Source organism: Pleurodeles waltl, chromosome 3_1 (assembly GCF_031143425.1).
Source record: "Pleurodeles waltl isolate 20211129_DDA chromosome 3_1, aPleWal1.hap1.20221129, whole genome shotgun sequence".
Taxonomy (NCBI): domain Eukaryota; kingdom Metazoa; phylum Chordata; class Amphibia; order Caudata; family Salamandridae; genus Pleurodeles; species Pleurodeles waltl.
The window spans coordinates 1,152,713,235-1,152,857,413 of NC_090440.1; positions in this window are offsets into that span (position 1 = coordinate 1,152,713,235).

The following is a 144,179-nucleotide window of genomic DNA, read 5'->3' on the forward strand; positions in this document are numbered from 1 at the left end:
ATGCATTAAGGGTGGTCCCTTTGTTCACACCAGTCAATTGATACATATGGGAATAATAATTGTAGAAGGTTGAGAGGATGGCATATTGTGTGCTGAGTGTTACACCTGAAGGGGATTAAAGCTCACAAATGTGGGTCTTCCTCTGTTCCTGACAAATCAGCCAGGCAAGGAGAGGTCCTGATGTAGCACCTTCCATATGAATCTTGGTTTCATAGGAGGTAAAATTAAAGCAGATTAAGTGCTTCAATAGAGAGGCATGTTGGTGGTTAGCCTCCTCCAGTGCAGAGAGACAGGAAGAGTCTTGTGCAGCCCATCACTCCAGCAGGGATATGTGTTGTTCAGCCTCCTCGATCTCCTTGTCTAATGTATACTGGACCCCAACAATCCTCTGCAGACATTTACCGTGGGTGAAAACCTTAAAAATTCAAGGAGTTTCTTTGAGGCGATGGCCTCAATTTCATTGAAGAGATAATGAATGTGGGAGGCCTTTAAGTCCTGGAAGGCCAGGTCTTCGAAACATTCCAGGGGGAGATTCCAGGTGGGGATGGGGCTCCCTAGTGTAAGACAATAATGTGGGCATCATGGTCTGAAACTATCCTACCCAGACAGTCTGTAAGTTGTAAGGAGGGTACAAGCAGATGAGAGCACAGTATATGATCCAGCTGGGTGTACAAGTTATGCGGCAAGGAATAGAAGGAATAAACCCCCGTTGTGGGGTAAAGGGTCCTCCATGCATCCACTAGTGCCTAGCGTAGCACCCAGTCTGTGAACCAGATCGTTTGAGTCTACGGAGAGGAGCATGGGAGAGGTGGATGGAAGCTGTCTAATTGGATATTGAGGATACAGTTACAATCCCCCTAAATATCCATGGAAGATGGGTCTTTTGGGACAGAACACCAGAAAGCGTTGTCCAAAAGGTGACGCTGGTCAGCGTTGGGTGCATATATGCTGTGGAGTAAAATTGGGACGCTATTGAGGTGGCCTTCAAGGAAAACATAGAGGCCACTCTTGTTGATTTAGTCTTGCATGCCTGAAAGGGAGTCCTTGTGTGAATCCATATCAATGCACCTCTGGTGAATACTCATTATGAGGTAGCATATATGGAACTATGCCATCGTTTTTGGAGTTGGGATAACTCTTTTGAGGTAGTGTGTGTCTCTTGAAGGGAGACTATGTGAGAATGGTTCGGTTTAAGTTAGGAATATATGGAGTTGTGTTTTCATGTGGTATGTATGCATTTGACACTGAGGGTAAGAAATGGAGTAGAGATTTCCTGTGTCTTCATTGGGATGATAAGGTCTGATGGTAGAGAAGAGGCATGTGGAGGCAGCATGCTTCACTTTACCCCCTCAGCCATGGCCCTGCATAAAGAATACCATAGAAATGCTGTGAGATTCCGTGGTGTTTGCTTGGGAACAGTGCAGGATGTGGTGGGGTGAGCAAATATGAACAAGTAGATCCTTCTGCAACTAGTGGAATGCCCAAATTGGAAATTAGTGAAAACAAATCATATAAAGGGAGGTATGCCGATGATGTAGAGCATGGACAGGCATAGCAAGCCACCCTATGAAAAGTAAGTAAATGCAGTGGGTCTGGTAGTGCTGGTGTGCCGGGTGAAAGAGAATGCGGCCACACTGTAGTATCATGCAAGTCTTAAGAGAGGTCTATGGAGTAATATGTCTGGTAGTTAGGCCCAACAAAGCCTCTCAGATAATAATCTGCAAAAAGGGATAAATACATTGGCTGTTCCATTAGTCTGAGGAGTCACCAGTGGGAGGGCAGGTGATGGTTGGATGAAAATTAGTGACAAGTCTGAATCCCCATCCGTAGACAACCGGTGAGGACCACTGTCCATATCTGAAAGGGCAGTCCCATCATTCAACTGTGCAGCAGCCTCTAGAGCTTGACGTCAGTTCTAAATGATTTGCTCCAGACGTGGGGCTTTGAGTGAGGGAGATTTTGTTCCTGGAGCAATGGGGGTCACTTTGTGGACAGGTATCCCATTTTAATTTGCACCTGGCAGGTTTTGAGGTGCTAGCAGTTGGATATGGAAGGGAGGTGCCAAAGTGTCTATCTACCCACTCCCATGTCTTTTTGGGGTCTGTGAAAACTTGGGCCACACCTTGGTGCATGAGCTTTAGGTTAGCAAACAAGAGCAGGGAGTACTGGACCTCTAGATACCTGAGGTGGCTCTTGGCTCTGAGGAACATCTTTAGTGGCATTGCACCACAATCATGCAGTTTGGGAATATCATCACATGTTTATTCTCTAATTAGAGGGGGCCTTTCAGCTAGGCTGCTTGCAGGATGGCATCATGGTCTCAGTAATAGAGGAGTTTCACCAGCATGGACCAGGACTGGGCCCCCAGGGCGGTCTGTCTCATTCAAAAGCGATGCCCCCACTTCAGTGAATAGAAGCCAGTGAGATCTGAGGCAGGGACAAATGAATGTAACCAAACATCTGAGAACTGAAGATGATCTTTCCCCTCCACTCTCTCCGGCGGGCCAATTATTCAAATATTACTACTGCAGGAGGGGCTCTCTGTGTGTCATCGACGTGACCCACGAGCATGCTGACCCACTCCTGGAGGTCTCAAAGAGATTGTGCATTGTCAGACGTTTGTGGTTGCAGTAGGGCTAGAGTCCACTCCTCCTTAGCCACTCTTTCTTTGAGTTTCAGATGATCAGCCTTGAGAAAAGTCAATTCTGTGACCAAAAAGCCCAAGGGGCAGTTTCCATGGATTTGCAGGAGTTTTCAATAATAGTGATAATTTGATCCAAGTAGTCCTGGTGGGGGCTGTGAGGTGGCAGCAGATGAGCTGTGTTGAAAGGTGTCTGAGATTGTGGAGGGGGAGGTCAGGCTGTGGAGTCTTTAGGGTGGATGCTGCAGTTTTTGAATGACCCATTTTGTAATGGGGGATTGTAACTTCCCACTCAGTTGTCGGCCGCCCAAGTAGACTCAGGGATAGTGGCAGGGCGACATGATTGTGCTAGAGATGGTAGTCACTGTGCCTCTGCCTGTGCACCAGGATCGTCAGGGGTAGTCAGTATTGTAGGGAGGGGCAGGGTGAAGCAGATTAGATGGTGGTGCAGCAAGGCTCCAAGATGATGCAGCAAGAAGGTGCTCCAGGAGTGACCAGGCCATTAACGAGAATAAGACAACCCGGTCCAGATCTGTCCGGGGCACAACCCCCTAATACCAGTGTCTCTGATACAGTGCTGGTCTCCGGAAAGGAATATCAGGCACCACGTGGGCAACTGGGAAGGAGAGTCCAGGGTCTCACCAATGCAGGCAGGAGCGAGCCACTCAGTATGCGCAGGCCCTGGGGAAATGCTGTGGTGGCGAGATCCGGCTCAAAGCTGTTGGTCACATGCCCGACCTGTGTACTGAGACCGTCAGGGAGGTGCCGGGGGAAGAAGGAACATCTCAGGGGGGTGGTGAGGAGGTGCATTAAGGCATCAGGGACATACAGTAGGAAGATGCCACAGGTCAGATTGAAGCATAAATGAGAGGGTATTCTTCCACTATGTTGGTGGAGTGGCCCGCGTTACCCAAATGTTGTGTTGCAAAACGTCCTCAAATAGAGATGTGTTTGGTTCAACACGAGTCTCTCAGGAAGAAACACTTAAGGCCAGGAGAAAAAGGTCCAGAGGTCCACCGGTGTAGACCAGCCATGAGCCAGGCAATGGGGTGGGTAGGAGGGGGCAGAGGCTGTGGCTGGATGACAGTAGCTTGTGGGGGAGCATGCCCTGTCAAGTGAAGTCTGTGTGTCACTCCCGTAGGGTGCAGTTTACATATCAGGAGCGGCCGCAAGAGGCTTGGATGCACTTGTGGTCATGGCAAGCTTCAAAGGGCAAGCTCCACAGGGCCATAGAGGCCATAGCAGTCAAGGGAGGTACTGTGTATGTTTGAGGCGAGGCATGCGGCTCTCTGGGAATTATGGGCTTACCAGAGCATGGAGGAGTATGGCTCACCTTGCCACTCCCAGGCACATGCTCAGAGGTGAGTCTTGGGTGGGTGGAACCACCGATGCAGATCAATGCCGAACAGGAGGGCCTTACTGGAACATCAGTGTGGGTCACGCACTGGCATCTGTGTGCTGTAGGTGGCAGGTGTAGGTAGAAGTCAGCAGAAGTCCATCTCTCCGCACAGGCTCTGACCTCAGGTGATGAAAGCATCAGCGGTCCTCTCTGGATGGAAGTGGCAGCCGCAAGAGAGTGTTAGCTGGCCACTATGTCTGCCACAAGGTGATCATCCCAATGGAGTAGTGCTCCCATGGCAGCCGATTGGATCCTGAACATGGTGGGGCTGCAGAGTTTGAGGGTTTGGACAAAAGTCCACGATGAAACTGCTCATGGTGCCAGGCCTAGCAGGATTTTGCGGCGATGGCAGGGAGAATGCCTTGGACCATTGTTAAGATGCATCTGCCATTGTTGTCGGCTTGGCCACGCCCTGTGTACACTTTCAATTTTTCAGTTAAGTATACCTTATTTCCTCCGACTAACTTTGCTTTTTGTTCTGCAATTTCTATTGGGTAAAATAATCAGCTTTTTTCTCCTACTTCAAGTAGGTGTTTGGGAAGGCAGCCCACAGAGGCTGCATTTGAAAGGTAGACACTGTTTGTGTTCACAATTCGAATTTTTAGACTATGAATGCATAGAAAAGAAAGATGTCAATTTGCTTTATGACCGTCGAACACAATATCCAGCGCTTGTGTTTCCTTTGAAAAAAATCACTGTTAGTATAATTGTAAGAAGAAGAAGGCATAGACTAGACATCCCAGTAATCACTATTTTATTAAATCAAAGCCGACATTGTGTCCTGCTTGGATGAATGTGCTGATAATTCTAAAACTGCGCAGCTCTTTCATGTTTCCCAGGCTCATGTGTGGGAGCTGATCCAGTTCAACTTTTTTGTGTTTGTATTCTGGGACTTTTAATCGTGTTTTTATAAGGGGATAGCGAGGACTGTCAATCCCAGAATGCAATGTATCAAAGAGCTTGAGTTGCTGGTTTATTCACACACAAAATTTGGAAAGTCCAAATTGTGTGTCTTGTTGAAATCCAATTTGCAGCACACCCACTCAGAGTGTTCAGTGGTTCAGTGGCAGGCTCTCTTATTGTGTAGTCTGCTGTTCAGCGTCGTGCAGAGTGCCGGCAATGATGACTCGAGGTGTCCATGGTTTAATTCCATATATGGGCTTATGCCCTACCACTTTTTGCAATCATCGCCGCCACTGATAGAAAGTGTAAGGTGGTGAAAGAAAAAGGTATGAGTTGGACTCAAGACAAGGCAGCCATTGTATTCAGCAACCACAACACTTAACTGTGCTGGTTTTGAGCACAATAAAAAAATCTTTGGGCCCCTTTACTTATTATTTTACAATTTAAGCACTTAGGTCCTGACACGTGGTCTGGTGCTGAAGCTGCTGTTGCATACGCCAGAGTATCATTAAAAGTGCTGACATTAAGTTATTTTTTATCATAAATGCTATCCGCATCACCTAGAAAGACCTTTACAGTTTCCGTTTCAATGTTATATTTGTTTTAGGTAATCGATGGGTCCTGCAAGAGCTCCTATAGCTTTTGTGTTTTAGGAAGAAACGTAATGTGATGAGATTGATTACCCGCAGTACTGATTTATTTTGTCCTTTCAAACAATGTATTTTATTGTCGAGTGAATGGCAGCAGTTTGCTTGTTCTCCCACTAGTTAATTTCCAGAGCAGGGCTAGCATGTGCATTCATGAGGACATAACTGAAAGAGGCTTGCGTTGCCTCAGTATGAATGGATACATTTTGATATTCTGCACCCTAGGAAAACTATTACGATATAGATAAATGATGAACCTAAACTCACACAATTTGATCAAGTGGGGAAGCTGAGGTTCAAATACGGTTCCTCCGCAACTTGCACACGTGATTACATCGCCTTTCGCTGCAGAAAAGGCTCCTTTTAGTATTACCAGTTCACACGCATCAACTGTGAGTCAGAGCATCAGCTGGGATTCTTTTGGAATTTGCAGATTGATTGCAGAGGTGCAATGCAGGTGCCAGCTGCCCCTGTGGCATAGTGGGGCACGCAATAATTTATGGAGGCCCTAACCCTTTGGCAGCGCCCTATACAGCCGAATGCCAATTAATATCTGCGTGGTGTGGTTGACTCAGGGGTCCCTCAACACATTCTTGAGAGGGGCCACGTCATTTTGGGTTATAGCATTAATTGCACTAATTGATAGCTGAAAAGTTCCAACAATTCCAACACAAGCTCCAGTGCAGTGGTGCAAAAGAATGTATATTTTTAAAAATATGGCCACAGTTAATGTTTTTCCAAATTCTGGGCAAAATTTCAAACTTTACCCCTGAAGTTGGTCAAATTCGGTTAATGTTGGACCTCGACCTATTGAGAGGCTTGAGTCTTTGCCAAATGAATGGATCGACGTTCATATGAAATGAAGTCTGAAAGGGCAAATTCATCTTTTTTCACTTGTATATTTATTAACAACGAATGTTCATCTTTATTTTCAGTAAAAGTAATTTGCGCAAGGCAGTTCGAGGACTGAGGCGTAACCCATACAAATGAGATCAATGCAGTTCAAAGCATTCTGCTTCTTCATCAAGATATACCCTGGCATATAATATGATATGATATGATATAATATGATATAATATAATATAATATAGAAAAAAACTTCTCTATCAGCACATACAAAGCATATCACAAAACACACACACACACACTTACACAGGCATACACACAGACATACACACCCACATACATTGATGCACTAAGGGTCAGATTTATGGAAAGTGGCGCCACTTTCCCTGCACTCCTTAGCACCCCCCTGCCGCCACCATGTGTGTGTGGTATTTAAAATACGGTGCAGGGTAGGGGGCAATAGCTTCATTTTTCATGACGCTATTGATGTACTCTGCAGGAGTAGCACCAAAGTATTGGCGCTACCGCTGAAGTGTACATAGGGCCCCACTCTAACGAATGGAAGGCCCCTTTTAACGCCCTCTTTGCATACATTATGCCTGGTGCAGGCATAATGTAGGACAAAGGGTTACAAAGTGGCGCAATGCATGCATTGTGCCACCCTGTAAATAAGCACGGGGATTTCGGCCTCGTTGGGCCACATTAACGTAATAAACAATGATGTTAATGTGGCACAAGGTGGTGTTAGGTCGCTATAAATATGCCCCTTAGCCCATGAAGCATTTTAAATGAAGACCTGCGGAATGCAGATATATGACTAGAGAAGGTACCCTAATCCTGTAGCACATTTTATAACGTGATCTCTTTGTGACCAATAATTATAGATAGATCGGTACTGCGACCACATTGTCCTTGTTTCTAATTCTGTATTGGCTGATTTTGTCAAATATAATGCATATGACCACAGGTGAGCAGCTATTGACTCTGATCTTCATAACTGTTCACTCTCAGTACCTCTTGCCCCAGTCTTCTGACCACTTCTGCCAGACGTACAGGCTCCCAGCATTGGTGAATACTTACATAAGATGCTCAAAAAACAGGATGCCAACTACCAAACTATCAAATATATTTGTTGCTTTCTGGAGAAGTACTCTAAACATGGGCGATATTGTTTTAATAACTACACCTTATATTACCTAACAAGAGACTACCTGGTTGCAGAGTCATGTTTCCGGGTGCGGTTCGCTTTTCTTATGTACAGCAGGGGCTGGAATTCATCCATCTGATCTGAGTTCAGATAATTCTGTGCCTCACTATTGTCTTATGTGAACCACTCTGATCGCTCTCGTCCATGCAAGCCAAGGAGTTAGCGCATTAGGTAATGTGCGTACTGTAAGAGATCGGTGTAACTCTGTAAGCCCTTCTTCACTGGAAAGATCGATAATGTTAGTGTCATCGAGTGGTGTAACAACAGTCCTTTTATTAGCTCAAGAGTAAATATAGTTTCTAGTGTGCATCACACAAATGATCAATAAAACCCTTACATTATCAAGATAGCATCTTTAAGAGTTTGCTGTCTCTTGAATCGGTAGCATATCTGAGTTGTTTCCGACAGGCCGCGCAACACCTAATACAAAATGTACTTTTTCATCTTGTTTTCATTTCCTGATCTCCGATAATCTTCTCGCCACCAAAGCAGAGGATGTGTCTATGGCCATAGTCGTTCATTGCTGTTTGTATTTTATGTTATCGTGATGTCCGGTTTCCCGGCAACCGCACATAATGGCATCCTGATGCCCCTCAACACAGGGAGCTGCCCAGGCACTGACATTGATTCGAAGTCCCAGTTTCAGCATGCCAACACGGTACTAATAGTGCTCATGTATTTAAGATCTTGTTTTAATAGATGTCTTGGAGAAGGCCTATGGCAGAATAGACAAATAAATAATATTTGATTGAGTTTGCCTTATTTTATTATAGTTTTAGGGTAGCTCTTAATATTGTTTTTTTCTTGAATATACTCACTCCCTTTCAATCATCTGTACCGTGTGAACAGGAAAACTGTCAAACTATATGACACTATAACTGCATCAACATCTTGTTATGAGTTTTTGAGATATTCGGTTCTTAATCCTATTGCTATCTGGTACTACCATCCACCCCCATATAAAAAGTTTTTATAAAAATCAAAAATCAGGAAGAGATACAATCTTTGGTTGCAATGCATCTACTCCGTGAAGGAATCCATCCCCAGAGAGAAAGGGTGTCTTTCAGAAAAAGCCATGATTCCATTGCAATTCCTCTTAAACTGCTTTTATTTTTATTTCGCCCTGACATACCTGTTCCTGCCCCTTTCCTCCGGTTTGTGGCCTGAGCACTTGCTAAAAGAACATACATCAGGAACATACATGAAATCACACAGTATCAGTGCTGCAGGAATTGTTGGCATTACATATTTTCGCGTTGATATATGATTCCAGGTGATATTATTCACTGTGTCTCGTTCTGTAGTGTATATACGTGTGCGTACGTTTAACAAACACAGCTGTTGTGTACAATGGATCTGTATAGAAGTCCTTGGTCCTGGAAAACACCAGTTTCATCTAGTGAGCCATCTCGCTGTTGCAAATTTCAAGCTCAGAAAACGTTTGCAAATAAAATCTGTTTTTTTTAAAAGTCCCATAACACTTAAACATCAAAATGCATTGGTAAAAAAAACGTAGTGACAAAGTGTTGTCTATCACATAATTATATGTAAATATCAATGAAGCAGATTTTAAAAGTAGAAATTTATGACATATGCACCTTCTGGCTAACATAACATCTAACTTAAATACAAACTATTATATCTCTAACCACAATACAATCCCTAAACTGCTGCAAATTATCCCCATTTCTTATACCTACCCTGGGATTTATTCCAAAGGATGCCAGGCCAGTACAATAACCTGTGTGATAAAACCTCACACATTCTTTCTCCAACACTTTCTTCACCCAAAGCGCAATTGAACCCTAAACCTCAATTTAATTCCATTTCTTACCACAGCTTTAAAATTATCCCTTAGCATTACTCTTGCCCTTACTTCTAACCTACCCATGACTCTATCCCTATGCAAATTGCTACCCATTCATATTCCAACTCTGACTCTTACCCAGTTCATACCATAACCCCGGCCTTTAACATAACTCTTAACTCATCAATTCCAATCATACGTTACGCTCACTTTTACCTTTAGCAAGAGTTTTAATATAATTTATTTAGTTTTAAGGAAAATATTCCTAATGTACGACTTTGTTTGATTCCAAATCTTTAGGGCCTAAAAGAGATACCGACATGTTCGATTTGGGGTTTAACAGAGCTATTTTTTTCAATCTTTATTTAATATCCAAGAGTTCACAATGCACAGTATTATCAAAGCAAAGAAATCATCTAGGATTGACAAAAAACAATGCAAAAGCTTAAAATGTCTTTATAACAATGGATCAAATACAGCATTAGAAGTTAAATTGATGAAATGAATGTGTAAAAAGTACCCTGAGCATGTATAGTTAAAGTGTACTCTGTGTGTAGTTGGCCATCTGGGAGTGCTAGGAGAGGCTATACAACCCCTGTTGCATTTCCTCATCAGATGTGACTGTTTCAGAGGACTTGGTCATTCCATTGAATTCTAAGCATTGAAGGACAAGAGATCTACCCATGCCCCATAATGTGACCCATCTTCATGTAGGAACAAAATCGAGCCTATGTCCTCTTGAAATTAGGCAGGTTATCACGTATTAAAGCTGTTTATTTGTCATTTGCATATGTTGACCATATTTTGGACCACCAAACATGAATAGTGGGGATTAGGACTTTTTTTCAGAATTAAGCTAGTGTTAGGCGAGCACCTAAGAGCAGATGAGTTATGCGTTTGCTAGACAAGGTGGTCAATGGGTACACAGAAATGTCTCCTGGGTCCCCTACCAATCGTATAAGGGGATCCATTGGAAGTTTCGGCTGAGGGTTCACCTCTACTTTCTGAAGGATCTGCTCCTAATAATTACAGCTATTTTTTAAACTGCAATTTGCATGCTAGGGAGTGGAAGGGGAATTTGTCCATATTCTTCAAAACTATCCAGATTGCGATTTTTATTTTATTTCAACCTTTGAAGAGATAAACTAACTTTTACTGTGTCAGCACTTTTGCTTGGATTGGACTCACATATTATGAATTTAAATGTCTAGTTAGGATATAATATATATATTCTCGTGTTTTAAAATTATGATATGAAAAGTGAGAGTGGAAACCATTTCTAAATACCATTAGGTTTGAAGGTACACCCTAATTTTAGATTTGAAACCAAGGGTGAATCGTACAATCATGTTAATTTCATTTTTGAATATTGGTATATATAAATTCTACTTATTTTTCATTGATTAATTTATGATACTGTTTTAATGTACAAAGAGCCTGCAATAAATTTTTGCTGATTGATTAATTGTTTAGATATAGCAGAATACCTAATATGATATGTGTCATGTCAGTATATAAATTATGTTTGGCTGATATTGTCCCAGCATTGGTGCAGTAGTGCTATAAAAGCAAAGAATTTGTAGGAAAGTACTGAGGAGTAGTAGTATTAGTAATATGCACAAATTATATTCTTCCCGAGAATTACAACTATTACCAATTCGAAGTCAAGACATTAAGGGGCATATTTACAAAATCTTACTTCCCAGTAAAATTTTTCTGTGGCCCTTGGCCAGTTTCCTATTGGACCTGTGTTGAAAAACATGTCATTACCCTGGTCATCTGGCTATGTCTACTTTGTGTTTTCCCACCTGTTGCTCATATCCATTTGTACACTGTTGTTAGAAATGGGGTCTTTGGTTGACAGTCAGGTTACCCCCTGTTCAAGCAAGGACCCTCACTCTAGTTAGGATAAAAGAGAATCACCCTCAGCTAACCCCTGCTTACCCCCTTGGTAGCTTGGCAGAGCAGTAGGCTTAACCTCAGAGTGCTGGGCGTAAAGTATTTGTACCAACACACACAGTAACTTAATGAAAACACTACAAAATGACACAACACCAGTTTAGAAAAATAGGAAATATTTATCTAGACAAAACAAGACCAAAACGACAAAAATCCAACATACACAAGTCAAGTTATGATTTTTAAAAGGTTTAAAATAAAAAGAGTCTTTAGGTAGTTGTAACAACACACTAGCGCTGCTAGCGTGTAAATGTACCTGGTTTGCGGCAAAAATAACCCCGCACGGGCGGTGTGCGTCGAAAATAACCCGGCACGGGTATATGCGTCGAAAACAGCTCGGCTCGGCGAGGCGCGTCGAAAAAGCCAGCCACGCGACGGTCCGAAGTCCCGCGGCGCTGGTTGCGATCTCTCAGCCTTCGTCAGCGATGCTGCGCGCCGTTTCTCCTGCTCCGGGCGTCGATTCTCCGGTCGCGTTTCCAGCGGCGTCGTTTCTCAGCTGCGGAGCCGGCGTCGCGTCGTTTTCTCAGCCGCGATCGGATTCGCGTCGATCTTTTCTCCGCACGGTGCGCGGTGCGTGTATTTTTGTTCTTAGGCTGCCAGCCTCTCCTTTCAGGGTCCCAGGAACTGGAAGGGCACCACAGAGCAGAGTAGGGGTCTCTCCAGAGACTCCAGGTGCTGGCAGGAAGAAGTCTTTGCTATCCCTGAGACTTCAATAACAGGAGGCAAGCTCTACATCAAGCCCTTGGAGATTTCTTCTTCAAGATGGAAGGCACACAAAGTCCAGTCTTTGCCCTCTTACTCTGGCAGAAGCAGCACTGCAGGAAAGCTCCACAAAGCACAGTCACAGGCAGGGCAGCACTTGTTCCTCAGCGATCAGCTCTTCTCCAGGCAGAGGTTCCCCTTGATTCCAGAAGTGTTTCTAAAGTTTGTAAGTTTGGGTGCCCTTCTTATACCCATTTTAGTCTTTGAAGTCACCTTCCTTCAAAGGGGACTCACACCTTCTTGTGAAATCCTGCCTTGCCCAGACAAGGCCTCAGACACACACCAGGGGGTTGGAGACAGCATTGTCAGGGGCAGGCACAGTCCTTTCAGATGAGAGTGACCACTCCACCCCTCCCTCCTAGCAGAGATGGCTAATCAGGAAATGCAGATCACACCCCAGCTCCCTTTGTGTCACTGTCTGGTGTGAGGTGAAAAACAACCCAACTGTCAAACTGACCCAGACAGGGAATCCACAAACAAGGCAGAGTCACAGAATGGTTTAAGCAAGAAAATGCTCACTTTCTAAAAGTGGCATTTCCAAACTCACAATCTCAAAATCAACTTTACTAAAAGATGCATTTTTAAATTGTGAGTTCAGGGATCCCAAACTCCACCTGTCCATCTCTTCTCTAGGGGAATCTACACTTTAATCATATTTAAAGGTAGCCCCCATATTATCCTATGAGAGAGAGACAGACCTTGCAACAGTGAAAACGAAATTGGCAGTATTTCACTGTCAGGACATATAAACCACATTACTATATGTCCTACCTTATCCATACACTGCACCCTGCCCTTGGGGCTACCTAGGGCATACCTTAGGGGTGCCTTACATGTAAGGAAAGGGAAGGTTTAGGCCTGGCAAGTGGGTACACTTGCCAAGTCGACTTTACAGTGTAAAAATACACACACAGACACTGCAGTGGCAGGTCTGAGACATGATTACAGAGCTACTTATGTGGGTGGCACAACCAGTGCTGCAGGCCGACTAGTAGCATTTGATTTACAGGCCCTGGCACCTCTAGTGCACTTTACTAGGGACTTACTAGTAAATCAAATATGCCAATCATGGATAAACCACTTACATACAATTTAAACAGGAGAGCATATGCACTTTAGCACTGGTTAAGTGCTCAGAGTTGAAAAGCCAACAGCAACATGTCAGAAAAATATAGGAGGCAGGAGGCAAAAAAGTCTGGGGATGACCCTGCAAAAGCAAAAGTCCAACACGACCCCCTACCAGCCTAAAGCCAGGGGAGAACAATCAATACCTTGATGTACTTCCCTGATTGGGGCGATAGAACAGGGACCCAGGCCCACAACAGCAGGGGCATGCTCCAGTTCTACGCCTTCCTGACTCCAGTTGGATCCCTCTGTCCATACTCTCAGGGCCCACTAAGCTAACCCATGGGGAACCCTTCTCCACATCTACAGACACCATTTGTGCAACACCTAACTTTACTTTGCTCACAGATGTATTGCAATGGGCAGATAGTACCACCAGGGCCAACACAGTGGTGTTGCCCACTCCACCCCCGGGGTGTGACTCTCGTCCTCCCCCCCCCAGGGGCAACTCTGTCCACCAGGACAGCAAGCCACAGTGGCCCCAGACAACTGTCAGGGATGAGAGCCCGACCTCAGGCCTCTCTAACCACTGTGACTGTGGAGAGTGGGGGGTGGTAGCCCCAGGTGCCTGGCACCCTTTGACCACTCTCTCTTCCACCAGGTCAGGGATGACAACCTGACCCTGGTCCTCCCCTCTGGGGCTCTGTACCCTCCCTGCAGAAGCGGCACCCCCAGAGTCCAAAACTGTCAGGGTGCTTGTAGAAGCAGTCCTGCACAATTCTTCCATCAGTGCAGGGATGTTAACCTGCAACTGATCCTCCAACCTGGGGTCTGTACCTTCAGGTTGGACCAGGGCCAGGGGTGAGGCTTCCTTCCCCCTGCCCTCTCTTCTGGGGTCCTGAACCACCCAACTAGGAGCGGCCCCCCCAGAAGACAACATGGTAGGGGTACTGTTAGCAGTAGCCCCTTCCTCCAGGTCAGGGGGGACACCCTTAACCTGGCCTCCCAATCCAGGGTCTGTACCCACAGACTGGATCACCGCCTGGCAACCCAGGACTTCCTGGGGGGCATACCTACCCCCTACCAGGTCAGAGTTTACCCTCTGAACCTGGTCATCCAACCCAGGGTCACCACCCTGCGGTTGAACCACTGCCTGGCACACCAGGACTTCCTTGGGAGCACATTTACCCCCCATCAGGTCAGAGTTTACCCCCTGAACCTGATCATTCAACCCAGAGTCACCACCCTGCGGTTGAACCATTGCCTGGCACACCAGGACTTCCAGGGGAGCACACCTACCCCCTACCAGATCAGAGCTTACCCCCTGAATCTGGCAATCCAACCCAGAGTCACTACCCTGCGGTTGAACCACTGCCTGGCGCACCAGGACTTCCTTGGGAGCACACGTACTCCCCATCAGGTCAGAGTTTACCCCCTGAACCTGATCATCCAACCCAGAGTCACCATCCTGCGGTTGAATCATTGCCTGGCGCACCAGGACTTCCTGGGGGGCACACCTACCCCCCACAAGGGAAACACTTTCCCCAAGGGCCATACAAGAGTCTGGCTGGCGCAGGTCTCCTGACCTCTGCCCATCTGACAGAGTCTGGATTCCCCCCAGCCCAGAAATGGTCTCACCAAGGTCATTCCTGGGGGGCTCTGCACTCAGAGCTGACCCCTGACCCTCCAGGTTCTCCACTGGGGTCCGCAACCCCCTCTCAACCCTCTGTCTGGACTTCTGCAACCCCTCACTAGGAGTGGTACTGCCAGACACCAGAACTGGTGGGACGCTGGCTACAGCCGCCCCCCCAAGTTCTCCTGACACTGTGGGGTCTCCCTCAACAGATGGCCCTTTGGTACAGGCTAGGCTCCCCTCCTGGGGTTCCCGCAGGGAACGCTCCAGGACCTGGGACCGGATCTCGGGCACCTTGGGCCTCAACCCATCCCCATTCCCTCTCCTCTGAGACTGGACATGGGGTCCCTCACCCATCCCACTACACTGGGACCTACCTGGGACACTACAATCCTTCCCTACCTCACCTGGTTGGGAACTACCTAGACCACTCCTCTCAGGAGCACCCCCAAATGCCTCTTCAGACTCTCTGGTACTCACCCAGAAGTCTGCCTCCATTGTAAGCTCCCTGGGGTCAGAGAACTCACACTCCACCTGGTGTTGGCATAGCTCTGGAAAATAAGGACTAGACATATGCTCTCCAGCAATTACATCACTCAGCCCCTCACATGAATTAACCAAAGTACCCTTCACCCAACCATCCAGTGACTCTGCTTTGACAAAGCACCCCACATCACCCTCCTGAGACTGGTGAGACAGTACCTGACTGTCCCTGACACTCAACCCACACTCTTCTGGGATGTCTTCACACTCCATAACCAGGACTTCTACTTGGGGGGAACCCCTCTCCCTGTCACTCTCACCTAGAGTCAGTAGAGTGTCCCTCCCACCAGTAGGAATATGACTCCCCATGCCAGTTCCCCAATCTACCTCAGAGACCCTGTGCATCACTGGAGCTACCTCATACCCCTGAACCTCCTGGCGTGTGTTAACTCCCTCCTTCAAGTAGGGCACCACCTCTCTGGGCATGTGCACTTCTGCAGCATCACTGGATATACAATTGTTGCTGCCACCATTCCAGCTGGACTCAGCCCTCATGACTTCCAGCTCTTTCAATTTAAGCTCGTAAGCATAAATCATTTTTTTAATCTCTAAGTCCCTCCTCCTTTCTGCCAGGGCTAAGGCTCTCTTCTCCTCGGCCCTCTTAAACTCTTCCCGACTCCGGATTCGAGCTAGGAGCCTATCATCTCTTTCTGTTCCCTCCTCAGGGCCACTGCCCTCCTCTTTGGAGTAATCCTCCTCCTCAGAGTAGTTATCCTCCTCAGACTCATTTGGTGGTGTTGCCTGACAACGTTTCAATTCATCCTGAAACAGGGCTGACTCAAGATCCTCCCTTCTGGATTCCTTGTTCACAGCCAGTCCCCTTTCCATGCAGAATGCTTTAAGCTGCCACTTTTTATACATAGATAGGTGCCAGAAATTGACTTCCATTTCTGCAAAGGCTTCACAACCAAAAACAAAGTCCAAAAATATTATCAATACTTGCAGGAGGACATCAGAGAACAAAAAGCAGAATCACAAGACAAGTAGTATGTGGTCACGTAGTGGTCTGAGATCAAAACAGTAGTGTACACTTAATCACTGTATGTCAAGTACAAATACAAGTCCAAATCCCGACCGCTGGTCACCAATGTTAGAAATGGGGTCTTTGGTTGACAGTCAGGTTACCCCCTGTTCAAGCAAGGACCCTCACTCTAGTTAGGATAAAAGAGAATCACCCTCAGCTAACCCCTGCTTACCCCCTTGGTAGCTTGGCAGAGCAGTAGGCTTAACCTCAGAGTGCTGGGCGTAAAGTATTTGTACCAACACACACAGTAACTTAATGAAAACACTACAAAATGACACAACACCAGTTTAGAAAAATAGGAAATATTTATCTAGACAAAACAAGACCAAAACGACAAAAATCCAACATACACAAGTCAAGTTATGATTTTTAAAAGGTTTAAAATAAAAAGAGTCTTTAGGTAGTTGTAACAACACACTAGCGCTGCTAGCGTGTAAATGTACCTGGTTTGCGGCAAAAATAACCCCGCACGGGCGGTGTGCGTCGAAAATAACCCGGCACGGGTATATGCGTCGAAAACAGCTCGGCTCGGCGAGGCGCGTCGAAAAAGCCAGCCACGCGACGGTCCGAAGTCCCGCGGCGCTGGTTGCGATCTCTCAGCCTTCGTCAGCGATGCTGCGCGCCGTTTCTCCTGCTCCGGGCGTCGATTCTCCGGTCGCGTTTCCAGCGGCGTCGTTTCTCAGCTGCGGAGCCGGCGTCGCGTCGTTTTCTCAGCCGCGATCGGATTCGCGTCGATCTTTTCTCCGCACGGTGCGCGGTGCGTGTATTTTTGTCCTTAGGCTGCCAGCCTCTCCTTTCAGGGTCCCAGGAACTGGAAGGGCACCACAGAGCAGAGTAGGGGTCTCTCCAGAGACTCCAGGTGCTGGCAGGAAGAAGTCTTTGCTATCCCTGAGACTTCAATAACAGGAGGCAAGCTCTACATCAAGCCCTTGGAGATTTCTTCTTCAAGATGGAAGGCACACAAAGTCCAGTCTTTGCCCTCTTACTCTGGCAGAAGCAGCACTGCAGGAAAGCTCCACAAAGCACAGTCACAGGCAGGGCAGCACTTGTTCCTCAGCGATCAGCTCTTCTCCAGGCAGAGGTTCCCCTTGATTCCAGAAGTGTTTCTAAAGTTTGTAAGTTTGGGTGCCCTTCTTATACCCATTTTAGTCTTTGAAGTCACCTTCCTTCAAAGGGGACTCACACCTTCATGTGAAATCCTGCCTTGCCCAGGCAAGGCCTCAGACACACACCAGGGGGTTGGAGACAGCATTGTCAGGGGCAGGCACAGTCCTTTCAGATGAGAGTGACCACTCCACCCCTCCCTCCTAGCAGAGATGGCTAATCAGGAAATGCAGATCACACCCCAGCTCCCTTTGTGTCACTGTCTGGTGTGAGGTGAAAAACAACCCAACTGTCAAACTGACCCAGACAGGGAATCCACAAACAAGGCAGAGTCACAGAATGGTTTAAGCAAGAAAATGCTCACTTTCTAAAAGTGGCATTTCCAAACTCACAATCTCAAAATCAACTTTACTAAAAGATGCATTTTTAAATTGTGAGTTCAGGGATCCCAAACTCCACCTGTCCATCTCTTCTCTAGGGGAATCTACACTTTAATCATATTTAAAGGTAGCCCCCATATTATCCTATGAGAGAGAGACAGACCTTGCAACAGTGAAAACGAAATTGGCAGTATTTCACTGTCAGGACATATAAACCACATTACTATATGTCCTACCTTATCCATACACTGCACCCTGCCCTTGGGGCTACCTAGGGCATACCTTAGGGGTGCCTTACATGTAAGGAAAGGGAAGGTTTAGGCCTGGCAAGTGGGTACACTTGCCAAGTCGACTTTACAGTGTAAAAATACACACACAGACACTGCAGTGGCAGGTCTGAGACATGATTACAGAGCTACTTATGTGGGTGGCACAACCAGTGCTGCAGGCCCACTAGTAGCATTTGATTTACAGGCCCTGGCACCTCTAGTGCACTTTACTAGGGACTTACTAGTAAATCAAATATGCCAATCATGGATAAACCACTTACATACAATTTAAACAGGAGAGCATATGCACTTTAGCACTGGTTAAGTGCTCAGAGTTGAAAAGCCAACAGCAACATGTCAGAAAAATATAGGAGGCAGGAGGCAAAAAAGTCTGGGGATGACCCTGCAAAAGCAAAAGTCCAACAACTGTCAATGTGGCTTCTCTTCTCCAATGGTAATCTGGATCTCTTCCTCACTGGAATACTCCTCTCCTAACATGTCACAGAACATGTACCCCCATGGACTCTGTCTGGTCATTTTCTTGCTTTCAAACAATGTTGGGGCTGTTCAAGAAATAACTGCTATTGAGATCCTTCATATTTACACTGATGTAAATGGATGCACTATCTTCTACTTGCGTGATGTTTGCCTGTTGATGACTGGACTAAGTAGACTATAGTGTATGTGCTGACTTTAAAGACACTACCTGCTATCTATTACATAGAGCCATGGACAAATCTACACACACCAAAGGGGGATAGTTTATGTGAACCCTATGTAACCTAAACTAGCAAGTAGTTACCCAAGGATGAAGTGCCAGAATTAGCCATCAGTCAATGGTAAGGGTGAATGAAGTTTCTGCCCAGGTGGGGGCCATCTCCATGGATACTAGCCAGTGAACAACACTGTTGTGACAATAAAATGGTACAAGGGTGAGTGTGTAAGCGGCTGGCATGAGTGTATTAGCCAAAACATAGATTTGTGACAATGTGTTGATTCAATCTTCTATTCAATACATGTGCATTACCTACACACAGTGCAACAGTATGTGAATAACTGTTTTGGGGTATGTGACCATTTACAGTAAGAGTGTCACTTACAATGCACAATCATGTTTGAAGATCCTAGTTACACATGTATACAAACACTCCCTGGAAATCCTATGGCATGTGCTTAACACAACTTAAGCATATATGACAACTCCTACTCAGAAAATCATGAAGCAGTCGTGAAAGTAGAAAATATTGTTTATTAATATGAATAAAAATACGTGTAAAATCTAAAACTAACTACATATGTCTAATCTAAACTATGACTAAACTACCCTATGCTAACTAACCTATGTTACCTTTACTAAAATCTATCTTAAGCTACCTAACCTTAACTTATAAAACTCTAAACAAATACCACAACAGACTTGTTAAACATTACCCCCACCCCCTTAATACACATTTGCACACACTACCAACATAAACTACACTTATACACAGACTACCTAAACGTTGAAAGCTAAACATATATATATTTGTTTGTATTTTGTATTCGTATTTATTTTTTAAAGAAAAAATATCCTATACATCATCTCCTCACCCACTTATTAACCTACCTACCCTTATCCCCAACTAACAACAAATCACTAATAAAATGTTAAAATTACAAAATCTAAACTAACATATGCCTACACTAAAACAGATCCAAACCTACACTATAATGCTACTGTATAAAAAAAAATAACAAAAAGGGGAAGGGCAGAAACTTCAAGGTAGACCTTAATCTGGTCAGCAATCCTGTTGACTGACTTCTGCAACGTCTTGATCATCTGCATGAGGGTGCCTACTTGTAGTTCTAATCCAACCACACATACTTTTAAGTCTGAAAGGTCTTTCAGGGCATGTTTCTCAAAGGTGGTGGGCTATCTGGTGGTTGTGGCCACTGGCTGTTGTGCAGTAGCGGGCTGAGCAGTAACGGCAACAGATCCATCACCATGGGGTACATTTAAATCATGGCTGGTGCCTGCCTGGTCCTGCCCTTGTTGGCCCTCAGGGTTAGGCTTCCATGTCCCATCTGCCTTCCCTTCAACTTGCTGATGTCCCATGTGCCGGTAAGCCTGGGCAATGTGCCTGATGTGGCGGTATCTCTCTAAATATATAACATAGGCCTTTTGCTAGTCAGGCATCATGTTGTCTTTTGGAGCAGAAGGAAATATGTATCAGACTAAGCTGAACTAGTACATGTGGTCATTAATATTAGGCTTAAGTTTTAAAAACATAACGTCGCATCTCTAGCCAAAAAACAAACATTTTTTGTTTGTAAAATGACCATCCATCAAAAGGAACATATACTTCTCCTAATGTAACAAAGCAAAAGTATGCAGCTGTTGCTATTGCAGGTATACAAAATTGCAGTGTCTTCCTAAAAATACATGAAACCATGTTAATACTGAGACTGATTATGAACTATGCTGTTGTGTCCACATGGAATGGTACACATAGTCCACCTATGGACTCACTGGGGTTTATTATGCAGCATGGAATGGGGTATATTCTATGGCCAATGACCAAGGTGAAATGAGTAATGTCTAGCCAGTACAGGTATTGTGCTTCATCATTGAGTAACTGATATGGCAAATACACAAGACCACACATATTACTACATAGACTGACTCTGTGCCAGGAAGTTGAAACATGGATGCAGGGTGGCTTGCTACCTCACATTAAACAGACCTGTTGGGCAATCCTCCTGTATTGACTAATGGAAATACCAGAAAGCCCATTTCATGGTTCATTTAATGAACTTCGAGCAACACCAGGTGGCCCTTTACATATCTTAGTGTCTGTTCATACATGTCAGCAAGGAATGTCACCTTGATGCACATCACCTCAAATCATATCCATATGTTGAGTGTGTGCATGCATGCTGTAGCTCTCATACGCCCAAGTATCTTGTACAGTGTCTTGCAGGTCCTTGCCAAAACTGATTCAAGGGTGACAGCTTTTTTCGGAGCCAGTATGGGTAACACTACCAGTAGGTGGACTGTGCAATGGGACAGTATGGTGACAACACCGTGCAGACTTGCATGTGGTCCTTTACACACTGGCTTTTAACAAAACACTACAAAGGTATGAACACATATCAAAAATGGGTCATTGGGTATATGACAGTATGAGTCAGACCTTTAACTGCATTTCCATATGTGGACTGCTGACATGTGCCTCATCTAGCCATACCTATTCTGTCTGCATGCCAGACAAATTGTCCATACATTGCCATGTGGACAACTACATACTCAATGTGAATCTGACAGGCAGATTGAAGTTTAACCGTCCAAGCCATGTTCATTTAGAGTTTCTCTCCTACATACCTAAAACCACCATGGTTGTTTTCTAATTGCTCCTCTGTCATCCCATCTACATGTCAATGATATGTAAGACTCTGAGGGATGCTTAAGTACCCATGATGCTGGATGACTGTTGCCATTCATCAGGATAAATGTGGGATAAGTGGTGAAGTCAAGTAAAATGATTGCTAGGAACAATGTACCTACACACTCAATGCAACACATGATAATATGCCATTTGGCCACCAGTATTGATCTAATAAATGATACATTTTAACTTTGCGATCTCACAAATACATATGTAGCATAGATCCTAGGAAGGAATATTATTTTGTGAGGCATAGCTTGCTCACATTGTTACACCAATTTATTGATTCCCAAGTTTGGCTCGATGCCTAGATACTGGCACATGTTTGGATCCCAGAACATGTTCCTCTTTGAATTGCATTAACGTCTGCACGTGCCTTTAATCCTTCACACTGTACCACCTGTGGTAGTGATGACATTTTTTATTCTGTATGTATGGGCATAGTATGATGTGAGCACACAATAGTAGGATTATCAAACTTGTATAGATGTTCACTATGTATAGTTTCCTATACAAATGTAATGTTGATTATTTGTAATGTTGTCTGGGATATGCCTTATGCCCAAACCACACGTGTGTCCTGCTCAGATTTGGATGTGGGCAAACTTACACTGTCTTGAAACACTTCGACTAAGCCATGCACCTTTTTTTGTCACATACGTTTGAATATATTTCTTCATTTTGGAATTTTGTTCCATGGTATGACTGATAGACATTTGAAATTATGACCATTTGTTGGTCTTGGGGCAGCTGATGGTAAGTGTACCATAAACATAAACACCATAGTTTGACAAACATTACCACAGAAGATTCTGGGCCATCCATAATGTGGGGCTGCATAGATTAGTAATCCACGCACATTAATCTATCTATTGCACATGCAACTTTGTCCTACTTCATGTTTGATTTTACAGGTATGGAAAAATAATTTTCCGTTGAATGATGATGCCCCTTACACATATCAATGCAACCAATATCAGAGATCACACACAACCCCTACAGAACACAGGAAACATTCAGATGACACTCACTGTTAGCATTGGGATCCTTGAAGGTGTCCACCTCACTGTTAGTTTGAGGTGCAGGTCCACATACAAGACAAAAACATGGTTCATTGCTCTGTGAATATTGACCATGTACACTGTCTACACAAGAAACACAGTAAATTGACCTCACAAACTTCTGGTATTGTCTGTACGTTGGACATGTAGTATATGGCAAGGATGACATGTCTTAGTGATGAACATGTGTATGCCATGTTTCAGTGTTTATGGATAACATCAGACAAATCATATCTCAGGTACACAGAGTGCAGACAATGTACAAAACCATATTTCCTTTCTAAATGGTGCCAGTGTGCCTGGCTTAGATGGCTATGTGAACAGAATAATTTGACAAACAACTCTCTGTAAGATAACAAGTTTTTAGGGGTCATCTCAACTTAATGTGTGTTGTGAACAGTGCTACACACCTCAGACAGTAAGCATGCAGGTTTTATCCTTCAATTAGCTACTATATGCTACTAGTATATCTGTAAATAAACATTGCCCATTTATGCCCTTCTACATGCTCATTATGTAAGAGTGACCAAGTTGAAACATACATATATGTATAATTGTTTGTGGTGAACCAAACACCCCGTCCAACCTGTGGCGTTATGAATTGTGATTATGCTCCCCTGCAACATACTTGGTGGGTGACCCACACAGTTTGTACTGTTATGACCTTGTAGGCCAGGTGACAAGAATCTCTGTACACTGCAAGATGGATTAGTCAGCAACTCTGGGTCTCCCCTGCAATGCATGGTATATTTGGTCTATTGTTAGGCCGCTTTGAACATGCCCATGCGGTTTGTTTTTTTATTAAATGAGTTAGCTGGCATCATGGCATGCTACTCCAAACACATATCTGTCCCTTCCAGGTGAAAAGAAAATTACAGATTTTGGCTAAAGACACACAGCTATCAAATATGGGTACTTACCAATAGGTTCACCAACTTCCATCCCAAGATGATCAATAAGATTTGCCTTCCGGCTAACCACATCTGCCTGCCTGTGCTTTAGCTGGTGAACAGTGTGCTGGACACCAAAGAGCTGGCCCATGTGAAAGTGAACCTTCTCCCACTGCTGCTTCTTCTCTTGGGTATGGTAACCCTGCCTCATGCTGCCCCCTGTGGCAATCAAGTTGGACAGATAGTAGACCAGGAGCCACAGCAGGCTACCAAACTCCTCTTCTACAGATTATTTTCTCTGATCCTTCCCAACATATCCCTAGCAAAACTAATCACCTTACCTACAGCTAAACCTAAACTAACCCTTCTCCACCACTAAAACTACAAACCCCTAAATAGACAAACACCCCACAATAAAGTTGACAAAACAATACAGGTAAAATACACAACTAACACTTTTGGAACACAACAGGGACATCACAGACACCAGCAAGACCAAAAATCGCAAGCAATCCACTGAGCACACACCAAACACCTCCAGTAGCCAGCACAGACAAAAAGACTGTAAGGGAAAGTGAAAGTAATTTCACACTTCCTGGTTTGCAGCATGGCAGAGCCATTGCATCATTTCCTGGGTGGATACATCATGTTTCCTACTAATGCATCATTTTGTCTGATGCATCGGTAAATAAATAGGCATGATTTAAGCACAAAGCATACCAATGCACAATGCATTGGTTTTGAGGCATTTGCGTTGAGGCATGGCTTCCAACTGATGGTCCGGGTGCATGCATCATGTAAATGGCCAATGCATGGGCTTTGATTGATGTAAATAGCCTATTGTGAGTTGTACAGTGAATTTAATTGTGCAGTGCAGGTAAACAGTCCCAAGGCTCACTTCTCTTGCTCAAATTATCTTTGCTGACATGTTAGAAGACATGTTAACAGTGTGCATATATGTGGCTCATTGCCTTCATGGTGCACACACTACGACAGGCAATATATTTCTTTGATATACACAGACATATTGTAATTTGTTGAGACCTTGACAATTTTTATTTGTATCACAGTTTGTATTATGCTTGGCAGAACGTAGGTAGCTGTGTAGTCATCTTTTTAATTTTATAGATATTGCAGTCCTAGGCAAATGTAATCCACATCATTATTCATGATTATGCCCAAAATTGAAGATCATACTTAGGGGGTCATTACGACCCTGGTGGACGGCGGAGAAGCGGCGGTAAGACCGCCAACAGGCTGGCGGTCAAATTTGTGCAATTATGACCATGGTGGTTACCGCCATGGTCATCCGCCTCGTCTCCGTTCCGCCCGCCAGGGCGGAGACTACCACCGGGATGGAGACCCGGGTCTCCAGCCCAGCAGTCGTCACTATACCGCCGGCGGTATTTGGACCTGGCTGACTGCCATGGAATTCATGCGGTTTGGAACTGCCATGAAATCCATGGCGGTAAGCACTATCAGTGCCAGGGAATTCCTTCCCTGGCACTGATAGGGGTCTCCCCCACCCCGACTCCCTCCCCTACACACCCCACCACCCCTGCCACCCCCCAAATGTGGCAGGACCCCCCTCCCCACCCCTACCCCCAACATCACATCACTCATTCACACCCAACACGCATACACGCACACACCGAAACAGCCACACACACAGTCAGACACGCACATCCACATTCAAACATACACGCACACATCCATACAGACATACACGCACTCATTCCCAAACACACAACACTCCCGCAAGCATACACGCACTCACACACCTCCACTACATACTCACATGCACACCCCCATGTACGCACACAACACACAACACCCCCAAACCCCCTTCTACTAACGGACGATCAACTTACCTGGTCCGTTGATCTACCGGGAGGGGACGGGATCCATGGGGGCTGCTCCGCCGACACCACACCGTCAACAGAACACCCCCACGCTGAATCACAGGACGTGATTCGGTGGGCGGTGTTCTGTTGACGTGTCGGTGGAGGTGGAGCAACCTCCACTTCCCCGCCGACCGCCAGTATGGCTGTTGGCGGCTCGCCATCTGAAAAAGGACAGAGGGCTGCCAACAGTCATAAAACACCGAGTGGAAAACCTCCACCACTGGCGGTCTTCAGCACGGCGGTCCCTCAGCGGTCTTGACAAAAGACCGCCGAGGTCAAAATGACCCCCTATATGTCTGCATTCCTAAAACAAGAAGATTTATGGATGCAATACACTTAGGGGATGACATACACTGACTGCTTCTGGCAGCCTACAGTGTATGTGGCATCCAGCTCACAAATTGACTGTCTAGTTATGAAAGGTATGTGACTAGGCCAATAGGACACCTGTTAATATGGGCAAGACATAATTTACCAGATTTAAGTACCCAACGACCACCATGTAATGTTGTGGTGCTCACTAACCTGCTGTCTGGGTTTGGTGTCTGGCACAACATGTGGCACTTGCACATTATGCCTTCAGAAAAGTGTTGGCCAGAAATGTAAGCCTATTTTGTGATCATCAAAAGGCCAGCTTGATGAGCTGTAGCAAGTATGATGATTTCCAAATAGGAATACATTTACCATTTCCATGCATCTCATTTTTTTGAAACCAAGAGAGGTCTTACGTGATCTTAGGATGTGTGTAGGCATTAACATCAAATAGTCATATGTGCATTTACTGACATATTAGGTCGTTCTAACCTGGAATTTGTCAGTGCATTCTATCCTAGCAGAAGGGATACTGCATGTAGGTATACCTTGTCATTTATTTGCGTTTTGATTTTCTGTGTGAAATGTTTTAATTGGCACATAGAGATAGACCTGTAGGAGTCACAACATTGCATGTTTCTGAGTGAGACTCACCAACATGGTCATAGCCATTCCATCAAGGGACAGTTACATCCTTGCCTAGCGGGGCAAATGTGCCTGCATTGGGCCTTTTTAGCCAATCCAGCACTGGTACAGGTAAGGGTTCAACCTTTATATGTGTCTTGTGAAATACAACCCAGATTTTGCTATGTGCTTGCAAACATTAAAGTAGCATTTGGAGATTATCTGGGTTGCATTGTGTGCCCACACACATCATATGGGCCTCTGTTCACACTCATAGAACTATGAAGTCATTATACTGGCCTCTTTGAGTGTAAGGCAGTTAAACACTTAGGCGGTCATTCTGACCGCGGCGGTCGGCGGTCGCCGCGGCGGTCGGCGGTCGCCGCCCGCCAAGTGGTTCCCGCCGAAAGACCGCGGTGGCCATTCCGGCTTTCCCACTGGGCCGGCGGGCGACCGCCAGAAGACCGCCCGCCGGCCCAGCGGGAAAGCCCCTTCAACAATGAAGCCGGCTCCGAATGGAGCCGGCGGAGTTTAAGGGGTGCGACGGGTGCAGTGGCACCCGTCGCGATTTTCAGTGTCTGCAAAGCAGACACTGAAAATCTTTATGGGGCCCTGTTTGGGGGCCCCACGACACCCGTTCCCGCCATCCTGTTCCTGGCGGTAAGAACCGCCAGGAACAGGATGGCGGGAAGGGGGTCGGAATCCCCATGGCGGCGCTGCAAGCAGCGCCACCATGGCGGATTCCCTGGGCCAAAGGAAAACCGGCGGGAAACCGCTGGTTCCCCTTTTCTGACCGCGGCTTTACCGTCGCGGTCAGAATCGCCCAGGAAGCACCGCCAGCCTGTTGGTGGTGCTTCCGCTGCCCTCTGCCCTGGCGGTCATGGACCGCCAGGGTCGGAATGACCCCTAAGTCATTGCACACTGATTACATTTACACCCCCTTAGGATTGTGTTAGGATGGCTGATGGTCAGTTCACTGTAGTAGCACACATACTCATGACATGTGCACACTGTTTGCTTTGCTACCTATGTTTGGTGTATGTCTTGCTGAAGCACATTCGTTTGGCACATGATCTTGATATGCACACAGATTTTGGTCCACAGGATGTCGTCCCAGGGTGAATGTAACACCTAGCTATGCACCTTTGTTATGGGCCAAAAACTATTCGGCTAGATGCCTGTGTTTTTGATGTTTACAGTGACTGTGAAATGAAACTGCATGTGTTCATTCATTTATTTCCATTTTTTACAACACTCTTTCGAAACCAAAGAAAAGAAAATATGTCAATCAACCTGCTTCATACTTCACTGAAAAAGGTCTGGACAACGTTGTTTCTTTGCCTGATCCTGGCAATTGTGGCTACATTTTCCACTCTCTCCTCATCTTCCTCATCATCCTTATCTGGACCTTCCTGGTCCCCATGGCCCTCGTCCCATGGGACATGTGTCTGCACATGTTGTAAGGACTCTTGTATCTCTACAACACTGCTAGATTAGGTGTGGCAGCACCTCTGATTGTAGGCAACTGAGTCACTCCTGCACCAGTTGTCAGCTGTTGGTCCAATTCTTATGGCTCTCTAGCAGTACCTTAGAATACCCAGATAGTGAAGGTGATTTATGGCAGGTTAGCGCATGGACTCTGAAATCCTCTCGGGGAAATCGCAGTGCAGCAAGTCTTGACCTTTTCTTTCATTAGAAATGAGTCTCTTACAAACACACAGGCAAAAAGAAGATACAGAATAGTTTTCAATGCATTTATTGAAAAGACTGCAACCTACAATAGCATGCATGAACTGCAATGATTAAGATAATGACAAGAGACAAAATCAGGATTGTGAGAATAAGCAGTGTTATTATGAACAATCCTAGCATTTAGCAATAAACATGAACATACAAATTCCTCCCTGAAGCGTATTCTATACCCTAAAGATAGCAAGGCATGATAAACGTAATCTGACCATGTCCATGTCCATGAGAAGCACCCCAACCCCGTTACCTTAGAACAAGGTCAGCCTCCAGGCTAACAAATCAGGCTTCATAGAGACACAAAGGCTGAGGTCTGCTGCAGAGTGACATGCAGTTCGGATAGAATATCCTGGGTGAAACCCCTATAATGGCTTTGGCCTCACAAAGTGATTTTATAAGGCCCACGTTATTGGCCGTGTAGACATCCTGACGTGGGGATATACCTAAGCGTTAGATTGTGTGTGCAAACTTGTATCAGCAATATAATAATAAAATGCCTGACATGTTCACAGTCTGTTCTTGTCTAACATGAGGCAAAAGAGCATGATGACAATCCAATACATACATTACTGATAATGACACTTTTACAAAATAAAAACAGTGCTTCTAAAATGCAAGAACTCGAAGCAATGCTAAAATGAATAAAAATGAATAATAAAGCAGAACATGTTTACGGGCAGAAGCCTGCAAGCCAAATCTGAGCTAAACTTCTATACCCAAGCAAATTAAAATAGATCCATAACACACACATGTTGTACAATATACAGCACACTAAGACCGGTCTGCAGACCTTGGGGGTAATATACCAATTTCCCCCTGGACATGTCCAGGCAGCAGAAGCTGGACTTCAGTACCCCAAAAGTTCTCTCCACAATACACCTGGTCTTGCACAGTGCATTGTTGTGGGTGTGCTCTAACTCTTTATGGGAATGTGCAAATAGCGTCTTGACTAATGACTGCAGACCATATCCTTTGTCAGCTGAAAAGTAAAAGTAAAAAAGGTCACTCAATAATCATGGCGATTGATCAACCCACATTCAAGTACATTTACATTCAAGTACTTGTCTGTTTTGTGTCCCGAATGACTTATACACATTTCTACTAGTTTTAGGCACTATTGGTTACATTTAGATTCACATTTTTAATTCCACATGTCTATTCCTATTCTCTGTGTCATATTGAAACATGTGCATGTCCTGCTACTTGACTGTGCTGCAATCCAACAATTAAATTTGGGCAGTAGCTTAGTGTGATAGGTGTTTTGTAGGTCCATTGCCACTGTCAGTGACAGTATGTTAATCACAAAATGGGGATTTTTGACATCCATAGGTAGGCACTACTAGTACTAACCTGTTATCACGCTCACACATACATGGGTCCCTATAGAACCACTGATGTAGGGGCTGCACTATGGACGGAGCCAATAGCCGATGGACGGAGCCTTTGAAATGTTCAATTCCTTTAGTAAGTGATATCTGGTTAGTTTGTGTGATGTTTTCTACACAGTTTCCTTGGATAGTTCTATGATTTATTATCAGCCTTGAGCTGCTGCTTTTCATCAGTCAATATGTCATGGTGCACTGGGATTGACACATGGGTATGCAATGTGTGGCATCTTTAAGTAGGACACACGGATGCTGTAAAGTATGTCTGTGTACCACAAACCTATACACAATACATTGGTCTTCACGTGTATGTGTTGTATTGAGACATGATGTGGATTTTGTGCCTATTTGCAATGGTTCTACCTTCACTGCTGTGTCAAAGTAATGTTGAGATTTGTATCCAGAGTACAATGTGGTGGCTTGTCCAGGTTGCATTACAATCTAGGTTGCTGATTGTCGAATGCCATATTTTTCTATGTTGTTTGATGTTTGTGACTTACACATAGCTGATTAAATTGGAAATTCCTTTGGTGAATTTACCACAAAAATAGGTGGACCAAGACATAGCTTGCATCTGTTGTGGTGGACCTATGCCCGAGTGTAAGTCTTTACGTGTACTGTCAATATGGCTGAGAGAGATGTGTTTTTTTTTACTGCTGATGCCACTTTGTGAGCATGTATAGACATTTACTCATGTCTGGGACCCACACTGTCTTTGGATGGCACACATGGCCTTTGTAAATTATTATGACTGACACTTTGTTAGACATACATGTATGCTGGCATGTGTGACACACTTTGCTGAGTTACAAAGACATGTTTTTCACACTAGCTTGAAAATGATGAGTCTTGGCTGATAGAAAGAGTAGGTACGCCTATCAGACTTCTCTATTGTGTTGGCATAAAACTCATATTGGCTTTTTTATCCTAAAACATGTCTTATTTTACATCCATTACCCAGTACAGATGATGTGGTCTCATTCATTCAGAGAGATTGAAATGTGACAGTAGTAGTAACTGATGTTCAGTAGCTACTGCCACTGATAGATTAGTGAGTACATTTCAAATTGCAACATCAAGGTCTACACGTTGCAGTGATTGGTGCAGCTCTGTGGTCAGGAGACAAAGCTCCAGATATATAGAAATGTGGCACTGTACAGTGCAGAAAGTACGTTATCAGCACTGCACTGCCTCACTGAGAAAGGACAGTGTAAGGCATATTTGAGGCAATACAGCACAGTCCTGAGTTTTCAATGCAGCACAGGTACACAATGGGCTGCATGACACGAAGACAAGCACAACTGCTACATTGGGATTGAGTGGCTGCATTTCATGTGAGACTTACTTTGAGCATGCAAGGTTACCTTCATGCACCGCATGTACCCTTGAAGGTCTGAAGGTCTATGTCAGTGTGCCATGGACTGCACCACACAAAGGTAGTTAAAGTGTGTTGGATGAGTTTCCTGGGGACGTGTGACCTGGGGAGGGCAATAGATTGGAAAAATTTCACAATTTACCTGGTGTGGGATACATGACATGCCTCATAAGCCATGTGAGTTACTTGTGAACACTCAGGCAGCAGTCGTGGAAGCCCTTTTTTTCACATAGTGATGCAACACAGCATTTTTCATTGCATTGCATTGCTCAGGTTCTTACCACTATTGATAGCACACACAGTAGCTTAGCATGACTTAACATGTGCGACTTGCATGTTTGCATTGCACATATGCCATGATGTATGGTTCCGGTATGATGCACAGTCCTCCAACGTATGCATTGTCTCTGTTAGGAAACATAGAGATGACTCTTTTGTCAGACATTATTTCCATTTCTGAGGTATGTCATGCACTTTTAATATACTTACCAACCAGTAGGCCATTCCTGTATCAACCATTCTGGGAGCGCTTGTTGATGATGGAGTGCCTGAAGATGTAGGCATCATGAGCACTCCCAGGGTACTTGGCCAGCACATTGATGACCATCCCCAGATGGCTCACTATTGCCTGTACGTTTATTGAGTATGTGTGCTTCCTACTGTGGAACAGGTGGGATGTTGCATCAGGAGGCCCCAGTTGCACATGTGTGCAATCCATTGCCCCCAAGACTTGTGGGAAGCCAGCTATGGCATGAAAACCTTGGTTGGTGTCCTATTTTTGCTGCTGTCTCTTGGGTTACCCAAGGAACTAGGATGTCAAGCTAATGATGGCATCCAGGACAGAGGGTAGGAAGGCAGTAAAAGGTGACTGGGAGATTCCTGCCATTCTGGTTGTGATGGTCTGGAATGACCCAAATGCTAACATGTGAAAGACTGCCATCAGCTTGACCTACGGAAGGATGCTGGTGGACCTCTATGATGTTGCCTGCAGCCTTGGTGCAGAAGCTAGATGATGGACTCCCTCCTGAGCCTATAGTAGGTGATGACCTCTCTGATGTCAACGAGGGTAGTCCTTTGGCAGTATATATGCTCCCTTCTCTTGCGCTGCATGGTGGTGGTGCAGGTGGTGATGGTGGTCTTCTTGCTGCTCCTAGCTGAAGTATTAGCACCACCATGGTGTAGTTGAGCTTGCCAAAGTGCTTTGGGTATGTTGTGTTTATATAACAGTGCCAATGAGTAATTTCTTAAGCCTGGGTTGTTGATGTAAAGGAACTTTGACACATTTTGGGCTCTGTATGCTGCTTTACAACAATGTGTTGCTCTTTACAAAACTCACAAATATCACAGTGACATTGTTTTATGAGATTTACGATGGAATGCCTACCTTGCATGTATTAATACTTGTGTGACACAGCCGGTTCAGGCGCAAGTACATTTTGACACAGTTCTCCTAAAAGTGATGCATAGGTTTTGATGCATCACCTTGTAAATGTGAAGTACTGCTTGCGTCACCGAGCATCAAAGAAAAATGACGCATTGGTGGCACAAACTCCTTGTAAGTATGCCTCTTAGATTCTCTGACCAATGTTCAGCTCACTCAATTTGTCTTATTTTACAGACTATTACAACATTTTGGCTGAAAATTATATCAATTGTCTCACAAATGGAAAACAAAACTCAAAAGTTTAGTGCAATTTGCTATTGGTTAGCTGGATATTTTAAGGATCGGCTGTCATAGTCCACAGGTTGCAAGCAAATGGCATGCTTTCAAAACAAGGTGAAAAAAGAAAAATATATTCCCCAACATGAACACCTGAATGCTGAAACCCTGGCAGGGAATTTTGTTTATTAATGTATACAAGTCTGGCAGGTGGCCTAGAGGTAACAACAGTGCTGGATTACCAAATAGGCAAAGTAGGCACTGGGCTATGGGCCCTACTCCTTTTAGGGGCCCCACAACAACAGTTCAAATTAATAGTGATTTGATCTTGAAAAAAATTACAATCAAGCTTTCTTAAATTGTTTCCAAAGGTAGAAAAAAAGGTCTCTACATAGAAAATACTGTATTAATGTAGTGTACCCATTAACAACTTAACCTCTTAGCTGCTGGGCTGCTCCCCGCCCCCCCCCCCCCCCACCACGGTGCTGAGCCCTTTTTTGGCTATTTGGGGTAGTTAGCCTTAGGCCTTCATAGTTTTTTGTCCACGTAAGCTATCCATGCCAAATTTGCGTCCTTTTTTTCCAACATCCCAGGGAGTCTAAAGGTACCCAGAGTTTGTGGTTTCCCTGGAGGAGACCAAGAAATGAGCCAAAATAGAGCAAAAATGTTATTTTTGAAAAAATAAAATGGAAAAAAGGGCTGGCGAAGAAGGCTTGTGGTTTTTCCGCCGAAAATGGCATCAACAAAGGGTTTACAGTGCTAAAATCACCAGCTTCCCAGCTTTCAGGAAAAGGCAGACTTGAATCAGAAAACCACATTTTTCAACACAATTTTGACATTTTTCTGAGACATACCCCATTTTTACTATTTTTTGTGCTTTCAGCCTCCTTCCAGTTAGTAACAGAAATGGGTGTGAAACCAATGCTGGATCCTAGAAAGCTAACTATTTTTGAAAAATAAACAAAATTCTGAATTCAGCAAAGGTTCATTTGTGTAGATCCTACAAGGTTTTCCTACAGAAAATAACAGCTGAAATAAAAAAATATTGAAATTGAGCTGAAAACAACAGCCATTTTTCTTTCTGTTTTACTCTGTAACTTTTTCCTGCGATGTCAGATTTTTGAAAGCAATATACCGTTATGTCTGCTGGACTCTTCTGGTTGCTGGGATATATAGGGCTTGTAGGTTCATCAAGAACCCTAGGTACCCAGAGCCAATAAATGAGCTGCACCCTGCGGTTGGTTTTCATTCTACAGTGGGTTTACTGCAATTCATTTGCTGAAATATGAAGAGTGAAAAATAGGTATCAAGAAAACCTTTGTATTTCCAAAATGGGCTCAAGATAAGGTGTTGAGGAGCAGTGGTTATTTGCACATCTCTGAATTCCGGGGTGCCCATAGTAGCATGTGAATTGTAGGGCATTTCTCAAATAGAAGTCTTTTTTACACACTCTCTTATATTTGGAAGGCAAAAAGTAGAGAAAGACAAGGGGCAATAACAAATGTTTTGCTATTCTTTGTTCTCCCAAGTATCCCGATAAAAATGGTACCTCACTTTTGTGGGTAGGCCTAGCGCCTGCGACAGGAAATGCCCCAAAACACAACGTGGACAGATCCCATTTTTTGACAGAAAACAGAGTTTTTTTTGCAAAGTGCCTACCTGTAGATTTTGGCCTCTAGCTCAGTCGGCACCTAGGGAAACCTACCAAACCTGTGCATTTTTTGAAACTAGAGACCTAGGGGAATCCAAGATAGGGTGACTTGTGGGGCTCTGACCAGGTTCTGTTACCCAGAATCCTTTGCAAACCTCACAATTTGGCTAAAAAAACAAATTTTCCTCACATTTCGGTGACAGAAAGTTTTGGAATCTGAGAGGAGCCACAAATTTACTTCCACCCAACGTTCCCCAAAGTCTCCCGATAAAAATGATACCTCCCTTGTGTGGGTAGGCCTAGCGCCAGTGACAGGAAATGCCCCAAAACACAACGTGGACACATCCCATTTTTTGTCAGAAAACAGAGGTGTTTTTTGCAAAGTGCCTGTCTGTAGATTTTGGCATCTAGCTCAGCCGGCACCTGGGGAAACCTACCAAACCTGTGCATTTTATAAAACTAGAGACCTAGGGGAATCCAAGATGGGATGACTTGTAGGGCTCTGACCAGGTTCTGTTGTCAAGAATCCTTTGCAAACCTCAAAATGTGGCTAAAAACACAAGTTTTCATCACATTTCGGTGACAGAGAGTTCTGGAATCTGAGAGGAGCCACAAATTTCCTTCCACCCAGCGTTCCCCCAAGTCTCCCAATAAAAATGATACCTCACTTGTGTGGGTAGGCCTAGCGCCCGTGACAGGAATGGATCACACAAGGGTCAATGGTAGTCCTTGCATGAGGGCTACTGTTAGCCCTGGAGTGATCCATTCCTGAAGCAGGCACTAGGCGCAGGCACACAAGCGGGGTTGTGTTTTTATCAGGACAAGTGGGGGAACACTGGGTGGTAGGAATTTTGAGGATCCCTGCACATTCCTGTAGGTTTAGTGATAAAAAAGAACGGAAAAATAGTGGTTTTAATCAACGTTTCACTTTTGCAGGGTATTCTGGGTAAGAAAACTTTGTTAAATCCAAACATGCCACATTTACATGGGCTGCCTTGGGAGTCTAGTTTTCAGAAATGTCTGCATTTGGTAGGTTTCCCTATATGGCTGCAGAGCCCAGGACCAAATACTTGGGTGACTGTCTTAAAAAACAAGGCTGTTTTGTGGTAGGTAATTTTAATGTCTCCACAATCCGTTTTGGGTACTTCCCTGTTGTGGTCACTTGCCCACTCACTAAAGTGAGGCAGTTTTTCGCTGGAGGCTTTGTGAAACTTGGGGCTCCGTGCAGATCCCTGGACTTCTGCTCATTGGAATGCAAGGCAAATGTGTTTTTTAAGCACATTTGTGATTTCAAGGGGATTCTGGGTGAAGGAAAACTGGTGAGAGCCACGCAAGTCCTGCACCCTTGGACTCCCCTGGTACTAGTTTGTTAAAGTTAACCCACCACTCACACTGGTTGGTTTTAGCACCTCCAGAAATTATGGTTTCAAAGCATGAATACTTATCAAAGTATCTGGATATTGAAATCAAGCCTTCTGAAGGTGGGCCATAAAGCCGCGTCCAGGCACCAACCTCTTTATGGTCCATTCACAAGCCATTCACACACAACAAACAACCCTTTCATATTGCCAGCCACGGGCCCAATCCAACCAATCATTGCACTCACATTAACTTACCGCTGCCAGACAAGGGTCCATCACATTCATATGCCACAGGTCAGAATAAGTTTGACTACATTTTACCACCTGTCAAGTAACTGCCTCCTTCTTCCTTAACATTACCAAATGCATGCGTAACAAACCTTTACTAATGACTCCTGTGACATCCACCGGAGGCTCAGGAAGACATGTTTTTCATGCGCCTTTAATGCACTCTCTGTGCTAAATCCAACTCCTTCCAGTTTGTGGATGCAAGTTGGGGGTGTCTGAGTATGCCGTACAAAGCAATTCCTTGAACTGAGTGATCATATCTACCTTTGAAACTAAGGAAGACATGCTGGGGATTTCTCATGATGTTACCTAAAGAGAAGGTCACAGGCTAACTACCTCCTTCTTCCTTAACATTACCAAATGCATGCGTAACGAACCTTTACTAATGACTCCTGTGACAGCCACCTGAGGCTCAGGAAGACATGTTTTTCATGCGCCTTTAACACACTCTCTGCGCTAAATCCAACTCCTTCCAGTTTATGGATGCAAGTTGGGGGTGTCCGAGTATGCCGTACAAAGCGATTCCTAGAACTGAGTGAGCATATCTACCTTTGAAACTAAGGGAGACATGCTGGGGATTTCTCATGATGTTCCCTAAAGAGAAGGTCATAGGCTATGAAAAAGGGTAGTGTTTGGAACAAAGGGGAGTCCATGAGAACGTAGCATATGTCCCAGCCAACATTATGTGCAGTGATGTGACTGTAATGCACTTATACAGCAAACTGAACATCTACTAAGTTCTGATGGAGGATGAACATGAAAAGCAGGTCAAACACTGACCTATACAAGTCATTCTCCTTCAGTGCTGGGATGGCACCAATGGGTTTGAATCCATAGGTGTAGATGATGTACATCTGTACTACCTTTACTGTCTGCCTTCTACCTGTGCAATTACCCTGTGAAGGTACACCTACCATAAGCTTTCCTTACCCATTCATGTCTCTGTTCTCATCAGAGTCCTGGCTAATCCTGTATAATTGCCAAGTGAACCTATACTAGTTTGTGGATGCAAGTTGGGGGTTTCCAAGTATGCCGTACAAAGTGATTCCTCGAACTGAGAGAGCATATCTACCATTGAAAGTAAGGTAGACATGCTGGTGAAGAAAGGGTACTCCGTGACAATGTGGCATATGTTCTGTCCACTAGTATATGCAGTAGGGGGAATATAATGCATGTTAATTGAACAGAACACCAACCACGTTCTGACGGTGGATTTAGCTCTCAAGCAGTCCAAAAGGAAGTCCATGATGAAGTAAAATTCTGTGGCTCCTTGCCTAACGAAGCAGTGGCCCATGGACGTTCAGTATCTATGCACTGCCACTGAAAGGATTACCCAACGGCAGCTCAACCTCAGTCGATTTCCCAGAACTTGCTTTAGTATGATACAACATAAAGCAAGTAGGGATACAGAGGCCTGGTTGTGATGGACACTGGGGACAGTAAAACCGACTCTCCTGCCGCTTTCCATGCTTCGAGCACACTATACAGCGACAACATGGACGATCCTTTTTGGGTGTTTTAGGAATGCGATCAGCAAAGTGTCGCTCCTGCAGCCTTGCCACATCCTCCAGAACATATGAGGTGGAGGCTGCTGCTGCTTCTGTAACAGCAGTGAGGCTTTCAATTACAGACAACTGGAAGTCAAGGAAAGTCATGAGTCTTCCTGTGGTTGTCTGAAGGTAAATAACATACGCATTATATGTTGCCATCTGAATCAGGTGGGTAAACAATTTCTTGTACCAAGTGCAAGTTTTACGACACACATTGTATGGTTGAAGAACCTGGTCGTTCTTGTCCACTCCACCCATGTACTTATTGTAATCAAGTATACAGATGGGCTTGTGGACTTCGGCCATCTGACCCTAAACCGTGATGGGAGAAGTGCTCTCATCATGAATTGTAGTGAGCACGTATACATCACGCCTATCTAAGAACTTGACTGCGAGCAGTTCGTTAGAACGCAATGCAGTACTCTGGGATTTCTGGAGATTCTTGCAAACAAGCTCCTGCGGGAATCCTTTGCGATTACAACAAACTGTACCACAGGCCACAGTGCCAGCTTTGTAGAGCTCACTGAACAGCTCTACTCCTGTATAGAAATTGTTCACATAAAGGTTATAACCTTTGTGAAGAAGTGGCTGGACAAGTTCCCATACAATCTTACCTTTGACCCCTAACACGGGAGGGCAACCTACAGGGTTTAGGGTAGAGTCCTTCCCTGCATACACTCTCAAGCTGTACACATAGCCAGAAGAACTCTCACACAGCATGTACAGCTTTATGCCATAGCGAGCTCTTTTGCTAGCAATGTACTGTCTGAAAAGTAGCCGTCCTTTGTACAGGATCAAGGACTCATCGACTGCTATATTCTTTCCAGGAGTTTAGATCTCTGGAAACCTGGCAGACAAATGTTCCACGACAGGCCGAATTTTGAACAACCTGTCATGGTCTGGACGGTCCCGGGGCAATGCAGCAGAATTGTCATTGAAATGCAGCATGCGCTGCAGTAGCAAAAAACGATCTCTGCTCATGTATGGTGCGAAGATGGGGGTTACCCAAACCGTGCGAGTCGTCCAGTAGGACTGCAAGGTGGGTTTCTGCACTAACCCCCTTTTGAGCGTAAGGCCCAAAAATATCTTCAACTCCGCCAGCGAAGTGGGAATCCACTGGCGTGCCCTAGAACGGGGCCCTAGGGTGCCTCCATGCTCCTTCAGAAATTGGTCTGCACGCATATTTGTTTGCTGCACAATTTCCTGAAGGAAGTCAACATCCAAAAATAGATGGACGTAGTCGACTGGCAAAAAGTTAGCTGTATCGACTTTACATCCAGCGTCACCAGTAAAAGGTGGAATTTGGGGCTGAACTAAACAGGGGGGCTGCCAAGAGAGCACTCTCTCTGTGCTTGTGGCCGCATGCACCTGCTCTCTGGGTTCGACTAACCCGATGTTGTCCCGCTGCACAGACTGTGCTTGCGAAGGGCAGCACGGCTGTCGTCATCCTCGAACTGAAAAATCACTCCCAGATTCTACCCCATTGTCCTCTCCCTCAGATGCTGTCTCAGCATCTGCTGTCTCAGTCTCTGATCCTACATCAGATCTGTCCTCTGTAACCCGAGTTGGGGCTTGAGCAGCAGTCATCCAACGAGACGCCATCTCTGCTACTGGCTAAACTGTCCCTCTAGAGTACTAGCCTACGTAGAAGACAGATAGAGTCACAAAATTGCTCCTGGGTATGTGTCCAATAGGAAATGTTGTCACCTTACCTTCGCTTCTTCTCCAATTCGGCAGATTTTCTGAAGACACTGGAAAAAACAAAAAAAGATAGTATTACTTCACCTTACCACATACCCATCATCACAGCCTTTAGCGCTGGTGGCACCCAGTGCGACAGTCAGCTAAATACATATATATCCTTTGCAGCAGGACCATAAACCATCTGCGCTACTTTATGTCATCAAAACTGCCACTAGACAAAAGACAGAAAAATATATATATATATCACTTTTATATATGTGTGACTGCCGGACTCCCAAGGCTCAATTGCGGGGCGGTCTGAGTGTGGTTCCAGCAACCACATATATAAGTCCACACTTCCTCCAAATATTTGGGGAATACTTGGACACCAATGCGTGATCCAAATGTCTTTACTAAGCGAATGCCTTCACACAACGCGAAGTGCCAGGTGCCAGGAAGGCATCGATGGAAAGGGGAGACTCTCCCCTTTCCATGGATGCCTCCTTGGCATCAGGGGAGGCCGATTTGGCCTTTTTTTCCCACCGGAGTAGGGAGAGAGCGCTTACCTGCTTCTCTCGCTGCTGCGGTGGGGAAAATGTGACGTCAGCGCACCTCGCGGCACGCTGATGTCACAGAGGGGCGGGAGAGGGGGGGTCGGGGGGAGACGTGGAAGTTTTTCCGCGTCTCCCACGGGGGTAAAAAAATAAAATAAAATCCTCCGGTGCTTTGCACCGGAGGATTTTTAACCCCCTCCCTGGTGTCGCCCACTGGTCGTGACCCGCACCAGGGAGGTAGTGAGGGCATCGGCCAGTGGCCGACGCCCGCACTTATGGGGTTAAAGTACATAAACCATAGACATCAGATTAGTAGGGCAGTTTGAAGAGTCCCTAGCACCTCCTTGCGCTACATTAGCGTAATTGTTTTTTTACATGAATGTGGCCCAATGAGGCTGAAATTGCCATGCCAAATTTACAAAGTGGCGCAATGCATGCATTGCGCCACTTTGTAACCACTTGAGCCACATTATGCCTGCGCCAGGCATAATGTATGCAAGGAGGACCCTCCACCATTAGGGGTGGGCAATATAATGGCGCAAAGAAATCTAAGAGACTGTTTTGCATCATTTCTTTCAGCACTTTTAACGCCTGCTCAGAGCAGGAGCTAAAAGGAGGCACACTATTGTTTACAATGGGCTTTGAAGGATTAGTGGCAAACATTTTGACGCTAATCCTGCAAAGCACCAAACTAGTGTAAAAAATGTTGACGCTAGCTCCCTAACTATTGCCATGGTGCGTCGTATCATAGATATAGCGCACACAAGGTGGCACTAGGGGGCCCTAAGGGGCGCAAGAAAAGTGGCGCTGCACAGCGTGCAGCACCACTTTTCTTAAGTCTGGCCCTTTGTCACTTATAAGCTCATCTAACATGAGCTGTCAGTTTGTAAAAAAAATTTGGTGCAAACTATGTACGCGTAATGTTTAGCTCTGTATAACAGAATTGGTTTATTAAAATTGTTGGTTGCTAAAATTAAAAGCATATTAAGAGATGATTTGCGAGGGGGTCCCCGAAATTTTGACTGCCTAGGGGCCTCCACAGGGTTTAATCCGGCACTGTGCAACAATATCGATTATTGACACTTGCCCCATCATTAATATCCACAAAATGAGCCCTTTATGTTATTGTAACCGGAGAGGCATGGGCAAAATGGGTTCTGGCCCAGGGTCCCAGCCTTTTAGGAGCCCCCTGATAGAGATGGCTCTGTTCTCTACATTGTCCTGCCCTAGTGATCGACCGCGAATGACTTTTAAACAGATTGTTTTAAATACCACTTTCTTTCAATTTATTTTTACAGACATTACACAGAGAAATGTTGTGTTTATGTTTTTCAACACCAAGCAATATCCATAAAAAAGTGTTTTTTTTCTAATTAACCTTACATTTGAAAAAAGGCAATGGTCCACAGAGGTTATTTGTAGTAATATTAGTGAGCTGCTGCTAATTACAATTTTGAAAACACACATCACTATCCCTGAATATTAAAACGGAAACATACTGTGAATGTGGACTAATGTGCTGTGTCTGGGACAAAGCCATAAAGGACTTGAAAAAGCTGAAATTAGATCATAAATTCAAAACTGTTTCGAACAGGGGCCCTCAAAATATGTTTGACCCCGGGCCCCCAGGATCCCTAAGATGTACCTGGTTGTGACATGTTCACCCCACTATTAGTGGGGTCACACCCAGTTGATTCCCTTAGCCCCACAAGGGAAAGTACCCTTTTGGAAGAAAAGGAGAACTAGCAAGTGTCCCACTCTCCCTCAGGTGCAGGTGACCACAAATAGAGTCCTGGCTTGTACCTCCAAATCAATAAGTACATACAATGATTGGTATGTTTATTATGCACAATTTGTAGATATTTCACGTGGGCCAATCATAGACACACTGTGGGCATGGGTGTTTGCCCCACGATTATTGCCCTAAGTTATTTTTTGTTTATGGGACCCACAGTTCTATAAACAAAAAAAGCAGAACGCCAATACTGCTACATACCGTCTCCTGTGCCATGGGACCGCGGACCTGCTTTCTTTTCTCGCCATGTCATTTTGACATTTTGAAACCTGCATCTGCCACGTTATTTATGTAGTGCAATACAGATGGTAATATGGCAGTCAGTAGAAAATACATGGCATAAAGACTGCATACCATTTTGTACTACTTTTCTGTATATCAAGTATCAAAATTGGCACTATTATCCTAAACAACTCAGCAGATAATATGCAAATCAAGGTGAAGGTTAAAAACGCCTCAATCATATTTCGTCGCACATCACTTACCTCATAGTTTAAAACCCACACAATGGGGGTGATTCTAAGCTTGGCGGGCGGCGGGAGCCGCCCGCCAAGCGGGAACCGCCAGAAGTCCGTACCGCGGTCAAAAGACCGCGGCGGTCATTCTGGGTTTCCCGCTGGGCTGGCGGGCGACCGCCAAAAGGCCACCCGCCAGCCCAGCGGGAAACACCCTTCCACGAGGAAGCCGGCTCCAAATGGAGCCGGCGGAGTGGAAGGGGTGCGACGGGTGCAGTAGCACCCGTCGCGAATTTCAGTGTCTGCTAAGCAGACACTGAAATTCAAAGTGGGGCTCTCTTACGGGGGCCCCTGCAGTGCCCATGCCATTGGCATGGGCACTGCAGGGGCCCCCAGGGGCCCCACGACACCCCATACCGCCATCCTGTTCCTGGCGGCCGAAACCGGCAGGAACAGGATGGCGGTATGGGGGTCAGAAACCCCATGGCGGCGCAGCAAGCTGCGCCGCCATGGAGGATTCCCCTGGGCAGCGGAAAGTCGGCGGTACACCGCCGACTTTCCGTTTCTGGCCGCGGCTGTACCGCCGCGGTCAGAATGCCCAAGGGAGCACCGCCAGCCTGTTGGCGGTGCTCCCGCGGACCCCGGCCCTGGCGGTTTTTACCGCCAGCGTCGGAATCACCCCCAATGTGTCTATATTACTAATTTACTATGCCATGTCTTGTGTAGTTTACCTAAATACCTTATGCTACCAGGCCAGAAGTCAGATTTCAGTCCTTGGGCATCACCCCTAAGAAACCGGTCCATCTGCCTCACTCTGCTCCTTCGCCCATACCTTATATATGTTTATTGCTAACAGTGTTTAATGGAACAAGGAGGGGCCACTCTCGCTCGTCTCCTGCTTTACTGCAAAAATGTGCAAGCCTGTGGCTGCAATTACAACGCATACACCAGAGAAGTGGAAATATTCCCTTCTCTTTTTTGTTTGTATGAAAGGGTGCCAGAAAACATGGAAATTTTAAATTGAAAACATGGTGACTGTGCATACATGTGTTAGCCTAGCAGCTACACCTGTCGTCTTCGGAACCTGGCGACTCAGGCTTAGACCCCAGCCTTGGGATCCAAACCTGGTCAAACTACTCAACATCATGTGATCCTGGGCAAATTACTTCATCTCTGTGTGCATTAATAAAAATGTGAACTGTAATGGGTGTGAAATTTTGTAATCCCCATTTGATGTTCGGATTCTAAGAGATCATCTCCCAATACAACCACATAATGTACAGCACTCTGATGTTTCATAGGTACGTTTGCGTGATATAAATACCAATATATCGATATATACATACACATTATCTTTCACATGGTTAATCCAACGTTCAAGGCCATGTGCCAATACACACATTTTCTAATGTATTGTTTACATACTACTTGGTCTGTCTTGCATGCAACATGAATCATCGTCACATGAAAGCTCTGCCACACACAATAAAAGGATGTGTTGTAAAGTTGAACAATTAGAGATAGTTGTGTGAAACGAACGAGAAAAAATAACTAGACAAATAAAAATTTACTCCACAGAGAACAGCATACATGACTGCCTACCCAGGGAAAAAGGTAAATGTGTATTTTGAAAAGCATGCTCCCACTCTGCCTGCACACCTGTCTTACTTCTCGACTTGGTGCACTGGCAAAATCCTGGGCCTTGCACCTAGGCTCTGTACGGGTGATCAAGATGTGGAAAGTCATGCACAGGTGCTAGTGCAGTACTTTTCCTTTTGAGAAACAAGATTTCATTGGCTTCAGTGTAGGAAACAGGAAGTGTACACTCCTTTTCCCCATTTGAATTGAGATCTTCAAAGGTGACGGTTGTACTCAGAGGGAAAATCTTTTCAAGCCGTCATTTTAGGTTTTTCAGATCTCCAATGGCTGAACAAGATCCTATCCTGCTGAGGAGGGGAAACAGAAACTGGAGCACAGGAAGAAACTAAGGGATTTGATTGTGTGGGAATTTCTCATTGTTACCTAGTGGGAAAAAAGATAATTCTAAACTGTAATATGCAACCTGTGCAACAAGGTGATTTCCTGTGGCAGCGTCAAACAGTACTCATTTGGTATGACAGGAATAAGGAAACAATCTATAGTAAGACTGGTGTGGTCCGAAAGAAGGTATCAGAATGAGTTAATAGCGGCTCAAGCAGGAACATCTACAGCAGTCACTTCTTCCGCTACTGCAACACCTTCACCTTCTGCATAATCAGGGTCTCCACCACCACCCTCTGTATCTGTCCCTCCAGAACAACCTTTGACTTCTTTTGCTCCATTATTATCTCCACCACCACCTGATGCATCTGTCCCTCCATCAATACCTGCTCCTGTACCTCAGTGCCAGTACATCTCTTGAGACAGAACAGAAACATTATAAAGCAGTATGGCAGTACTGCTACATACTGTCTCCTGTGCCAGACTGTTATTGTTGCAGGAGAGAGAAATCTGACCATACATGGGGAGCTTGTCATGGCTCACCAGTGTCCTCCACAACAGCTTTAGTTTTTGTTTTCCCTTTGTTGTGCTCTTGTTTTCTCTTAAGACCTTTATTGTTGGTTAGCCATGTTGACCTTTTGGAGAAAAAAAGTAAGCTTCCAGAAAAATGTTTAAAAAAGAAGAAAAAAAAGTTTTTTTCAGCACTAACCAAACATCTAAAAAATGAGCTTGTGCCAATATTGACCATATTTTTTCAGAAATACATTGTAATGAGTATAAACATAAAAGTTAAGTGTAAGGTAAGTTAAACGTGTGCCTTATTCAGGATTTATACTAGATGATATGGTTATAATATACTACTTCAGTGATATCTGATTGTATTTAGAGTGGAGTACACGGTTATAGAGTGGGATAAAGTTGAAGTGGAGTGTCCTAGAGTGGAGTTGCATGGAGTATACTGGAGGACAATGTCGTAGATTGGAGTGTCATACAGTGGAGTGTTGTGAAGTAGAGTGTCATAGAGAGAGGTAGAGTGGAGCAACATGGAGTGGCGTAAAGTGGAGTAGAGTGCCATAAATTGCCATAGAGGGTGGTAGAGTGCAGTGGCATAGAGTGCCATAGAGTGGAATAACATAGATTGGTTTATAGTGCAGTAGTAGCAGAGAACAGTAGAGTAGAGTGTAGTAGTGTGTCATAGAGTAGAGTGAAGCAAAGTAGTATGAAGTGGCATAGAGGGAGTGTTGTAGAGTAGAGATGAGGAACAAAGAGTTGTGTAGAGTGCAGTGGCATAGAGTGCCATAGAGTGGAGTAACATAGAGTTGTTTATAGTGCAGTAGTAGCAGAGAACAGTAGAGTAGAGTGCAGTAGTGTGTCATAGAGTAAAGGGGAGCAAAGTAGTGTGAAATGGCATAGTGGGAGTGTTGTAGAGTGGAGCTGAGGAACAAAGAGTTGTGTAGAGTGCAGTGGCATAGAGTGGAGTGGTGTGATATAGAGTACAGTGGAGTGGTGTAGAGAGGAGTGGCACGTCATAGAGTAGAGTGGTTGGCATGTCATACAGTGGCGTATTTGTAAAGAGTCAGAGTGGAGTGGCATAGAGTGGAGTGGTGAATCAGACTGTCGTGTCCTAGATTGTCTTAGAGTGGAGGAACATAGAGTGGAATGTTATAGAGCAGAGTGGCATATGGTACAGTGAAGTGGCATGTAATAGAGTGGAGTGGTGTGGAGTGTCAGAGTGTGAGTGGAATGTCATGGAGTGGCATCTCATAGAGTGGAGTGGCGTGTCATGGATTGGTGGTGTAATGTGGAGTAGAGTCACATACAGTGGAGAGGAATAGATTGTTGTTCTGTGGAATAGCATAAGGGGGAGTGGCATGTCACACAGTACAGTGGCGTACCGTGTCGAGTGTCATGTCATAGAGTGTCTTAGAGTGGAATGGAATAGGGTGGAATGGTATGCCCTAGAGTAGAAGCGTGTGTGGTAGAGCGGAATGTTGTAAAGCAGTGTAGAGTGTCATATAGTGGAGTAGAATGTCACAGAGTAGAGTTTTGTGTCATAGAGTGTCAGAGTGGAGAAGAGTGGAGTAAAGTAAAGGGGCATAGAGTGGAGTACAGTGTGGTAGAGTGGAGTGGCATATTGTGTTGTATAGAGAAATGGTGTGGTGTGTCACAGAGTGGTGTGTCATACAGTGCTTTAGAGTGGAGGGCTATAGAGTGGAGTGCTATCTCCTAGAGTGGAGTGGCATGCTGTATAGTGGAGTGGCGTGTTATACAGTGTAGTGGCATAGAGTGGTATAGAATGGAGTGTCATTGAGTGGAGCAGTGTGCCATGGAGTGAATTGGCATGTTAGAGAGGGGAGTATTGTAGAGGGAAGTACAGTAGAGTGGAGTGTCATAGAGAGTGGGAGAGTGGAGTGATGTACAGTGGTTTGGAGTGTAATAGAGGGTGGTAGAGTGGCGTGGCATAGAGTGTCATAGAGTGCCGTAAAATGTAATGTCATAGAGTGCAGTAGTGAAGTACAGTGGAGTAGTAAAATGTAGAGTAGAGCAGATTAAACTAGCATGGAGTGGAGTAGAGGGAGTTGCATAGATAATCACAGAGTGTTGTAGAGTGTTGTAGAGAAGAGGAGTGGACTGGCATAGAGTGGATTGGCAAGTCATTGAGTACAGTGGAGTGGTGTAGAGTGGAGCGGCATGTTACATAGTAGAATAGTTTCACATGTTAAACAGTGGTGTATAGTGGCATGTTACATAGTAGAATAGTTTCACGTGTTAAACAGTGGTGTATCAGAGTATCTTAGAGTGGAGGGGCGCAGGGTTGAGAACTGTGTCATTGAGTGTTGTAGAGTATCTTAGAGTGGAGGGGCAAAGAGTGGAATGTTGTAGAGTGGAGTGTCATGGAGAGGAGTGTTGCATAGTGGAGTGGTGTTCCATTGAGTGGGTCAGCGTGTCATGGAGTGCAGTGACATATAGGTAGAGAAGAACAGTCACATAATATAGAGGGGCATAGAGTGGAGTGGAGTGCTGTACAGTTTAAAAACATAGAGTGGAAAGGTATGCCATGTAGTAGAGTGAAGTTGTGTCAGAGTCTAATGTCATAGAATGTCTTAGAGTGGAGTGGTGTAAAGTGGAGTGGCATATTGTAGAGTGGAGTGATGTGCCATAGAGTGGTAGAATTGGGTGACGTGATGTGTCATAGAGGGGAGAGGCGTGTCATTCCACCAAGTGGAGTGGCATGTCATTCTACAGAGTGGAGTGGTGTGTTTTAGAGTGGAGTGAAGTGACATAGAGTGGAGTGGTCTAGAGTGGAGTAGTCATTGAATGGAGTGACATGTTGTACAGTGGAGTGGTATGTTGTAGAGTGTCTTAGAGTGCAGGAGCATAGAGTGGAGTGGTGTATGGTGAAGTGGCTTCTCGAAAAGTGGAGTATTGTGCAGTGACATGTCATGGAGTGTAGTGGCGTGTCATATGGTGGAGTAGCATGTCATAGAGCTGAGTGGAGTGGCATGTGGTGCAGTAGAGTAGAGTGTTGTGGAGTCTCGTACATTGGAGTGGCATGGTCCTACGTAGAGTAGAATGTGGTAGAGTGGTGTGGCATGCAGTATAGAGGAGTGGCTTGTCATATAGTGGTGTGTCATACAGTGGTGTCAAGTGGCATAGAGTGGAGTGTCATCTCGAAGAGTGGAGAGGAGTGTTGTAGAGTCGAGTGGCTTTTCGTAGATTAGAGTGGCATGTCATAAAGTGGAGTGGCCTGTCATAGAGTGTCTTAGATTGGAGGGATATAGAGTGAATTGCTGTAAAGTATAGTGGTACGAGTTGTCTTAGAGTAGAGCGGCGTGTCATAGAGTGAAGTGGCATAGACTGGAGTGGCATAGAGTGGAATAGTGTCGAGTGAAGTGGCATGTCATAGAGTAGAGTAGTGTGTTGTAGAGTGTCTTAGAGTGGAGAGTCGTAGAGTGGAATGGCGTAGAGAGGAATGCCATCTCAAAGAGTGTAATGGGATATTATAGAGTGGAGTTTTGTGGAATGGAGTGGTGTGTTATACAGTGGAGTGGTGTGCTATACATTGGAGTGACATATCAGAGAGTGGAGCAGAGTGTTGTGGAGTCTAATAGATTGGAGTGGCATGATGGTGAGTAGAGTGGCATGTCATAGAGGGGAGTGCCATAGAGTGGAGATGCATGTCATTGGGAGGAGTGAAGTGTCATAGAGTAGAGTTTCGTACATAGTAGTGGCATGTAATAAAGTAGCAGAGTTCAGTAGGGTGGAGTGGAGAGGCATGCTGTACAGTGGAGTAGAGTAGTGCTGAGTGTAGGGGCACAGAGCGGAATAGAATGTGGTAGAGTGGTATCTCATGGAGCTGAGTGTCATGTTGTAGAGTGGAGTGGCATGTTGGAGATCAAAGTGATGTGTTGTAAAATAGTGTGGAGAGGTGTGTCGTAGAGTGGCTTTGAGTGGAGTGGCACCTCGAAGAGTGTCATAAAGTGGAGTGTCATAGAGTGGAGTAGTGTGTTGTAGAGTGGAGAGGCATGTTGGAGTGTTTCATAGAGTGAAATAGAGCGGTATAGAGTAGAGTAGAATTGAATGTCATAGAGTGGAGTGGTGTATTGTCTAGTGGAGTGGCATGTCATGGACGGGAGTGTCATAGAGGGGAGGGGCACAGGGTGGAATACAGTGTTGTAGAGTGGAATGACATAGAGTGGAGTGGCATGTCGGAGAGTGGAGTATCCTGTCACAGAGCGCAGAGGCGGGGCATAGAGTAGAGTGGCATGGCAAGAGGTTTTGTAGAGTGGGGTGGCATGTCATAGAGTGGGATGTCGTAGAGTGGAGTACCGTGTTGTAGAGTGGTTTTCTTTGTTGCAGGATATCATAAAGTGGAATAGAGTGCCATGGAAAAGAAGGGCATAGAGTGGAGTAGAGTGTTGTAGAGTGGATAGGCATAGAGTGGAGTGGCATGTTATAGAGTGGAGCTGAATGTTGTGGAATGGAATGCCCTGTCGTACAGTGTAGTAATGTGTGGTAGAGTGGTATGGTGTGGAGTATAGTAGAGTGGAATGGATTGTCATAGTGTGTAGTGGCATATCGTAGAGTGGAGTGGCATGTGTTTAGATGGTCGTGATGAAGAATAATTTTCAATCTCTATAATGTCTTTGACGAAGAAAAACAGCTGTATTGTTTTCCAACAGTCAGCAAATTGTCTTTGGTTTAGTACTATTTATCTATGTTTATAGCCCACATTGTATTAATCCCCAAGCACTATATGGTTTACTTCTTAATCTAATTTATTATTTAGTTTTCTATTTCTTTTTATTGTCATGTGACCAGAAATGTGTGTTTCAAATTCCTTTCTAATACTTGTTAAACTTCATTGCTGCAGACAAGTCTATTTTCTTACTGCTTTTTGGTTTTTGGTAGTATTGTGCTACATTAATAGCTTAAATTTTATTTAAGCCAATAATAGTCCTCCTTTCAAAAGTTTGTTGTTGATATTATGTACTTTCCTAATGGCTAACCATCTAACCCTGTATATATTTGTTTGTCTTCATCTGTGTTCCTGCTTCTTGAATGTGATAAAATATCATGGATTAGTGGAAGAGGTTTGAAATGGAATCAGTTACTCCTACTTTCTTCTGTTTACAATTGTGACCACCCCCAGTTTATGATTATCTACTGTGGAGGCAATGATAGAAGATGCTTAAGTGGAGTTAGACTGGAAAATGAGATGAATGAGACATTTTTCCATCTCACAGCTATGTTTCCAAACCCACTATTTGTGCTTTTAAAAACTGGAAGCAGTCTACTGTAAATGCTGCTAAGTTTGAAAAGACTAACAGACATCTCAACACTCTTAGCATTCCTTTGAGATCATAAACTGTCTTCCATTTTTTATTTGAATATAAAATATTGCAGCTCTGTAGTGTACTGATTGTGTACATTTTACAACCTATGGAAATCATCTTTTCCTTTCAAACCTAAAAACTTTGCATGACAAAGATATTTAGATATGTTTAGTTGAAAAAGAAACAAGGGGTCTTTTAAGAACCATCCTATATAATGTCTAATTTTGATTTAAAATATCTACTTTTTTGTAATTCAATATGTTTTACTGTACTTTATAGATACTTTTGTGACAGTACTGCAGTACTCTGTAAACATTATTAAAAGCTAGATAAATCAATACAACTTATGTTCCCTACCTCTACAGGGTTTGATAAACTTTCTTCCTCATTCCCTCCTCCCCATTAAAACAGTAATCTATATTTTACATTAAAAACAGCAGAAAATCTAAGTGTGGTCTACAAAATATGGCTGCTTTTCATTTTGCAAGGACTTTTATAAACCAATCATATTGTGTTTTGCCATCACCAGGATCAGCTGTATGATATGACGTTACTGCAGTGTAACATAGCCCAATGCATTATTGAGTTTTTACCTTTATTACTTAAAATATCTGAGCCAATTTAGATGAAATAACAAAACAGACCCTTTCCACACCATAATCTATATTCCTGCCAAATTTCATGAAAATATTTTTAGCAAGTTTGCCACTATGTTTGTTTAAAAAGTCTATGGAAAATGCAATGGTGGAAAGCTTGTTTATTTTTCTTTTCAATCCTTTAACTAATCAGCACAATAATTTGCATCATGAGCCATTGTAGAGAAAGGAATAGGTGTGCAAATGTTTGTGGTGATTCCTCCAACGATGGCAAAGTTGCTGACCATCAAATATCCAAGGAACTTCTACCTCTCCGAAACCTAACTATAACCACAGAGTGGCTACTGCCACTCTATATTTATACTTATAGTTATACTTATGTTAAGAAACTATAACTAGTGGCCTACAGTTACTTACCAGCATGAGTTATAGTTTCTTCTAATAAGTATAACTATAAGTATTACTATAATCACTGAATTTCTGCGGTTTTGTGTGGGTAAAATGTGAACCTAACTATAATGTTCCTATGACCTTTGTTTTTTTCAATGAAGTTGTATGATTTTTTTTTTTATAAACTAATATATAATTCTTGCGTTAATATAACTGCCGCCGCATGCGGCCACCTGCATGCATCCAACTCCAAGCTGTGCACAGGCTTTGAGGGTTTGGTGAGTGAGTGGATGTCATTCTTTTTTTAATTCTGCTTCAAATTTATGGATCCATTGCAAAGTTACACTGGAAGTGTTCAGCACCATAATGGATATGCAGATATGCAGATAAGCCAAAACAATATTTTGAGCCAATTTTTGCCCTTGAGGGACCCCTCTCCATGTCTCCTAAGGGGCCTGGATACCTGGTCAAGTGACAAAGGTCAAGCGACAAAGAAAATGGCAACCACTGCTTTCCTTTCCAGTTATGGCCAGCCAGCCAGTTATGGCTACTGCCACTTGTAGTGGATCCACCTCCCTAGATATGTATATATGTTTTTCCTTTAATAACTCCAAAACTACTGAACAGATTTACACCAAATTACAAAACAGAGGTTCTTTCCAGATCACGATCTAGCCTTCTGCCAAATTTAGTGTAATCCCGTTCAGCAGGAAGGGCTGTAGAAATGTCTAAAAATTGCAAAATCCACATGGACACTGCATGAGGGAAAAGCTTTTAGGACACCCCTTTTTCTCAGCAACTGCTTGACAAATCATTCCAAAACTTTCTAGACAGCAGCTGAACTAACTTATACACCAGTTTTGAAACTTTTGTGAAGGTTTGTCAAACAACGCCAAACTTATTAGCAATACAATAACATTTTGTCTATGGGAAAAGTTGGTCCTAACTTAAACTACCTACCTACTGACTAAATATATATTGTTAGAAAAGGGGTCTTTGGCTGGCAGCCAGGTTACCCCCTGTCCAAGCAAGGACCCTCACTCTAGTCAGAGTAAAGGAGAATCGCCCACAGCTAACCCCTGCTCACCCCCTTGGTAGCTTGGCACGAGCAAGCAGGCTTAATTTCAGAGTCTAGGTGTAAAGAATTTGTAAAAACACACAGAGTGACTCAGTGAAAACACTACAAAATGACACAACACAGGTTTAGAATAATAGGAAATATTTATCTAAACAAAACAAGACCAAAGCAACAAAAATCCACCATACACAAGTCAAGTTATGAATTAAAAAGCAAGAAGATTCTTAAATCCTTAGGACAACAGTAAAAACATTGTCAGCATTGAAAAGTACCTGGGTAGCGTCAAAATAACACACACGGGTGAGTGTGCATCGGAAAAAGGTTAGCGATGCGTCGATTTCTCACCATTATGCGAGACCTTGCGTTGTTTCTCCTCCTCTGGTCAGCGTGTGTTGTTTTTCCTCTCCGCAGGAGAACGATGCGCAGATCTGGGCAAGCACTCGGGTTCGGGCAGGCTTTGGGTCGTTTTTCCGAGCCCAGCGAGGTTTGCATAGAAAATCATGCCTCACGGTATCAGCAAAACTGCGCTATGTGGGTTGCAACGTTATCAGCCTCTGTCAGCCGGTGTTGCGTGTCATTTCTCCAGCTGCATGCGTCAATCTTCCAGCTGCGATACATGTGGAGCTTCCATTTCTGTCACGAAGTCGGTGGTGGTTGTTTCTCATCCACGTCTCGGAAGGTGCATCGATATTTTCCCTGCACGGCCGTCTGTACGTGGATTTTCAATCTTGATCTGCCAACTTCACCTGTCAATGCCCCAGGAACTGGATAGGGCACCACTTGGCAGGGCAGGAGTCTCAGCAGAGAGTCCAGGTGCTGGCAGGGGAAGTCTTTGATGGCCCTGAGACTTCAAACAACAGGAGGCAAGCTCTAAATCAAGCTCTCGGAGATCTTCACAAGATGGAAGGCACACAAAGTCCAGTCTTTGCCCTCCTACTCTGGCAGAAGCAGCAACTGCAGGATAGCTCCATAAAGCACAGGCAGGGCAGCACTTCTCTTCAGCTCTTCTCCAGAAAGAGGTTCCTCTTGATGTCGAGAAGTGATCCAAAGTCTGTGGTTTTGGGTGCTCTTCTTACACCATTTTAGCCCAGAGTAACAAAAACAGCAAAATCAGAGTCAAGCACACATTAACAACCTGGGAAACAGAGGTAAAAAGTTAAGGGAGACCATGCCAAGGATGAAAAGTCTAACTCGTGTCCCCCCCCAGCTGAAAGTGGGGAGCAACTACCCAACCTCATGGGAGTTCTCATCACTAAGGCGGAAGAACCTTGACAGACCATCAGCATTAACGTGCTCTGTACCAGGACAGTGTTCCACCCTAAAGTCAATCCCCTGTAGGGAAATGGACCACGTCAACAGTTTTGGATTCTCACCCCTTATCTCCATTAACCATCTAAGGGGCCTGTGGTTGGTCTGAGCTTGGAAGTGAGTCCCAAACAAGTAGGGTCTTAGCTTCTTCAGTGCCCAGACCACAGCAAACGTTTCACATTCTATGGCACTCCACCTACGTTCCCTGGGTAGTAACCTCCTGCTAATGAAGGCTACGGGTTGATCTAGGCCCTCTTCATTAAGCTGTGAGTACTGCTCCAATACCATGCTCTGAGGCGTCTGTTTGCACAACAAACATCTTGGAGTAGTCAGGTGCCTTCAGCACAGGTGCTGTGCACATGACAGCCTTCAGGGCATCAAAAGCGTTCTGGCAAGCCTCTGTCCATATCACTTTCCTGGGTTGCTTCTTCGAAGTCAACTCAGTTAAGGGGTTAACAATGGTACCATATCCCTTAACAAACCTCCTGTAGTATCCTGAGAGACCTAAAAAGGCTCTCACTTCAGTCTGGGTCTTGGGAGGCTCCCAAGCCAGAATTGTGTCAATCTTAGGCTGTAGGGGGGCCACTTGGCCACTCCCTACCTGGATTCCCAAGTACACCACAGAACCCTGCCCTATTTGGCACTTGCTCGCCTTAATAGTGAGGCCTGCCTTCTGCAGGGCCTCAAACACTCACCAGAGGTGTTGCAGGTGTTCCTAGCATGTGGAACTAAACACAGCAATGTCATCCTGGTAGGCGGCACTGAACTCTTCCAGCCCAGCCTGCACCTGGTTGACCAACCTCAGAAAGGTGGCAGGGGCATTCTTCATCCCAAATGGCATCACTTTAAATTGAAAGTGTCCATCTGGGGTAGAGAATTCTGACCTCTCCTTGGCCCCCTCAGTTAAGACAATCTGCCAGCACCCAGATATTAAATCAAACATACTGAGCTACTTGGCAGCTCCCAACCGGTCAATGAGCTCATCAGCTCGGGGTATGGGGTGTGCGTCAGTCTTGCTGATCGTATTGAGTCCCCGGTAGTCCACACAGAACCTGAGTTCTGGAGTGGCACCAGGTGCGGCAGCCTTTGGGACCAATACCACTGGGCTGGCCCAAGGACTGATGGAGTGCTCAATAACCCCTAGGGTAAGCATTTTGGATACCTCATCCTTAATTCATGCCCTGACTCTGTCAGTCACCCTGTAAACCTTCTGTTTAATAGGCGTACTGTCCCCAGTGTCCACATTATGTGTGCACAAGTGTGTGACTCCAGGGATCAGGGAAAACAGTGAGGAAAACTGTCCCAAAACGTGTCGAGAGTCACCCTGCTGTTCCTCAGTAAGGGAGGGGGAGAGGATCATTCCCTCCATTGGCCCATCTTTTTCTCCTGCGGACAGGAGGTCAGGAAGAAGCTTACTCTCCTCCTCTACCCCATCATCTGTTGCAAGGAGCATGGACAGTTCAGCCCGCTCAAAGTGCGGTTTGAGGCGGTTGACATGCAGGACCCTTTAAGGGTTCCTTGGAGACTGCAAGTCCACCAGGTAGGTGACTTCGCTTTTGCGCTCCACCACCTCGAATGGCCCAGTCCACTTATCCTGGAGCACCCTAGGCTCCACTGGTGGCATCACCCACACTTTCTGACCAGGTTGAAACTCGACCAGAGTGGCATTCCGATGGTACCACTGTTTCATATCCTCTTGGCTTGCTTACAGGTTCTTCTGAGCAAGACTCCTGAAGCGGGCAGTCTGGTTTCTTAAAGCCAGCATGTAGCTACATACATCCTAGGGTAGTTTACTAGGAACTTTCTCCAAAGCCTCCTTCACCAGACTTAAGGGTCCTCTCACACGGTGGCCATAGATGAGCTCAAATGGGCTAAAGCTAAGTCCCTTTTGAGGCACCTCCCTGTAAGCGAACAGAAGGCATAGCAAGAGGACGTCCCACTTCCGCCTCAAGGCCTCTGGCAGGCCCTGGATCATTCCTTTCAAGGTGCGGTTGAATCTCTCAACCAGACCATTACCTTGGGGGTGGTAAGGGGTGGTGAACTTGTAGGTTACCCCACACACCTTACACAGAGACTTCATATACGTAGATATGAAGTTGGTATCCCTATCAGATACCACTTCCTTGGGGAACGCCATGCGGGTAAAAACTCCCATCAAGGCACGGCCCACCACAGGGGCAGTGACGGTCCTTAGAGGAATGGCTTCTGGGTACCGGGTGGCATGGTCCACCAAGACCAGGATGAACCTGCTGCCCATGGCTGTCTTGGGATCAAGGGGCCCCACAGTGTCAATACCAACCCTTTCAAGGGGGGTCTTTACTACAGGAAAAGGTTGGAGGGGCGCCTTACATATTCCCCCACTCTTGCCACTTGCCTAACAAGTTTGGCAAGACCTACAGTAGGAATCAAAGGGCTTTCGCATTTGGGGCCAATTAAATTGGGTGACAAGCCTGTCAAAGGTCTTGCCCTGCCCCAAATGTCCAGCAAAAGACACATCATGAGCCAGACCCAGTAGGAAGGCCCTAAAGCACTGGGGTACCACCAGCACACGGGCTGACCCAGTCTCAGGAACCTTAGGCGTGCTATACAGGAGGCCATCCTCCCAGTAGATTAGGTGTGATCCTGGCTCCTCACCAGATGCCTTGGCTGCAGCCTGCTGCAGCAGACCCTGTATAGTTGGGCATACCTTCTGTGCCTCACAGAATGCCTCTCTGGTGGGCCTCCCTTCCTGCTGCCACTGCGACAGCTCCGGGACCTCCAGCAGTTCAGCCACCTGTTCCCCTTTAGGCTCCGGGGCGTCACCTTCAGGCTCCGCCTCGTCCCAGACTGTGGGAACTTCTGGGGCTGGTTTCCCGCGCCCCCTGCCCTTCCTCTTCTTGACAGTCCCCTGGGCCACTCTTTCAGGCTCCAGGGGCTCTTGACCACCCTGACGGGCTGTCATTGACCAGGTTGATACACATACCCACCCAGACAGACCCAACATCTACAAGTGAGACCTGTCTTCCACCTCCTTCCAAGAGGAATCCTCCAGGTCATTGCCTAGCAAACAATCAACAGACATGGTTGGACTCAAAGCTACCTTCAAGGAACCTGAGAACCCCCATTCAGAGGGCACCTGTGCCACTCTGCACAGGCGCTCAGAGTTGTCCACTGCAACTACTTGGTGAAGTACCCGGGGATCAATCTACTCTTCAGACACCAGCTGACTCCTCACTGTAGTCACAATGGCTCCTGTGTCTCTCAGAGCCTCCACCCTCTGTCCATTGATGGTCACCCACTGCCTGTACTTCTTAGTGTTTTCAGGCACTAGGGTTCTATGGACCATCTCACTGTTCCCTAGTGAGACAAGGGTCATCTCAGCAGGTTCCCACCCACCTGAGACCAACTCCTCCCCAAGCGCTACACTGGTCAAACCCTGGGACGGCGCACCAGTGGGTGCCGGTGTACTTTTGGGGCATTTGGGGTTCCACCTCACATGACCCACCAGGTCACATGCATAGCACTTACGTGGGGGACCACCTGCCACTGGCTTCCCTTTGGAGAACCATGGCTTCTTCTCACTGGGGGGGGTTGGGCATCCTTACCCTTGGAATCAGTTTAGGGCCCTTTAGAGAACTCCCCCTGTTTACCCTTACCCCCCCCTTTTCTTCTGAGAGGGACCCTGCCCACCCTTGGCATGGTCTCCCCCATACCTCCTTTGGACCCTGGTGCTCTCCCAGCAGTCCGCTTCCTGTGCAAGCTTCCTGGGATCAGTCAGCTTGCTGTCAATCAGGTGCTGGCACAGCTCTGGAAAACGTAAACTGTACAAGTGCTCCCAAGCAATCAGATTGTAAAGCCCCTCATACGTAGTAACCTTACTGCCCTTCACCCAACCATCCAGTGACCTGCAATAAGAATCAACACATTCCAACCATGTTTGGGATTCATTCTTCTTAGAGGACCTAAACTTGTCCTTATACTGCTCAGGGGTGACACCATACCTTGTGAGTAGGGCATCCTTCATGATAGTGTAGGTGAGACTCTGAGCATCCCCTAAGGCTGTCAGTGTATCCCACCCTTCTACCTCAAAGAGCTTCCACAGAGCTGCCCCCCAATGAGCTTCAGGGACCAGGTTCATGTGGAGAGCAGACTCATACCCCTTGAACCACAAGTATATGTCATCTTCCCTCTTGTAATCCTTCACAAGGTCTTTAGGAATGGGCATCCTGCTCTCAGGCTGCACTGCGAGCTTGCTACCACCATCTCTGTTACACTGGCTCCTCGTGTCTAACTTCTTCCAGCTAAGCTCATGAGCCAGCTGCAGCTTCCTTTCCTCAACAGCCAACCTTCTCTGCTCCATCTCCCTTTCCATCTCCATCTTTAGACTGAACTTTTTCAGCTCCAATTGGTATTCCCTCTCTGCCTGTCTGTCCTGTAACTCTTCAGGTGTCAGACCTTTGGAAGACACACTGCTACCTGCCCTGCAGACTCTCTCCCTGGACATAAAAGGCCCACCGACTACATCATTGTGAGTGACTTGCACCCCCTGCTCCTCCTCTGTGTGCCCCTCAACTTCCTTGGCTGTCACCCAGGCCTTCAGCGCCTTTTGCAGCTCCTCCTTCTTGGAAGAACTCTTAATGGGACAGGCCAAATCTTTGCAGAACTGCTTCAACTGAGCCACAGTGTACCTCTCCAATTTCACTATGTCAAAAGCAGCTCCAGCTGATGCATCTCCAGATTGAGACATGACGAAGAGTTAAACAAAAGTGCAAAGTTCCAAAGGCAGAAAACAAGTTCCCAAATGAAGTTTCAAGAAAAGTCAATCAAGGGATCAGCAAAAATAGAAGTAGAATAAAAATAGTCCCAAAGAGAAAAACAAGAATCACAAGGCATGTAGTATGTGGTCACGTAGTGCTCTGCACTCACACAGTAGTGTACACTGAGGCCCTCATTATGGACTTGGCAGTCTGGGCTGCCATGCCGGCAGTGGCGGGAAATCCCGCCATCCGGCATGGCGGCCCAGACTGCCACATAATGATGACAGGGAGGGCCGCCATAGGCGGCCTTCCTCCACTGCCAGGCTGCCTCCGACAGGCAGCCTGACAGTGGACGGCATCATTATCCGACAGGGCAGCGCTGCTGCCCCTTGGATAATGATCCGATTTCCACCAGCCTTTCCCTGGCGGGTTTCCCAGCCAGGGAATGGCTGGCAGAAGGGGTGCTCCGGGGCCCCCTGGGGGCCCCTGCACTGCTCATGTTCTTGGCATGGGCAGTGTAGGGGCCCCTGTGCAGTGCCCCATCGCGCAGGTCACTGCCCGATTTACGGGCAGTGATCTGCACAACGGGTGCAGCTGCACCCGCTGCACAGAGGCATTGACGCGCCGCCGGCAATGTCCCGGCATTCTGCTGGTCCGGCGGGCGGAAACAATGTTTATTTCCGCCCGCTGACCCATCAGAATGTTTATAATACGGCCGGCAGGGTTCCAGGGGGGCTGGCGGTCACTTGGAAGACCGCCAGCATGAACACAGGAGTGAAAACCGCTGTGTTCATAATGACCCCCTTAATCACTGTATCTCAGGTACAAATACAAGTCCAAATCCCACCGCTGCCACTAATGTTAGAAATGGGGTCTTTGGTTGGCAGTCAGGTTACCCCCTGTCCAAGCAAGGACCCACACTCTAGTCATTGTAAAAGAGAATCACCCTCAACTAACCCCTGCTTAACCTCTTGGTAGCTTGACACGAGCAGTAGGCTTAACTTCAGCGTGCTAGGTGTAAAGTATTTGTACCAACACACACAGTAACTTAATGAAAACACTACAAAATGACACAACACAGGTTTAGAAAAATAGAAAATATTTATCTAAACACAACAAGACCAAAACGACAAAAATCCACAATACACAAGTCAAGTTATCAATTCAAAAGCAAAAAGAATCTTTATGTTGTTTTAAACACACACTAACACTGTTAGCGTGAAAATGTACCTTGGGTGTGTGAAAAATAACCCCGCACGGGTGAGTGCATGTCAAAAAGGGATTGCAATGCGTCTGTTTCACCCATAAGTAAGACCTTGCGTCATTTCTCCTTTCGTTGGGTCGGGCGTGTTGTTTCTTCTCTCCGCAGGAGAGCGATGCGTCGATCCGGTCAGCACTCTCGGGTCTGGGCTGGCCTTGTGTTGTCTTTATATGCCCGGCGGTGTTTGAGTCGGAAATCCAGCTGCACCATGATCCGAAAACCACGCAGCACGGGTTGCGATCTCCCAGCCTCCATCAGCGATGCTGTGCATTGTTTCTCCAGCTCCGTGCATCGATTCTTCGGTCGTGTTTCAGGCGAGCGTCGATTTTCAGCTGCGAAGCCGGCGGCGCATCATTTCTTCAGCCACAGATTGGACTCACGTCAATCTTTTCATCGCACAGCGCACTGTGTATGGATTTATTCCTCTTAGACTGACAGTTTTTCCTTTCAGGGTCCCAGGAACTGGATGGGCACCACTTGGCAGTGTAGGAGTCTCTCCAGAGACTCCAGGCACTGGCAGAGAGAAGTCTTTGCTGTCTCTGAGACTTCAAACAACAGGAGGCAAGCTCTAAATCAAGCCCTTGGAGATCTTCACAAGATGGAAGGCACACAAAGTCCACTCTTTGCCCTCCTACTCTGGCTGAAGCAGCAACTGCAGGATAGCTCCTCAAAGCACAGTCGCAGGCAAGGCAGCTCTTCAGCTCTTCTCCAGACAGAGGTTCCTCTTGTTTCCAGAAGTGTTCTAAAGTTTGTGGTTTTAGGTGTCCTTCTTATACCAAACTTCTCCTTTGAAGTAGGCCTACTTCGAAGCAAAGTCTCTCTTGAATGTGAAATCCTGCCTTGCCCAGGCCAGGCCCCAGACACTCACCAGGGGGTTGGCGACTGCATTGTGTGAGGGCAGGCACAGCCCTTTCAGGTGTGAGTGACCACTCCTACCCTCCCTCCTAGCACAGATGGCTCATCAGGAAATGTAGACTACACCCCAGCTCCCTTTGTGTCACTGTCTAGAGTGAGATGCAACCAGGCCAACTGTCAGACTGACCCAGACAGGGAATCCACAAACAGGCAGAGTCACAGAAATGGTATAAGCAAAATTGTGAGCTCAAAGACTCCAAACTCAACATGCCTATCTGCTCCCAAAGGGAATCTACACTTTAATCATATTTAAAGGTAGCCCACATAGAGGTGATGGTCTCTTGGGTAAACTGTCCTTCGGGAAGAGGGCCACATGTGCCCCTCCTCTTTTCTTTAATAAAACCACGCTGTTAGACCCTTGCCCACCAGGAGCTGAACAAAAGAACTTTAAAAAAAAAGCATTGCCACAGATTCCCTGTTCGACCACAATTCCACAGCAAAAATTTTAAAAAAATGTTTTTTTGCCTTGGCAGGGACCCCTGCTCCATTTATCTTTTTTTAAACTTTATTTTTGGGTCTGAGTCCCAAATTGGCTGCCAACACTTTCTGGTTGAAGTGTTGGCAGCCAATCAAATTTCAGCACAGGGACTGATAGATCCACGGAGGATCTGCGTCCCTAGATCGAAAAAATTTATTTTCATTCAACATCTCAAAAACTACTGAACAGATTTACACCAGAACTTTTTCTGAACCAAGAGCTAGCTTTCTGCCAAAATTGGTGTAAATCCGTTCAGCAGTTTGGGTTGTAGTTGTGTTCAAAATCTGCATGGGAATTTGCATCAGGAAGGCGTTTATATTTATATGCACAGGAATATGTTGTACATTTGTGTCTGAGTGTGGTGGTCGTGTAGTAAAGAGCCAACTCCTGAGTAGTCTGCTGGAGATAAAATAGTTTTCTGTGGCTCTTATGTTTGGGGGTAATGAATTCCATAGTTTGGCTGCTTGAACAGAGAAAGAAGTACCACTCATGTTTTTGTCTTATATGCTGGGGTTTTGAGATGAGGTGCCAGTCTTGAGAGGAGGTTTCTTCATTGTATGTATTTTGTGATTTTATTCCGGATAAAGTGGTTCTGTTCCATGTATTGCTTTGTGAGTTATACAAAGTATCTTGAAGATGGATCTTCTGGTAGTTGATCACCCATATTGGGTCCTCATGGCAGGAGAGATGTGTGCTTGTGGCTCTACATGCAAGAGTTGTCTTGCAGCAGGGTTCTGAATTTATTGTAGCTTTTTCATAGTTGATAAAGATAATCTGTGGTAGAGGCCATTGGTGTAATTCAGTTTAGGCAGCACAAGAGAGACAGAAGCTTGGACCTGTGGGGAAATCCTAGTTGTGGGAAGATGAGTCGCTGAGTTTTTATAGTAATAAAGCTTCATCTTGCTAATTCATCCACTTGGGTATTTATTGATAATTTGGGGTGCCTGGTAATTCCAAGGTGTCTTACTTCCTTAGACACTTTAGGAGGTGATCACAGATCATTCGGTCAGGTGCAGAGTGGGTCATAATTTTTACAATTGCATCATGTTAGCATTTCAGTTTTGGAAACATTCAATTTGATATGGCTGCATGTCATCTACTGATCAGCGGCTCTCAGGCAACTGAAGAGTTTTGCGTTTCCAATGTCATTTAGGCTTTCCAATTTAATAAGTATTTGTGTGTCATTTGCATAGTTATAGAATGTGAACAGAAAGTCATTGATCATTGCTGGTAATGACTTCAGGTAGATATTAGAAAGCAGAGGTGAGATGATAGAGCCTTGCGTACCCCGGCTTTTGAGAAATATGATTTGGATGAGAAAGGGGAGAGTGAATGACGTTTGCCCTGTTTTGAAGGTAGGATATGATCCAGCGAGAGTTGCTGCAGCTCTGGCAACTTCATAGTCTTTGGGTTCGACTGTCATGGTCAACTGTGTTGAAGCCAGCTGAAAGGTCAAAGAAAAGTAGTGTAACAACACCATTCCAGTTTACGGTGTTTTTAAGGTCATGCCAGATGACGATGAGGGCAGATTATAAGCCTCATCCTGAACAGAATCATGTTTGCAAGTCAGAAAATATGGATTTATTGTCAATGAATTGTGACATCTGGGCGAATCCTGCTCTTTCTATCAGTTTACCTATGAAAGGTAAATTTTTAATCAGTCTGTAGTTGTTTGGGTCATTCAGGTCCAGGTTTGTTTTCTTTAGTAATGGGCATATGTATGCCTTGTTTAAGTCTTCTAGAAAGATTCCTGTAGTTAAAGAATTATTGATGATTTTTCTCACTGGTATGGCAGCAGAGTTGAACAAATGTTCATGAAATTTTGTAGTGGACAAGGGTCAGAAGGGCAGCTGGCTGGCCTGCTTGCTTTGAACAGATCCATAAATTCACTTTGTGATAGTTGTTTGAAGGAATGAAGGGGCTGAGTAAGGCTGCTGTTGGTAATGGGTTGGTGGTGGTGGTTTTTCTTTGTTTAAATATGAGTCCAACATGCCTTCTTTGGTTGTGTAATAATTTGCCAGTTTATAAGTAAATTTTGGAGTCATGCGATGAGTTCCTTCTGTGCACTTAGGTTTATGAAATTCAGTGACAATTTTATAAAAATCCTTTATTTGCACATTTAGCATTTTGAATTATGTCTGAATAGTACTTCTTTTAGCTTTTTTGATTATTGACTTGTATATTATTTTAAGTTTGTGTAGGTGATGTTTGCCTTGATGACAATTTGTTTTGAGCCAGATGAGTTGCAGCTTTGCAATATATTTTTTTATCTTGTTTTAGTTCTGCATTCCTCTAAGGTGCTTGTTTTCTTTTGTCCTGTTTTGTTGTTGTTAGCGGTATTAGGATATTCAAAGCTTCCTGGAGCCATTCATAAAGTTTTTGAACTGAATACATTGTATCTAGATCAGTGTTGGACGTTGTGTTTCTAAGTGTTCAAAATTGAGTTTGTTCCACAGTCGATAGATGGATACATGTATGGTGGCCTTAGGTATGTTGTTTTGTGGTGTATTGAGTTGGGAAGCTACCAGATGGTTTTCCGACCATGTGACTGGAGTAATCCTTTGAAAGGAACCTAGTCCTGGATTTGCAATGACATCACGGAAGTGTCCAGAGTTGTGTGCAGATCTGTGGATGATGTGATGTGAGTTCAATGTGTTTAATTCAGTAATGGTAGTTCTTGAATGAGGCCTATATTTAGGTCGCCAATGATGCATATGTCGGTGAGTAATGTCATTACCTTTGAAACTGTGTCTAGAAATATGTCTTGGAATATTGGATTGCTAGGTGGTGGCCTGTAAAGATGGAGGAAGTTATAGGAGGAAGTTGGCATTGGTTTGCATCCGATCATGACACCATCACAACCTTGCATGGATATGTAATCAGTTTTGGTGAGATTTATGGTTTCCTTGAATATAACAGCTAGCCCACCTCCTCTTTGCCTATGTGATTTTACATAACAGTTTGATAGCTTGAAGTAATGACTTCTTGGAACACTAGAACCTTGTCATCTCCCAACCATTATTAATTTACGAAGAGTAAGTCAGGTTGTGTGTCGGTAAATAGGTCAGAGGTGTAGTGCTTGCTTTTAGAGACTGGTTGTGCATTTATTAGTAGGCAGTCTAGCAATTGTGTTTTGTTGGGGGTGTGATTTTGTTTGCTAGAGGAGTAGGTGTTACCTTCCGAAGTTGTAGTAAGTGTATTATTAGTGTTGCTATTAACTGTGTGACGATAGTCATGATGGTATTTGTCTGTATTGCCATCCTTGTCCAGCAGGTTCAGAAGGCATTTTGTTGTGTGTGCATTTGCAGGTGGTGGAAATGGTGGTTGAGAGGGAGTTGGTAAGCTGTGTGGTTTTTTACATTAGCTTTGTTATAATAGACATGGAGATGTTAAGTTGTGAGGAGTGGCATGTTGTTTATTCTGTTTGTGTCTGTCTAGGGTGAAAAGTGCATGGATTAGGGGGTGGTGGAGCATGTGGGTCATGTTTTAAGGTTTTAAATTGTGCAATGAACGAGAGACAGGTGAATGAGTGTTGGGTGTTGGGGTGTTTGTTGAAGATGTTGAGGAAGATAGAATATTTAAGAGTAAAGATGGTTTAGGGGCTGTGTTATTTGTGTAGTTAGGATAATGGGAGAGAGTGTAGAGTGGGAGTGGGTGTTTGCTTCTGTTTTGTGACTGAAAAAAGATTGAAGTGTGTGTGATATTTTTATGTGCTGATATATGTGTTATTGTTTGTCTTTGTGGAGTAGTGTGATGAGATATTGATATAGTGAATTTCTGTGAATAATTTACATGTAAGGTACTGTTGGTGATTGGAAGTTGAGTGGATATGGGGTGGTGATATGTGTTGGAGGAGAGTCTATGTGGTGTGTGAGATGGGATGGACAGGGGTTCTGAGTGTTTGTGTTAGATTTGGTAGTAGGAAGAGGTAATAGTTGTGGTGGAGTAGAGTTTAAGGATTGCATGGCTGTGTGTTTTTGGTAAAAAGAGGAGGAGGGTGTTGGTGGTTGATCTGACAGAAGGTTAAGAATAGGTTTGGTGGTGATGGAAAGGGGTGTAGGGTAAAGGGCAGATCTGGTGTTTTGTATAAACAGGAGGTGTGTGTTTGTAGAAAGTAAGGTTAATGATAGTCTGGATTTGTGATTTGTTGGTGATGTGTGGATTTGAAAATGGTATAGGAAAGAGTGCTGTTTTGTGTGAGAGCGAAGGTGCCATTGTGTGGCAGTAGAAGGGTGTAGAGATGTGATCTGTAGGGTTTAGAAGTGGTTGTTGAGACATTGAAGTGTGAATAGTGTTTGTTTGCAGTAAGTGAGTAGTGTGTACTTGCTGAGAGTGTGTTATTATGTTTGTAGATGTCGAGGAGTTAAGGTGTTGACTGGTAAATGGTACAAATGGTAAAAAGGGCAACATGTCTGGCCCTAGGACTGACCTGGCACAAATAGGCCCTGGTCCTCTCTGCCTTTAGCCTCGATGCCTGAACTGAGACGCTCTGAACCCCCAGGTTAGATAGCTTTAGGTCAGGTGACCATTAGCCAAGGGAACTCTAGCCCTAACCAATCAGAGCCCTCACCCCGGGCTCTAGGATCATTGAGAGACCTGGGCCTTTCAACCAATCAAAGCCCTAATCTAGCCACAAATCAAAAGCTACACCCTAAGCCTTAAGTCCAATAGACACCCAAGCCCTAGAAACCAATCACTTTTCAGCCAATCAGAAATCTAAACCTAAGAACTAAATCCAATAGAAACATTAGCCCAAGCTGCCAGTCAGAGCACAAATGAAACAACCAGTAAAAAACTTATATAAGGGGCATGTGACCTTAAACACAAACTTGTGTGCCAGGGGTGGGGCAGGGGGAGAAAGGTGCTCCTGTATTCAGAATCTCATTGGATACAGACAGGCTCATTTCACACGTTGTAGTTTGTGAACAACCCTGCAGGTAAGTCCCAAATCTAAAGCTGGTTAAAAAATACTGCTATTCAAGCACTTTAAAAAAAATCACTTTTTCTAGCTAAAATGAGTGCTACATAAACTTTCCAAACATAACCTAAACCACAAAGCAGATTAAGCAGCCTCTTAAACACACTCTGTTCAGCCTCCTGGGTGAATATTCCCTTTTTAGCTTGTAATAAAGGGGGGATGGATTGCCTTCTAGAGGCCTTAATACAATTGGGGAAAAAACAAGAGAGAAATTTAAACGGTCATGGGTAGAGGAAAAGAGTTTTAAAATTTCAAGGTACACAGCACCAAGGCTATATTCGTACTACTTTCCTTGTCTTTGCTCACTGGACTTTTTAGGACACATCTACAACATGGACATTACCTACTGGTCCTTGCTAGTAGGCAGTTATAGTTTGCACCTAGGTTCCATAGGAAAAGCATTTTTTATTTTGCCAGTAACTTTGGCACCATTTGACAAATCTTCACAAAATGTTCAAAACTAGTTTGTAACTTACTTCAGCTGCTGTGTGGAAAGTCTTGGGGTGATCCGTCAAGCAGGGGTCGAGAAAAAATGCAATTTCACATAGGTATTTTAGACACAACTACAATCTGAACCTCTGGACGGAATTACACCAAATTTGACAAAAAGCTAGCTCTTGGTCCAGAAAGAGCCCTTTTTTTTATTTGGTGTAAATCCATTCAGTGGTTTTGAAGTGATTTAAGGAAAAGACATATAGCTATCTACGGACACGTTTCTATTGCAGATCCACACACCTACAGCAATGCTGTGATTGGCTGGCTGCAACCTGAGAGAAAAGTTGTGGCTGCCATTTTGTTTATCTGGGTTCAGTTCCCAGCGGGGAAAATATAATTAAAAAGTGATCGAAGGGATCAGGGCAAAGGTACCCTGGCCCCATGAGACTAATGAAGGAGTCTGTGAGGGACCCATCATGGAAAAGAAATTGTCTAAAAATGATTTTTTTAAGCATGCGAGGATTTGTGAATCCACCTGGAATTCTCAAGGATTTGGTTGGATTCAGGCAGATTCAGACCCCGAATTAAAAAAAACACATACACTCACTCACAGATACACACCCCTACTAGCACACTCACTCGCATACCAACTCACACACCCATAAAGCCACTCACACATCCACTCATAGACCCACAAAACAACTCATACACCCACACAGAGACCCACAGAACCACTCACACACCCACTCACACACTGACTCACACCCTCACACATCCACTTACACACCCACACATCCACTTACACACCCACACAACCACACTTACCCACTCACACACCCAGATTACAGGGACGTTATAGTTAGGAAATAGCATTAAAAACATAGAAGTTCACTGAAAAACTAAAGGTTACAGGGACATTACAGTTAGGAACTAGAATTTAAAAAATCCTTAGAAGTTCACTATAAAATACCAAAGGTTACAGGGCTGGTATAGTTACAGTCAGAATTTACACGCATAAAACCATAGAAATTCAGCGGTTATAGTTAGAGTTAATTCAAGTCACTATAACTCGTACCATGAGGTAGGTGCAGTGACACCCTGCTTGGGCCTTGCAATACTGGGATCCTGGATCGGGTACATTGCATGGAAGATTGTGGTGCTGGCTGGTGAACACCAATTAGGGGCTGCCATAAAGCAAAGAAAGCCACCATATTTGTTGACCCTGTGACACTTAGAAGCACACTTTCCACCATCCACATTGCCACAAAGGACCTGCCCCTTTACTTGGAGCCCACAGTATCTCTCAGACCCCTCCGACCCAGTTTTGCCTCTATGGCTGGACAGGGCCCACTGTAAATTATGGGCCTTAAAATCGCAAGGAGCCTGAGACCCCGACACAGGGACGTTCGCCACCATTGCACAGTCATGGTGGAGGAACAGGCAGCATGTGCCATGACAGAGAGTGTTACGCTGGGGCGAGGCGCCTTTTCCTGTAGACTACTTGATCCTATTCCCTGAATACTGGCAATGTCAGCCCACACCCAGCAAAAGAGATGGCCAGTGGTAAGGCCAACGGCCGGCCTCTTTTCATTGAGGTGGTGGGGGTGCCCTCACAAGAAGGCACCATGGACCTCATCCTGAAAGAGATCTTAGTGGTGAGTGCCCAGCATAGATACCAAGACCTGGGGCACAGACATATGACATCTGAAGCAGAAAGTGATTTATTTAGAGGATGGGGCCCAGCAGGCTAATGTCAGGATCCACACGATACTGAAAAAAATAACAAAACAATGAGGTCTGTGGTCTGTTGCTGTGTCTGCTACCCAAGTTGCTCAACATGACCTCACCTCCACCGGAGGTGATATGGTCCACGTGTATATGGTCCACGTGGATATGGTCCACAACACTGCCAATGGATGCTACATCCAGACTCTAACCAATCATCACCTGCTTCTTACGGAATGAGCAAGCATGTCATATCCTATTGGCAGCCTGGTAACACAGCCCTTATGGGTAACAAGGTGCAGAACACAGCTGATTTCTCAGTGGAGACCAACGCCAAATGCAAGGGTTTCTGGGCACTGAGGCACCAGCTCCACAAATGGGGCATAAATTTGACCTCTTTGAACCAGCGACCATGTTAATCACTATGGATGGAAACTCGAAGGATTACCCAGAACAGGAATACTTGACCTGCTTCCTCAATAGTCTGGAAGACTGCAGAATGTACTTATGACTGCAGCCTTCAACAGATGCTGAGCCTGCACCACAGCAACCAGATAGGATGACCTCATAATTTACTGTCAACCCCATGACTTTGTTTTCGTAAGCAGACATAAAGAGACCAAGCAATAAAAGGCGTGGCAGAATTTACACAAGATAATCCTAGAAACAAATCCAAATTGTGTCTGAAACAGACCCAAGGAGCATATGTAGAGGCCTTGGCATGGTTGAAGGCATGTGAGTATCCCTAAGACATATGAAATGTATTGAAATGTATTGATATCATACTGTGGTGTACTGTATGTTTTCTTTGTTTCCTGCTTCTTACATTTCTGTTGCTGCTTCCTCTACATCACCCTTTTTTCCACCTCACTGTTAGACCTGCACACTTACCCGTGCTCTGCTTATCCCATTCCATCACTCTCCAGCCAATGGTTTCCCCTCCTACTGGTCACCCACCCTTCCCAACATAGGAGGTACAACAGCACCCACCTGATCCATATACAGCTGAGTTCCCTCTTCCTCGCAAGACTTGCTGCTGGGCTAGAGGTTAACACCCTGACAAAATAACACATCGGCCTAGCTGCTACCTAAGCCACCTGGAACCATAAAACCCAATATTCTCTCCATATTCATGTCTTTGCACCACACAACTACCACAAACACATAAGGACATGATCATCAGTGCTTGAAATAGAATGGCTCAGCGCATCCCACCCTCCATCTTCTCCACTCTCACTTGTTTATCTTAACCCCTTCTGTCCCCTTCTGAACTACTAGCGCATCGCCCATTCTTTTGCCATGCCACCTCCTAGATTCTAATTGGCTGGTGCCACAATACTGAACTGTGACCTTTGAGTTTGCAATTGGGAATAGAGTATGATGACTTCTCGACCATTATGGATCATCTCCCCCAGAGTTAATGGGCTGATACATTATGTTAAACAACAGAAAATACGCTCCTACTTGGCCTCCAAATGGGTCATTACTCTCATCTAAGAAGCACACTTATCAGATACCGAATTCTCCAAATCCAAAATGGATTGGATGGGGCAGGTTCTCTTCAGTTGTAAACCCCCTCCTCAAGCAGCTGGAGAAACCAAAGGTGGTGCAGGTTCTAGAAAGAGTGGAGTCACCATAGTGGTGAGGAAATCAATTTCCTGATTGGTGCTACAATCATGGAATGACACGGACAGACAATATGTGTTAGTGAAGCTTCAGATTGGAAGCAGAATCATGTGAAGGCTTATACACCTGAAATAGGACCAAGGAACTCTTCCTGCTATGGCTTAACAGAGCCCTAATGCAACTAGAGACCACCCACACGCTTCTGAAGGGTGACTGGAAGCTGGACCCCAATACAGTCCTAGATAGGATAGGCTCTGCAGGCACAGCCCACAATAAGGACATGGCTATACCGAAGGAAGTTAAGGAGGACCGTGGTCAACTGACACATGGCGCCTCCTGAGCCCAAGGGTGTGGAATACACTCTTCACTCCCAGGTCTGTGACTCACAGACACGGATAGATTACTTCTTGATCTCCCACGCAATCAGGCTAAAGGTGGTGACCAGTGACATTTTTGGACCCGTCTCTAAGATCATGCTTCGGTATGCATACTCCTAGACTGGATTATCAGGAAACCCCATAGGAAGCCATTGCATTTAAACATCTCCAAAATGATTCAGAGAAAGCGTGCATGCAATCCCACCTCACCACGTATTGACTGACAATAAGGGCTAGGTAACCTCAGATCATAATTTGTGAGCGGCAATGAAAGCCACGATAAGGAGGCAGCTGATGAGAGATGTGGCCCTAACCAATAAACATAAAGCCGACAAGCAGGCATCCTTGTAACTAAAAATCCAAATCATGGCCAGAGTCCATTTTGCCAATCCCTTGGAGAACTCCTGATGCTAGCTTGAAGAGGCAAAAATTAAACTCAATTACCTTTTCCCCGCCAAAGCCATTGGGTATAGACTTAAGGCACCACATTATGAACAAGGTGAGTAGGCAGGCCAGTTACTGGCCATACAATTGTGGCAAAGGGAAGCAACAATGGACATTATGGCCATCAGAGACTGGAATAATAGGAGTCTCATGGAACCCCAGGGCATCATCAGAAGCATTTACAGTCTACCATACAAAGTTATATAGCTCAAAGTTGCAACATACTAAGGACAAGGAAAATCATTTATTTAACATTCTTCAACTCCTCTGTCCTAATGATGAGGGTAGAGCACTCCTAGAAGGGGGAATAACTAAAGATATGATCTCCCATAGCATTACAATCTTCCCTTACAAGAAGGTCCTGGGGGAAGATGGCTTTCTGGGAGAATTTTATCAATGGACACGGACAGAAAGAATACAGTCACTATATGAGGCCTTTGAAGAGGCTGAAAAGGTAGGAAATCTCACGCTTCTCTCTAACACAGCATTGATTATAGTCCTGCACAAAGAAGGGAAGTATCCTCAACTTTGTAATAATTACCACACAGTTTCTCTACTTAATGTGGATGTAAAGTTATTGGCTGGGACACTGGCCATACATCTTTAAAAAGTGATCTCCACTCCTTTTTAAAACTCACAAGTCAGATTTGTACCAGGTAGGTTGTTGTGTAACCATTTGTGCACCATGGCACAAGTACTGTGGCTTTTGAAGGACACACTGGATGAGAGAGTAGCACTACCCCTCAAATTCACAATGGTGTTTGATATGATAGAATGGGCATATATGTACCTCACTCCTCATAAATTTGGTTTGGGTGAGAACTATATAGCAAATGTCAAATGGCTCGGGGAAACCCTGACAGCACAGATCAATTATGGTGTGTTCCTACTGGACTTCTCAGTGACACATGGTACACGTCAGTGCTGCCCCCTCTCACACTTGCTGTTCCTGTTGGTACTTGAACTACTAGTGGCAGTCATATGACAAAACACAGAAATAGTGAGAATCCCTACCCCAACGGACCCTCAAAAAGTCTTCTAAGTGCAGATGACACCTTACTCACTCTGACAGACCTGAAAGGCCTAGCTCAACAACTTGATGTCCACTATTGCACACTTCTCTGAAATTGTCGGATACAAGATAATTAGTATAAGAGCCAGGCATTGCATTTGCCCAAAATAATGGTCGTTGTGGCCTACAGGTACCAATGATGAACTGAACCCCTTAAGTACTTGGAGGAATACCTTTACAGGGTCCTAGACAAAATGATGTCAGACAATATCGACCCACTTGGGACCAAAACATGAATGGTCTATACTAAATGATCACAACTGAATCTATCTCTATGGGACAGAGTGTAGTAAGTAAAGATGTTTGTAGTCCCTAGATTTACCTATGTTTTGGGGATGCTGTTGATCACTGTTAAAACTTCATCTTGAGAGATGTCAACAGGTGGATAAAGAATTTTGTATGGGGCATCATGAGACTTAGATTGAGGATGTCCAAAACGATAACCCACTGACAATGAGGTTGGATGAGTCTACCAAGTGTGGGACATTAAGCTATGGCTCTCCACTATCACAGCTGATTTACTTCTGGTTGAATTATAATGACCCACTCCTTCTGGGTAGCTCTTGATTGAGAGGTGATGCACAGTGGTCCTGGCCTCCAACTGCAATACGGCTGGACTCCTACATTACTCCAGGTCAGTAACCTAGCTGTGATTGGACCCAACAAGTCTTGGCCTCATTCACTCAAATTACTCAAGAGCAACGCTTATAAACACGACAGGGCCCCAATCTGGAACAAAGCCAAGATCCTTAAAAGGGAAATTACCCATATCTTGGGAGAAATGGCAGACACAAGGGATACTGAAAACAGACCAGATCCTGTTGGAGGGGAACATAAAGCCCTTCACTACACTGCAGAATGAATTCCATCTATATCAGAACCAAGAATGGTGATAGCTGCAACTGAAGCATGTCCTTCACTTTAAATTAGGTGCACAGCTATGGACCATAACAGCCTCCCCCTAGAGCAATGCATAAAACATTGGAGACTATGAAAAGGAATTGTGTCTGGCTGCTACAATTTGATAGTTCATTGCTTACACTCTCAACCCCCATTATTAAACTGGCATGACAAATGGCAAAGATTATTGCAAATAGACTATGCAGAAGAGGATTAGAAAGATGCAGTTGAGGAATGGGACAGAGGGTTTAGGGATTCAGGAATGAAACTTACCCTCTTCAAAATTATACAGGATTGGTAATGAACCCCAAAAAAGCTCAACTCTGTTGGTCTTTTACACCAAACCGACTATTGGAGATATGCACATATGGAGTGTGACAGTCTTCATATACTTTACCTCTGCCAGATCTGGGAGGTTATTAGTCCTCAGTCAGCCACTCTCAGCCTTACACATACTAATCCCCCTGTCCCAGAATTTAGTTTTACATGTAATGAATGGACTGCCGACACAAATCTACCTCGTGAGATGTCTGCTATCTACTGCACATGCCACTGCAAAAATCTGCATATTGTGACACTGGCATTCACCCCAGAGACTGACCTATGTTGAGTGGCAGACGGTAATGTACAAAACATCAACATACAAGAGATTAAGGGCCAGATGTAGGGAAAATCTGGATTGCGACTCACAAATTGCGAGTTAGACCGACTTGCAATTTGTGAGTCGTAATCCAGAATGTAGGATGGTGTTCCTGACACCATCTGCGACTCGCAAGGGGGTCCCAAAGGCCCACCTCATTAATATTAATGAGGTGGGTCGCAATTTGCGACCTCCTTGCGAGTGGCGGCACTCACAGGGATGGTGGCCTGCTGGAGACAGCAGACCACCATGTCTGAGACTACTTCTAAATAAAGCAATTTGTTTTTTTTGTAATGCAGCCCGTTTTCCTTAAAGGAAAACGAGATGCATTACAAAATTAAAAAAATTAAACGTTTCTGTTTCATTTTTTCATGCCATTCACAAAGGGGAAGTTCCCTTTTGCGAATGGGTTACCACCAGTGTGACACTGGTGGTAACTGCGATTGCTTTGCGACTGCGTTCGCGGTCACAAAACAATACAACATCACGCTGCAACTCGCAATTAGGAAGGAGAACACCCCTTCCTAATTGTGATTTGCAGTCCCGTTTTGCGAGTCAGTAACCAGGTTACCGACTTGCAAAACAGGGATTGGGCATCGCGATGTGCTTTTTGCACATCGCAAACAGCGAAATTCGCTGTTTGCAACGTGCAGAAAGCTTTGAACATCTGGCCCTTAATAATTCCAGGCTACAAAACAGGACAGACGCCTTTGTAAAAACCTAGGCCTTTTTCTAGGTGACCCTACGACTGTGGAATGACGGGAAGGATGATTTCAATAGCTGTAAGCATGAACCGGCAGCTTTGCTCCTCTTTGTAGGTATTTCTCCTACCCTCTTTTCTCACCCTCCTCCACCATGTCTCACTGAAGGACTTGTGAACAGCAATGGGTGACGGAAAGAGAGGAGGTGTTGTCCATTGCTACCTGTCCACCAACCTGGGATGCTGCAGTACCAGCCTTACACCCACCTTAGACCCTGAACAGCTTCTTTGCTCTTACCCACTTTTCTCCTTTCCTCCCCTTCCAGCCATCCCCCCTCTATCACCTCAGGACATTAGCCTTTGAATGTACAGGCACTTATGTATGAGCTTACTTGGGCCTGACTGAAAGCTTGAGCTGGATGAAATGAGCAACTATGATACCTTGACTCCACACAGTTGCACTCCCCTTCTTCCCCCTCCACCTGTAGTCCATTAACGCTGCCCACTCTAAGGCTACGGGTACTGATGTTGGTATAACTATTATGGCTGATCTGTTGTTTGGCGCTGAGAGTCCTGTGGCAGTTATCCTCTACGGACTAGCTAAGGGCGAAGACTCACTGAGGGACCCACAGTGACTGTAAGCTGACACTCTCTCATTTTTAACTTCTGTGAGCAATGTTATGATTACAGTGGTTGGCCGGTTGCTTTCCTAACTGTTTATCTGTTAAACCCCATGCATGCTCATTCACCCACTTGTTTCTTATAATAAGCACTATGAACCCATCTGGAGCAAGAGATGAGAAAGAGAGGGTAAAAATATGTACAACCTTGGAATGTTATCATTGCAAAAAATTAACTATTTCTTTTATTTCTTCTCTTTCATTTTCTTCGACTTGTTTTTGTCCTCGGCACTGACATGCATGTTAAATTCCATGTTGTGCTCTTATTATCATAATGAAACATTGCACTTTTTCTGTGTCTGATGATGCGAAATAAAAAATTGCAACACTAATTTAAAAACAAAACACAATTTTACAAATGCAAAAATGCAAATCATTTTTCAATGAAGTGCACATTATTTGCATTTAAGCATGCGGCTATGCCTACACGGTGACATAATTGTGAAGTTGTATTCACAGGCATTTGACAGAAATATTTTAGGAAACTGCAACTGTTGCAGTTTCACTATCTTATTTTGCTGTACATTGTCCAAAAATCAGAAGAAAAAAAACTCCAGGAGATACCCTACAAGAGAAGGTTGTGGTCATTTCGTATGCATTGGGCCCAAAGTGTGTAACTTTGGTGCCCAATTTTGCAACTGGATTTCATTGCGGTATTTTATAAATTTTTCACTTTTTTTTAATTAACTTTATTTGGGCATTATTATTTATAATTTGTAAGTTTGAGGTGTTATAAAAGTGTTCTTTCATTTAAAATAACACTGATGGGTGACTATTGCATCATATGTTTTATATCTGTATTCTGTTATAAAAATGTCCTTTATTTATTAAAATTTACAATTGTCTTTATTTCAACTTTAATAATTGTGTTTTTTTTTTACCTCGGTTCAACCTTCACTCTGCCTTCCGTGAACTGTGTATTAACACAGCTCAGCTAAACAGTGAAATACACTTGGGATGTCATTGCAAAGTGAAGGTTTGCTATAACCGACTATTTTACAATGATATTAAAAATATAAATAGCTTATAAATACAAACTATATTTAAAAACATTAACAATTATACAAACGATATAAAACAGATAAATACAATATTATTTAAAAACATAAAGAGACTTAAAAATGATATTTCTTACCTTAAAACATCAATATTTTTGTAAGTGATATTTTTCTCACAATATTTCTGTGTCGCGATATTTAAAACTCGATATTCCTGCATCTTGATATTTTTAAAACAAGATTTTGTCTGAACACCCAAAGTGAGCACCCAGTGTCTTTTTTTTTTGTTCTCATGCCCCCCTGATTAACTCAACTCCATATTGTTCAACCAAGCAGATGGTCACTCTCATATATAGAGTAACATAACGCCAGGGGGTGGCCTGGGTGTCTCTCACCGATCTCAAAACCAGACCATTTAAGAGTTGCGTTGACCTAGCCTTTAATCATCGGACAAAGTTTAGAACATTAATACAATTCTAACCTACCATATTATACATCATTGTCCCACAGTTGTGACCATACCTCCACCTTACCTATCCTTTTTGAGTCTTTAGATGTTACCTCCCTCCTCGAGGTCCCATTAAGTGCCCCAAACCAATCCGTATATGAAGGGGGGGGAGGGCAGAGGATATCCATTTACAACTTATTTCCTTCCTAGCCAAGATTATTGCATAACAAATAAATCTCTTCTTTACCCTACTCCTAACCTTGCTTTCTTTCGACACACTAAAAATTACCAAGGGGAGACTCTGCAAAATCTGTTGTTCCACCACCTTTGTGATAACTTTACAAACTTCAACCCAAAAACCTTGCACCAGTGGGCAATCCCAAAACATATGAATATCTGAAGCTTTAGTTAAAACACATTTTGCACAGTTAACTGAATCACCACCTCTCATCTTTGAGAGCTTCGCTGGAGTAACAAAGACCCTATGCACAGAAAAGAGGTGATTCTTTAATAGGGATGCTAATTTGACTTCCTTATATACCATGCGCATAGAATTTTCCCACCAACTTTGTATTTGATCCGCAGGCATAGCGTCCCTACAAAGAGAATATGGCAAATTAAAATCCCCATCCTGCACCTCCACCAAAGTCCAATACCAACCAGAGACCTTCCTTGCATTCGCCTGATTATTTATTGTATTATCTACAAACTGGTTTTCGGCCCCCAACCTTGCTGTGACCTTCTGAGACCAACTGCTCAATTGTTTATACTTCAGCCTAGACAAATTTCCATCAGTCGTTCTAAAAGATCATCCCAAGGGAGTAATAAACCATTACCGACTAAGGGCCAGATGTAGGAAACTGTTTGCGACTCGCAAACGGCAAAATTTGCCGTTTGCGAGTCGCAAAACGCAGTTTCCTATGCAGAAATGCATTTTGCGAGTCGGAACCGACTCGCAAAATGCATTTCCGACTCGCAAATAGGAAGGGGTGTTCCCTTCCTATTTGCGACTCGCAATGGGATGCAATACCATTTGCGACCGCGTACGCGGTCGCAAATGGCTTCGCAGTTACCATCCACTTCAAGTGGATGGTAACCAACTCGCAAATTGGAAGGGGTCCCCATGGGACCCCTTCTAGTTTGTGACTGGACCCAAAAATATTTTTTCAGGGCAGGGAGTGGTCCAAGGGACCACTCCCTGCCCTGAAAAAATACCGAAACTAAAGGTTTCATTTTTTTTTTAAGTGCAGCTCGTTTTCCTGTAAGGAAAACGGGCTACACTTAAAAAAAAAAAAAAACTGCTTTATTTAAAAGCAGTCACGAACATGGAGGTCTGCTGACGACAGCAGGCCTCCATGTTTGCGAGTGCCTATACTCGCTATGGGGCCGCAATTTGCGACCCACCTCATGAATATTCATGAGGTGGGTCATTGCGACCCCATAGCGAGTCGCAGTCGGTGTCTGAGACACCGTACTGCATACCAAATTGCGAGTTGCAATTTGCGAGTCGGATGGACTCGCAAATTGCAACTCGCAATTTGGTTTGTTGCTACATCTGGCTCTAAGTCCCCCCCATATTGAAACCCTATTTTCTTAAGAGGCAAGCTTAGTACATCCGTAAGACATTCAGTCATCCCCTGGGAGTCCCAAACCGGAGCCCAAAAGGTATAATACTCAATTCTTGCCATTCGCCGCACACTATACAATACTTTAGCTGCATCCTCCAGTATCTTCAGCCTCACTTTCTTAAAAAACTTAGGATCTCCAAACTTATACAAAAATGTGTAGCTGCACCCTTTACTGTTGTTACCATGCAATGGAGCATTTCTCCAACTGCTGAGCAATCTGGTTGGAGAATAGCATTCTAACATTCCTGAGATGGAATGCTCATGTGTAATATTGTAAATCAGGATGTGAAAGGCCTCCTTTCTCTTTCCTCGTTCGCACTTTCTTACATGCAATCCTAGAACCTTTTTGAGCCCAAATGAACGAGTTGACCTTTTGTTGAGACCTACTCAGAAGCTTACTATCCATTGATAGTGGAATAGAATTGAAAAGAAAATTCAACTTAGGCAGGATCATCATTTTAGCCAAGTTTACCCTCCAAATCAATGTAAGAGGAAAGTGTGCCCATCTTAACATTAACTTACTACTTTCTGTTACTACAGACCTAACATTGACTTCTGCAATTCGCTCGACCTCGTGATCTATTAATAAACCTAAGTACCTCATAGATTTTGTCGTACATCAGTTATCGGCCTCCAAATTCCATACCTTTATCCGGATTAATACGATAGCCCGAAACCCTCCCAAAACCTTCCGCCAAACTCACTAGTGCCGGATAAGAGTAAGATAGATTTGAAGTATAAACTAAAAGGTCATCAGCAAATAAAGCAACCTTCTTCACCCACCCTTTGCTACTAAAAGGGGGGATTTTGGGGTCCTGCCTAATTCTCCTTGCAAAGGGCTCTAAGTACAGATCAAACAGTAAGGGGGGAAGAGGTCAGCCCTGCCTTGTGCCTCTAGTAATCTCAAATGAATCCGTAAGCACTCCATTCACCAGAACCCTCGCTTCTGGTGCCTGATAGATCAAATGAATTGCTCTGGAAAATTTACTACCCAAATTGTTCCGTTCTAGAACTAAGTTTAAACAATTCCAAGTAACCCTATCAAATGCTTTCATAGCATCCAAAGCTATAATTGCCAATGGATCCTGATACGTAGTAGCTAAGTCAATGGCACCAATTAAGTTGAATATTTGCTCGTGCATGAACCTATTCCGTATAAAACCTTTCTGATCTGGATGGATTAGTTCACTAATTACCCCACTCAATCTATTAGCTAACACCTTAGCGTAAATTTTATAATCTGTATTCAGCAGAGATATTGGTCTATATAATTCACACCTTACTGGGGATTTACCTGGTTTTAAAATAAGAGAGATAGTAGTTTCACGCCATGAAGGTGGTGAGGACATGCCCTTCTCAAAAATCTCCGAAAACAATTGTGCCATCGAAGGGATTATAAAATCCCCTAAGGTCTGGTAGAATTCCACTGGAATACCATCCGGTCCAGGTGCCTTCCCCTTACTAGTCTTTTCTAGAGTTTCCCTTATTTCTCCCTCCGTGATAGGTCTGTTTAAGTATACCTGCTTATCCTGCCTAAGATGGAGGAGAGCATCCATATCTAACCAATTCTGAGTAGCAATATCCCCTACTTCCCCGTCCTCCTTCTATAAAGATCTAAAAAACTTTTGGAAGGCCTCCCTTACATCTTCTGGGATGTCAATCTAGCCCCTGTATGCCTATCCACAAGCTTGTTTATGTTACCCGAGCCTGATCTTTCTTAACTTTCCAGGCAAGTAACTTCCCCATATTGTCTCCAGTCTCAAACTGGATCTGTTTATTCACCTCCCATCCCTTCTCTATTTTAGCTTGTAGAACTGCCTCCAACTGCTGCCTCAGGTTCCTTCCCTTATTATTCCAACACTCTTCGTCGCCGCCCTTCTCTAGATCAGAATCACATAGCCGTATCCGATTCTCAATATCCTCCAACTGATCGCACCCAGTGTCTTGATCAGTGGAAAATCATAGCAACCTCGCCTTTCATCATGCAGGGTTGTATCTCCAATGATCAATGTGTCACAATTTTGAAATGAAGACTTGTCAAATGTGTATTTGCAAATCAAAAACAAAGGCCCATATCTATCCTTTTTTATCCCCGCATTTGCGACATTTTTTTACGCAAAAGATGCGCAAATTTATAAATACAATTGTATTTTGTAAGTTTGAGACGCTTTTGCACCAAACAACGGCGCAAATGCGGCACTAAAAAAGTATAAATATGGGCCAAAGTTCCTATAGAATGTTAAAAATGTAACCGTCAGGATGGGAATGCGTGAACTGATATGAATAACAGACACACTTCAGGCATATTCTATACCATTCTTTTTGAGCTCATCTGTGCCATTAAAGAAGGGAAGTAACAGCAAGCAAATCATCTTTGGTGTTGCAGAAAGCAGGCAAAAGCAGCATTGTGTAGGGGCTGGCGCTGATGGAGAGATTGAGTAACTAATTTTGAGGCTGAGGCAAACACAAGGGGCTCTGTGTAGCAAATCTGGCAGAAGAACAGCGAACTGATGTTGCAGTCCTTTCATATGACAGAAGGATACCAAAATCAGTGTTTAGCTTGGAGAGCTCGCGCGAATTAGTTTGTAGAACATGTTAGATAATGTAAATCTCTATGGCTTCTATAGGTAACCAATGTCCGGCCTCTTTATGCAGTTGTTATTGCAGCCTGTTTGTAAAGACCGCTCCTGTTTTTGAAGAAAAGCAAAACGAGGTGCACTGACAAAAGTGATTTGGCCAGGCTCACATAGCTTGGTCAAGTGAGAACTGCAGGATGAGAACTCAAGTCATCTGATACATAATCAACAACTCAATCGCTAGACACAAAAATTGGCTTCCCTCTAAACCACATGCAATTGCATGGGGTGCTTTTCAGGTTCCCGGAGACATCTGCCTTTATGTAGGCTTTTATTTATACTCTAATCATGCATCTGAAATCACAAACTCTCTGAAAAGCAACTGAAGCGTTCCCTCTGAATACAAACTCTGAGGGCGCAATACTGCTGGCTCAACGGGAAGAGCTGTCAAGGGGACCACGCGCTAGGGCACGATTTGCATTTCTTTTTTTTTTTTCTTTTTTTTGCATTCAGCGAGGGTAAAATGGAAAAGTAACAATATACGGGAAGAGAAAAAAAACATCCATTGTGGGAAACAACACAGCGACAGAAATGAACATTGCGGCTCACAGAGAGAGGGAACGCGGCAAGATGTGACTTTGATGAAAAAATTGATTCCACCCCCGGGCAAAGCGGAAGCCGGCGAAGGCGGAACTCTGTGTATTTCTAACCGAGCAAACAAGAGCAGAAAGGACTAGGGAAGAATGGTGCCTGTATGAGAATGGCGGCTCGAAATACCTTTGACCATCCACCTCTGTTTAAAATTAGGGCTTCTTGTTTTAAAGTAATCTTCTGCTAAATTGAGTTCAATTCCTACGGTGTTTAATCACTCTAGAAGTGTCAATGTCTCCATTTTCTAATTTAACACACTCTGGTCTCCAGGATGATACATGATCAGATTGCCAATCTCCTCCACATTCCTTGTATTTTCTTGATACACCTTCATAAGCATCCAAAACCCTTCTTGCTTTCCTGGTAGTCTCATAACATTGTTTACATACGACCCAGTCCTTTTATGGTTACCATGGTTAATCATGCAAATAATTACTCAGCTCCAGGGTTCGGCACTCCAAATGCATTACTTGGACCTTTGTTATATTGATATATAAAAACTTTCAGTTTAGTGCGGTTTCAAGGCAATGCCTTACTGACACCTAGATTAGACAACTGATAAAAATCACAATCTCAACCTGAAGAAACTTCTTTTTCTGCATAGTCTATAAAACCGTGCTACCACTATACCCACACCTATAGTTTGCATTTTATACAATTGCTTCAAACCTTCGGAGCGATATCTAACCCTGTGTTTTTTTTTAAAGGATGCGATATTTGTCTTCATTGAGCAAGAATTAGTAGGCAAGCCCCAAATGGATGCCTAGTTTCACTTTTTTAAATACATTTTTTTATTGTTTTGTAATGCGTTAAACAAAACAGAACCACAACAAAAGGGCATCGTTCGCCGTCCGTAGAGAGGCAGCATCACAGTAGTACATTTCAACATAATAGTCATGTGAGAAACATGGTTTGCAAGAATGCCACTTTGGTACTTCTCATGCCAGTGGCCAGAGAACTGGAATACTATGAGCTCCATATATTCTGGTGTTTGGTGACACAGCCCCTCCATGTCTATATGTTTATTTTCTACTCTGCAGCAGTGGTCCATGCCTCAAGTCTATAGAGATATCAGAGGAGGATCAGGTGAGCTCCAGAATCTGGCTGTTGGACCTGACACCCTCGACATGGTTTTCACCCAACTCTTTGCCTTCCATGCTCCTGTTTTAACTCACTTCATGTTTGCTTGCTTAAGGACTCTACACACTTTCTGACTGCTAATCAGTGTTAAAGTGGTTGTGCTCTCTTCCCTGAACTTGGTAACATTGACGTACACCCAATTGGCACATTTAATGTATCTGTAACTTTCTAGTAAAGTAGTACTATATGTACCCAGGACCTGTAAATTAAATGCAACTAGTCGACCTGAAGTCACAATTCTGAAAATGCCCCTTTTAGAAAGTTGGCATTTTCTTGTCCTAACAATTTGGTGCCTGTAGCCTGTACTCTGGGTCACATGACTAGATGCAGCTGGTAGTTGTTTTTTATGTATTGCCCCAGACAGTAATAAATAGGGGAATATGTGTTGGCAGGATGGACCTAATCTGATTTGATCAATCAATCAATCAATCAATCAAGGGGCCTTGTAGAGCGCAACTTGTCATCCGGTGGTTCTCGAGGTGCTGGTGGGTTTGTCTGAGCCTCTGCCAGATGTCAGTCAAAGAGCCAAACCTTGAGCTGCTTTCTGAAGTCCATCAGAGAAGGGGAGGTGCGCAGGTGAAGATGGAGGCCGTTACTAGACTTGGTGATGAGTTGGGAGAAGGATCAACCCCTGCAGCAGGCATGACGTATGTGAGGGATGAGGGGGAGGGAGGATGAGCAGAGTTCTCTGGTCGGTGGTGGAATGTCAGGCGGTTGTTAATGTAGGTGGGTCTGGAGTTATGGAGGATATTGAAGAGGCCTCTTTGTTGTAAGGGAAGCCAGTGGCGATCCCTCAGGTGAGAACCAATGCTGGTCCTTCTGGGAAGGTTGAGGGTGAGTTTTGCTGCCGCATTCTGGATGGTCTGGAGGTGGTTCAGGAGCTGTTTTGCAGTTCCGGCATAAAGCGCGTTGCTGTAGTCGAGTCGGCTGGAGAGGAGGGCCTGAGTAACTGTCTTTCTGATGGAGAAGGGGATCCATCAGAAGATCTTGCATAGCATGCAGAGGCTGTGGAAGCAGGAGGAGGAAACAAAAATGTTCTGTTGCTTCATGGTCAGTTAAGTATCTAGGATGCTTCTGGGTTTGTGTGCGTGGCTGGTGAGGGTCGGTGGGGGCCGACATGTGTTGTCTCAGGGGGACTACTTGTTCCTGAATATGAGGACCTCTGTTTTGTCTGAGTTGAGTTTGAGGTAGTTGGTAATGTCAATCATGGTGTTTTGAAAGTTGGTTCTTGTGGTGACGGCATCGTCTGTGAGGGGTAGGATGAGCTGGGTGTCGTCGTCATTGGGGATGGTGCTGAGTCCGTGGGTGTGAGCGATGTCTGCCAGTGGTATCATGTAGGTGTTGAAGAGTGTGGGGCTGCGGGAGGAGCCCTGGGGAATGCTGCAGATAATGTCTTTGGGTGCAGAGGTAAAGAGTGGTAGGTGGATCCTCTTTGTACTGCAGGATAGGAAGGAGGACATCCAGTTGAGTGTGTTGCCTTGGATGCCAATGTGGCAGAGACTTGTGATGCAAATATGGTGGGAGATGGTGTCAAAGGTTGCTGATAAGTGGAGGAGGATAAGGGCTGCTGGCCCACCCAGGTCGAGGACGCATCTGATGTCATGGGTTGCTGCGATTAGGGTGATAATATATGGTGCATCACAGTTCAGGGTAGGGGCAATAGCTTCAAAATGTTTGACCCCAATGATGTACTGAGTAGGATTAGTGCTAACATTTTGGCACTAATCCTGCAGAGTACATAGGTGCCCATTGAAAGCAATGGTGTGCCCCCTTTTAAGGCCTGCTCTGTGCAGGCATTAAAACTAATTTAAAAAAATGACACAGTGGTTAGGCCAGAAGCCGGATTGGAATGGGTTGAGTAGGTTGCTTTCTTTGAGGTAGTCCGTGAGCTGGTGGTTGATGGCCTTTCCCAAGGCTTTGGGAGGGAAGGAGTGAGGTGGGGCAGTAGTTTTTAAGTTCATTGGGGTCGGCTGAGGATTTCTTCAGAAGGGGCTTGACCTTGCCGTGCTTCCAGGCACGGGGGAGGGTAGCTGTGGTGATGGAGGTGTTGAGGATTTCTGGAGGGAGCCTCCGATTACTTGTTCTTGTAGATGTGGTGCGGGCAGGGGTCCGTGGGGGATCCCGAGTGGATGGTGATCATGATAGAGATGGTGCTTTCAGTAGCAAGCTGCTTCCAGTCAGTGATCTGGTGGGGGAGGGAGGTGTATAATTGGGTGTGGAGGTGGTTGAGGTCTATGGGCTGTTGGTCAAAGTTGCTGTAGATGTCGGAGATCTTGTGGTGAAAGTAGTCAGATAGCTTGTCGCACAGGACTTGGGAGGGATGGATTTCGTTTTCTGTGGCGGATGGGCAGAATTCTCTAATGATGCTGAAGAGTTCTTTGGTATGGTTGGCACTTGCCTCAATGCGGGTGGTGAGTACTTTTTTCCTGGTCTCCCTGAGCGGGTGGTGGTAGCTGTTGAATGTGGACATGATGGAGTCGAGGTTGGCAGGGGTTTTGTTGCAGCAACACTGTCTTTCTAGTTTCTTGAAATGCTGTTTGAGAGTCAGAAGCTCTGGGGTGAACCACTTGGCTTGCTTGGTGGGTTTGTTGCTAGTGGTGCTCTTCAGGGGTTCAATGGTGTCAGCGGCTGAGGAGATCCAGTTGGAGAAGTTATGAACGCAGAGTTCAAGGGTGTCCGCAAGGATGGATCTAGCTTCTTTGAGGGCAATGATCCCAGGAGTTTCTATGACTTTGCCCCAGTTGCAGCAAGGAAGGGAGGGGGTCGCTCTAGGGCTTCTAGCTGGCCATTGATGGTGAAGTGTACAATGTTGTGGTCTGTCCAGGTTACCTCTGTGGTGTGAGAGAATTTGGCTACGTCATCGGTGGAGCAAATGGAGTCCAGTGTGTGTCCTGTGCTGTACGTTATGTCGGTAACCAATTGAGAGAGGCCGATGATGCTCATGTTTTCAAGGAGTGCAGTGATGTTGGCATCATCTGTGTCTTCTTGATGGAATTTCAGGTCCCCCAGGATGATGAAGCGGTTGGAATCAATTGCCAGGGGCGCAATAAAGTCAGGGATGGAGTTGCAGGAGCTGTGGCAGGGGCCAGGGGATCTGTAGGCAAGTGTCCCTTAGATGGTGGTTTTGGCACCTGGTTTCATCTGGATGTTGAGGTGTTCCACGATGGGTGTTGTGTTGCCGTCCAAGGCAGTGCCATTGAGGGAGTCCTTATGGATTATCTTATATCCAGAAGGTGTTGCAGTTGCAATGTCAGGTGCAGATGTGGGGGTGAGCCACGGTCCAGTGATGAACATTGCGCCTGGGTGAGGTGGTTATGGTGTCCCAGATTTCCATGGTGTGCTTGCAGAGGGATCAGACGTTGAGTAGAGCGCAGTGGAGATGTGTTCTGCAGCTGGGAGTCTGCTGGGTGGTGATTTTGGTAGTTCGTATGTCGCAGGAGAAGCAGCAGTTGTGGCAGGAGAATGGACGATGCTGCAGTTGGTGTTCTGGCTCTTATTTCGGATCCTGTCAGAGGAATACCAGCGCGGTCCAGGTGTAGACGGGTGCAGATGGGCTTGCCTGCGTGCCTGCTGCATGCATCCATGCAGCGGCCTCCATTATATAGCCCTGGGATGTGGGAGGGACAGGGGCAAGGCGGGGAGGCAGCATCTGGAGAGAACTAGTGGTAATCGGAGTGCTGCGCAATGGCGGGGAGGGAGACTGGTGAACAAGGAAGTGGGGGAAAACATGGAAAAGTAGGAAGGTGAGAAAAGACAAGGAATATGACTTAAGAAGTAAGGATCTAAAGATGCACAAAAGAAAGAAATGAAGTAAGCGGGAAAAACACTGAAAAAGTCAGAAAGTGAGAAAGGAAAATGATAAAAATTAAAGAAATTAGGAAATGGAGATGCACAAAAGAAGGAAATGAAGCAAGACCAAGAAAAGAGCACACAGATAGAAAGAGGTTGAGCCAGTCACAGAAGGCAGGGGGAGGACTCCCCAAGGGCCAGTCTCGAACCATACTGCTCAGCTGGAGGCCCGGGAGCAGTACCTGTGTGCTAAGCAGTGGAGGTGGAGTGACTGAAGACCAGGCGATTGGTCTAGATCTGCTCACTGTTGCTGTGCAGTGGCCTCCATTATGTAGCCCTGGGAGGGGCAGTTTAGGAGGGGGGAGGGCAAGGTTTAGGCAGGGCGGCAGCGGTCGCAGAGAACCGATGGTGATTGGAGTGCAGCAAGGGGGCTGAGAAGGGGAGGGCAGCGAGTGTGCAAGTACAGGAAAACGCAGAAAAGAAGGAAAGTGAGAAAAGACAAGGAATATAAATTAAGAAATAAGTACATAAAGATGCACAAAAGGAAGAAACAAACCAAGCGGTGGAAAACGCAGAAAAAGCGAGAAAGTGGGAAAACACAAGGATAAAAGAATTAAAGAAACAAGGAAATAGAAATGCACAAAAGAAGAAAACGAAGCAAGACCAAGAAAAGGGCACAAAGATAGAAAGAGGATGAGCAAGGTACAGAAGGCAGTAGGAGGACCCGGCAAGGGCCGGTCTCTGACCATGCTGCTCAGCTGGAGGGCTTGGAGCAGTACCTCTGCTAAAGAGTGGCAGGGGAGTGGCTGAATACCAGGCGACTGCTCTACGGCTGCTAGAAGAGGGGGAGAAGCTGTCACCTACCACGCTTGCACATCAGGAAAGCTCTGCCTCAGCACACTCAAAAAGGGTTTGACACTAGTCTTTTGTGACGCCAGACAAGCCGGGCCACATAGGGAACCTTCTCCTACTTCAAAGTGGACACAAGGTATAAATAATGGACTTCAGTACTCCTCTGGACCTGTGGAAGACTCAGGAGGACTACTGTGCTGCTCTGCAAGAAGGATTGCTATTCTGATGCTCTGCTGCTCTACTGCTCTGCTGCCTGAGTGAGAAGGATTGATGGTCCTTGGTTCAAGTTGCAGATCCAGAGTGATTCCAAGGGCTAGTTGGCTGGCCGCTTGACCACAGCCTCAGTGACAGAAAAGACTCCGACCACCTTGATCCCAATACCTGGACTCTGTCTGCTATCAGTCCCAACCTCCAAAGTGGTGCCACATCAGTCCTGGAACCCTTGGAAGTGGGCCTAAATGTGCTCTGGCAGACAGGCTGTGGCTGAAGCAGAACCAGCGCTGCATAATGCCTCACATCACAGCCCCACATTGGACTCACCGATTCATGATGCATCATTGATGCAGAACCTGGCAGCGTAGCCCCACATCAGAACCACCACTTTATGTCACATCCTCGACTCAGGACCTCACATTGCAGCCCTGCAGCTCCCGCTATGTGATGCATCCTGGATGCAAGGCCTTCTATCGCAGCCTGCAGCCCATCAAAATCACCGCTGCGTGATGCATCCTCCACGTGGGAACTCGCAATGCTTTGTAATCAGAATTTAAGGTACTTTTTGAGTGGACCTAACGGTGTCCCTGTATTCAGCCTGCACTTCATCATGGTTGGTCGGAACTTGTAACTTTGTCGCAGTCTGGCACAACCAGATAACCATAGACAACCACAGTTGGCACTTTGTGCTTCTAGACGCTATTTTTACTTAAAACTTTGACATTGCATATCTCCAGGTGTACTGAATGGATTCTTGTGGTTGTGATCTCCAATAACTTATTACATTTTACTCTATTTTTCTAAATTGGTTTGGAATTTTTCCCATGTTGCGTTTTCACTATATTATTGTTTGAAGTGCTCCATAAATACCTAACACATAGGCTCTAAGTTATGTTATGTTATGTTACTTGACTTATAAAGCGCATGGCTACCCGAAAGGCCTCCCAGCGCTAAGTTAAACCTGACAGTTTTTTTGGCATGCTACCTGAGGGTGAAGCATAGGTTAATTTAGAATTTGCTCGTGTTTCACACTAACAGAAATTGGGTTTGCTGCTTGAGATCCACACAACAATTAATTCAGTTAATTACAGCTGTGATGTCTTTCTTGGCCACTAGGTAGCCAATGCCAGTCAATGTTTTTTAGGTTCAGAATTCACCCACTCCCCATGACACCAAGCAGTGCCTCCTTAGGGTCTAAAGACATTGATATATGTAGTTGATGTGTAATGGTGTTGTGTATTTTCTGACAGTAGGCAGCGATAACTGGGCAGGCCCATAAAATGTGGTAGAAGCTCCCCCTCAGGTCAAGTTTTACCCCAGTTTGCATGCAAAGGTTTCTCCATTCATTTTAATCACCGACAATCTTCCAGGCCACATGAATTCCTATTCCTGAACAGAACTCTTGGTCTCACCTACATCTTCCAGGTAGTTTGGACATAGAGGAGAATGCTTCCATGACCAAGCTAGGGTGGTGAATTGCAAATCAGTGTTTTATTAATTAAATAGTTGCAGTCTTGTATCTTACTCATTATAATGGCTTGTTTTTTTAAAGCAGATTTGAGGGCTACGTTTGCCACAGAAACATCAACAATAAGAATACCTGCCCACCTGCAAGAAGTCCTGTAATAAATTATCACCTGGGAGGCAAATAAATACTTATTTCTATTGGATACACCAAAGCTATTAAAACAATCTTGTTTTGATCTTAGCACACTTTCTAAAAGTGTATGTATCCCATACTCTGCAATTGGGCTACCTCCTCCCTGGCTACAGTAGGCAGTTCTAACCTACAGCTTCGGCCATAGCATAGTTGTGTGTTTGGGGGGAGGAGGGGAGGGGATGAATGGGAGGTGAACAAAGAAAAAAGCTTCTTCATAATAAATTGTATCCCTAGCCAGTCCAGTTGGAGATCCATAGTCATCCACTCAGGCCCTTAAGGAGCTTGGAGAATTAACTTTCCCTTTAACAATGGTGTAATGTGCCTGTTCCGCAGACAATACACCATTTTGAGAATCAAATTGGTAGGAGAATGATGGAGCATCTATTTACTGCTGTCCCTCGTGTCACAAGAGTCATCAGAATGTGACAAGTTTTCGTTCATGAAAGTAAAAGAGTGGAAAAAACTAACATAGAAAGTTGCACTGATGCATTTTAAATGTGCAATTGCTTGTATTTCAATATTCAACTTAGGTGCTTTTTGAATTAAATCACATGTTAGAAGGTTAAAATTGATGTTAAAATGTAATTTAGACTCTAAACTAACAATGCATATAGAAACAATATTGAATTTCTTGTGATTAATGAAACATTAATGAGTTTAAAACTATGTGCAAGTGAGAGAAATGCGGTTTTCAGTTATACTTAACGTAATGCACTAGAAAGCATTTCGTTTGAAATTAATTGTATTTCTACTGATGAAATATTAATAATGTTGAATTTATCAGTTTGTTTATTTTACGTGTTTTACTAAAAGATATTAATTAAAGTCATTTTAGATTTTTCTTTATGTTTGCTTAAGTGTGGCCTACAGAGCTTGCATTTTGCAGTCATGGAAAAGTATTGGATGACTTTCATAATGTGAAGTCTTCTTTCAGATTTGTTCACATGGAAAGCAAAGTGCCTTTTTAATAAGTTCATTGTTTAAACGGAGAGCTATGTACCCACTTGTCCTTGGAAACATCAGATTGCATGAACATGGACAGAGATGACATACTTTTGTTCCACACCTGCTTGGAGTCACAGGAAAAGGGGATGTTCCAATGACAGACTTGGGAAATTGTTGAACTGTTGCAACCTGGAGTCTGGTGATGACTTATAGGGCCTTATTTAAGAAAAGTGATGGTCCATCCAATACAGCACCACTTTTCTTGCGCCCCTTAGTGCCCCCCTACCGCCACCATGTGTGTGCCATATTTAATATGCAGCATGGCGCAGGGTAGTGGCAATAGCATCAAAATGTTTGACGCAATTGATGTACTGTGAAGGATTAGTGCCAAAATGTTGGCGCTAATCCTACACAGTACACAGGGGCCCATTGAAAGCAATGGTGTGTCCCCTCTTAACACCTGCTCTGTGCAGACGTTAAAAGTAGATGCAAAAATGACCAAGTGTAAACTCTTAGATTCCACTGCACCATTTTTGTGATCCCCCTAACAGGGGAATGCCCTCCTTGCATATATTATGCCTGCCACAGACATAATGTGGTGCACAGAGTTACAAAGCGGCATAATGCTTGGATTGCGCCACTTTGTAAATAATGCGTAGGGATTTTGTCCTTGTTGGGCGACGTTAATGTAAACAAATTATGCTAATGAGGCGCAAGGAGTCGCTAGACCCTCTTAAAGCTGGGCCATAATTGGATAATGCCTATTCATTGTAACATTTCTTGCAAATTGATATATCAATGGACATTTGAGCTTTAGTCCGTCTGCAGCATTTTCCTGAGTAGTCCTGAGCAGACCCTTGCGGCTTGCAGAGGTTGACCTGATGCTTGCTGATCCTGATGCTTTGCTGATGAAGATTCCCTGAATGCTGTACCCTTCCAGAGGTACCATTCTCTCTGCCATTTGCCCTTACGCTTGAATGCCCTTCTAGATATAGTGACCCTTTATTTTGCCCTTTCAGAAGACTCGTGTCTGAGCTTCTGATATGCTGACGCTTTCTCTTTTTATTTACCATTTGCTAAACTTAGTTAGTATTCTACAGCCCAAGATGATCTTTTTCCAATTTTTTTTTGTCCTTTTTGTACTTTTTGCATTTTGTCCACATGTCTTCCTCTCCAAACATGTATTTTCCTGATTTGGTTAGCTGTAGAGTTCACCTATGCCTAGCCAAACATAATTGACTCTGCTAAATTTTAACTGACAAATGATCATAAGTTTTGAGCATTGTGAAATCTGTGTCACAGATATTGTTATTGATGCTGTGCATTCTTATTCTTGAATGCTTAGTTTTATTACTGTCAGTTTGCCTGCATTTATTTTGTTACCTTAGGCCCTCCTTGGTGATAATATATCTTTATAATTTGGTTTTGCACATGGTCTACATGACTTTAAGCTTGTGTTTTGTAATAAATCTTTTAACTTTATTCTTGATTGGAGTTTTCCTTCCATGGCCACATTGGTCATGGTGGCTAAATTGTTGGTGTTGAAATATATTGACGGTTCACCACACATCTTTCTGGGTCCAAAGGTCCGTCAAACTTGTTGAGCATTTGATTCCTGCGAATGATGAAAAATGCACCCAAAACAACATTAACTGTGGCTAGTAGCTTTATTGTTATGGATGAAAAGTCAGCATCCCAGCAAAAAATATTAATAAAAGTATTCAATACTTGGCTGTATAGAATGTTTGACAACACTTCTGTTGTGGCTCTTCTAGATTTTTTAAGCTGTGCATTTTTTCACTCCCTTCATGGGTTTTAATTATACTGCAAATATTATTATTTTTATTCTGCAAACAAAAACTCCTCCCTTCTCAGTACTACATAATAATTCTATGAATGATGGGCATGAGCAGCACTTGGAGATTCCATCACACCTCCTTCTACAGGGTACAAAAGGATTATAGACATGAATGAATAGTTCCCCCTATTTTTAATGTGTCACCATTAGGCAGAGGAAGGAGAGGACTGTTGACTTCTTCTGTGAGCAGGCCACTGGTATCCACTTTCACCCCCCTACCCAACTCACACAGTGTTGTATGTCACTGAATTTTGGCGCCCTGTTCTCGGTCACCCTGTGAAGAGCCAAAATAACACGGTGCCAGGGAAAACAACCTGAAAACTAATGTAAATAGTGGGTTTCCAGCTTGTTTTTGGAGGCAGTAAGCAGCTGATGTCCATTTAAAGGTGTGAAAAGACCCCTGGACATTGGCAGCAGCCCCAGTGACCCCTCGCTTTTTTTGTTTTTTTTGGGGGGGTTGGGGATTTAGTGAGGGGCAGAGTGCCTCTTAGATCTCTGCACCGGGACCGCTAAGGCCCTGCCTCTCAGTTGTGTTGGGGACCTCGTGAGGTGGTTATCTGGTGACTCTGTCAAAAACTACAAGGGGCCTATAAATAATACTCGGAGGCAGTGTATCAGTATACTGGTGGTCCGAGCAAGTAGGCTCCGGTCTCTCCTGGCCATGCCTGGCAGATTCACTTATTTATTACCTGTGACCTACGTAGCTACAGGGCTTACCATCATAGTTTCAGATAAACAGGGCAACAGCATACATGGTCAATGATTACGGGTCCACTTGTCCTGGTGCTCCAGTTTCGTCACTGGAGCGACACAACACCCCTCCTCACACACTGATCTTTTTTTTTTATTTGGCTGGTATGCCATTGAAGGCACACAATACCTGTTACATTCCATTGCAATGTGCTATACAGGTGCTCTTTTAATCCTCACTTTCCATTCACTGGCTTCGGTATTCTTCACTCCCTGCAGACAAACCTGACGGCACTTTGTCCTATTGTGAATATTGTAGGCTTTTAAACACACCCATCTCACGCCCATCACTTTCACTCATCCGTTGGCGTGCCTTTCAAAAATCACTTGATGTCATTGGTAAATGGTTTGTCATGCCTTGAGGCTGTTTTTGTCATGCCTTGCAAACTGCCCCTGTTACATGGATTATTGCACGGTTGCCGATATACTGCATGGCGACCATGGCGCTCACAGTGCGAACAGGCACAAGAGCGTGAACTTGATCAGTGGTATTGGAGCGCTGGTCACATTGTTCACAGTTACCTAATCAGAGTAATTTCTTGTGGCTCTCTTCCTTAAAACACTGGAAATTGGTAAATGCTTTACATAAAACAGAAATCCTCAAAGCGAAAGCGGCTCTCCCGGCACAGCGGGAGATGTGATACTACACTTTTTACTGCACTTGGGAAATTCGCCCCATAATGCTTTGCAGGTCATTACTTTTACAAAACATTTTACTCATAACCTGTGGTGGTCCTAGGACAATGGGCCACCACCAAAACGTTCACAACAATGTGCTCTTTCTGTCTACATCATCTCTGAGTCCCCATACTAGCTTGATGGGGACCCCAAAATATTAACCCCTCTCACCATTCAGTGTCTTTTTAAGTGCTGTCATGGATGGAACTTTTGTTTTACAGCTGGGAATAGCTTGTGTTTAAGGGCTTTGTTGTAATACCATTGCCATAGGTCTGTTGCCCCTGAAAATGTATAACGCACTATGTTCTCTAGGTGCTACACTACATTATTTATTACCATTTTTTGTTTGGCTATGCCCTCTAGGGGCTAAATATATAGTGGCATGACCATATTTCTGACAATGCTGTTTTCATTCTGGTGTTCTCTAGGGGGAATTCTAAGCAAAACAGTCATATCAACATACTAAAATATTTGTGGCACGGAAACGTGCTCCATAATGCTTTGCAGGGCATTACTTTTACAAAACATTTTTGCTCAAAACTCAGCCTGTGGTGGTCATAGCAAAATGGGATCACTTTCAAAACACTCTTTCTGCCTACATCAGCTCTAGGTCCCCACACTAGGTTAGTGAGGATCCCAAATAATAACCCCTCGCACCACTCAGTGTCTTTTTAATCTTTCTCATGGCTACAACTTTTTTGTTTACAGCTGGAAGAAGTTTTGTTTTAAAGGTCTTGTTTGTAGTATCATTGCAGTAGGCTTGCTAGCTCTAAAGTGCTCCTTAGGGGCTAAGTATGTGGTTACACTGCATTACCTTCACCTGTTTTTTATGGGGTTATGCCCTCTAGGGGCTAAGAATATGGTTACATGACCATGTTTCTTACAAATCTTTTTTTTTTTTGCTATGGTGGCCTCTAGGGTCTGTTTTGAGCATTAAAGTCTAATTCCATAAAGTTTTATATGATAATTGTATGTGTTTGAATAATAACATCCTTATTACACTATCACTGTTTGAACACTCTTGATATGTTTGGGTGTGCCCCTTCTAGTTTATTTCTCCTCTGTGGCTGTCTTGTGTCTTTTTGGGGGGAATTGTGTGAGCCAGCCAGCAACTCTGATGTGAGCTGGTGAAAGTGGTATTCTATTGGAATTGGCATGGCAGATTGAAATTAGGATGCTAAATGCCTTCAAAAGAGTTAAAAAAAATGTCAGTATTAAACAAATACACAACTCTTAAAGGCAGAAATGATAATAAGAAAAACGTGGGGACCGACAAATTCTCAAACCTGTCTTGCGTGTGAATGCAGTCATTTTAAGTGTATCAGTCTAGTAAACTCTTAGCGTGAAGTAAGGGGCATATTTATGCTCTGTTTGCACTGAATTAGCATCATTTTTTTTTATTCTAAATTGGTGCAAAACTAACTCCATATTTATACTTTGGTGCTAGACCCGTCTAGTGCCACATTTATGGAGTTAAAGTAATTTTTGGGACGTGGAAACCTACCTTGCCTTAATGGGATGCAAGGTAGGAGCTCCTGTGCAAAAAATTACTCTATGGCCTTAACGCTATATCTATACCCCGTGCAAAAATGGTGCACGGGAGGGAGGAGGGGTCAAAAAATGGTGCAAAACTTGCTTTTCCTCACTTTTTAATGCCTGGGTCAGGGCAGGCGTTAGGGGACCTGTGGGTCTATTTCCATGGTGGAACACCATAGAATAAGCCCACAGTTGCCCTCCCCAGGCCCCGGGGACACCTGTACCCACAACAGAGGGACAGCGGAGGATGGGGGACCCCATCCCAGGTAAGTACAGGTAAGTATTTTATTTTTTAAACTGCCATAGGGGGCCCTGAAATGGGCCACCATACATGGCACAGGGTGCAATGGCCTTGCCCTGGTGACCCTGGTCCCCTGTGCTGGCCATTGGGGTGGTGGGCATGACTTCTGTCTTTTCTAAGACGGGAGTCATGTGGTATGGATGGCTTTGCGTCAGAAAATGACTCTAGGCAGTCATCTTTTTTTTACTCTAACCTGCCTAACTGGCGTGCACCATTCCATAAATATGGTGGCCGGCTGGTGCACAGAAATGGTGCAAGCCAGTGCTAAACTTTTTGGTGCAAAACTGTGTTTGTGCAGTTTTGCTTCAAAAAGTATAAATCTGGGCTTAAGTCTGACCAGCAGCTTGCTTCCTGCCCATGTGATATGTGACATGGATGTCAAATTATGTTCTCGAGTCGGGGTGATTATCCACCGCCATTAAGGCATCTCTGTGCTTTCTGCAAACGCTAATGCGATCAGATTTAAAATGATAGCTGAAAATCGCATTTACTTTTCTACAAATTGTTAATTGTATTAATCTGCAACAGCTGTGGCATTACAAGCCCTGCCAAGAAAAGCAATTTAAAGGGAATTGGAATTTAATTGAACGAGAGATCACGCGAAATCAAGAACAGGCATGGGGACAGGACCATTATAAGAGGGGGTGTACAGCAGTGTGTGTTTTAGGCGGTTAAGATGTTTGGTTTATTAGCAGGGTATACAACTGGGTCTGAGTGCAATGATTGTGAGACTGTCATAATTGTTTTGAATGTTCGCGTACTTCACATCTAGGTACTTAGAGCAAGCTGAGGTCGACTTTCAGATTCATTAAGCACCCCCTGAGTGCCGGGCATGTGATCAGTCTGCGCCCAGCCTCAGTGCTTCAACTTTCTTTGTAATGCTATAGAAACAATACACCGTTTGAAGAGGGGCGCTGCCAGAAGTACACTGCAGTGTCATAACAATCATCGTCGTCATAACAATGCGGATACTCAGTAAATAAGACAATAATAAACAGCGCACTCGTAATAATATATTTCAAATAAATGTTACAATCTACTTAGATGGAATATACAGGAAGATTTTTTTTGGTGACTAGTGATAGCATCTTAACATCCAGCTGGGTAGTAATTTTAGGCCCACTTACTTTTCTATTTCCCTTCAAATATACTATTAACAAGCATAACTACGAGAAAAGGCCGTGCGCTCATTAGACGATGGCTGACCTATTGGCTTTGCCATTGCTTCTTTTATTGTCGCCACAGATCATTGCCCCAAGCAGACATTTTTGCTTTAATGTTTACTTTACCTTCCCAATATGGTCTATGATGGAACAGTAAACTAAAAGTAAATAATAAAATGCGCAGAGAACTTAGGAACGAAGCAAGCCACTTAAGTAACACCAGAAAAAAAGGAAAAATGAATAAAAGAATAGGGAGGGACAGTAGGAGAGCACCAGCAGGAAAACAGATGAGTGGGCGTGATGATGGGGTCGGATGGGATTGCTGGGGCATTCCAAACTAAAAGTTAAAAAATGCCAATGTGTGTGTTGAATGCTTTTTAAGTAGTACACATTAACAAAATTCCGTGGGCCAGATACCAGCGCCGACATACAACCCCGGGACCCAATGCATAAAGCCAGCTCAAGCCACAGGGTGTCCAAAACACTTTCTATATCATGTATATGTGTGTGAATGTGTGTCTTGTGTGTGTTGTGTGATGACATTCTGGGCCACAGTAAAAGTAATGAGTAGTAAGTAATAGGTGCGCCCAAGGCCAACGCTGTGCTGCAGTATGGCACGAATAACATTCAGTCCTTCCTACTAAGTGGCATTTTACAAATGTGTAATAACTTGAGATAGCATAACTTTGGTAGCACTGTTACTGAGACTCCTTTCATTATTGCTATGAATGAATGAAAAGGCTTGTGTAGTGCTTCTAAACAGAGTGAATTCCTCTAGGGCCACCCCGGCTGGTTCTCGGATAGTGATTGTGTAAACATGTGTATTTCTTTTAGTTTGGGGCCATATTGTTCAGCGAAAAGCAATGCACCATCGGAAATTGATACAACAATGTTTAGCCCACAACCAGTGACATGTGCCTCTCAGCTTCTGTGTTTGTGTAACAAATACCTCACTGCTGGTTGGTCTTAAACTTATGTATGTGTTTGGAAGACAGTCAGGGGCCCCTTAGTAAAGTTGCAGTTGATTTGGTGGGTAACCAAAGATACTCCAATATAAAAGAAACATCTCAGTTATTGATGAACTACCAATCCTAACTCATAATCACCCTCACCGAAGTAGTCACTGCATAACCATTTTCTCTCATCCTATCATCTTCCCACTCTATAGTTCCTTCACTCATCCAATGGAAGCACGTCTCTCTCTTGCTCCTCACTGTGATATATCTCAATTATCCATTTCACGCTTATATCTAGCTCTCTTCCTTGTTCATCGCTCCATTGCTTCATAGGTAGATTCATGCTGTACACATTTTCAGGCATATATTAATAGTCTTTCAAACACTGTTGAGCAATCTCATTAACTTAGGGTCCATGCCACAGAACTGTTCGTCTAGTATCAAGAGAGCAGAGGGATCATGCAGCGAAATAGTGGTTCTCCACTCACTGAGCAACTTGGCCTTCTTTCTGGGTAGCCCTGGAAAGTTCTTGCGTTCCAGCCCTCCCTTCTGGCAGAGGCCATCTCCAGGTCCTAGGGTGGCATGGAAGTCATTTGATAGAGATGTGGCAGATCCGGTCGTTTTATAGATTGCAAGAGGATATAAGGGTGCAAAGACTGACCTCAGACTTTGCAGGGGCTCAGCCAGACATACCACCACCACCACACTGGAGTGGTTTTGTAGCCCTCCCTCCTATCCTCACATTACCCTTTAAATGGTAGTCAATAATGGTCATTGTAGGTCTTATTTAGACTTTAACTGAGGCTAGTACTGAAATGGACAACTGAAGGGGAAAATATTTGTTTACGAAACAAAGATTGGAAATGCTGATAGATGAATGGGGTATTTTCCTTCTGTGTTCTGTCCCTAAAGGTGGGGTCAAGAATTGCAGTAGATCAATTGGAAATGGGGCTGTAGTCGCTGGCCTCTATGGAGGGGACTCTACATGTCCTTGGGAATGAGAACAAGCATGGCTGTTGGACCTGGTAGGGTGGACTCTGGGGATCTGAGGTCACATGTGGGGGTCACTTAGGTGTGATAAGGATATAATGTAAGTACTAAAATTGTGGTGATATTACTTCTGCTAACATGTCAATTATTTTATAGTGAGTTTGAATTTATGTGAATTCATATTTTAATCTCAGTTATTGGAAATGTACTAAATACAGCCTGTTTTGTTAATCAGTACAAAAATGGTCTTGATGTACCAGTTGTATCCTTGGGTGGTGAGAACCTTGCTCTTGACCTTGATAGCCAACGATCTAGAACAGTGGTTCTCAAATCTTTGACTTCTGTTGACCCCCACTTTATCATTACTGGAACCTGGGTGCCCCATTGAATTATTATTAGAATCCCCCACTGAGTCATTACTGAAAGCTAGGGGCCTAATCTGTTAATAATATTTAATTTGCTAAGTGGTCACGGACCCCCTGAGGAGCCTTTGCAGACCCCCAGGCGTCCCTGGACCACAGATTGGGGACCACTGATCTAGAAGATATCTTCTTAACAGGCTGAACTGGAGCAAAGGGTTCTAGAAGTCCTTTTTCACCTGTACCTGTTAACACCCACAGAGTGTTTTTAAGGAAGCGGGACACAAGGATGCACTCATAATTTGCAAAACACACAGCTTCCCGCGTTCAACCAGAACATGGGTGTGAACAGAAGCTTTGGATCCTTACATTGTTGCTAGACAAGCTTTTAATATGTTTGTACTCTATATCCAGGAATATGTTAGTTGTGACTTCGAGAGCTGTGGACAAACTGACCACCATCAAAGACGTGCATAACAGGCATGTTCCAGACACTAGTGGATCCTCTAACAATTTGAACTAAACCATTTTTTAATAACCTTAGCAGTGAGTGCAGCACCAAAACATCATTACAGTCCTTTGCAGCCCATATTTTCTACTCAGTAGGGAGACAATGGGCAGCAGAAGGAGAAAGCAATAAACTGAAGCTTCATCACTAAAAAGAGAATACGTAATGTCCCACTAAATCCATACAAAACGCGAGCTAAAGAACAAAATAAAATATTAAGTATGGGAGATTAAAACTCACTCTTCGCCTTATGTTCAGCGGGAGCCCTGTGCCAGAACAGATGAATCTAAAAGCCCACAATACCAGGGACTTTGCATTTAATTATCAGCAGCTTTCTTCCGCAGGTTCAAAAGCCCTTTGCACAGCTCCCCAGCGGGGCACTGCGGAGCTGAAAGAACAAACACCATTTCCCCCGATCCCACTAACTTCTCCAATGCTAAATGACGAACATCTTAATCCAATCTCCACAGAACCTGCCCAAGGAATGCATTACGATGGATGCCCTGCAGTGTAGTAAGCAGGAACTGAAAGGAAAGCCAAGGTAAATTGGCAGCCATTTTGTCTGAAGCAGTGACAAGCAGACTCAAGAACCTTCTGGACAGCAATGACTAGAATACTAAACTGAACAAACACAAACAAAAAAAAAACAGTTCTTTCTAAATAATACTGATGCATCCTGGGGCCCTATTTTTCCATCTGGTGTCCAATGAATCTTTTCTTCTCTGTTCTGAGGGGTGAAGAGATAGTTTAACAAATCATTAAAATCGATTACAGTGCAGCTCAATAATCAGAGTCCAAATTAAAATTTCAAAGGGCCTTATTATAGACTCAAAGCCAACGTTCCATAGGTGAGTTTCAAAACCATAGTATAGTGATACAAAATCACCAATGGAGAGTTAAGGCATCACACAATATTAAATCAAAGCAACATATAAAAGACCAAACCTTCAGTAACAACAATGCAGAAAATCAGAAAAAGCACTTGATGTCTGTATTCTAAAATTAATTTCTCTTGCCTAACCGTTGAATCTAGCTCCTAAACTATTCTAATACTAAAGGAATATCTGAGAAAGGTTAGCAAACAGAAATTCACTAGAAGATTCTGTTTAAGAGAAGTGCAGTGGCATAAAGCCATATAGAAAGTATGAGGTCTGTACCCCAAAAAGATCCACTCTGAGCACTGGGCAGAGAGGGAATAAATCTCTCCCCAGCGAAACTATTCTTAAATCTTGTTTTTTTTTCCCAGGTGTGATGACATCATGACAAAAACTCTCATTTGAAAAAAAACAAAAATGTAATTCAGTTACAATTAACAATTCAGTCTCCTGAAGCCTTCGATTCCTGACCTTGATAGACTTTTGTATTCAGGTATAATCAAAAGCTTTAGCTGCCAGTGTCAGGGTTCTCCTTCTTTTTCACATTTTAGGAAGCATAATGGCACAGCCAGGTTATACTCCTTCAATATTAAAGGCTGGAAATAGTGGGGCGTGGCTTTCCAGCAATGATGGCCGATACATTTTAAGAGTGCTCTGCTCCCCAACTCTAAAATTCCATCATAATCATGACCCACCAGAAATCCTGAGAGAATCACCCAGAGGGAGGCAACTAGGAGACTTTCCCTGTTGGATATCACCACCAGGGGTTGACTGCCAAGGCTGACAAGAGAAGCAGCTGACTTTGTTTGAGGACCTGGGAGATGGTGATCCAACTCCACTTGGCAACTGGATTGAAGGAGCCCCAGGTGGTGGAGGACCATCACTGCCTGGTGCTTGGGCATTGGTAATCTCACAGTGGTTCAAAATAAGCCATTTGGTAAGAAAATGTAGATTTGCAACGGGGGATGACTCCAGTGTGGATGGCTGAGCCCGTATTTATAGCTAGGGGTATGTCTTTGGTCAAGCCTGAAATCGACTGGGAGACGAAAGTTGCTTCATGCTATGGGCACCAGTGAATTCATGGCGGGCCCTGAAGTCACTGAAGAAAAAATTCAAAGGCAGCACTTGTGCCTGTCATCAAGAAACACAGGCAGCAGCAGGGCTTGGTAGCACTATGGACCTGGTTCGGATGGAGATGACATCCAACCAGATTCAACTGGGGACCATATTGATACTTGTAGAATCACTGCATCCCTGCTGTGCATGGTGCCACATTGATCACTCTGTTAATCAATGAAAGACAATCACAGGTGGAGATAATAAGGGAGAGCCTAGTGAAACTCTGAGGCTACTACCCCCATTAGCCACTCATGTCCCACTGCATTGCTTCCCCAGTTAAGTAGGGCAAGCAGGTATAAGTAATATACAAAGGAGGAACACTTAAATAATTACGATTAGGCAAGAGGAGGCAAGAAACGTGCCCATATCTAAACAAATATGCAATTAAAGACATTCTCTTAGTGGGAGTCATTGGAAATATTTTTATCTTGCATGATATGTGCATCATGCAAGATGTTTAGTATAGAAAGGAAGAGAAGGTTTATATTGCTGCGTGCAAGACACAAAATATAAAAGTATTGTTGGAAATGTACCTTTCTGCAGGGTTTTCCCTTCTTTTTTCTTCTGACGTTCTGTTTTTCATCCTGCGCTTAATTTCGTTTTTGCTGGCTTTAGGACTCTGAGCACTTTACCACTTTTGACTAGTCCTAAAGTGCAATTGCTCTCTGTACAAATGGTATTCGTGATTGGTTTATACATGATTGGCATATTTGAATTTCCAGTAAGTCGCTAGTAGCATGCACTATGTATACCCAGGGCCTTAAATCAAATGCTGCTTGTGGTCCTGAAGCACTGATTGTGCCACCCCCATAAGTAGCCCTGTAAACATGTCTCAGTTTTTTACTGCCAACCTGCCAAGTGCACCCACTTGTCAAGGCAAAACTATCTATTTTACTGCATGTAAGTCACCCCAACATAGGCCCAAAGCAGCCCCATGAGCAGGATGCAGTGTATTTGAAAGGCAGGACATGTTCTGGTGTGTCGTACATGCCCTGATGTGAAATACTGCTAAATTCAGTTTTCACTATTGCAAGGCTGATCTCTCCCTTAGATTAACATGGGTATTGCCTTGACATATCTTTCAAGTGTAGTTTCCCATTGGGAGCTGATACAGATATAGGCCCATATTTATACTTTTTGACGCAAAACTGCGTAAATGGAGCTGAGGTGTGCCCTGCATATCCTGATGGTTCTTCGTGGGCTAGAGTGGTGGAAGGAGCTTGCACTTGCACCTGAATAGTGTTGTGCCTGTCCTTACACAAAACAGCCTCCAACACCCTGTAGAGTGTCTGGGGTCAGGGCAGGAAAGGCAGTGGCTTGTGCACTACAAAGACTTTCCTTAGATGTTTGCTTACTTCAAAGGCAGAAATGAGTATAAGTACTGGACCTCTGAGACCACAACGTAAGATTCCTTAGGGACTGAGGACATTCTGCCAGGAAGAAGAGCTAGATGCTGTAGGACGGTCTGCCACTCTGCCTGTTGCTTTGCTCTGCTGGCCTTCTGCTTGCTGCTTCTGTCCTGGGAGTGAAAGGACTGGACTTTACTTTCTACAACCTGCTTCCAAAGGTTCTCCAAAGGATTGGACTGAGCTTGCCTCATGTTAGAACTCCCAGGGACATCAAATACTTCATCTGCTAGCAGCTGGGCTCTCTTACTGAGAGGCTGGACTTGTGAAGCAGTGCCAAATCCAGTTCCTGGGCCCTTGGGAGTGAGTTCTGGTGTAACGAAGAGGAAACCAAATATATTGACTCTAGAGCAACTTAAGAAAAGGCGCCGCAGTCCGACCCTGTGCCACTGCCTGCACCAGAGCCATGATCCCTTCTGAATGCAATGACCGTGACTGATTCTGCAGGCCTGATGCCGCTGCAGCGCCTCTGGAGTCCCACTACAGCTTGAGTCCCAAGTGCCATGTCATCGACATCCGTGCCCTCGTACTATGCCACAGCATCTGTGGCCCGACATTGCAAAGTCACTGTCTCACATCTTGACCTGCTGGATTCATCGAACCCCCTCAGATCGAAAGGTACTGACACCTCTCAACCTATGCTACAGCACCTCCCCTGCAACCGTAAGGAATCAAGGCTTTATCTACCCTACCTAGCAGTATGGAACCAACACCTCATATCCCTTGTAGCATTAAGGAACCAACGCCGCACCAGGTCCAGCGATTCCTCACTTCACAGACTCCATGCAATGTCTTTGTTTCCTCATCCTTTTCCAAGGTACTGTACCTGGGGTCCATGTGACTCCGGCCCACACTTCCTCGCGAGTGGCGTAGGACTGTTGGGAATGACTCTGTTAAGATACTGTAACAGCCCCAGTTGGAGCTATTGTGTTTCTAAGTGCTTTACTAAGATTTAATCTTTGTAAATTCATATCTTTACTTGAGTATGTTGGATTTGCGTTTGTGTGTGTACAAATACTTTACACATTGCCGCTGAGATAAGCAAGACTGCTCGTGCCAAGCTATCAAGGTGTGAGCAGGGCTTATCTTAGCTGTGTGACTCCCTTACCTTGACTAGAGGGAGGGTCCTTACTTGGACAGGGTGCAAACTACTGCCAACTAAAGACCCCATTTCTTACAAGTATGCACATTGGAAATGTTGCCTTGTTGAAGACAAATCTGCAGAGATTATGATAATTGACATGCTTCTTGTAAGGTAATTAAAATAAAAGTGGTGAAAATGAATATTTTGCTCTTTGCTAGGTCGAGTGTCCTGGGGTACGAGTATGGGTAAATGTGTTAAAGAATGAAGAGATAGAGTAGAGCCTGATGGAATAACAATGCTCATGATCCTATTTAAAAATCGTCACAATAAAGTTGATAAAAACAGTTTGGGAAAGGAACTGAACATCTTCAATCCAAACTGTTTTGGGTTATTTTGAAAGACTAAAGCTGATTTATTGGTCTTGATTGTGTGGCACATTGTATGTTATGTTGCTTTGTTATTAACTTGTTACGAAGGGAACACATTACTCCAAATGATCCTACGGTGCTAGAAAGATAGGTCGAGTAAACAATAGGCAGCAAACAGCAGAATCATAAAAAGTATTAAAAATCGTGGACAACCAGATTTCAAAATATTTGCGAAACATCTAAAGTTCAGATATAAACTGAAATTTCAGTTTTATGGCAGAGATGTCAGCATCCCTCCAAATAGGCCTTTTAAAGCAGGAACACCCCAAGAGATGCTCAGAAGTTGACTGGAGTATGAAACTAGGATTATAGAGTTTCAGGTAAACTCTGTGGAAGGGGGAGTACCTCAACTAGATCTGTGAACCAGACTGAGCACTATAAAGGCAAATCTAGCCTGGAATGGGAGCCAGTGCCGAGCTTTGCGGATTGACACAACTAAACCTATGACATCTGGTCTCTTGCCTAACTAGATTATTCTGCACGCCCTGCAACTTGTTCTGCAGTGACATGGAGAGATCCAAGGAAAGGTGTGTACTGTAAACCAATCTCAGCCCTACAAATGGAAATACAGCGTACTGTTCCTTTCTGGGCTGAAGTAAAACATGATTTTGAAATGTTTCCTTAAATGATAAGTGCAACACGATATCACTCATTAACCTGTGCATCTAGTTGGAAAGATGATTTAACATTTACAAGAAAGACTAAGGCCCTAATTTAAGAAAAGTGGATCTGCATTCAATGCAGCTCCACTTTTCTTGTGTCCCTTAGCGTCTCCCCTACGGCCACCATGTGGGCTCCATATTTAATATAAGGTGCCTAATGGCGCAGGGTGGGGGCAATCGCATCAACATTTTGTATGCTTTTGATGTACTGTGCAGGATTAGCACCAAACCAAAATGTTGGTGCTAATCCTGCAGACTACATATGGGCCCACTGAAAACAAAGGTATGCCCCCTTTTAATGCCTGCTCTGTGCAGGCGTTAAAAATAGCCACTGAAAATGGCACAGTGGAATCTCTTAGATTTCACTGCACCATTTTATGCATTCATCCTAACGGGGGAACGCCCGCTTGCATACATTATGCCTGACGCAGGCATAATGTGGCTCAAGGGGTTACAAAGTATTTACGCCGAATTCTAAATCAGGCCCTTAGCGTGCATTCTGGGTTTTAATGGTAAGTATAGTGTAGTAGATTTTTGTTTTAAATTTTTACATAGTTAATTAAAAAAAAAAAAATATGTAAGTAACAGTACTGCACTATATATTCCCTTCAAACCCAGAACGCGGACTAAGTGTGTTGTCTAAATAATGTTTCACCCTTCCAAAAATGAAATTTACATATGTATATTTTAGACTACACTCAGTCTATATCTTGAGCTCTAAGGGAAAGTGTAGTACAGTGGTTTTTTGTTTTTGTTTTTATTTTACATAATTGTTATTTTTTTATTTTGGTTAAGTACGCTGTACTACACTCTATTTCCCCATAAAACCCAAAACACAAACTAAGTGTGGTCTAAAATATGTTTTGCCTTTCCAAAATGACAAGTACACATATCATTTACAGCAGACTTTGCCTGCATTCGGGATTTTAGTGGGGGGGGGGTGGTTCAGAATGCAGACTAGGTGTAAAATAATAAAACCCAGCTATTAAATATGTAAAAATTAAAAACAACACTGCACTAAAGTATATTTCTCTTAAATATAATGTAGTAGTGTTTTTTCATTATGTAATTATTCATAAAAAATATTTTAAGCACTGCAGTACTTCCTAGGTAGTACTGTGGTACTCTGTTTTCTCAAAAATATATAGAAACATATGAATAATTTTCCCTACCTATTACCACTTTACAAAGCCCTAAAAGGAAGGGCAACAAAACCTAGTACTTTTCTATATCCAAGGCCCTAACCCAGAATACAGCCAAAATGCGGTTTTGTAAAAGCAGTCATTAGCCAATTATATACTGCCTTTAAATTGGTAAGTACCGTGGTATAGCACAAAATTACCACAATATACCACGGCCTGAGATATCACTAGCTTTCTGTGCCTTATAACTACAGAACTACTCAATGGATTTTCATGAAATAACATAAAGGATCTTTTGCAGATCATAATCCATATTCCTGAAAAATTTCCTGAAAATCCATTCAGCAATTTTGCCGCTACGTACGGTACAAAGACCTTGTAACATTCATTGGTAGAAAAACGCATTTTCAGATTAGGTCTGCAAAGTTTAATAAAAATTCATCAAATAGGTGCAAAATTATTACCAATCAAAAATCCGCCGAATTTCTAGTCCAGGGAATCCTAACTATGAAGTGTCTACCGCCAGTCTGCAATAAATAGATAAATCGATAGACAGACAGACAGATAGATAGACAGATAGACAGATAGATCCTCGAAGGACTCTACCTGTGACACCATAAAGCCAATATAAACCTGTATATTTACCATCTTACTCCTATCTGGTTCCATATTAGGTCTTTGTAGCTATGCAGCAGTTAGTAGCCATCTTCAGCAGAAAAAACGTGTTGTTTTGGTTGGTATTGAATTAGCCAGAGTTGTGATGTTTAGAGGAGATTAGAGGAGTGGAATAAAGAGGCCTTGCACTGCTACACTCAGTGCACGTCTTTTAAAAGCCACATGCCCATTTGTAAAAACCCCATGCAGCACTTTTTCTTCATGGAGCAACACATTAAGGGTGGAAATAGAACTGCATAAAATGCGAAATCATAGTTAGGAAAAAAGAAAACATATAGCTCTCGGGAGATTATTTTCTTTTTTAGCTCTATCAATACACATTAACACACCAAGTAGGGGTGCACGAATATTTTAGCACACGTGCAATCTATCAATATTGAAAGGCTTGTTCACCTTTGGCAATGGCAGGGCGAAGGTTTTGATTTCGCCCCTTTTACAGAGTTGTGGTTAGAGAATTTAAAACCCCTGGTTCACGTCCTTTCTAAATATTTTATGCTCCAGGATTTCCAATTAGTGGGACATTCTGGAGAAGATAATGGGCCACCCTGCAGCCCTCTCCACAACACTAGTTAAAAACCAAGAGGAAAAGTTACAGAGAAATTGTGGGTATGTGAGGGAGCCATGCTGCCCACAGTGTGAATAGGGGTGGAGTGGGGCTGGCAGAGATGAAACCAGGGTTGGATGATTGGGCCAAGAATCTCCTCTTGACACTGGGAACGTTTTGTGGTGCCACAATGAGCAAAATAATGACCCTATTTGTTTGATTGTAAACTTTGCAATATTCACACTTTGAAAAACTTGCAAAGTTTGAAACCAAACATTTTGCAACTTTGTGAGTTAAGCAACATTAAAACTTCACACAATCCTAACTGAGAGGGGCTACTGTGCTGAAATGACGCTCTGTGTGCAGGAGTGCCGCATGGCACACCTACTGGGAACTGCTGGCTGGGAAGTTGAATGTGCTGAGAAACAAAATTGAAAAATTGCAAAAGCGGCGTGAACTGTAAATGCTCGTCTTTTGTTGTTCCCATGCATATGTGGTATTTTTTTTTACTGTGAGTGGCATTTAATTACGCAATGGGGCATAATGGCCTAAGTTAAAAAAAATCTCACAACAACCATAATACGGGATTCCCAAAATTACATGAATTACTCTGGCGTAGTTTTATTTCACGCAGATCAAATGTGATTTCCACCAGCGAGACTTGTCATGATGCCTGGGAAAACAGAGAGAGACGCATGCTAGGACCACACTGCCAGGCCGATGTAGTCACCGCCCAGCTGCCCCTGCAGTCAGTACACTGCTGGACATGATGTGCGCTAACAGGTGGTGGACAGTGTCACTTCATCACTCCCACTCTCTACAAGATCATTGGGATCCACACTTAGCTTAATAGTGCCCCTCACATCGACCTAATTCAACCACTGTCCATCTTCACAAACAACTTGCTTTCACACACTCACCTGATAATCTCTCCCTTGTCACCTCCCATGATGACTTTGGAAATTCTATTCTTGCTGCGCTACCACAATCTTCCTTTGCACTTATCAAAACATTCATTCAATATCCAGACATCTGTCATCTGCCAGAAAGTTCAAATACATCTCCCCTAACTTGAATGAGCTGCGCTGACTGCATAACTAAGCGAGAGTCAAATCTGCTTCCTCACTTATGTTTTTTAAAAGTATTTTTATTGCTTTTAACAGCTGTAGTTTACCAGAGTGCATATTAGTATCAGTACACAGCTTATGTACAGGATGCATGCTACTATTCAATATCATTCAATATATGGAAACGATAGTCATGTTTTGTGAATGTAGGAGATCATGTCAACAATAACTAAGCAATATTGTGGTGTAGAAACAGATATTAACATCCTAAACATCAATGCATGCATCGGTCCTGCCTGTCTATTGTGTTCCTCATCCCGCTTCCCTCTTATATCTCAGTTGAACCGCACATGCTGCACTTCAGTGCACACCCTCCCATACTCCCGCATGCACGTCAGCCTTCATCAATTGCTTCCTCACATGTAAAGCCATTTATTTAAAAAGACAACCCTAGCTAACCTGCTAAACATGGCATTGAATGAATGGAACGGAATGACACTTGTATTGCGCACTATGCCCAAGGGCGTCAAATTTCTAATGTCGGTACTGGAGAAAAATATCCGCTACAATCAGAGAGCTGCAATCACGGGAGGGAGAAGAGACAGGTTTCCAATTGTTTGTGGAAAGCTACAAAGGAGCCCCACCTTGCACTGTGTATAGGCAGAGTGTTCCACAGTTTAGTTGCTTCTACCGAAAATGAGGGATCGCCCGACCTGACTTTCCGAAATCTACGAGAAGATGATCGTAGCTGTCTTTTTTGTGGTATACCAGTGAAAGGCTGTCCTCAGAGGCTCTGACCCCTGAAGGTGAAGAGCCAAATATATCAAACAAAGAGCTTTATGCCACACACTTAATCCAGGCAGCTAGTAAAGAGAGCGCATGCCTTCCCCAACTGCACATTTTTTAGGAACATTCAGGACGAGGCAGGCTGCCGCATTCTGAATGACCTGCCGTTTGTTAGGTGAGGACTTACTGATGTTTCAGTATAAAGCATTGCATTAGTCAAGGCGCAATGTAACTAAAGTGATGACCACTGCTACTCTGAGTTCCGCAGGAATAAGTTGGAAGTTTGTTCCAGAATTTTGATAGTAAAAAAGCAGAAACTCACATTCCTATTGACCTGGGTGTCAAATTTAAGAGTGTTCTCAAAAATTACCTTTATGTTTTTGCAGAGGCCACTGGAGTAGGGAAAGGACCACACATCTCAGGCCATCAGAGTTCTGACCACACCGAATGCTGTGCCTGAAAGCCCAGAATCTCCATCTTTTCGGTGCTTAATTTTAAGTAATTATTCTTAATGCATGCAGGGGTTCAAATAGGTTACAGGAGCTAAAACTCCTTAGTCTTGGGGGAAAAACTAATTTGAAGACATCCCAAGCATCAAGCAAATCTTTCTCTGGCACAAAAACTTCCACTAGGCGCTCCTTTCCATCAGATTTAGGACAAAAATACAACCTTCTATATTTCAGGACATTATTAATGATCCACCTCTTCCATATTTACCTCCATTGACTGTGTAACTAATCAATCCTGTCCTTGGGATGATGTGCTTCACTCTTTACTGCTCTCATCACTGCGGATGGGTTACTCCGTCACAATGGTGACGGGTATCCCGTCCGCCAAACTCTAAATTCCATAGAACATAATGGGATTTAGATATAGGCAGACGGGTATCCGTCACCACTGTGTCAGAGTAACCAATTCGGGCTGGATTGGGAACAGGGTCTAGACTGATTTGCATATGGCTGGGTCCAAACTGGGGTGGCATGGTGAGCAAAAGAACAATAGATTAAACCCAGATCAGTGACTGGGGGGTGAGTGATTGAAAAGTTTCAGCACTCCGTCCGTCATCCTTTTGTGTTTCTAAAGTTGCTCTTAGTGGGAAGGGTATGACCAGACGTGTGTCCCTTGCTCACTGGGCCACAGGATTCAAGTTAGCCTGGCTGATCAAGGGTGCTACCCTGAAACTGGGCCCAGGATGCTTGTGACCAGTCTAGGTATTAAAACAACATTCTTTTACCTTTACAGACTTATATAAACTGACTCATTCCTTCCTATACACTAACAAAACTAAAGGACACTATATTTACACTTAAAAGCCAGAACTCAGATAAAGAGGGGTCTAAATAATTTAGCTGCCTTTTATTTTTGTAAGGGCAGTCATTAGCCAGTCATGTAATATTTTGTCATCGGCATGATACAATGGTATGCCACAAAATTACTGCAGAACAATGTGGCCCAATATATTAGTAAGCTCTTATGCCTTATGGGCCTGATTCACTAAGGTAAACATACACTTTTATGTAAGTTTACGACTGCTTGCTATTCACAAAGGTATTTTATCAAAAGTATACATTTATCATTGTGAATCAGGCCCTATAATTTTAAAACTACTGAAACAATTTAGATCCTCAACCAAAAAGGGCCCTTTACACATCATAGTATATATTTCTGACACATTTCCTCTAAATACCTTCATCCATTTTCCCACTATGGCCCTCATTATGATCCTGGCGGTCTGGGCCGCCATGCCGGCGGTGGCGGTAAATACCGCCATCCGGCATGGTGGCCCAGACCGCCATATTATGATCCGCTCTAAACCCCATGGCGGAATACACCGCCACCGCCAGCGGAAACCCTGGCGGGGCGGTGTTTTCCAGTCCTACAGGGCAGCTCTGTCCTCCGGATAATGACACCCATTCCGCCAGCCTTTTCACAGCAGTTCACACCACCAGGGAAAGGCTGGCGGCATGGGTATGAGGGGCGATTTGGGGGCCCCCTGGGGGCCCCTGTACTGCCCATGCACTTGCCACTTGGCATGGGCAGTGCAGGGGCCGCTGTGCAGTGCCCCATTGCGCAGTTCACTGCCCGATTTACGGGCAGTGATCTGTGCGATGGGTTGCAGCTGCACCCGCCGCACACCAACATTGGCGGCGGCTCCAATTGGAACCGGTGTCAATGTTACGGCCCTTTTCCCGCTGGGCCGGCGGGCGAAAACACTGTTTCTGCCCGCTGGCCCACCGGGGAAAACATAATACGGCCGGCGGGAGGGTAGTCGCAATGGGGGTCATCTATTGACTGCCAGCACGGATCTCGGCAGTTTTAACCACCAAGATCATAATGAGGGCCTATGTCTCTGTAAACAATGCTCTAGGACAGTAGGCCACTGTACCCCACTGCATGACTGTAGGAAAGTACCATCTTGCCTGGCATGTTACCCCCATTTTTCACTGTATATATGTTGTTTTAGTTGTATGTGTCACAGGGACCCTGGTAACCCATGGCCCCAGTGCTCATAAGTGTGCCTGAATGTGTTACCTGTGTAGTGACTAACTGTCTCACTGAGGCTCTGCTAATCAGAACCTCAGTGGTTATGCTCTCTCATTTCTTTCCAAATTGTCACTAACAGGCTAGTGACCATTTTTACCAATTTACATTGGCTTACTGGAACACCCTTATAATTCCCTAGTATATGGTACTGAGGTACCCAGGGTATTGGGGTTCCAGGAGATCCCTATGGGCTGCAGCATTTCTTTTGCCACCCATAGGGAGCTCTGACAATTCTTACACAGGCCTGCCACTGCAGCCTAAGTGAAATAACGTCCACGTTATTTCACAGCCATTTTACACTGCACTTAAGTAACTTATAAGTCACCTATATGTCTAACCTTTACCTGGTAAAGGTTAGGTGCAAAGTTACTTAGTGTGTGGGCACCGTGGCACTAGCCAAGGTGCCCCCACATGGTTCAGAGCCAATTCCCTGAACTTTGTGAGTGCGGGGACACCATTACACGCGTGCACTACATATAGGTCACTACCTATATGTAGCTTCACAATGGTAACTCCGAATATGGCCATGTAACATGTCTATGATCATGGAATTGCCCCCTCTATGCCATCCTGGCATAGTTGGCACAATCCCATGATCCCAGTGGTCTGTAGCACAGACCCTGGTACTGCCAAACTGCCCTTCCTGGGGTTTCACTGCAGCTGCTGCTGCTGCCAACCCCTCAGACAGGCATCTTCCCTCCTGGGGTCCAGCCAGGCCTGGCCCAGGATGGCAGAACAAAGAACTTCCTCTGAGAGAGGGTGTGACACCCTCTCCCTTTGGAACATGGTGTGAAGGCAGGGGAGAAGTAGCCTCCCCCAGCCTCTGGAAATGCTTTGTTGGACACAGAGGTGCCCAATTCTGCATAAGCCAGTCTACACCGGTTCAGGGGACCCCTTAGCCCTGCTCTGGCGCGAAACTGGACAAAGGAAAGGGGAGTGACCACTCCCCTGACCTGCACCTCCCCTGGGAGGTGTCCAGAGCTCCTCCAGTGTGCTCCAGACCTCTGCCATCTTGGAAACAGAGGTGCTGCTGGCACACTGGACTGCTCTGAGTGGCCAGTGCCACCAGGTGATGTCAGAGACTCCTTCTGATAGGCTCCTTCAGGTGTTAGTAGCCTATCCTCTCTCCTAGGTAGCCAAACCCTCTTTTCTGGCTATTTAGGGTCTCTGTCTCTGGGGAAACTTTAGATAACGAATGCAAGAGCTCATCCGAGTTCCTCTGCATCTCCCTCTTCACCTTCTGCCAAGGAATCGACTGCTGACCGCGCTGGAAGCCTGCAAACCTGCAATATAGTAGCAAAGACGACTACTGCAACTCTGTAACGCTGATCCTGCCGCCTTCTCGACTGTTTTCCTGCTTGTGCATGCTGTGGGGGTAGCCTGCCTCCTCTCTGCACCAGAAGCTCCGAAGAAATCTCCCGTGGGTCGACGGAATCGTCCCCCTGCAACCGCAGGCACCAAAAAGCTGCATTACCGGTCCCTTGGGTCTCCTCTCAGCACGACGACGACGACTTCAGTCCAAGTTTGGTGGAGGTAAGTCCTTGCCTCACCTCGCTGGGCTGCATTGCTGGGAACCGCGACTTTTGCAGCTACTCCGGCGCCTGTGCACTTCCGGCGGAAATCCTTTGTGCACAGCCAAGCCTGGGTCCACGGCACTCTAACCTGCATTGCACGACTTTCTAAGTTGGTCTCCGGCGACGTGGGACTCCTTTGTGCAACTTCGGTGAGCACCGTTTCACGCATCCTCGTAGTGCCTGTTTATGGCACTTCTCCGGGTGTTACCAGCTTCAGAGAGGGCTCTTTGTCTTGCTCGACGTCCCCTCTCTCTGCTGGTCCAATTTGAGACCTCCTGGTCCCTCCTGGGCCTCAGCAGCGTCCAAAAACGCTAATCGCACGATTTGCAGCTAGCAAGGCTTGTTAGCGTTCTTTCGGCGGGAAAATACTTCTGCACGACTCTCCACGGCGAGAAGGATCCGTCCACCAAAGGGGAAGTCTCTAGCCCTTTTCGTTCCTGCAGAAACCTCAGCTTCTTCTGTCCAGTAGAAGCTTCTTTGCACCCGCAGCTGGCATTTCCTGGGCATCTGCCCATCTCCGACTTGCTTGTGACTTTTGGACTTGGTCCCCTTGTTCCACAGGTACCCTAGATTGGAAATCCACAGTTGTTGCATTGTTGGTTTGTGTCTTTCCTGCATTATTCCTCTACCACAACTTCTTTGTCCTTAGGGGAACTTTAGTGCACTTTGCACTCACTTTTCAGGGTCTTGGGGAGGGTTATTTTTCTAACTCTCACTATTTTCTAATAGTCCCAGCGACCCTCTACAAGGTCACATAGGTTTGGGGTCCATTCGTGGTTCGCATTCCACTTTTGGAGTATATGGTTTGTGTTGCCCCTATCCCTATGTTTCCCCATTGCATCCTATTGTAACTATACATTGTTTGCACTGTTTTCTAAGACTATACTGCATATTTTTGCTATTGTGTATATATATCTTGTGTATATTTCCTATCCTCTCACTGAGGGTACACTCTAAGATACTTTGGCATATTGTCATAAAAATAAAGTACCTTTATTTTTAGTATAACTTTGTATTGTGTTTTCTTATGATATTGTGCATATGACACTAGGTGGTACTGTAGTAGCTTCACACGTCTCCTAGTTCAGCCTAAGCTGCTTTGCTAAGCTACCATTATCTATCAGCCTAAGCTGCTAGACACCCTATACACTAATAAGGGATAACTGGGCCTGGTGCACGATGCAAGTACCCCTTGGTACTCACTACAAGCCAGTCCAGCCTCCTACATTGGTTGTGCAGCGGTGGGATAAGTGCTTTGAGACTACTTACCACTCTTGTCATTGTACGTTTCATAAGAGAAAAATATACAAAACAAGGTCAGTGTATATACACATAGCCAAAAAGTTTTGCATTTCCTCTTTTCACTCTTTTCTAAGTGCTGAAAAGTACTTCTAACTTTCTAAAAAGTTCTAAAAAGTTTTAAAAGTTTTTTTTCTCTGTCTTTCTAAAAGCTCTGACAAACTTTTTATCTTTTACTATCACTTTAACTCTCTCTAAAAAATGTCTGGCACAGGCCAAAATGTTGATCTGTCCAAACTTGCATATGATCACCTTAGCTGGAAAGGAGCAAGGAATCTCTGCATAGAGAGAGGTTTGAGTGTAGGGAAGAATCCTTCCTTAGAACTGTTAATTAACATGCTTAGAGTACAGGATAAGGCCATAAGTGCCCAATCTGGTGAAAAAGTAGCTAATGGTTCTCAATCTGATCCAGGGACTCCCCCAGGAAAAGATTCAGGAAAGAAACTTCCTAGCCTGCCCATTACTAGACAGTCTAGCATAGTTGGTAATGATGATGAGCCACACCATATAAATAGTGTTGTCTCACATCATAGCAAAAGCATTTATTCTCACCATACTGGTAGTGATGTTTCTGTTAGCCAAGCTGTTAGGGTGGCTTCTGTAAGGGACAGGTCTCCTTCTGTCCATTCTCACCATACTTCTGTTTCAAGGCATGTCCCTCCCACCCACCCTGATGACAGATTGTTAGAAAGGGAGCTCAATAGATTGAGAGTGGAACAAACCAGACTGAAGCTCAAGAAGCAACAGCTAGATTTGGATAGACAGACTTTAGAAGTAGAGAAGGAGAGACAGAAACTGGGTTTAGAAACCCATGGTGGCAGCAGCAGTATTCCCCATAGTCATCCTGTAAAAGAGCATGATTCCAGGAATCTGCACAAGATAGTTCCCCCTTATAAGGAGGGGGATGACATTAACAAGTGGTTTGCTGCACTTGAGAGGGCCTGTGTTGTACAGGATGTCCCTCAAAGGCAGTGGGCTGCTATCCTATGGCTATCATTTAGTGGAAAAGGTAGGGATAGGCTCCTTACTGTGAAAGAAAATGATGCTAATAATTTCCAAGTTCTTAAGAATGCACTCCTGGATGGTTATGGCTTAACCACTGAACAGTACAGGATAAAGTTCAGAGAGACCAAAAAGGAGTCTTCACAAGACTGGGTTGATTTCATTGACCATTCAGTGAAGGCCTTGGAGGGGTGGTTACATGGCAGTAAAGTTACTGATTATGACAGCCTGTATAACTTGATCCTGAGAGAGCATATTCTTAATAATTGTGTGTCTGATTTGTTGCACCAGTACTTGGTGGACTCTGATCTGACCTCTCCCCAAGAATTGGGAAAGAAGGCAGACAAATGGGTCAGAACAAGGGTGAACAGAAAAGTTCATACAGGGGGTGACAAAGATGGCAACAAAAAGAAGGATGGTAAGTCTTCTGACAAGGGTGGGGACAAATCTAAAAATGAGTCTTCATCAGGCCCACAAAAACACTCTGGTGGGGGTGGTGGGCCCAAATCCTCTTTTAATCAGAACAAGGAAAAGAAACCATGGTGCTATTTATGTAAAATAAAAGGCCATTGGACAACAGATCCCAGTTGTCCAAAGAAAGGCACCAAGCCTCCTACCACTACAACCCCTACTGCTACACCTAGTGTCCCTACTAATAGCAGTGGTGGTGGGAGCAAACCTACTAATAGCCAATCCGAGGGAGTAGCTGGGCTCACTATTGGTAACTTAGTTGGGGTTGGCCTTGTTAGGGAGGCCACAGAGGCTGTGTTAGTCTCTGAGGGGGCTATTGATTTAGCCACCTTAGTTGCTTGTCCCCTTAATATGGATAAGTACAAGCAGCTACCCCTAATAAATGGTGTTGAGGTTCAGGCCTACAGGGACACTGGTGCCAGTGTGACTATGGTCATAGAGAAACTGGTCCACCCTGAACAACACCTACTTGGTCACCAGTACCAAGTAACCGATGCTCACAACAACACACTTAGCCACCCCATGGTTGTTGTAAATCTCAACTGGGGGGGGGTTACTGGTCCAAAGAAAGTTGTGGTAGCTTCAGATTTACCTGTAGACTGTCTATTAGGGAATGATTTGGAGACATCAGCTTGGTCAGATGTGGAGTTGGAGGCCCATGCAGCAATGCTGGGCATCCCAGGGCATATTTTTGCTTTGACAAGGGCTCAGGCCAAAAAGCAAAAAGGACAGGGAAGCTTGGATCCTGGAACAATGGACCAAGTGCTCCCTAAAGCTAGGGCTAGTAGAAGCAAACCACTTCCTACTATCCCTCCCTCTACAGAGGATTCTACTTCTGAGGAAGAAGAATTCCCTCCCTGTGCAGAACCTACACCAGAGGAGATGGAAGCAGACACTGCTGAGCTTTTGGGTGAAGGGGGGCCTGCCAGAGAGGAGCTGAGTGTGGCACAGCAAACCTGTCCCACATTAGAGGGTCTCAGACAGCAAGCTGTCAAACAGGCTAATGGGGATGTCAGTGACTCTCACAGAGTTTACTGGGAGGACAACCTCTTGTACACTGAGCATAGGGATACTAAACCTGGAGCTGCCAGGAGATTAGTGATTCCTCAGGAGTACAGAAAGTTCCTCCTAACCCTGGCACATGACATTCCCCTAGCTGGACACCTGGGTCAAATGAAAACTTGGGACAGATTGGTTCCATTGTTTCATTGGCCTAGGATGTCTGAGGACACAAAGGAATTTTGTAAGTCCTGTGAAACCTGTCAAGCCAGTGGCAAGACAGGTGGCACCCCAAAGGCACCCCTTATTCCACTGCCTGTGGTTGGGGTTCCCTTTGAAAGGGTAGGGGTTGACATAGTTGGCCCCCTTGACCCTCCTACTGCTTCAGGCAATAGGTTTATCTTGGTGGTAGTGGACCATGCCACAAGATATCCTGAAGCTATTCCTTTAAGGACCACTACAGCACCTGGAGTGGCAAAGGCCCTCCTGGGAATATTTTCCAGGGTGGGCTTCCCAAAGGAAGTGGTATCAGACAGGGGAAGCAATTTCATGTCTGCATACTTAAAGGCCATGTGGAAGGAGTGTGGTGTAACGTACAAGTTCACAACACCCTATCATCCACAAACAAATGGACTGGTGGAGAGATTTAATAAAACTCTCAAAGGCATGATTATGGGTCTCCCTGAAAAACTCCGCATGAGATGGGATATCCTTCTACCATGCCTCCTTTTTGCCTACAGGGAGGTACCCCAGAAAGGAGTGGGCTTCAGCCCCTTTGAACTTCTTTTTGGACACCCTGTTAGGGGTCCACTCACACTTGTAAAGGAGGGTTGGGAACAACCTTTAAAAGCTCCTAAGCAGGATATTGTGGATTATGTACTTGGCCTCAGATCTAGGATGGCTGAGTACATGAAAAAGGCCAGTAAAAACCTTCAGGCCAGCCAAGAGCTCCAGAAGCAATGGCATGATCAGAAGGCTGTTTTGGTTCAGTACCAACCAGGGCAGAAAGTGTGGGTCTTGGAGCCTGTGGCCCCAAGAGCACTCCAAGATAAATGGAGTGGTCCCCACACAATTGTTGAAAAGAAGGGAGAAGTCACCTATTTAGTTGACTAAGGCACTGCCAGGAGTCCCCTTAGGGTGCTCCATGTCAACCGCCTGAAACCCTACTATGACAGGGCTGATCTCACCCTGCTCATGGCAACTGATGAGGGACAGGAAGAAGACAGTGATCCTCTACCTGATCTCTTCTCTTCCACAGAACAAGATGCTCTTGTGGAAGGTGTAGTTTTGGCTGATTGTCTTACTGCTGAGCAGAAAGATAATTGCATAAATCTCCTAGATCAATTCTCTGAACTCTTCTCTACTGTGCCAGGTACCACTTCTTGGTGTGAGCACACTATAGATACTGGAGACAGTTTACCTGTCAAAAGTAAGATCTATAGGCAGCCTGACCATGTCAGGGACTGCATAAAGCAAGAGGTCCAGAAAATGTTAGAACTAGGAGTGGTTGAGCACTCTGACAGTCCATGGGCTTCTCCTGTGGTACTGGTACCAAAACCCCATTCCAAAGATGGAAAGAAGGAAATGCGGTTTTGTGTAGACTATAGAGGTCTCAACTTGGTAACCAAAACTGATGCTCACCCTATACCCAGGGCAGATGAGCTCATAGATACACTGGCATCTGCCAAGTATCTAAGCACTTTTGATTTGACTGCAGGGTATTGGCAGATCAAATTATCAGAAGATGCTAAACCTAAGACTGCATTTTCTACCATTGGAGGACATTACCAGTTTACTGTAATGCCTTTTGGTTTGAAAAATGCACCTGCCACTTTTCAGAGGTTGGTGAACACAGTCCTGCAAGGACTGGAAGCTTTCAGTGCAGCATATTTGGACGATATAGCTGTCTTTAGCTCCAGCTGGGATGATCACCTGGTCCACCTATGGAAAGTTTTGGAGGCCCTGCAAAAGGCAGGCCTCACTATCAAGGCTTCAAAGTGCCAGATAGGGCAGGGTAAGGTGGTTTATCTGGGACACCTTGTTGGTGGGGAACAGATTGCACCACTTCAGGGGAAAATCCAAACAATTATTGATTGGGTTCCCCCTACCACTCAGACTCAGGTGAGAGCCTTCCTAGGCCTCACTGGGTATTACAGGAGGTTCATTAAGAACTATGGCTCCATTGCAGCCCCTCTTAATGACCTCACATCCAAGAAAATGCCTAAAAAGGTATTATGGACAACAAACTGTCAGAAAGCTTTTGAGGAGCTGAAGCAGGCCATGTGCTCTGCACCTGTCCTGAAAAGCCCTTGTTACTCTAAAAAATTCTATGTCCAAACTGATGCATCTGAATTAGGAGTAGGGGCAGTCCTATCACAACTTAATTCTGAGGGCCAGGATCAACCTGTTGCTTTTATTAGTAGGAGGTTGACCCCTAGAGAAAAGCGTTGGTCTGCCATTGAGAGGGAGGCCTTTGCTGTGGTCTGGGCACTGAAGAAGTTGAGGCCATACCTGTTTGGCACTCACTTCATTGTTCAGACAGACCACAAACCTCTACTTTGGCTAAAACAAATGAAAGGTGAAAATCCTAAATTGTTGAGGTGGTCCATATCCCTACAGGGAATGGACTATACAGTGGAACATAGACCTGGGAGTAGCCACTCCAATGCAGATGGACTCTCCAGATATTTCCACTTAAACAATGAAGACTCATCAGGTCATGGCTAGTCTTATTGTCCTTCGTTTGGGGGGGGGTTGTGTAGGAAAGTACCATCTTGCCTGGCATGTTACCCCCATTTTTCACTGTATATATGTTGTTTTAGTTGTATGTGTCACTGGGACCCTGGTAACCCAGGGCCCCAGTGCTCATAAGTGTGCCTGAATGTGTTACCTGTGTAGTGACCAACTGTCTCACTGAGGCTCTGCTAATCAGAACCTCAGTGGTTATGCTCTCTCATTTCTTTCCAAATTGTCACTAACAGGCTAGTGACCATTTTTACCAATTTACATTGGCTTACTGGAACACCCTTATAATTCCCTAGTATATGGTACTGAGGTACCCAGGGTATTGGGGTTCCAGGAGATCCCTATGGGCTGCAGCATTTCTTTTGCCACCCATAGGGAGCTCTGACAATTCTTACACAGGCCTGCCACTGCAGCCTGAGTGAAATAACGTCCACGTTATTTCACAGCCATTTTACACTGCACTTAAGTAACTTATAAGTCACCTATATGTCTAACCTTTACCTGGTAAAGGTTAGGTGCAAAGTTACTTAGTGTGTGGGCACCCTGGCACTAGCCAAGGTGCCCCCACATGGTTCAGAGCCAATTCCCTGAACTTTGTGAGTGCGGGGACACCATTACACGCGTGCACTACATATAGGTCACTACCTATATGTAGCTTCACAATGGTAACTCCGAATATGGCCATGTAACATGTCTATGATCATGGAATTGCCCCCTCTATGCCATCCTGGCATAGTTGGCACAATCCCATGATCCCAGTGGTCTGTAGCACAGACCCTGGTACTGCCAAACTGCCCTTCCTGGGGTTTCACTGCAGCTGCTGCTGCTGCCAACCCCTCAGACAGGCATCTGCCCTCCTGGGGTCCAGCCAGGCCTGGCCCAGGATGGCAGAACAAAGAACTTCCTCTGAGAGAGGGTGTGACACCCTCTCCCTTTGGAAAATGGTGTGAAGGCAGGGGAGGAGTAGCCTCCCCCAGCCTCTGGAAATGCTTTGTTGGGCACAGAGGTGCCCAATTCTGCATAAGCCAGTCTACACCGGTTCAGGGGACCCCTTAGCCCTGCTCTGGCGCGAAACTGGACAAAGGAAAGGGGAGTGACCACTCCCCTGACCTGCACCTCCCCTGGGAGGTGTCCAGAGCTCCTCCAGTGTGCTCCAGACCTCTGCCATCTTGGAAACAGAGGTGCTGCTGGCACACTGGACTGCTCTGAGTGGTCAGTGCCACCAGGTGACGTCAGAGACTCCTTCTGATAGGCTCCTTCAGGTGTTAGTAGCCTATCCTCTCTCCTAGGTAGCCAAACCCTCTTTTCTGGCTATTTAGGGTCTCTGTCTCTGGGGAAACTTTAGATAACGAATGCAAGAGCTCATCCGAGTTCCTCTGCATCTCCCTCTTCACCTTCTGCCAAGGAATCGACTGCTGACCGCGCTGGAAGCCTGCAAACCTGCAACATAGTAGCAAAGACGACTACTGCAACTCTGTAACGCTGATCCTACCGCCTTCTCGACTGTTTTCCTGCTTGTGCATGCTGTGGGGGTAGCCTGCCTCCTCTCTGCACCAGAAGCTCTGAAGAAATCTCCCGTGGGTCGACGGAATCGTCCCCCTGCAACCGCAGGCACCAAAAAGCTGCATTACCGGTCCCTTGGGTCTCCTCTCAGCACGACGAGCGAGGTCCCTCGAATCCAGCGACTCTGTCCAAGTCACCCACACAGTCCAGTGACTCTTCAGTCCAAGTTTGGTGGAGGTAAGTCCTTGCCTCACCTCGCTGAGCTGCATTGCTGGGAACCGCGACTTTTGCAGCTACTCCGGCCCCTGTGCACTTGCGGCAGAAATCCTTTGTGCACAGCCAAGCCTGGGTCCACGGCACTCTAACCTGCATTGCACGACTTTCTAAGTTGGTCTCCGGCGACGTGGGACTCCTTTGTGCAACTTTGGCAAGCACCGTTTCACGCATCCTCGTAGTGCCTGTTTCTGGCACTTCTCCGGGAGCTACCGGCTTCAGAGAGGGCTCTTTGTCTTGCTCGACGTCCCCTCTCTCTGCTGGTCCAATTTGAGACCTCCTGGTCCCTCCTGGGCCTCAGCAGCGTCCAAAAACGCTAACCGCACGATTTGCAGCTAGCAAGGCTTGTTGGCGTTTTTTCGGCGGGAAAACACTTCTGCACAACTTTCCACGGCGAGAGGGATCCTTCCACCAAAGGGGAAGTCTCTAGCCCTTTTCGTTCCTGCAGGAACCTCAGCTTCTTCTGTCCAGTAGAAGCTTCTTTGCACCCGCAGCTGGCATTTCCTGGGCATCTGCCCATCTCCGACTTGCTTGTGACTTTTGGACTTGGTCCCCTTGTTCCACAGGTACCCTAGATTGGAAATCCACAGTTGTTGCATTGTTGGTTTGTGTCTTTCCTGCATTATTCCTCTAACACGACTTCTTTGTCTATAGGGGAACTTTAGTGCACTTTGCACTCACTTTTCAGGGTCTTGGGGAGGGTTATTTTTCTAACTCTCACTATTTTCTAATAGTCCCAGCGACCCTCTACAAGGTCACATAGGTTTGGGGTCCATTCGTGGTTCGCATTCCACTTTTGGAGTATATGGTTTGTGTTGCCCCTATCCCTATGTTTCCCCATTGCATCCTATTGTAACTATACATTGTTTGCACTGTTTTCTAAGACTATACTGCATATTTTTGCTATTGTGTATATATATCTTGTGTATATTTCCTATCCTCTCACTGAGGGTACACTCTAAGATACTTTGGCATATTGTCATAAAAATAAAGTACCTTTATTTTTAGTATAACTGTGTATTGTGTTTTCTTATGATATTGTGCATATGACACTAGGTGGTACTGTAGTAGCTTCACACGTCTCCTAGTTCAGCCTAAGCTGCTCTGCTAAGCTACCATTATCTATCAGCCTAAGCTGCTAGACACCCTATACACTAATAAGGGATAACTGGGCCTGGTGCAAGGTGCAAGTACCCCTTGGTACTCACTACAAGCCAGTCCAGCTTCCTACAATGACCGTCATCACACTGTATATCACTCCATTCTACAACACCTGATTCCACTTTATAACAGTCCAATCCACTTTGACACTCCACATGACTTCAATCTACGACATGCCACTTAATTTTTAACACACCACTACATTCTACCACACACCACTGCACTATAAGACATTCCGCACAACTCCACTCGAATACACGCCACACCACTCTACCACATGCCACTGCACTCTACCATATGTAACTCCACTTTAGGGCATGCCAACCCACTCTATGCCACACAGCTGTATAAGGAGTCAATAGTTAATAATGTTTAAAAATTTAAAATTACAAATTCAATGTATTTTTTCATGATAAGATCGGGTAATTAATTAGGTTTTTCTTGATTATATGGGGAATGTATTTTATAATGGCAACAAACGCGGTTCTTTCAAAGTGTATGTTGGTTGGTTGGAAACATCACCATGGGAGTATTTAAACTGAGCCAATATGGCGATCGACAGGTTGAAGAAGGCGGCAACGCCGAAACGCGTCCCTGTAGGCGATTAAAATAACAAACTTGCTGTGCTCGTGGAGTGCTGTCTTTCCTCATAAGTGTGGGAGAAATGTGCTGACATAATACGCGGTGGCTCGCGTATCAAGAATAACACCTTTGACGTTCTGGTGCTGAAAAGGAAACGCCGAGTTCGAGTGCCTATATATATATATATATATATACATATATATATATATATATATATACCACTGGGTAGTTATAGTTAGGTCAGCATTTTCATAGGAAATTAGTTTTTTTGTGCTGCTAATAACTTTGGCATCCTTTGACGAATGTTCATGAAACTTTCTAAAATTTTGCTCTTTTTGCCTAGTTTGTGAATGGATTGTTTTGGGATGATCAGTGAAGGGCTGTCAAGAAAGAAGAAGGGTCCCAAAACTCAAAATCCCCAGGCATTTTCCATAGGTTTCTTCAAGACTGGCCACAGGAAAAAAAAAAGAACGGAATTACACCAAATTAAGCAGAAAGCTGGATCTTTGTCCACAGATTGTATTTTGGGGGGTGATTTGGTGTAAATCTGTTCAGTAGTTTTCGTGGAAATTAAGGTTAAAAAATAATTGTATATCTGGACGTTGGGTCAATGAGAGACTCGAGAGACTCTTGCAGGAGTGCCAATTAAAAAATAGAGCATTTTGATTGGCCCTGGCAGCTTTGTTTCCCTTGGGCCAATTTGCTCCCACTGGGATCAGACTTAGTCCCCTGTCCTGAATTTGACAAAAAAGATGTAAGGAGGCAAGGTGTGGATACTCTGCCCACCTAGGCCTCATAACATGGGATTTAGAGGGACCCCACTGAATCCAAAATTGAAAAAAGGCAATTTTTGCTGTAATCCTGCGGGACTTCAATGGGATTCTAAAATAAAAAAATGGTGGCCCAGGGCCACATTATTTAATTAAGGGGAAGGGCTGAAATGTGCATATATGGGGAGAGGGGCCATGGGCCGCTCTCCCTGAGCCTTCAAAGGCCCTTATAGTGTCATTTTATTTTTTTACGCTATTGATGTTCTTTGCAGGAGTAGCGCAAAAATTTTGGAGCTACTCCTGCAGAGTACATAAGGGCCCATTATATTTAATGTCATGCCCTCTTTTAACGCCTGCAATGAGCAGGCATTAAAAGTGCCTTGAAAAATGGCATAAGGAAATCTCTTAGATTCCCTTGCGCCATTTTTTCGGCCACCCTAGTGAGGGAACGTCCCCATTGTATACATTATGCCTGGCGCAGGCATAATGTAGCTCAAAGGGTTACAAAGTGGCACAATGTATGCATTGCGGCACTTTGTAAATATGGTGCAGCATTTTTTGGCCATCTAATGCCTCATTAGTGCAAAAAAAGTGACGCTAATGTGTCGTTGGGATGGCACTAGGGGCTCTTAAATCAGCCCCCAAGTCAGGCTCCTAGAGAGAGGAGTTATGAAAATACTCCCACCCACTGAGAGCAGACTTTTGATCTGTATTTTTTCCCACACTGATGTGGGCAGGGAAACATAACAAAATAGTGCTCCGCCTGGTGGGAGCAGTGTTAGGAGCTGCTCCCTGCAGATGGGAACAATGACTGCTCCTACTGTATGTGGAGAGCTGGCTGGGGCCGCCCTTGCCTTAAGGCTCCCCTGCAGTCCCCAACAATAGTATAGTAGGTCCTCTGAGTGGGCACCATGGTACAAACCTTTAACAGTAGAGGACCCTAGGGAATGGGCCCCCTCCACACCTAATAATTATGCCAGACCCCAGGGATGGGGTCCACAGGGCTGAAATCAGCCCATGGATTGGGGTGCCTCCTTCCCCAGAAAAATATCCCTGGACCTTGGGGGAAGGGGTCTCCGGCCCTGAAATCGGCCTGGGCAAGAGGGCTGTGTGCCTTGTTTTCCCTGGATATCATTCTGAGCCCTGAGGCGATGGGGTCCCAGTGGCCGAAATCAGCCCAAGAATAGGGCAAACTCACCCCCATCCCCTTTATTTAAAAGAGAGGCACAGGGGTAGGGTTCCTAGGGGCTAACAAGGCTCAGAGAGGGGGGCATGGGCTAAACACCATGAATGGGCCCACAGGGGCCCACCCCAAGTCCCAGAGACACCTCCACACACAACAGAGGGATGCCAAAGGATGGGGGACCCCATCCTGGGTAAGCATAGGTAAGTATTAAATTATTTGTTTTCTGTGTCTTTGGGGGCCCCTTCCGTGGCCCCCCCCTGCATGGCAATGGGTCTATTGGCCATGCCCAGGAGACACTGGACACTGGTCCTCTGGACATGGCCAGCATGGCCATTTGGGTGGTGGGCACGACTCCCGTCTTTACTAAGAGAGGAGTCATTTTTTGGTGCTTTTGCGTCAAGGTATGACGCTGGGCTGGTTAATGCCATATATATTAGCGTTCACCAGCCTAGCATCATTTCTGGCACCCTAACGCCGTATTCCCCTACGACCACCCCCCCGGCTAGCATCTTTTCTTTTGATGCTAGCCGATCCTTTACTCTGGCTTGCGCCACTCCATAAGTATGGCGCCTAGCTGGCACTCAGGAATGACGCAAGGCGGTGGTAAACTTTTCGATGCAAAACTGCATTTGCGCAGTTGTGCATCAAAAAGTATAAATATGGGCCTTAATTTTTTACCAAGGTTTTGGCATTTTTCAAAGAGGTAGCCCATTTTTGTGCTTTCAAACTACTTCCAGTTTGTGGCGCAAGCCAGTGTGAAACCCATGGTGTTTCAAGAAAGCTACATATTTCTGAAAAGTAGATAACATTCTCAATTCAGAAGGGTTTATATGTGTACAGTAGAAAGAAATAGCCATTTGTGACAATGTTTTCATCTGTAACATTTGGTAACAATAGCCGATTTAGAAGAGCAATGTACCATATAAGGTTTATATGTTCTTCAAGAACTCGAGGAACCCAGAGCCAAATGAGCTGCATCATACAATGGTTTTCTTTTTCATTGTGTACTTAGTATAGACCAATTCATTTGGTGATATATGTAGAGTGAAAAATAGGTATCAAGGTAGCCTATGTATTTCTAAAATGAGCGCAAGATATAGAGTTTAGAAGCAGTGGTTATTTGTTGTCACTGGGTCCTTTCCTCGGGATCTGCACGTCGCTGGACAAATGGCCCACCTCCCTGCGTCTCCAACTCAGAAAGCTATTATAGCACAGAGTTATGGTAAAGCCAGTCAGGGGGAAGGGAATTAGGGAAGGGAACAGCAGGGAGAGAGATCTGAAAAGGAAAGGTTAGAACAATATGCATTTACTCATTCATAGAAACGTAAATCATTTATGGACTCCTGACTAAATGTGTCTCCGAGATATCAGGTGGAGACCTCTTCTGAAATGAGGGTGAAGCCCCTTGTAAAACACGACCTCAGATTCAAGAGATGGCAAGAATGTTGAACTATGATTATACACAGAATATCAATCCTATAACATTTATGTATTCAGAACATAAACCTTTGATCATGACTTAGAAAATCTCAAAGACCTAAATATGCTTTTCATATCTTAAGTTATTCAAAGAACAATAAAAACTTTGATTTGTTTATCTCCAACAATACTTTCACATTTATAATAATAAATGCCAAAAAAGGTCTTACTCATAAAACCTAAAGCGCCTTACTTAATAACTCCAGGAAGAGCTTTTACTCAAGTAGTCTAAATCACTTACATTATTGTGCCAAGAACCTTTTCCTCCTGTGAATTGAAGTGCTTTATATCTGGGAACTGAAGCGACTGAATTATCCAGCCAAGAGCGCTTTACATCTGAGAACGGAAGCACCTGAATTATCATGCCAAGAGCGCTTTACATCTGAGAACTGAAGCGCTTTGAATCACTGTGCCAAAAGAGCGCTTTTTATCTGTGAACGGAAAACACCTTGAATTACAGTACACAAAAAGTGTTTTTCATCTGTGGACTGAAACGCTTTGAATTACTGGGTCAAAAGAGCGCTTTATCTCTATGAACGAAACACCTTAAATTACTATACACAAAAGCGCGTTACCTCTGTGAACTGAAACGCTTTGAATTACTGAGCCAAAAGAGCGCTTTACCTTTACCTCTGTGAACAGAAACACCTTGAATTACTTGTGCACAAAGAGCGTTATCTCTGTGAACTGAAATGCTTTGAATTACTGAGCCAAAAGAGCGCTTTACATCTGTGAACGGAAAAACCTTGAATTACTTGTGCACAAAGCGCTTTATCTCTGTGAACTAAAACGCTTTAAATTACTGAGCCAAAAGAGCGCTTTACATCTGTGAATGGAAACACCTCGAATTACTTGTGCACAAAACGCATTATCTCTGTGAACTGAAATGCTTTGAATTACTTAGCCAAAAGAGCGCTCTACATCTGTGACCGGAAACACCTTGAATTACTGTGCATGAAAGCGTGTTGCCTTTTGGAAGTAATAACCGCCTCCAAACTTGGATTCAGCAAGGCCTTACCTACTCGTTTTAGAATGCACCATGGGCTTGGGTTAGATGATACTCTGCCATTCAGAAACTCTGGAATTTTCCAGAGAAACCTCCACGAGTTCTGGCTGCATCGAAGTCTTCAAAATAGTGAGCAACGTGCTTGGGTGTGGCTGGGCTTCCATTCTTGGAACAAGCAGGGATGACCAGTGGTGCGCATAAAGCGCCGCAGAGTTGCGCAGTGGAATTTCGGGCGAGACCTGGACCGCGCCTAGCCTTATTCCTGACATTTGTACGTCTCTGAATTTGTGGTTACTCATGCAAGCATATCACTTATAGGGTATTTTTCAAAATGTCTTCTTTCTTACTTACTGGCTTACAGTTGGAAGGCACAAATGCAGTGAAATGCACTTGCTAATAATAAATATCCTACCAGTCTGTACCCCCACATGTCTCCTGATATAAATGGTACCTCACTTGTGTGGATAGGCCTAAAGCCAGCAACAGGAAATGGCCCAAAATGCAAAATGGATATATCACATTTTTCCACTCAAAACTGACCCTTTTTTGTAAAGTGGGAAGCTGTGGATTTTGGGTTCTAACTCAGCCAGCCTCTAGGAAAACCTAGCAAATCTTTACATTTTTCAAAGCTAGACACCAAGGGGAATCAAGGTTGCAGTGACTTACATGTCCCTCACCAGGTGTTTTACCCAGAATCCATTGGAAGCCTCAAACCCTGATTAACACATGTTTCTCACATTTCTGTGCTGGACAGTTCTGGAATATGTAGGGAGCCACAAATATCCTTTCAAACAGCATTCCCTTAAGTCTTCTGGTAAACAAACGGTACCTCACTTGTGTGGGTAGGCCTAGTACCTGCAACAGGAAAGGCCTATAATACAATGTGGAAAGATCAACATTTCCTGTCACAAAAATGATTTGATTTTTTTCAATGGGGCACAGCATTTTTTGGGAAGGGGATCGATGGCGACTCAAGGAAACTTGCCAAATCCAGACATTTCTGAAAACTAAATACACAGATGAGCCAAGGGTGGGATGCCTTGTGTAAACAATGCTTCCTTACCCACAATGCCCTGCAAACCTTACACTTTACCTAACATTGCACATTTTCCTTGCATTTTTGGAAAGTAAACTTGCAGAATCATCAGAAATCTACAACATTCCTGCAACCCAGCTTTCTCACCCTTGTCTTGATGAACATGCTACCTCATTTGTGTGGCTGGGCTTAGTGCGTGTGACAGGCAAGCATCAAACCAAGGTCAATGGGATTTTTGTGGAGCAACTCTTATTGACCCTGGTTTGATTTGTGCCTGTTGAGGGTAGTATGGCACTTGGGAATGATAACACCTTTCCTAACAACACCTCCCCCATTCAAATCGGTGCTTGTGGGGCTGAAATATGCCCGAGATTGTGCTTAATTTGTAAATAAAAAGGTGCTGGTGCCCAAAACCGTCCTCTTAAACACGCGGCTGCTTCAATTAAATGTGCGAACACGGAATACTGAGGCAGCGTAATCCCAAAGCCATCTCGGGCCTCTTCAATCCATATAAAGTCATTCCCTACCCCTTCAGCTCACTCTTGCAGCTTTCTGCTTTTTCTCATTTTGACGCTTTTTCGTTTTTCTCTTCCTTCGTCTTTCCCAAACATGTCCTTTGCTCGCAGCAAATGCTTGAAGCAGAAGACTACGTGCCGGCCCTCAAAACTAAGTGCCGGTGCTCAGCACCGGAAACGACAAGCACAAATTAAGAACTGCCCGGGCACCAATGTAGGTGAAAGTAAATGAAGCTTTTTCCCAGCAGCTAAGAAAAATGAATTCCCTCCTTTTATTCCAAGATGTTACATGTTCCAATCAATTGAGGAGTTGTTAAATAATTCCAATCATATACATCATACACATTTCCAAATCAAGTCCATACAGCTACAACCAACATGTTTCAACATCTTGTGATTTCTTCAGCGCTCAAAATTTTAAGTCATTTCCTTCTCTTTGTGACAATTTCTTCATTTTTAGGCACCCCATCATACGGGAATCTCATGTCTAAAACACAAAGCAAATAGGTTGTGTATCATGGGCCTATGATGTATGATAGTCCTTTATTTGCAAACAAAGACATTTATTATCTTTCTATCATGGGTGCTTCGTTAAGTTTATTACACATGTGATAAGACAATGATGAGTATTGTAATAATGTATGACAGCTGAATAGTGATGTCAAAACGACCTCCTTTGCTGAATGCAGTCATCGAAGAGTGGGTGCCTGCCTTCCCTGCTATTAAGTGAAGGAAGACAATGGGAGGGTTCACTTTCCGGCCTCTTGTGTGGTGAGGTGCACTACTAAAGCCACACCAATATATATATATATATATATATATATATATATATATATATATATATATATACAGAAGGTATAAGGAGACTCATGGGGTTGACCTTGGTGTCACATGCAGCCTGATACTGACTAGGAGTTTTGAGTTGACCGCATGGCTATTTATGTGAAGCCCCAAGTCAATCCACTTCCACTGCATTTTGCTGCACACAGAGGCCCTCTGGAAAGACAGACAGGTGGTATGACAGGTGGTATGACTTGCTTGCAATGTCAATTGATCAAAGAGCATGAACGTGGTTTCCCCTCCAGAACTTGCCAAAGTGGAGCTTAGCCTCCATATTCAACGTGGGAGAGGAGCGTAAGGTCTCCAGGTGGTATGAGGTGGTGCAGTAGTGATCGATGTCACGACAGAGCAACTTAGACCTTCTCCCTCCTGCTTCAAAGGAGAGACTTTCATATCTTAATGATAGCTCACTCATTACATTTCTAAATGTATTCCAACCGTATTTATAGAGCCACTGAAGTGCATCAGCATTGCATATTTCTAATTAGACAAGCATCAATGTAGTGGGGCTTAATAACATTTTCTGGAAAGGAACAAAACATTTAATATTTAAAATTAGCTAAAGGAGTGGTGATAGGTGGAAACCATGTTAATAGATGAGCCACTAGAATATCACAATTCTTCAGGTCCATCTTTTTGCATCATTCTGTATTTGCATACATAACCATGTAAAAATACTTAATATTATACATATTTTATAAATACATACATATATATTCTAAATGTATTCTGCCAAATACCAACTACCAACCAAACTAGCGCAATGCCACTGTTTATATGTTGAAAAAGTTGACTGGTCATCATTCAGCAGTTTATGATGTATTCAGGATCTTAATGAGGTGACCGTTTTTCCTAGATGTTGTTAACATCCCCAGTTATGAACTGGGGAATATCTTGAATGTGACTGGCAAATATTTAACTGTAAATCAAACAGGCTGGAATCAACTATTTCTTCTTTAGTAGCTGTAAAATGTTTTGGTTTACTGTTAGCACAAAGACTAGTGTCAGACCATACTCTGCTGTAGAAAGGGTTTCTCAAGTTTGCTAAAATGACTGCTAACCACACCAAGAATTTTCAGAAGTCTTTTGATTTCAGTGAACTGGTTTCACAGGCTAGCAACCCACTCTGAAAAGCGGTCCAGCTCTAGACTTCAGTGCCGTTCACCATCTGCCACCATTTTTGAGAGATCAATATCTTAGCCACATTCCAATAACAAAAGGTGTGGTCAAGGTTGTGACGTTCACAAACAAATGCCATTAATACATTAAAAATGTACCCCATCTCTTGTCATTTAAAGCTAGGTGGGTTGCAGAGGTTTGAGATTCTAAAAATTGGGTCACTGTTAAAAAAAAAACGGGAAGCACTGCACTAGTCTCAGGTTCTTTCAAGAAAGGAATTAAGAGTTTAGAATAATCTTGAACATGTGGCATCCTTTTTTTGGGTCCCGTAGCTTGGATCCTAAACTACCTTCTAGTGAAACACATCAGTAGTAAATAGGAGATGTACTGTACTCTTTTGTAATTAATATTGAAAAGAGACCCTTTTAGAAGCCCTTAGATGTGAACATGATAAGCCCACCACTGAAGAGAAGTTTGAAACATAACAAGCATATCAGGGATTCATGGTATAAAAGGACATCCTTTGTAACAAGAACCTTGTACGTGTAGGCTTCATTTTTTTCTGTGAGCACTGCATGTATTTCACAGAGAATATATTACTCTGGGCATTAGAAAGGACAGTGGTTAGAAAATGGTATTCCTGTGCTTCCATGCAAGACAAAATTATTAATTGGGGAATACAATTTTGAATGGAACCAGGATCTTATGACTGTGTATAGTTTTCCTTCTTAAGAAATGTATTTTCCATAGCAGTGGAATCCCTTTTTTGTAATCAACATCTGTGGAATTAAATTTGTACTTTTATGATACGTCACACAATGTACCTCTCATTGCTGTATAATTTGCCCATTCATTGCTGCATTTCTTAGTAATCCGCGAGGCTTAACTCAGTTTTTCACTTATGCATGACACCATTGTCCTTGAATAAAAAGACTCGAATTGTACTCTAGCTTTACGCATCTATATGGTGACCTGACTACCTGGTGAACTGTAATACCCTTACAGTCTACTTTTGGAAGACTTTATTCATTCATATCTAATACAGACATTACCTATTATTGGTTGTTATGTTGTTCAAGATAAAAGAATCACAATTTATTAGGTTTTACGCTAAATTAAAGAGGTTAATGATCACATTTCCGTGAACCACCGAAAACAATACACATGTATGATTTAGCTTTAATATGAGCCATGATGAAATTCACAAAATAAATATTGGTAATGGTGTCGTGTTCTGCTTTAAAGCCGCTAGATTATGATAAACAAGAATAAAGAAGGTCAAACAGATTGTTAATGGCAACTGAAACCTAAAATACTATTTGGCCTATTTCATGCTACGATTTATTTCGTAAGGAGTTCATTTAAGCATAAGCAGGGAAATAATTATTGTAAGCACTAATGTGAAATACATTTAATTTTATAGTAGCCTATAGTGTACGTTTGTGCAGCTCATTATAATGGGTGAATTTCAGTGATTTTTAGACTTCACGTGGTAACTATAATCGTCCTTCATCTTAAGGTTTATTGGAGATTTTTTTAAATCTTTTTGTATTATATTGATAAGCAGTTGACTTTACTAGGTGACCATAATGTTTCTACCAAATGTTTCACAGGAAATTATATGGGTTTGGTAATGATATACTTCCACAGATATATTGAATTTGCATTTAATCCTGCATCACACTCCAATCCTGCAGCACACTCCAGCTTGGCATTTATTCATTCATTCATTTTCGGAAATGTGTATAGTGCTTTACTTAGCTGCTTTATCAAAAGCCTGGTGGTTGAAATCAGATTAGATGGAGAGCTGCAGGAGGATGCACTATTAACAGTGGTATCATCTCTGTGACAGATCCTGTTGAGTAACAAAGAGAGAGAGAGAGAGAGAAAGAGAGAACCTGTCAGAGAGTCGTATGTACAAGGCTTTCCTAAAAAGGTAGATTTTGAGGTAGTTTTTAAGTCTTTTTAAGTCGTTCCTGAATTTGAGGTAGATTTTTGGTCTTGTGAGGGTGGATGGAGTTCCTTTGAAGGGAGGCGAATAGAACTTTGAGAGATCTTGCACAGTTACTGGCAGTAGGAGTAGGCCAAGGGACATGTTCTTTTCTCCGTGCCCTCTAGGCATGGCTGTAAGTTGTATCTGTAGTGTAATGACTGCAGGGTTAAAGGCACGTTATACCACCACTAGTGATGCCTTGCTGGTACTAGGAGTAGAGTGACTGGGGCCAAACGGTTCCAATGCTGTAACCTGCTCGATTAGTCCACGGGGGATGCTCCTCTGGGCTCAGTCTGGAGACATTGGAGCTATGCAGTAAGCATGACAAATGCCTATATTTGACCAAAAGTTCCACAAACAACTCCAATTTAAAAAACAAACAAAAAAACACTATGCAAAAACGTTCCTTCGCTGTCCGGCAAAGGGTAAGAAACCATTAGCACCATTTGCACTATATACTAAACCTACCATTGACCCCAAGCCCTGCACTTTAGTTGTACCAGAAAGCACTGCATCATGATTTGCTCTTTTTTCCCAGTCAGCACGGGTACTGTATGCAGTCGTATTAAAAGTATTTGCGGAACCTTTTATTTTGGCACTTATTGGCGAATTTGTATGGACGTTTGCGTGAAAAGAATTGATGTCCACCTACATTTGTTATTTAAATGTTAAGTGCAGGATAAATATGGAGGAACATTACAAAGGGGGTCCAAAAAATCACTCAAATTAATTATTCCTTCTTCGCTAAGCCCCTGCATGACCACCCGGCTTCCATTTCATGAAGTGCAGAAAACATTATAAGCGCATCCAGAAGTCATTAAAAGGCATACTAATGTCCTTTGAAAATTGAAGGAGTCTGCTAGGACGGTAAATGGTGGCCTGTAAAGAAGACATCCCATAAAACATATGTGCCCACAGTTCAGTAGCAACATTTCTAGGTCTACTCTCTGCATCTGTCATAAAGAATCAACATCGCTGTGTATAATCCGAAAGTAACCTTAGAATATTGTTTTGAAAGTTCTAAATTAACTATTTCCCCTGAAGAAACCTTCATTTGTAATTCGCGGGTCACAGTGGTCGCTACATCTTTTACATACTTGAAGTTTTGTTACAAGCAAGGCCACTGGAATTGTGCAAGTTCGTGGCTGTGGCTAATTCTGCATATTTATGAATTTACTGTACTTGCTGCCTAATCCATCATCTGCAGCAAAATCTGCAGATTTTAACAAAAACAAAACAAAACGTTTTTAGCTCAAACTGATCAAAAGTTAAAAAACATGTGGCAATGTAGCTGTGTGGAAGTTTCTTCACAAAGGTTGACTGTTGTTGTTGTTGTTGTTTCTTGCGGTATTTGGGTGCCATGCTAATACTAATGAGGTACCCAGGCAGTGTTTACCTGCGTGAAAATGCCACAAAAAAGAAGTAATGTAAACATAAAATGTGCCTCATTGCGCCACATAATTTGCTTTTCCTTGCCACATAATTAGTCTGCACTGCTGCTCAATTTGGTCCACACTCACCATATAATTCTAGTGACCCTGGTCACAAACTATCAAAGCAGCATAACAACTTTTATTACTTGAGTTAATATTCCATAACTTAACGGTACTCTTATTGCAAACATTAGAAGCATGCAAAAGCAGAGTAGACACTAGACCAGTGGTTTCCAACCTGTGGTCCGGGGACCCCTGAGAGTCCGCGAAGCCTTCTCAGGGGGTCCGCGAGAGCCTGGAAAATTACAAAATATTGACAAATATTGACAAATTAGATCCCCAGCTTCCAGTAATGACTCAGGCGGGGGTCCCCGGATTCCCATGATGATTCAGTAGGGGTCCCTGGGTTCCATTAATGTTAAAGTGGGGGTCCACAGAAATCCAAAGGTTGGGAACCACAGCACTAGACTATGTCACGCCTGCGACTCCCTACTCCCTGAACTATTTTGTTGTCAAGGATAAATAAGCAAGATACATCCAAAAATACACAAAAGACTTCAGGCAATGAACAAAAATGGGCTAGAACTTGCTTTGGTCACATGTAATGCTTCAGGCCTGAAGCTCGGTAACTTTTTAAATAGAAAGCATTGTTGATATCCAGCACCATCCATACTAGGAATTTTATCACTTTCAGGAGGATGAAAGACTAGGTCAGACTTACCAGGATTCAAATGTGTGATCTATAGGCTGCAGACATTTCGGTGCAGCTGATGTCTTGAACTACCTCTCAGACATTGACACTGATGCAGGAGAAGCTGATTCATTTATATTATGCAACCCGATCGGAATCCATAATGGGCATAATAAATCTGTTACTCCTAGTTATAGTAAAACAAATTAGGAAAATGTGGATTGTCTGTGTGAGTACAAACATAGCATTGCCAGCATCTTCTGTCTGCAGATTACAAATGAAATACCTAGGAGCAGGCAACAAGTTCACAAGATCTTTGACTCTCAAAAGCCTGCAAGGCTGGGTGGAGTCAGCTCACCCCAGACTATGAACTAGTTACAGTGCAGAAGCCCTGACATGCTGTGGAATTTCCCAAGGTCATATCAGGTGATGTCATTGCAAGATGCAAATTTCTGTTTACATGTCGAGAGAGTGTGGAGTCCGCATGCCAGATGAGAGTGGGTCATCAAGGTATTTTTTTTCCAGTACTAATAGTTTGCTTTCACAATTATAAATCCATAACTAACAGAAGCACAATGCAAAGTTAAAACATACACAATTTTGATAACTTTAGAAATGTGGCTGTGCACCAGCTGCAGAAAAATAAACAGAGAGAATTCAGTCATTCCGACTATTCCACACTGCAGTGTGGCACGGTTCCTAGGAAAGCAGTTAGACTAGTGTGGAAGGCTGATTACGGTTGGCGAACCTCATGGTGCTATTGCTAGACTAACTTTTTGTTCATTCACAATGAGCTCCAGGTGCTCCGTTTGTTACTCTTTAGACAGGATCTTCAGCTAGCATAATTCCTCACTGCTACAATGCCAGATATGGTTCCCTTAGAGGTGGGCATGCTTACAAGTTTATAGGTAGCTGAACTAGTGTCATAATAGACGAGACATGAGTGGAACGATGAAAAGATTTGGCTACGTAAATCATGAAAAATATGATAAAGGCTCTTTAAATGCACGAAAAGGTTAAATTTTCAATACCCTTAAGTGCTTCACTTTACTCCATTAAATTAGATCACTAGCATGACACTGATTAAAAGTAATAGGCCAATATTTATAGGAAAATGATGGGGCATGACACTACGCCAACATTGTCAGCACTGCACTCTGTCATTTTCACAAAGCAGGGATGTGCTGTATTTAATTGAATATGGCACACCCATGTTTGTCCCCTGCGCTGCTGCTAAATTCAGCTGCCAACGCAGGCATCCCTGCACCATCCCTGCACCATCGTGCAAGGATGTCTGTGTTGAGAGGGTATGATTGTTTATGTACGGGAAGGTGTCCCTCCCTGCATATAAACAATCACAAATGGTGATTCTGCAGCACACACAGAAGTGCCAAAGCATCATTTTCAAATGATTGTTTATGTGCAGGAGGGGACACCTTCCCGCACATAAACAATCATGTCTGGCATTTTGTTCTTTCTATGCGTGCTGCAGAATGCAGCACACATAGAAAAAGCAAAAAACTAGGAGGAATAAAAGTATTCCTCCTCGTTGTGCCTTGCTAACACGACCCCTGAGGCAGCGTCAAAATGCAATGGGTGTTGCCGATGCACGCCCACAGCAACACCCATTGCACGTCCCTTCTACACAAAGGGCTGAGTGTGAAGGGGTCATATTTACAAGGTGGTGTTAAGCCACAAAAAGTGGCTTAACGCTACCTTGTAAATACGTCACAGGACACAGTGCCACCGGAGTGTCATGGAAAGTGATGCTTCTGTGGTGCTAGGGGCTCATAAATATGCCCCATAGTTTCTTAACCTAAACATAGAAACATCCAGTAATACCTTTTAGCCCTGACGATCTTGTCATGAATCAGCCAACAAAAGTGTTGGTTTGTGATGTGCCATTATGTGTGCCAAATGTTGTAGTTATATGTGAAGCAAAACTATTGCCTATTAAACCAAACAGAAGTGGCATTTGGTACATCACATTTCCAGAACAGGATGTCTTCCCAATGCTAATTCGTCATTCAAGGAAAATGAGGCACTGTATAGTGATTTGTCTAGGATCACATCATTTGGTCAAGTGAGGAAGCTGGGATTTGAGCACAAGCTTCTTGGCTACACATTTTTCAGTTTACCATCTCAATGGATATCTCTTCCAGTTTCCCAACAAATGGCACACTTTTGCATTCAATTATTTCATAAGCTAAATTAGTATGCATGGGAGGATGTTTGTGTTGTGTTTGAGATTGAATACGCAATGTGTTTTGAATCTCAACCTTCCCATATTCCACACTCCCCATTTTCTTTACCTAATAACGCCGAATTGCATTGTTCCACCTTTCACCTATTGTAAAAGGAATAATATAGCCTATACCACCCTTCCATTCTACGTAGAGGAATGCTGTGTTTTCCTTTGCCTCTGCTCAATAGGTTAACATGCAACCTGCCCCGCCCTCTGTTTTATGGAGAACAAAGCAACATTTCCCTGGTCCACCTTTCTCCTGCTCTATAGGGAATAATTATGCCATTCGCTTTTTGACTTTTTGATTCTGTAGGGAATAATACAGCCCTACTGTTCAGCCACATTTGAGCTGTTCTCTCACTGAAAATGTGCTGCCTGTATTAACGATAGAAAGTGAGTTTTAGTAACAGAACAGGGTACGGCAGCTTCTGCTCACATTGCCTAGCATTTCTTCCAACGTAGTTACATCCATCAAATTTGTAGGATGCATCATTTTTAGCTACTCTGCTTTAAAGATATTTTAAATGCCATTTGCACATGTCTGCCCAATAAATCATCTTGGAGATCATTGAAAGCCTTAGTCCAAAAGACTCTTTCAAGTATACATGTTTATTGGATTTGTTTATTTAATTGCAAACTATTCAAATGTCTCACTTAGCAAATGCAGATAATTTTTGGGTGACCAGAATACACTTGCATTTTAACAGATACTTAGATTTCGATTAAGTTGTGCGCTGCAGTGGAGGTTAGCATCAACTTTAAAAACATTTGGAATTCAGGTCTTTGTAAATCAGTCTCTAAATTGTGCTACCAATAAGGCACCACTGAGGATAAAGTAAATGCTGCACTGCCCGAATATATAAACCATAAAATATTGATGGATCCTCTTTTCGCGCTTACTTTGTACCTCCTGTCTTATCTGAGTTGATAACTCGCTTACTATAATCACCTGCGTGGTGACCCCCTGCTAAAATCGATTTCACACACAGCTAAGAAAAGTACAATAAAATGAAAGTTAAAAATAATTAGAGGGAACAGTGCTTGCATGAAAGTTCTCATAAAAATACTGGAAGGTGAGAACGAAAAGCTACAACTTAAAGTTAGTATCCAGTTGTCGTGCACAATTGAAATAAGAGGTGTGGATCCTGGTTCAAGGGTGTGGCTGAAGGCCATGGCCTCGATCCAGTTTCTACAGGGCACTGTAGAAGAAAATGCTCTGCGTGTTTGAGGTAAACTACAGGGGCTCAAGTGCATTACCCCTGGCCACGCTGTCTGCATTGCACACTGGCGATGCCTGAAAATTGTGGCTCAAGGCCTCTTATTTCAGGTAGATGGTACTGGGTATGACCTCTGAAAATGCTGAGCTCCTAGAGACTGCAGTGCACAGCTAAGGAACATGCTCATCAGGTTCTGGTGAGAAGGCATAGGCAGAATGTTTGCCCCTCAGCCATAACCTGTGCCCAGAGACACCAGGGCCCATATTTATGGTAAGTTAGAGTTGCCTTAGAGCAATTTTTTTATGCTAAAGCAGCACTAACTTAACTTCATATTTATATTTTAACGCTAGACTCGTCTAGCATCAAAATATTGGAGTTAGCACCATTTTTAGGAAGCACCAACCCACCTTGTATCTCATTGAGACAATGAGATGCAAGGTAGGCGTTCCCATCCTAAAAATGATGCTAGTCCTCTAGCACCATATTTACCTCCCGACACAAAAACGATGCATACCAAGGAAGCGGACCGCAAATATGATGCTAAGTCCGATTAGCGTAAAAATTTAATGCCCGGTCAGACCAGGCATTGAAAAGAGGCCCACATACCACCACTCAAGGAAAACACACAAAATGGGCATTTTCAGCCTCCAGGACAACATGGAAGTGGTACTGCTCTAGCTTGGCACACTCCACAGACATTAGCAAAGACAGCAGCTCCCTCCACCACCACGGCAACCACAAACACCACCACAGCAGCCACAAAGGCAGAGCAGAAGGCGGGAGAGTATCTTCAGACAGCAGATAACCATCCTTGGCCTCAGGAAACAAGATGTGATCAGGATGTACCAACTGAACCGGGAGTCCATTGTACGCCTGCTGCACCACATTGCGCCACACATCACAGCAAGGGCACAAACTCCTACAACCATTCCACCCATGACAAAACTCCTCACTGTCCTTCATATGCTGGTGTCTGGATCTTTTCAGATAACGGGCACACAAGTGGCTGGTATGTCCCAGCCATCCTTCTCGGTCTTCCTACCTAAGGTACTGGATGCAATCATATGCCTCACACCCCACCACATCTGCTTCCGAAACACCCAGCAACTACAGCAGGAGACCATGCAGGGTTTCTACCAAACTGCATGGTACCGCATGTGCTGGGTGCAATGGACTTCAACCATGTCCAACCGGTACCACCTGCAGCAACCGAACATCTATATAGGAACCACAAGCACACCCATTTGATCAATGTGCAGGCCATTGTGGACCACAGTGGGCTCTTCACTAACAACCCAGCAAAATAATACAGTAGCGTCCATGATGCCTACATATTCCACCTTTCCACTATCAACAAGCGGTTCCAGGATGGCCAATATGGCAATGACCTACTCGTAGGTAAGCCACCATACCAATCATTACACACACAACACACCAACCATGTAGGACAAACAAGACATACACAACATGCAATACACATGGGCAGGGGAACACAGGTGTATAGGCAAAAACACATATGCAACATGCCACACTACACCACAATCATTGCACATCACAAACACATACACCCACATGTGCATAACACAGCCACAACCTGACTTGCACACCGCATGTGGACAGGTGGAGCTATGGCCCTTTTGCATACAGAAGCTGCCCACAAACCACTACAATTGTCCACTGGTTAACACCCAAATACAGATCCCACACACATTACACTAAACAAAGAATAGCTCAGATGTGTCAATGGCATAGGCAATGGCCATATAAAGAAAGTCACACATAGGCAAAGCCCCACGTACCTGACATACCTGTAGTATGCACATACATGTGTCTGCTGCATTGTGTCGCACACATAGGAATACAAATTAACCTGCCATGAAAGACCATGGGGCAGAATCATGAGAAATGGGGCAGCACCTACTCCAGTGCCACCTCACATGAGCCCCTTAGCACCCCCTAACACCACCATGTCTGTTCTGTATAAAAGAAACGGTTCACCATGATGAAGAGTTTGTACAAAACTGTAAAGATCATGGATGCCATAGTAGGACTAAGCAGGAGTAAAAAGGACATACCTGACCTTACATGCACCGTGCATAGGAACTCATGTGAAAAATAGGTGTGCCCCCTCCCAAAGCCTGCACTGTGCATGTGTTGAAAGTGTCTGTGATCAATCATGTATTGGAAGCTAGGAGATACTGCTGTATCAAATTAGATCATCCTACAAATGTGTGATACACACCCTCATACCCTTGATGGCTGGCACAACCATTATCTGCCACAAAGGGTCACTAATTGTTGCACTGCATGCTTAGTGCCACATGGTAACATGGACGGCACAGTTTGGCTTTCTAGGGCTACCATGGTGTTTCTACATCTGACACCATTGTGGTGCAAGGAGGTGGTAGGTTCCATCCAACAATAGGACACTGCCTCAAATATGGACTACACAACACATATTTGCAATGGTTTAACCATCAGTTTGGAATCAATATGAATATTCCTAGGTCCCTGAGCCACTACCCAAGATTGTCCTGTCTATCAACACAGATCTATGAAACCATTTAACAAAAACAGGAACATACACTGTACCACGAGCAAGTCTGAGTCACTACTCCACCTACAACTAACAACTGCCATGGTCTATTCCAAACCACTATCAAGCTTTACCAACACATCTTCTCTAATTCCTTTGCATGTGATCAAGGTTACGGCATACAGCCACGGATAATCACTCCATTCGCCAATCCCACAATGGTGGAAAAGCGTGCATATAATGAAGAGCACAGAAGAACATGCAATGTGGTGGAGGCGACATTGGGCAACTGAAGTCAAGGTTCAGGTGCCTTGCCCTGACAGGAGGAAGCCTCTTGTATGCTCCACCACTGGTATGTAAAATCATACTTGCATGTGCAATCCTCCATAACATATGTATAAGAATAAATATTCCCTGGGATGAACATGTTGACATCGCCAAGGATGAGGAAGGTGATGATGTAGCAGCTAATTTGGAGAGGGAACAACAGAAAAGTGCTGCGGGAGTTTGCAAGAGACTCCACATAGTACAGAACTTTTATACATAGTGATTGGACTATCATCATAGCAGTGTAAATAGCACAAATAAAATACTTTGCACCTGAATCTCCTTGGTCTACTCATTCTCCACTACATATACCACTGGAATGTACATCACACTTCAGGGAGCAGGTAAGAAACACAATAGTCACAAGTATGGTAACAACATCGTTTGTCATGTAAGAGGGTCTACTGCCTCCATTTCACATTTCAGTGACACGCAGTTCACGGGCATGTGACTCCTGAAGTCCTAGATCCATGCACCACAACCTATATCATGCCGTCAAGTGGGCAAGGTGGTAATTCCTATCCCTTTCCCCACATCAACCCCACGCCTACCAGGACATATGCAAGGGGGGCACACATAAGGTAGGGGATATGATCAAATGGTGTTTAAGTAATGTAGGAACTTAACACTGTCACATCTCAGGGTGATTGATGCTTGCCTGCACAGTGCATGTGTGACAATGGGGGGGGGCATCCTTGGTAACTATGAACCATCTGTAATTGTACAGGGATTGTAACCAAAGTTAGAGGCAGAGCCTACACAGTGTATCAATGGGATTATGTCCTGGCACTGCCATTGGACACAACCCGGACACATGGTGGACTATACCTCACTTATGGCACACACACGTTGGCTGTGGAGTGCACTAGGGGTTGCCAGAGAAATTAAGCAGCTGTGGGTGCTGAATCACTATTCAAACACATGACACATTGTCAGGATCTAAGACTTAAATGGCACAATGCACCATCAATTAATTGTCTGGGTGAAATGCAGTGTGTTACACTACCTAAATCCATAAGATGCACACTTTTCACATAAATCTGCTGTGCTGATACATGCCGACAGCAACTCCAGATAAACATGTGAAGATTGATGTACGGACATATGCCCCAGGTAGCAAAGGGTTTGCTTGTACCAACAAGGCTTGACGTGTCAGCATGATTCCCTAATATGCTCTGTATAACAACATCACACAGCACATATCAATACACACCACTCATTGTCACTCACATGCCAGAACAAGTGCAATGTAGCAACAGTTACAAATTATTCCATACATGTTTTGGGCTCCAATCAGGTGTTGTTTGTGCAACTATGTCCAACTATATTAAAAAATGTCAGAGACCCATCAAAAAACGAATGGGAGTAGAAGTAACCATATATGTTGCATCTGGCTAATGAATAAAACAGCACTGAGATGATTTCACACCTCAACATCATTCAGTCAGGGTAAGAGTTACCTAGGTTGTGACATGCTGGAAGAAATGCATACCCATGTTCAACAGAGGATGTGGATGGACAGGTGAAAACACCCACAGATACTTGCAAATACAACATGGGAGGTCACTTGGAGAAAGCACAAGTGCTGTGGCAGGTGTAATGTCATATGTGCATGGCACTTATTACATCTCACAAATTCCGTCATTGCGACAGTAACTATCATGTAGCCAGTAGTAGAAAATGTGTACATCTACAATTTACACAAGTCACATGTTGCATCCTGTCCATGTATGACCAGACAATGTTGCTGTAAAAGATGTGTACAAAGTGCAAGCAGCATAAAGAATGGGAGCAATGTAGGAGAAAATATATACCTTACAAGTAATGTGGAAAACATGGAGAAGGAATACACATAGACCAATACTGACTGTGCAACACATCAATGTCTACATGTGAACATCCAACATATGTACAGAGAAGTTGGCCAGGTCAGGCCAGGTCAGTACATAACACAGTCATGCTTGTCATTACCAGAACCTGGTAGTTGCCCATCGCATGCCAGCATAACAGGAGGCAGTGACAGATAACGCCGTCTGTACCCTGGCACATTCCCAAAATAGAAGTCACAACAGATATACAACACCTAACCAAGCTGCCCATGGTAATTACTAAGGACATCAAATGATGAGACATGTCCTACATGTGCAAGTACCCAGTCATCTGTACATGAGAGGGAAAGTAGCTGAGTAGCTATCATGAAGAGGCTAGATCCCCGCTCAAAACACCCTAACACCACTGCTCTGGCTACATAAACTTATGACATTTTCAGGGGCCTGATGCATGTGCACAGTGGCCTGAGTAAACTAGAGCTCCGTAAACCTGCCCCTTCACATGCAACCATGGGTTTGTGTTGCCATACAAACTTCCACAGTAGGAATGAAGAGTAGGCTGCCATCTATGCCAGACTGCAACACTGCTACACAGTGATATGCCCTTATATGTGACAGTCATAACAAACATGATGTGGACAAATGTGCCTAGTTGGTGACATGCACACATATACCACATAACTCAGCACACATGTACCCTTATCATGGCTCAAGCATTGTGATGTGTATAGAATTCTGAACAAAAGGCAACCGCCACAAATGTAAGAACATATATATCACAAGATCAGTGACTGAAAGGAATGACTTTCACCTTGTTCTGATATACGGAAACATAGGTGGCACTGACTACACAGGACTTGACTGCACAGGCATTTGTCAAAATCCAACATGTGTCCTGCCGGAAGATAGTAATGTGAGGTTTCACATCCCATGAACACACCACTGTGGTCATATGTTACTGAAATGATGCTACACATATCTTTACACACATGGCATATAGCAACCTTCAGTGACACATGTGTACATACCATCTCCTGCATCTAAGAATCATGGGGAACTATATGGCACATGTGTAGCAGAGCATCATAAAGGCAAAATAAACAACACATCACAGACTGGATACACATGCACACACAAATTGGCATGGGTAATGTGATGTCAACCCAGTTCTAGTCCACTACATAATCTGAGTACAAATTGTCATGGCTGTCACATACCTTACCATGTGTTGGACCTAGGTCATCATATACTTTGGGTTGTTGGTCTGTGTCCATTTGTATATTGGACATAACAATGTAGTATTAGTGTTCAAAGACATATGTACAATCATAGTACACATGTGCTAACATGTATGTGGACACAGTGGAGCTACACATGCACATATGCACAAGGTATGAGTAATCGCATGCAGCAAACTCATAAACAAACCTGTAGGTTCAACATACCAATGTCACCATAAAGATATGACAAGATAGTTACACACATGTAGCCATACCATAGTTACAACATTGTTGCATAGCCTATGTGACACATTAAGTGAATCAGGGTGTACTCAAGGCCTACATTGCAAAATTCCAAGCATTCCCATCATGCATAAAAAAATGATGCAAACGGCTCAAATCTACACTCTGGAACTTCAGAAAAATTACGCCTGGCCCCTGAGTGTCTATCACACATCCACAGGCCTTTTCAAGCACTATGGGGAAAAATCGACGCATGACCGTCAGAATACAAAAATATAGACACAAATGTCTAAACCTCATACTTTTCTGCATATATAAAATACTCCTGGCCCCTGAGCATTGATTGCAAGTCCACTGGCCTTTTTACACACAATGAGGAAAAATTCAATGCATGACCGTCATGCGTCAAAAATGTACATGCATACACATATACCATACTTTTTTCCTAAGCTAAAAGGTGCCTTGCCCTTGAATGTCTATTGCACGTCCA